This window comes from Abrus precatorius, unplaced genomic scaffold (assembly GCF_003935025.1).
Source record: "Abrus precatorius isolate BTA unplaced genomic scaffold, Abrus_2018 Scaffold8, whole genome shotgun sequence".
In the NCBI taxonomy this organism is placed as follows: Eukaryota; Viridiplantae; Streptophyta; class Magnoliopsida; order Fabales; family Fabaceae; genus Abrus; species Abrus precatorius.
In genome coordinates, this window is record NW_020874428.1 from 95,664 (window position 1) to 217,293 (window position 121,630).

General features: G+C 30.5%; 7 protein-coding genes across 13 annotated transcripts; 4 read left to right on the forward strand and 3 right to left on the reverse strand.

The window, feature by feature from the left end:
• Positions 1-8,272: 8,272 nt before the first annotated feature.
• On the reverse strand, positions 8,273-12,247 carry LOC113846674 (probable pectinesterase/pectinesterase inhibitor 34). The gene is made up of 4 exons (XM_027475194.1): positions 11,879-12,247; positions 10,998-11,758; positions 10,216-10,352; positions 8,273-9,282 (listed from the first exon to the last, which is right to left on the reverse strand). Exons 1-4 carry the CDS (start codon positions 12,113-12,115, stop codon positions 8,585-8,587), a joined length of 1,833 nt encoding a protein of 610 aa, XP_027330995.1. The 5' UTR covers positions 12,116-12,247; the 3' UTR covers positions 8,273-8,584.
• A 5,966-nt stretch (positions 12,248-18,213) lies between these two features.
• On the forward strand, positions 18,214-26,265 carry LOC113846463 (O-acyltransferase WSD1-like). 4 transcript variants are annotated; one of them, XM_027474774.1, is made up of 9 exons: positions 18,584-19,174; positions 21,247-21,281; positions 22,530-23,085; positions 23,865-23,935; positions 24,027-24,043; positions 24,100-24,212; positions 25,109-25,318; positions 25,460-25,597; positions 26,055-26,221. In XM_027474774.1, exons 1-9 carry the CDS (start codon positions 19,001-19,003, stop codon positions 26,217-26,219), a joined length of 1,479 nt encoding a protein of 492 aa, XP_027330575.1. In that variant the 5' UTR covers positions 18,584-19,000; the 3' UTR covers positions 26,220-26,221. The 4 variants fall into 4 exon arrangements, with proteins under 4 accessions (XP_027330572.1, XP_027330573.1, XP_027330575.1 ...); XM_027474771.1 differs by lacking the exons at positions 21,247-21,281; positions 24,027-24,043 and adding an exon at positions 18,214-18,461 and having other exon boundaries at positions 18,934-19,174; positions 22,516-23,085; positions 23,865-23,931; positions 26,055-26,265; XM_027474772.1 differs by lacking the exons at positions 21,247-21,281; positions 24,027-24,043 and adding an exon at positions 18,214-18,461 and having other exon boundaries at positions 18,951-19,174; positions 22,516-23,085; positions 23,865-23,931.
• A 7,919-nt stretch (positions 26,266-34,184) lies between these two features.
• Positions 34,185-36,397, forward strand: LOC113847648 (protein BOBBER 1-like). 2 transcript variants are annotated; one of them, XM_027476877.1, is made up of 6 exons: positions 34,185-34,586; positions 35,079-35,251; positions 35,366-35,414; positions 35,600-35,766; positions 36,013-36,096; positions 36,167-36,397. In XM_027476877.1, the coding sequence occupies exons 1-6, from the start codon at positions 34,223-34,225 to the stop codon at positions 36,203-36,205; spliced, it is 876 nt and encodes a 291-aa protein (XP_027332678.1). In that variant the 5' UTR covers positions 34,185-34,222; the 3' UTR covers positions 36,206-36,397. The 2 variants fall into 2 exon arrangements, with proteins under 2 accessions (XP_027332678.1, XP_027332679.1); XM_027476878.1 differs by having other exon boundaries at positions 34,202-34,578; positions 35,074-35,251; positions 36,167-36,344.
• A 4,571-nt stretch (positions 36,398-40,968) lies between these two features.
• LOC113847288 (structural maintenance of chromosomes flexible hinge domain-containing protein GMI1) lies at positions 40,969-68,359 on the reverse strand. Its single transcript, XM_027476289.1, has 36 exons — positions 68,003-68,359; positions 67,785-67,817; positions 67,607-67,693; positions 67,465-67,520; positions 66,835-66,918; positions 65,671-65,743; positions 65,331-65,386; positions 65,104-65,209; positions 64,921-64,986; positions 63,707-63,793; positions 62,766-62,816; positions 60,062-60,173; positions 59,809-59,870; positions 59,600-59,728; positions 58,775-58,865; positions 58,661-58,695; positions 53,559-53,634; positions 53,286-53,468; positions 52,768-52,926; positions 51,383-51,404; positions 51,170-51,284; positions 50,989-51,099; positions 49,481-49,590; positions 49,071-49,248; positions 48,884-48,992; positions 48,692-48,786; positions 47,527-47,625; positions 47,126-47,192; positions 46,770-46,855; positions 46,408-46,689; positions 46,197-46,337; positions 45,771-45,882; positions 44,962-45,172; positions 44,642-44,833; positions 44,184-44,504; positions 40,969-41,245 (listed from the first exon to the last, which is right to left on the reverse strand). The coding sequence occupies exons 1-36, from the start codon at positions 68,354-68,356 to the stop codon at positions 40,969-40,971; spliced, it is 4,428 nt and encodes a 1,475-aa protein (XP_027332090.1). The 5' UTR covers positions 68,357-68,359.
• Positions 68,360-84,336: 15,977 nt separating this feature from the next.
• Positions 84,337-89,441, forward strand: LOC113847486 (protein IQ-DOMAIN 1-like). 2 transcript variants are annotated; one of them, XM_027476631.1, is made up of 6 exons: positions 84,337-84,373; positions 84,407-84,495; positions 84,674-84,780; positions 86,484-86,771; positions 86,856-87,221; positions 88,805-89,441. In XM_027476631.1, exons 3-6 carry the CDS (start codon positions 84,691-84,693, stop codon positions 89,429-89,431), a joined length of 1,371 nt encoding a protein of 456 aa, XP_027332432.1. In that variant the 5' UTR covers positions 84,337-84,373; positions 84,407-84,495; positions 84,674-84,690; the 3' UTR covers positions 89,432-89,441. The 2 variants fall into 2 exon arrangements, with proteins under 2 accessions (XP_027332432.1, XP_027332431.1); XM_027476630.1 differs by lacking the exons at positions 84,337-84,373; positions 84,407-84,495 and having other exon boundaries at positions 84,625-84,795.
• An 8,222-nt stretch (positions 89,442-97,663) lies between these two features.
• On the forward strand, positions 97,664-99,864 carry LOC113848068. The gene is made up of 2 exons (XM_027477445.1): positions 97,664-98,292; positions 99,481-99,864. Exons 1-2 carry the CDS (start codon positions 97,711-97,713, stop codon positions 99,571-99,573), a joined length of 675 nt encoding a protein of 224 aa, XP_027333246.1. The 5' UTR covers positions 97,664-97,710; the 3' UTR covers positions 99,574-99,864.
• A 2,590-nt stretch (positions 99,865-102,454) lies between these two features.
• LOC113846938 (putative aminoacrylate hydrolase RutD) lies at positions 102,455-108,594 on the reverse strand. Of its 2 annotated transcripts, XR_003501739.1 has the most exons (12): positions 108,378-108,594; positions 108,097-108,277; positions 107,911-107,993; positions 107,724-107,824; positions 106,645-106,740; positions 106,301-106,354; positions 104,625-104,773; positions 104,302-104,419; positions 104,116-104,203; positions 103,633-104,024; positions 102,962-103,186; positions 102,455-102,869 (listed from the first exon to the last, which is right to left on the reverse strand). XR_003501739.1 is itself a non-coding variant. In XM_027475716.1 (11 exons), the coding sequence occupies exons 1-10, from the start codon at positions 108,520-108,522 to the stop codon at positions 102,978-102,980; spliced, it is 1,224 nt and encodes a 407-aa protein (XP_027331517.1). In that variant the 5' UTR covers positions 108,523-108,594; the 3' UTR covers positions 102,455-102,869; positions 102,962-102,977. The 2 variants fall into 2 exon arrangements, 1 of the variants encoding a protein (XP_027331517.1); XM_027475716.1 differs by lacking the exon at positions 103,633-104,024.
• Positions 108,595-121,630: the final 13,036 nt, after the last annotated feature.

A 121,630-nucleotide genomic window follows, 5' to 3' on the forward strand; every position in this document is an offset into this window, starting at 1 on the left:
CCAGAAATGCATATCTCATGGGAAAAGGTAGCTGTTTAAGTTCCCACTTCTGAGTGTTTTCTTCTTCCACTTCTTTTTTTAGTTCTTTTACTAGTTTTTCTATTAGGGCCAGAACTAGCAGGGCTTCCAATTGCTGCATATACTCCATGAGATGTTCTTCTTTGTTCATGATAGATTGAAAACTACCTGCAGCTGTAGTTTCTCTCAATATAGAAATTTCATCAAATTTATCAAAATGATAAGGAGTAACAAGAAAATCTAGTACATCAACTCTCATACACATGTTATCATCACTAGGATACTTGAATGCTTCAAAAACATTAAATATTACATTTTCATCATGCACTCTAAGCATGAGCTCTCTCTTTTGCACATCAATAAGAGGTCTTCCAGTTGCAAGAAATGGTCTGCCCAAAATTAATAGTATGTTTGCATCCACTTCCATATTTAAAATAACAAAATCTACAGGAAAAATAAATTTGTCAACCTTAACCAAGAAGTCTTCTACCACTCCATATAGATATGTATAAGATCTATCAGCTAATAGTAGTGTAATGTTGGTGGGTTTCACTTCTTCTATTCCCAACTTCTTCATGATAGGTCTTGTCATGTTCCAACTTCCTTTTCTTAGACAGTAGCTTCTTCATGAACTTGGCATAAGATGGCATTTGTTCCAATGCCTTCGCAAAAGGAATATTAATCTATAACTTCTTGAATACATTTAAAAATCTCTCAAATTATTCTTCTTGTTTAAGATTCTGCACTCTTTGAGGGTAAGGTAGTCTTTTGTATTTTTCTGTGTCAATTGGTCTACAAGCTTCCTCAAAAATTTGCTTCTTCATTTTTCTCTCAGAATTAAGAAGAGCTTTATTTTCTAAATGTTCTCTTTTTAACAATTTGAAGTTCCCTTGCTGCAAATCTTCCTTTACTTTTCCTTTCTCTATTAGATTGTTAACTCTCTTTTCTACAAGCTTTGGGCTAGCTACCACAACTCCACTTCTTGTTGTTATGGCTTGGCACTGCTCTTTAGCATTAATTACTGTATTGCTAAGTAATCTCCCCTCATCTTTATTTGTTAATTGTTCAGCTAACTGCCCAATCTAAGTTTCTAGCTTCTTCATTTTTTAAGCTAGTTTGAGTGACTTTCATAAACTGTAGCATAGTCTCTTCCATCTCATTCATTCTCTCAGTCATAGGTTTTGAAGAATTTTGAGTTCTTTGAGGTTGAGTAGAAGAATTGCCTTGAAAAAATTATTGTTGTTGTGAAGTTCCTGCATTTGAAAAAGGAATAGATGAATTAGTATTTTTCACAGCAGAGTTTTGAGGATTCCATTTGTAAAATTGTTGACTTTTGCTGGTTGGATATTAAAAACTAGGAGGAAAAGATTGCTGACGAAAAGACTGTTGTTGTCTTTGATAATTTCCCATATACTTGACCTGCTCTTGTGGTTCTGGTGTAGGTACATCATATGCACCATTAGCATGGTTGCCTCCAAAAAAACCACAGATCAGCTAAGTGTTTGAAATATTTCCAGCTTGTAAGTTGATGATCTGTTGAGTTAAAACTGTAATTTGCTCAGAAAATAATTGATTTTGTAGTTGGTTTTGTGTAACAAAAGTCTCCATAGTTTTAGCTTCATATCCACTATTTCTTTCAGAATGTCTCAAGTTAGAATTCTGATACATAGAGGAAGCCATCATCTCAATAATTCTTTGAGCCTCTTCTAAAGATTTAGTGTTCAAGGAATCGCCTACGGTTGCACCTACTATGGTTCTAGTTATTGCATTCATCCCATTGTAAAAGGTTTCCAGTTGCATCTACTCTAGAATACAGTGGTGTGGACATCTTCTCAAAAACTCTTTGTACCTTTCCAAACTACATAAAGTGATTCTCCTTCCTGCTGGACAAAAGATGTGATTTCTCCTCTCAGCTTGGCAGCTTTTGATAGAGGAAAGTATTTCGTTAAGAATTTATTCACAAGATCTGTCCATGTGGTGATGCTCCCTTGAGGTTGTGCTTGCAACCAACACTTGGCCTTATCTCTCAAGGAGAGTGGGAATAGCCTTAATCTTATAGCATCTTCACTTACTCCATTCATCCTTATTGTGTCACATAACTGCAGAAAATTAGAGATATGCAAGTTAGGATCATCAGAAATTCCAGCAGAAAATTGGCCCTGTTATACTAAGTGGAGCAAGGCTGGTTTGATTTCAAAATGTTTAGCTTGGATGGTAGTTCTAACTATTGAAGAATTATAGACCTGCATATTTTGTATTGCAAAATCTCCTAATATTCTCATTCTCTTCTACTCTGCCATTTTAATTTCTAGAGGTGTTTGTTCTAGAGGTGTTTTTAGTGGAGAGGGAGTATTTTTCTGTGGAGGGGGAGAATACTGAAAATCTATGAATCTTTCTGAACAATGTGTAGCTTCTAGTTCACTATCTCCTCCTAAAGAACTCTCTGCTCTAGCCTCTTTTCTTAATCTTCTTAAGGTTTTATCTATATCAGGGTCAGAGACAAGAGTAGCCATATTTTTATTTTTACCTCGCATATACAGCCAAGATTAGATAAAAGTCAGAAAAAGTAAAGACTGAAAAATCTACAGTATAGCAATGCAAAATTCCTATCAGCAAAAATGTGTAACAAAGAAAAAAGTTCAGATTATATGTACACAACTACAAAGTGGAAAAAATACAGAACTACAATATTTCAATATGAAAGCAACAAAACTACCTAAGAATGTACAGAAGTCTATCAGAAATTAAGACTATGGAATTGCAGAATTCACCATTAATTTGAATGTAAATCAGAAAAAATTCAAATACAATTCTGATATTGCAAAAAAAAATAAGAAAACAGTTGCTCAATCTTGTTATCTTCTCGTTACTAATGATATTGAAAATAACTACTCCCTGACAATGGTGCCAAAAACTTGTTACTTTCTCAGAATTTCCAATAAAAGTAAATTCAATTATCAAGTGTACTAGTATAGTTGTAGCAAGTTATAACATTTTGAAATCAAAGTTGAGTCCTAATTATCACTTCACAACTCAACAACAAATTGAGTCTAACATAATTCAAATGGAGTTTGTAACATTCGGAAACAATTTAATAAATGCAGAAAGTAGAAAATATAACAGAACAAAAGCCATAAATTTTGTATTAAAAACAGATGTATAAGGATAGTTAGGGGTTTACTTCACCAAAATTTCAGTATTAACTCAATCATGTTTTGAACATTCAAGCATTTGAATTGATTGACAATCAATTTAACAGATTATTAGTCAAAGGTTAATTCCTTAACTCAATGACCCTAAGATTCAACTCAACCACCCTAATCCCTTAGGTGTGATTCAATTAAGTATTGCATTAAGAATTAGAAATCATAAGACTACAAGATTAAGATGACTTATCCCTAAGAAATCACTAATCTTGGTAATTAATTCAAATCTGAGAACAAGTTCAACTTTCATTGATAAAGGCCTCTCTATGTTTAGTAAATTGAATTTCCATCCAACAACTAATTTATTAATAAAAATAACTACTCAATCCAATCAAGTACCCAAAGTTCAAATCCAAAATTAAATCAACACTTTCATTTCAGATCCATAAATCCCTAACTACAAAGAGTTTAGAAAGCCATTACAAAGTGAAAAGAGAAAGAAAGAGAAGAAGGAGATGAGCAAAGAATCATCTTCAATCTAATCATCAATTTGATTCCTCAAGATATAAAGCTTGGTGTTCATCCCCAATCTCTCTCTCAGACTCTCTCAAGACAAGAAAATAGAATGAAAATGAAAAAAAATGAGAAAAGATCCCCAAAATTCTGAGCTAATCTCATATTTATAACTTTTCTGCCTTTCTGGCATGTTTATTTTTTATAACATAAAGTAACCACGCAAAAAGCTTTCTAGTAATCTTTACAGCTGGAGCAACCACTTTTGTAGACAATAGTAGCAACACAGAGATGAATTACCTCAAATATCATGTGCATGTTCACTTTTATTCACAATAGGAGTCACACACAACTTGTTTTTCTGGAATGCTCTCTAGAACGGCCACTTTTATTGATAAAAGTAACAATATGCAGCTTGTTTTGCCCTTCAATCATGCGTGTATTCACTTTTCTCAACAATAGTGATTACGCGCAGCTTATTCCTTCTACCCAGACTAGCGCATGTTCACTTTACTTGAAAATAGTGATCACACACAGCTAATTCCTCTTACCCCAGTTCTGGAACAATCACTATTATTAGTAATAGTGATAACGTAGAACCTTTCTTCATGGGTATGGTTACTATTGTTGGAAAAAGTGCTAACGCGCAGGTTAGCCTCTGAACTTAAGCTCTGGACTAATCACTTTCCTTGCAAAAAGTGATAACGCCCAGCACTTAGCTTCATTATTATTTCATCTTTGTGTCCAAAATTGCTACTTTCTTATACTTTTTCTCTTGATCCTCCAACCTTATGATCTCAGCTCATAGTTTCCTACAAAATGTGTTATAATCAGTACCTTTTATTTAGGAAATTCATAAAATCTAAACAACCAAACTATTTAGAAAGAAATCAAACATTCTATCATTTTTATGAGTTTTCCAGCTTTCTCAATCATATTTTCTATAAAAAAAAAATGTATTACAAACTGAAGTAAAATACTAGTAAAATATGAATTTATCAGCTTGACACAAAATTTATGAAAGCAGATGCAGATCCATATAAAGTCATTGAAGAATTTTGCTACCGAATGACAGGCACTCTTAAAGAATAGTACCATATACTGGCCGGGAGCCTTCAATATCATAACAATGACAAAACATATAAGTATTTTCTAATACTTTGAGCAACCCTTATGCATTTTTCTCAGATATCTTCTTATACAATCTATCAAAGCTATAATAAGAAGGACCGTAGCAACTGGACTATTGCCTAGAAGTTTTCTGATACACAGGATCCTTTTAAAAAGGCAAGTGTAGAATATACTTACTTCTAGTCAGGGACTAGAGAATTGTCATTATAAATAAATCTTTCAGAGAGAAAACTTAGAAACAACACATGATATAAATAAACACATGTTTTATTTTAGTTTGATTTGCCTTCTACAAGTAAACGTTTCTTCTTATATAGAGGATGAAAAGTAGACAACATGATTACAAACAGACATTATCGGATAAGATTCTAATTTTACAAAAGAGGCTTTAAAAGAACAAAGAAACCAAGACAGCTTTTAGTACATGATAAAGCACACAATAAAAACCAAAGATACTTTTAGTACAATACAAGACATCCTGAAAGACTTAAAGATGCTTTGTCACTCGTCCTTTAGTCTTTGAAGATAGGTTCATAACTAGGAGAGATATTTGGATCATCATTTGTTCCCTATCCATCTTGATCTATTACTGAGTCATAAGGATCTTGAGAATCTATTACAATGTCAGCTTCTGATGATTCAGGCTCATCACGTGGAATAATATGTCATTCTCTTTCCCAATTACCAAAGACAAGACTAGAGGAAGTAAGAGGTGACATGACTTGTTGAATTCGATTCCACATATTATCATCATCTGGCTCTGGCGGGCAGATGATATCTACTGGTTTCAAATTTGTACATGTGAAACTTACTTTGGTCATATCTTTTTGAGCTTTATTGATGACATAGAGGTGAACTATTAGATCTACTTGATGGAAAGGTGGCCTATCTTGTTCAGAGATTCCTTTTATACTTTCATAAGTATTTCAAAATCACGCCTGATTCTGGGTATAAATCAATTTGGAAGTTGAATGTTTGAAATATGGCCTATGAATTATCACCACTGTCACATGTTTTGAAAATTCTAAAGGTGGTAATTCTACTTCTTTCCATATACATAACCTTTCTATTTCAAGTTGGTATCTCTTTTCCAAGATGAAATAGGTTGAAGCCAAGATAACAAATTCCATAACAAGGATGAGTTATTTTGAGAGTTATTGAGGAACTCAAACATTCTGAAGGTTGGAAAAACTATAGGATAATGAAATAACAAAAAAACACACCATAAGTATCAAAGATCTTCTTCAATCATAGGAATCTCCATTAGAAGAGCAAAGATATTTAGATAAGGAGCATCTGGATGAAACCATGACGGTTTTGGTTTGATTCCATGGTTATGTAAAGAGAAAGCCAAGTAATGGAACATGTGGTTTTTGGCAAAATCTTTTATGTATTCTGGAGTAATAAAATTATCAGTGCGAAATTCTAGAGAAACACGAGATGGTGAGGGTTACTGGTACTGGCTTTTGCAACATTGATGGGAAATATAAATGGATATATTTGAGCAGAAGTGACAATAGAGATAGGCTTTCTTGGACGAGACAACAAATCAGGAACTATGTTCTTTTCTCCTTTAATATGTTTGATAGTAAAATCATATCAAGAGAACCAATTTTTTAATCTGAGGATCAGGAGGCGTCTTGTTTTTGAATCCTAGAAGAGTAGGAAAAGAGAAGTTATCCATTTGGACTTCAAAATTGTGTCCTCTTACATGGAAATCAAATTCCTGGATTCCATTTTTACTGCTAAAGCTTCTTTATAAGTTGTGTGATAGTGCTTCTCTGATTCCTTGAACTGTCCACTAGCATGTCCACAATATGCCTTTTTGCCATTTGTTTCTGCCAATAAGACAGCTCCTCACTAATGATCATTGGCGTCTGCCTACAAAATCCTTTTCCCTTCTCTAGCAATTTTTAATGGTGGAGGATTTTAAGCAATCTTTTTCAGATGACTAATAGCTTCAATCTATTCAGGACCCAATGGTGGACGATTTTTTTGCAAGAGTTTTGATATAGGACTTGTATATTTAGCAACATTAGGAATAAAATCTCTAATATAATTCAAAACCCCCAAAAATTGTTGAATATGTTTAACAGTAAAATCTTCATCAAGAAAGTTAAGTAGTTCTTCAGCAATATGAGGTTGAGGCTGGTAACTTCCTTGAGAAAAATGCATTACCAGAAAATCTATCTAGTTTTGAGCCAATTGTATCTTCTTTTTGGATAACATGATTCCATGGAGATAGGCAAGATCAAAGAATTTATTTAAAAGAATATTATGAGATTCTTTGTCATTTGAGAATAAAAGAACATCATCTATGTAGATGAGGACACTGTCCAGGATAGGCTCAAAAATTCTAGTCATTGCTCTCTGGAATACTGAAGGTGCAACCTTGAGACCAAATAGAAGCACTTTCCATTGGTACTGAGTATTAGGAAACAACCTAAACTCTTATTTGATGCGAGACTTTGAGACTAATAATAATAAGTTAAATTTATTATTTTTGCTAATAATATAATTTGATTCTTTAATTGTTTTCATCATATCCATTTTATGTAGTATTTGAGTTTAAAAAGTGCTTAATTTTTAATAAAAAAAACTAATATTTTTAATCTTTTATGTTTATTCTAAGCTTCAATTTAACTTTTATTTTCATTTTTCTCAATTTGTTTCTAATAACTTAAAAGATAATTTAAAATTAAATTGTCAGGAAATAGGTTTTTCCTTAGCGTTTAAAAATTAAAGATGTCCAAAATAAAAATAACGAACTAAATTGATAATTTTATTACATAGGTGTCATGTAATACACTTGGGTTAAGTGAAGAAATGAAACTGTCAAAAAGGAACTTGTTAAAATAATCTTAAGTTAAATGATTAAATTGTTAAAAGATTAAACTGTTAAAAATAAAACTGTAAAGATAGTCTTAAGTTAAATGATTAAATTAAGAAAAAATTGAAAAGATTAAACTAAAATTTAAAATACACATAAAAGATGGAAAATATAATTTTATCTGTTCAATACATTTGAAGTAAAGAAAATATGAATTGGGTAAAGAGAGGTTTTCTGTAGTTCAAAAATAATTTGGAAATGAAGAAACACTTAACAAAGACAAAACATACCTAGGCAAAATTCCACAACAGTGAGATTCAGGATCTATTTCAATTCCATTAAAAAAAATATGGGTGGATTCGAGTAGGAGAAAATAAATCCGGGCCCTACTTGTTATCAACCGTCAGAATGCTGTACACGAGAGTTGGGGTTGTGCCATAAGAACCACACAGGGACCATTGTAGTGTCAAATTAATGTCAACAACAGTAGGTCACTTTCCATTTCCTAGTTGTTCTCGCGACGTTAGTTCCTCCTATGACCCAATCAACTACCACCATTCAACCATGATTAACAAATCCCAGCCTCAAGCCTCTTCAATGGAGAGTAAAGAAAGGACACGATACGACTCACATGACACACAAAGCAAGTAGGCCAAGAGGGACACACTCAGTAAGCTGAGTTTGTAATGCCACCCTTCCTTTCTCACTCACTTTTATATCAATAAAATAAGAATGGTAATACAATATTTCTTGAGTCAAGTATATAAAGCCCTGTTTACACTTACATTTATTACTAGCATCGTTGATAAAATAATTTAGCCCCAAAAAACTATAGTTTGCAACAATTAAATCAAAATAAGAACTATAAAATTAGAAGATATTTCCCCAATTGGGTAGGTTTGCGACACTGTCAAACCTCCCTCTATATACCTGCCATGTAATAATTTTAGGTGGATAACCCGGCCAGAAACGCCACTCCAGTGGATGGTAACCATGCCGACCCGGATATAAACTGGGCCACCGTGAACCGATTTGCCTCCACGGTAGAAGTAATGACCCGGTACCCCGGCCATTTAACCCGATTCCCTACGGCTGCACCCGGCCCAAAATTCATGTACTCACCATAATACAATGTGTCCAAAGCAAAGTCCCCATTCCACTCCAACCATCCTTGAGGATGTATGTGGTCACCAATGTAAGATAACAAGTACACCGTCCTAGAGTACTGTTTCCACGGACGGCCTAAATAGGTGGGGATGCTGTCCTTTACCGGGGTGAGATCCGGGGCGGGTAGAATCCGGCAATCGTGGATGGATATACCCGTGTTCTGATTCGGGTCTTTCCTACTTTGGGCCGTGATTGTGTTCTTCTGTTGGGCCATGGGCTTACGAGCATAAATGTTGCACTTTTGAAAAACCACTGCGGCATTGCCAAATATGAAGTCCACAGTGCCATAAATGTCGCATTCACGGAAGAATTGACGGTTAGAGTGTACATAGCATGAGTCTTGATACCCCAAAATGTTGCAACGGTACACCACCGCGTGGTCGGCTCCAACACGGAGCGCCACTGCTTGGTGCTTTTCCGGTCCCGCATAGTTCTTGAATGTGATGTCTCGTGCAATGAATCCAGAACCACTAGCAGCTGCAGAAATAGCTTAATGAGAATTATGAACTACACATCGAATAAATTAAGCTACCAAACTTATTTTAATTAGGGACATGGTCACATGGGATTTTTTATAATTTTGTCTTGTGGTGCATGGCTAAGCTACAATCAATAATTTGGATTTGCTATTCCAATTAGGAGGCACTCATTAATGTTTTGAGTGTATTTTATTTATACTTTGCGATACGGAAGAACATATGTTATCCACCAATGTAGAGGATATGCTAATAATAATTATGAATATGGAATGATGACAATAAAGTCAAGAAGTGAATGATCATTTGTTTTGAAGAAGGCAGAGAATGCGTAAGATTCATGCTATATCACGCTTTAGTTAAAGTTCAACATAAGAAATTCTATATGTTTCCTGTTGAACCAGGTTTCTTTAAACTTCAACATCCAACTACCTCTTCTCTTATCGATTATATTTTAAAATATTAATAAAATAGCTCCGATGTTGATCGGTGCTATGATGTACATTTAGATGTGGCTTGAACTGTAGTTAATTAACTTCGTCCAATCAATTAGAAAAGTTCATCAGTTTTTTGGATGTAGAATTTAATAAGTATTTTTTTGGGAGAAATTCACCAAGTTAAATTTAATTTAGTTTTGTTTATAAAAGTTGACTTAGCCATTGACAACGTGCCATGGAGCACAATAATGCATGCAACGGTGCCGGTGGGGGTAATATTGTCCAAGTCCAAATTGACGTAGACGTGGAATAGACATGCGACGACAGCTAGGAATATAAACAATAACAACAAGAAGGGCAGTGGCCACGTGCAGCCTGCGTTGTTCGATTATCATGCACGGTATTGGTTCACATTTGCAAAATACTAAAATAAAAAAAAATGTTCCAATTGGACAAAGCATACACAATCAATTGGCAAACAGATGAAAGGAACTAACCGAAGGATGCAGAGTGGAATGTGGTCATGCCATCTGCCACATTCTTCTTTCCTGTAATGACAGTTTTGCCCTTCCCATCTCCTATCAACATAACATTGGTTTTCTTTTTCCCAACCTTTAAACTATTCTCCTCATACCTGGAAATTCAATCATATCCAACAGTCAGTGCGCATGCCATAGCTTTTATCTATTGCAATCACACATCAGCATAAAACAAGAATAATTTTTAAATGTTGAGGTAAAAGGAAATCACACTAATTAACTATGAGCAATTCAGCAGTTTAGTTAGTCGAATATTTTCTCACCTTTATTGACAGAAAGAGGGGTCAACAAATTTAATTCAACGAGGATGGTGGCGTAAATATTGTTAGAAATTAATTATACCAGGAAAGAAAACCCATCACCGATGGTACTTTCCCATTATTACAGCCGCGAAGCCATGCAGGAAAGCTTTTTCAAACAATAACTCATGTCACCGACCGTGTTACCTTTTTTTTCGGTACATATCATATCACCTTCAATTATAAAGTTCAGTTAAATAAAAACAAGATAATAATTAAAAAAGTGCGATGTTCGTTATCTCGAAAAGCGTACACTTTTCACAGAGAAAGAAAGCGCACAGCATATTTTATTTAAACGATTTTTTAACATATATTTGAGAATATAAAAAATAATAAATTTTATTAAAAGTTATAACAATTAATAATATTACTACATTGAATTTTATAATTTTAATTAAAAATTATAAAAAGATTTATAAAAAAAACCGTTATATAAATTACCTTCCTGCCCTCACGTAGATTATGAACCGGCGTTTACTATGCTCTGGCGCTTTCTTTATCGCCTCAGCAATTGTCTTTACCGTTCCGTTACCGTTTTTGGACACGACTATATCTGCTTGAATTGCCGACACTGGTAAATTCAACAATCTCCTATCTCGTTTATTCAACCAACTCGGAAATTTTCCCGAGATATCGCCGTTAAAATGATCATGCTTGTCCTCTTCCATTAGCCGTCTCTTGTTTTGTATAGGGACCCCCGAGAAATCGCCACTTGCACTCGCCGAGAAAATCGCGAGACAGTTACTCACGAGTTCAGACAAGTCCTTCAAGTTATTCACCATCTGGTTCTTCACGGTCCCGCTCGTGTCCTCGAACCCCTCCGCACAAGTGTCTTGATTAGTGAGGGCGGCGCTAAGCCACGTCAACACGTCTTCGGAGGATCCAGTGGCGGCGGGTTTAATTTCGCCGCTGCTGGATGGCGCCGAAGGAGGCAAGACGGAGTCAAGGGACCGCGAAAGTGCGTCCATAGACTCCTCAAGGAGCTCGAGACAATCCTCGTATGCCGCATGGACTTTTGGGTCCGTGGCCGCAAACGAAATGCCGGTGGAGGCGTAGAATGCGTGGCTTATGTGGCGTAGTGTCATGTTGAAGGAGATGTGGACGAGATCTTGCTCAGAGGCAGTGGTGGAGCCGGGGAAGTCAAGGAGGGAGTTGATGCATAGGGTAGGGAAACGAGTCTTGCTGCAGGTTCGGGAAATTGCCTGAAATGGTGGAGTTGGATATTGTTTTAATTGAGGTATTAAAATTTTTTAAAAAAATTCAGGTTCAAAAATTGATTAAATTGAGAGGATATCTGAAAAAAGTTAAAATTTCGTTATTGCCTGTGTGGGCTTGCGGGTGAGGTCCGGTGCGTTTTGGTTCCCGGAAGCACGGGAGCGGATGACGGTGATGAGGGCGGCGGAGACAGCAGAGGCGACGATTAAGACGGCGGCGAGAGTGGAAATTATGATGAGCTTCTTTTTACTGTTTGAAGAAGAGGGGGTTGATTTGGTTAGAGGAGTGGTGGAGCGGCGTGAGGAGCCACCAGGGTCAGCGGGTCCAAGCCTTCCATATTCCATGTGTTTGTGAGGTTTGGAGTGTGGATTAGTGTGGGAACGAGGTAGTTACTGGTTTCTATTGAGGAGGAAGGTGGGCCTTTTATAATGACGATCTTTGTAGATTGGGTGGAGAGAGAGTGAATGAGTGAGTGTGTTAGTGTTAACTGTTATTCTGTTTATGTGAAAAATGGAAGGTTGGTGTGAAGTCGATGTCGCAAGAATTAGCTGGCTGCTACTTACAGCATTGCCACTAGATGTAAATGGATTAGTAAGGCTATTCTATTCATTTTTTCTACCTCTTGTCTGTCTCTTCCTCAACCTAAATTATATTATATATTACCTTTGTGTGCGGATAGTCCAGTGTGTTTGTTCTGAGTTAATGGTTCTAGTCATTATGGAGAATTGAATTATTAAATTTGTCAAGACTGTAACGTTGATTTAGATAGTGAACAATGATTACAGTTTGAGTCTAAATATTTCCAATATTTTATAGGTTCTTGTAATATAATGGATAGACTAGGAATGAAGAAATGTACGTTGTCTTTTATGATTTGGTGGAAAAAAAAAAGGACTTGCATGAGTTTCTTAACTATTAAGCTAAATCTCCAATAACATCCATGACGTGTCCAATTTCTAATGTGATTTATTCCTTCTCCTTTCTACTACATATATAATCATGTGCAAAAGTTGCCACTACTTCTTATGCTACTGCTCTCAACCTAATTACAAGCTAGAATTCGCTCTTTTCGCATTCTTTTTACTTTATTAGAGACATCATTACTCAGCAGAATGGTATTCTGCGCACAACTTTACTACACTTTCCATAACACTCATTTATTTCATAGAACATAGGGATAAAGAGTGTGCTTTAGAAATTATGCTTTTCATTCTAGTCCTAAAATGGACGTGATATGAGAAAGATATACATAGAAGTAACATTTTGATAACATTTTAATAAGAGTTACTTTTTAGACTTTACTCAGCATTAAAAGATCCAGAAGTTGGGTTTGCTAATAAGATAGTTGACACAAAAAATGAAGTCAACTAAGTAATTTCAAGAATAATAATGATATAATTTAAGAGTGTTGCTGATGATCACAAAAAAAAAGAAAAAGATTTATATCTGCAATTTTACAAAAAAAAATAATTTTTGTGGCTGAAACAGAAATTAATAATATTTATGCAAACATAAATTAGCATTTTTAGTCTCTCTTACTTACCTTATAATCTGATATAATAAAAAAATTTATACTTGATAATCTTTTAGTTAGTCATACTATTACTAAAGATTAAAAATGTTAAATTTGAAAGGATTTAGAACTAAAATCGATATTTTTAAAGAGTAAAATCAAAATATAAAAAAATTAAGAATTAAAAATATATTTAAACATATTGATTTTATTATATTCTATTATATGTCACACCTCACTATTATGATAATTTAGTATTAGTCACTTTATGTATTAAATTAAAGCACATAAGGGTCACTTAATTAATTATTTAATTTTTATTTTTTTATAAAAATGTTTATTAATTCCATTCTTAATTATTGTAATTATTAAATTTATATTTATATCTTTATACACATTTGAGGCACTATTTTTTTTTTTCTGGGAACATAATTACTCTGGTTATAGGTGAATGAAAATGATAGATTGCACCGCAAATCCAGAACCAGAACTTCAATTCAACCAGCAAAATAAGGAATGTAAAATTAAATAAAATATAGATGCGTGGCCAAGGAGGAATATAAAAAGAGGTGGAATTAAAGTGGAATAGATGCGTTGCGATCCATGCAGTTGCAGATATTTTATTTGCTCACTAACCTTGTATCATGGTACTATCAAATTACTAAAGAGAAATTAATAGTCAAATTTTATGAACAAACAAAAATGTGTCTTTTTTCTCAGCGTCGTAGAGTTTTATTGAATTGAAAAATAGCAATCTTGTAAAAAAGAGAAAAATTATTTCTAACGGATGCGTCAAATGCAATTAATTGTCCTACATAAAATTTTATTAATTGAGCGAATACACTTAAGTATGGCAATTCTCAATAATTTCTTTGCTTCGTCTTTTGCATTGCTAATTTATGGAATTGACAGGGTTTGCAAAAGTGTTTTTTTCCAAAGATTTATCTTTCGATGAGTGCTAATCTTCCAAACACTTTCCCCTTTATGGATTCCTTTCTTTTTATTATTTATAGAATATGAATTTTCATAAAGGCGGTTTTCAGAAAAACAAAAAGGAACCCAATCAAATGCACAAAAAGTGATAATCTAGAGAACGAAGAAAAATCTAAACATGAAGCAATGAGGGCATACGCAAACTGTAAATTTATTTGCATAGATGCAGTACTCAAAATGCTTAAACATGAAGATAAATGGCTTCATTGGACTTCTACTGAATATGAATTTACCAAGACTTACTTTTCACACTATTTAATGGAAGGTGATTATGCATAAAATTTATTTTTTGATTATCATGATGTTAACTATAAAGATATGTAAGATTAATTTAAAGTATAATTATACTTTATTGCCGTATATGTGATCTCGAAGTTTATTTTTATACACAACTAGAAGAATGTTAGTTAACAATTGAAAACATCGGTTGAAAAAAATGAATTTCGGTGGTCAAATTAATTAACAAACAAATTAAGATAGTTGCTAAATTCCGGTCGTTAATCAATTTAGCAACAAAATATATAGTTGATTGCTTATATCTAGAGACCAAAATAATTCACCAAAAAATTAATAATTTGTCTATTGCAAACGATGATCATAAAAAATTATTTGATGACTAATTTTTTTTACCAATTTAGCAGTAAAAAATTTAGACCCTAATTCATTAATTTATGGTGGTAGCTAAAGTAGTCTTTGTTAGTTTATTTTACTTTCGTATTCGCAAATTCAATTGCTAATATTAGTCGTTGATTAAATTATAATGAGTGATTATAAATTTGGTCACAAATTTATTTGATCAAAATTATTTATTTTTCTTTATAATATATTAAATTAAACCAAATCTTTTATAATTATAAGAAAACACCTAAAATTACTGCAAAACATTTCAAGAGTAAGTTGCGTAGCAGCTTTTTCGCAATTAAGGGTTTTTCTATCGCAGCATTAAAGGCGGCTTAGGATTTTCCTAAACGCTCATTTTGGACTATGTTGTTGGGTTCAACTTTGTTTTTTAGTAGGCTTGTGTTGGACCGAAAGATGAAGCTTGTTAGTGGAGAAAGATCCAGTGAATTGTAAATTGTAGTATAAAGAAAGTGAAGAAGATGAAGGAAAGTGAGAAAGAAATGGAGAACAACTATTCTTTTCAGTTTGACTAGGATGGAAGGAATTTCTAAAGGACGCATGAATCTAAGGTTTCTGGAAAATGAAGATTTGTGGTATTGGAACTCTTCGTAGATCAAAGCCTAGGATTGTAATGTTGAGGAGCATTTGGAGTTGGCATCAAAGATGGACATAAATCCTTTTTTGTCAAACTAGATATCTTCTTCTTTCAATATTAGTGGTAATACTACAAAACTCATTAAGTATTTGAAAACATTGTATTCATTTGTATTCTCTTCGCATCTTTACTCTTGAATTAAAGTGAAAAGATTGAACAAATGTGACAAATACAATATGCATGATACACCATTAATGGATGTCACCCACTACCTTCCACATTCAAAGTTGCTTTTAAAGACATATGTCTATTAGAAATTACTTGAATTCCTTATTGTGGGTTGACATACTATTGAAGGTTACTAAAAATATTATATCATCCTTTCCTAGCCTCTCTCTCTCAACCAAGGCAAATGCAACATGCAATATGTTGGAGTTGTCATTTTAAGCAATGACTATCAACACTATTTCACTATACTTCTTGTACAAATGCATGCCATCAATTGAAATAAATGACTTGCAATATTTGAACATCTGTTATTGAGAGAATGTAAAAAACAAACAGCTAAAAAGTGCACGATGATGATCAACAACATTACCAACATAGTAAAATTGAGTGAATAAATGGACTACGGTTGTTGGCATAGAAGATTATTGCAACCTAAGAAGTCATATTGAAAGTTCAATGTAAAAAAAGTTCTCTATCACCATAAATCTTGTCAATTGCCTTCTGTTTTGTATACCATACCTTCTTATATTTTGGTTTGAATTTAAACCTTGACTCGATATCCCATTGCATTACTTTAATGGAAATTGTCAGATTTAATTACACAATTGACAATACGCATGCACATATAATATCACTTTCCAATTATTGATAGCCTTATAAAGTCAAATCAAACACACATTTGTGCGGTCTATTATACTTTTGAACTTGCCACATTTGCATTTTGCGATAATAAGTAACATGAATACTTCAATTACATCTGATGCCAAATTTCACACATTTACCATAGTATTTTATATGATTTGACTCGAACTTTATAATCAATTGACCTTTGAATATTGTAACTCTTTATTGTAAATAAAAGATTTTAATTGTTCCTTAATAATTGTTTGATTTCTAGCTCTATTTGTCTATCCAAACTAACATTTCTAGCAACCCTACTATCATCATCTTAGAACCCATCAAGATTACTTAGATTCATTACATACAAATTTAATGTTGAATAATGACTATGCTATCGTTGAGACTGATATTGTGATACCAACTGTAACATAATAGTTGTATATGACTAATATCTTGTGTCTCTCTATTAGATCCTTCATCACTCTCATTTTGTATAGGTCCATAAAATTATTCTTCTTCAATATCTTCCTTATGTTTAATGAAATTTGAACAATAAAAACTAATTATAGATTCCCCATCCAACAATTAAGAAAGTCATTCTTTTTCATCAATCTCATTTAATGAACTTTAATCTTGTTTTTTTCAATATAACAACTATTCTATGAAAATTTTACACTAGGCAAACTATAAACAAATCTTCTTTATGCTTATTTATATATTTGGTGGCTTCACTTAAGTTGCACAATTCCAAAGTGACTTAAATTTATTTTGGCATAACCACGAGGTGTGCTGGTCATGAGCACAGTCCTGCTCAACCACAAGTCTCACCAAGTTAGGACAACTTAGTGTTTTATAAATAATAGCCCAACTCTTGTGCGACTTGTAAGGAAATTAAAAATCATCTCACTTACGTGACTTATGTATTAAAAAATATTTGAAGTTTCACATTATTTAATTTAATTTTTATAAAAAATTCAAAAAAAATAAGATAATAATCCATGTAGCATTTAGAATTTATGAAAACCTTTCCAAACTCAAAAGACTATTTTCTTGGGTTTAAGGCTATTTGAATGTTAATGAATATATGAAAGAATATTAGAAAGGGATATATCAAGCATTCTAACAAATATATATAACAATTAGTTACTGAGATATTAATATAATGTAATTAATAGATTAAAAAAGTATAAAAGAAAATTAACCTTTTTAATTTTATTTATAAATTAAGAAAAAATTTATTAATAAAAAAAATTTAAATGAAAAACTTTATACAAGATAATAATACCTGCAATATTTTAAAAAAACTATTGAATCTTAAATGTATATAGTTTGAATTATAAATTTAGTTATACGAAGTATAAAAGTAAATTCATATTTATTAAATTTTTTTATGTAGATCACTAATTAAATTAAAACAATAATACACGTATTCAATATTTTATAACAATTTATATTTATAAGTTTGATAAAATAATACAAATAACTTTTTTTTTAAAATTTAAAAAAATCCTTACACTAAAAGACGATATGTATGAAAAAAAAATCAAATTTTATAATTAAATAAATAGATAAACACCCATAAAAATAATCTATCTACAATTGTAATAGTTGATTTTAACAGTAGAATTAAATTAAAAGAATAACACCCATAAGTATTTTTTAATTTTTTAGTATAATCTAGAAAAAATATTAAGTATTTTTGCAATTTTAAGAACAAGATAGCAAATACTTAAATAAATAAAGAAAGAAAAATAAATAAACAAACGAACAAGTAGATAGAGAGATAGTCAGACAAAAGCTTTTGTGTCTCTTACTTGCTCGCACATGGCACACAAGAAGGCAGAGCCCAATTGGAGGAGCATCGTGGTTGAAATATTAAAATCCCAATCGCTTGTGAGATTTGGTCAAACGTGGCCCTCTTTTGCATCACACGGAAGCTCCTCTCTAATGGTCTGCTTCCGCTCTTCACAAGACAGAGACAAGTGACAGATTGACCAGAGCCATGTGAATTTCATTGCGGGGTTTTAGTAATTAGCATCATTTTCATCCATGGACCAGTTCCTCCCACCACTACATTCCTTATCCTGACATGTCCTGAGTCTGGTGGTTGCATTTAAGAGTATGCTTTCTTTTCTCACCGTTAATTTCCTCCTTCTATCCTCCCCTCTATCTTTTAACATATGCGATTTCATTCAAATTAACCACTGTTTTTCTTTCACGCACAAACATTTAGAGACTGGAATTATTAAGCAAACCTAACTTTGTAACTTCCACACAGTTCCCCCGCTTCCAACAGAGTCAAACTTTATTAATTTCAATAAAGAAAACAATAATAGTTAATTAAACCATTAATCCTATGTATCGATCTTCTCAATTGCAATCCAGAACATATCAGAGAAAATGAACCATAGTCATCTTCAATTTCCATCTTTAGCTTTACAACGCACCCACCATTCTATTCCACCAGCGTATTTTCTTTTCCTTTTTTTTATAAATAAACATATTGAAAAGCCCATACCCTCTGACAAATTTATTAATTTGGGTATTTTGATTACATTCATCAACCACCATATCCTTGACGGTTGCAACAGTCTTTGTATCTTCACAGACATAAATAAGAACTGTGGTTAAAGGGGAAGAGATTAAGGAGAAGCAAATATGGCATCAAGAGAAGGTGAACCGTTGAGTCCAGCAGCGAAGTTGTTCCACGCGCCATCATTGAACTGTTATGTGGTTGCCATCATGGGTTGCAAGACAAGCATCAATCCTCAAGTTATCAAAGAAGGCTTATCTCAAACTCTGCTTAAGCATCCACGGTTCACCAGCAAGATGGTTAGTTACTCTACCTTACCCTTCTATTGAATTAATTGATCGATACATGTGCATAATTTTACAAAGGAAAAATGTTTTTACAGACTCTATATCATTGTTTTAGAAAATTTTACTTGGAGTAGACTTAAGCATAACTAATTAATTTCCTATGGCTAATTTGGTATGCGTGTTTAATTTATTTTATTTTAAATAAATATTTGTCAATCAACTTTGTTTTAAAATTTTAACGTTTCTCTTTTGTATTTTAACAAATTTCAATAAACTTTAGCTAATAATAAAAAATATAATAGGAATAGTATATTAGTAACGTTCCTCTCACATTTAATAATGATGATTCTATTGTTTAAAAAATAAATTTTCTTGGATCTACCATTGAATGAGACTAATTTATTTTCATGGTAATTAATATTTAAATATGTATTAAACATTTGACTTTGAACTGACCTAAGTAAGATTATTATAACAAGAAAAAAGTTGTCTAATTCAAGATGAAAACTTTTGTTAATATAGATAATACCTTAATATTTGTGTAAAATATTGGAAAAAAATATACCTTTGACATTTTATTTATTTATTTATAACCTTAATTTTAAGTTGTTTAAACATGTTTATCTAGTACATACATTTTTAGCATACATTTTAATATTAGATTAAATCATATAAATTTTATTAAATGATATATTTTATTTTCTATCTAATAAGTCTCACACTTTATTTAATAAATTTATCATGATCTTTATTTAATAATAAAGGTGTATTTATATACACACATTTTTTTATCTGTTTTTTTTTTTTGTCACACTAATATTTTTCAAAGTAATTTTTACGATGTCTTGTGAATTATTAAATATTTTATATCTTTTTATATGTGAAATAATTATTACTATTAATTTTATATTAATAAATATTATAATTAGTAATTTATTTTAAAAAATATAAATATCTTTTAATTTTTAAGATATTAGATAAATCACAACTATTAATTTAGAGATAATATAAAATGTTCTTTCAAATTTATGACTCTAGGTAATTTTTACGATGTCTTATTAATCAAGAAGACATTCTATGCCTGCCCTTGACATGTAGAACAATTATTATAGTTAATTTTAAATTAATAGATATTGAAGTTAATAGTTTATTTAAAAAAAATAAATATTTGTTAATCTTTAATATATTAAAAAAATTATAATTGTTAATTTAAAAAAGATATATAATGTCTTATCAAATTTATAGTGCCATAGCAAGCACTTAAAATAAATTTTAAAAAAATCATAAAAAAATAGTTAAGTGATATAATTCTATTAATATATAATTTTATAATATATGTGAGATATTTATTTTTAAAATAAAATTATTATGTATAAAATATAAATTTGACATCAATTAGATTGGATCAATTCTTAAAATAGGCTCTAAAATTCAATTTAATAAAAAAGATTATTTTTCATTTTGTTTGAATTTCAATTAATTTAGTTTTCATTTATACAATATACATTAGATTGGATTGGTTAATAAATACTTGTAAATCTAACACATTAAATAATGAGTATAAAATTTAAATATATTGATATCATAGGCTACTATGTCACAACATTAGAATATTGTATATCTTTAAATTTTTAAAAAATAATATATATATATATATATATATATATATATATTAAAAGAAGAAAAAAAATTAAAAAGCAAAATAGTTCAACTCCCAAGACTATTTTAAAAAATAACAAACGGATGTTAAAAAAATTAATTATGCCTTTATAAGTATTTTTTGAGTTTCCTAATTTTCTTGCCCTGAAATGGAGCATAATTTCCTTTCCTAGGAAAAATACATAAAAAAGTTTTTTAGTTTTAAAATTTGTTTTAAAAATGTAAATAAACATGTCTAAGATATTGATTTTATCCAATTTTTAAACTTATTTCAATTTAATTTAAATAGAAATACACATTTATCTTATAAATCTAATTAACTAAATCCTCATTTTAGTCTCTTGACAGACGTTTTAGTTTTTAAAATTTTAAAAATATCACGTTAATTCTTAACTTTCATATTTATCAGGCATTTAAGTTCCTAGATTCAAACATCGTTAATAGACAATAACAAAAAGCTGTCATGTCATGTTAAGTGACACGTGTGATCAATTAAGTGACAAAAACAACGTCATACGTAGTATGATATATTATTTTATTTTATTTTTTAAGATTATCACCCTTCTAACATTTTAATCCATGAGATTATCACTTATAAGCATTTTAGTCTCTGGTTCTTAAAATCTTTTAATTACTCATCCTTCTTCTCATTCTCTTAGAAACTACTCTTCTTAGCTACTTTCGTCCTTTGTTAGCACTGGAGCCATTGCTTTAGACATTGCTTGGATAAATTTTAACTTTATGGTTTCATTGACTATTTACATATAGGTTTTGGGTACACATAAAAAAAAACATGGTGAAATATTTCCTTCAGTGTTATTTGCACTTGAATTTGGCAATTTCAAATTGCATTTTCGTTTGCTTCAAATGGTGGTAGTATAAAATTATGATTTTACTTTATGGGTTATTGATTAATCTTCATGCAAATATTGCTTTCATGAGTATTATAATTCAAACCACCACATTGATATACATTTTTTCATTTTTCTTAAGCTTTGACATTGATGATGTTGTCCATCATTTGGTTCTATAATCTTGAAAATTATCCTCAAACACAATGCATCAAGGTTGGAGAAGCAATGATAGATTGCTGAAAAGGGTGATTTTACCTATTAGCCCCTGAACTAATGTAGCGACGTTGATGATAGCCACAGGAACATAGAGAAAAAACATGAGTTGATGTAAAGGGCAAAGTGGAAGAGAAAAAAGAAGGATTATTGGGAGTGTCAATGGAACAATGTGAGACTTTAAAGAAAGTATTAGACACTTGAAAGAGTGGTTAAAAGTAAGAAAAAGAGAGGAATAAAAAGATTGAGAATGATTATAGTGAGAAGAGTTTAAGAATTAAAGACTAAAATATCTATAAATGAAAATCTCATAACTTAAAATAAAAACATGTATTATATCACATATAACGTCAACTTTGTCACGTAATCAATTACAAGTATCACATGTAACTTGATATAACAGGTCAATATTTTGTTATTTTCTATTAATGATTTTTAGGTCTAAAAAATTAAATGTCAAGAGAAATAACAATAAGATATTAACATGACAATTTTTTAAATTTTGGAGAATAAAATGACTTACATTTACTGTTTCAAGAAGCAAAATGAGGATTTAGTCAAATCTAATTCCATCCTTTAACAACATATTGACATCATCTTCTTGTGTTTATTCTTTTGGATCTTCAGGTTAAGAAAGGAAGGAAAACTATATGGACCCCAACAACAGTTGACTTAGACAACCATATTATAGTTCCTGAAATAGATTTGAACGCAGAGTACCCAGATAGATTTGTTGAAGACTACATCTCCAATTTTACAAAAACGCCACTGGACCTATCCAAGCCACTTTGGGAACTACACCTCCTCAACATCAAAACCTCAGATGCAGAAGCAATTGGCATATTTCGGATCCACCACTCCATTGGAGATGGTGCCTCTCTTATATCACTCCTCCTTGCAGCTACTCGCAAAACCTCTGACCCTGATGCGTTACCAACGGTGCCAACTCAAAACAGAGCTAGCTCACATAAGCGCTTTTGCTCGTTCAGGTGGTTCTTCTTTGCTGTTTGGTGGGGAATGATTCTGATTTGGCACACAATGGTGGACATGGTGTTGTTTACTTTTACCATTCTGTTCATCAAAGACACCCCAACTCCCATTAAAGGTGCGCCCGGAGTTGAGTTCAATTCCAAGCGCTTCATCCACCGTACGGTTAATTTAGATGACATCAAGTTCGTGAAGAATGAAATGAAAACGGTAACTTCTCTCTAGTATATCTTTCCTCTAAAAAAATGTATAGCTATTTAGAATTTTACTAACCAAGGTCTTTATGTATTAATTAAAGAATTAAAATAAAAATTTTGTTAAAAATTATATACTAGAAGTTATGAGATTATATATTTTGATATAAAAAAATATTTATAGTTCTTTGACTAGTCCTTTTAAAATACTAGTTAGAATTAGATATTTATTTATTTAATGTTATTTGAAATCAGCATCATAATTTAAGGAATTTTGAATGGTGGGCTCTGTTGTCTGTTCTCATTTTTAAACTACATTTTCATTCAAACGATCTCATCTGATTGCATTTAATAATTTTAAAGTATGCTTGGAATTTAAGTTTTAGAAAAGGAAAAAGAGAGAGATAATTTATATTTCTATTAAATTATTTTTTAGTTTTATAATTTTTAAAATAAAAATAAAGTAATAAATAAATATAAATTTATTGCGTCAATCTTTTGTTTATTTTTGCAAAATATAATATATTTTTAATTTTAAAAAAATATTAGGTCTTTTCATCTAAACTCAATTTTCAAAAAACTATAAGATTCTTTCTAAACCTCTCATTTCTAACCCACTCCTTGTGTCTTGTAATTTTGAGGGTGTTAAGTTTTTCCATAATGTTTATTTGAGAAAACAAATAAATTTAATTCTACTTACTACTTACTACTTACTAGTACTACTTCACGAATTCCTCCTCGACAAAGAAAAGAATGGAGTTATATTAATGTTTATTGTTAAATGTTGATAATTAGACGATCAATGATGTTTTGTTGGGGATAACACAAGCTGGTCTCACTCGCTACTTGAATCGAGCGTATGGTAAGCTTCTATATTTATTGGAATTCAGCTTTCTCCGACTTGACTCTATTATTTACAAAAACTACCATAGTTGCAAATTGTCAGTAATTTAAAAGTAAAAAGGAAAGAAAATGTGCTCCAATTAATTGTTCTTCGCTAATTAACGCTTTGTTATTCATGTCCTCTAAGCATGTGAGGATGCAAATAGTAATGGTGCCAATAAGAGATCAAGTATTGTCCTCAAGAAGATTCGCCTTAGGGCAGCAATTCTTGTTAACATTAGACCTGTTGCTGGAATACAGGTGAGTTTGGTTTTCAAATTCAGATCCTTTTGGAGACCTTTTCTATATACCTAAGATATGGAACTACATATTTAAAACAAAAGGATTTTCCCAATAACTAAGCTAAACTATTATATTTGATAAAATATACATGAACAACAGTATCATAACTCAATACCATTCTATTGTAGACTTAATTGTATTTTTAGTTTCTTTATTTTTTATTTTAAGTTAATTAAGTTCTTTATTTTTAAAATTATGTAAATTTAGTTATCCAATGATTTTTTTTCCCACTAGAAACCTTCAACTTTTTTTTTCATTCAAACTTTTGAGATTTTGTAATAAAATTGTAACAAAGCGACTTAAAAAATAACAAAAACAAATTTATTAAACAATTGATAAAATTTAAGGAATTTTTTTAATGCGTAGAATTAGAGTTTGAAGAAGAACTTTTTTCAAACTTTTCTATTTTTGGTTAAAATATTTTAGCTGGTAAATTTTGAATAAAAATAATTTAATTAATTCAATTTGTAAAGATTTTAAGTAGTAAATTAGAATTTAAGAATTTTAGGTAAACAAAATTGGATAGAGAATTAAATTTGTATATTTTAAAAAATAAATAAACTTAATTAGCTCAATAAAAATTTAGAAAACTAAAATTCCATATAAGGATGTACCTATATTTTGTTCTAGTCTAAATTACAGGGACTAAAAAGCTTTATTATTAAAAGTTAAGTATTTTTTTTCTTATTCCATTTTTATACATTGATATGTTGTTTCTATATATATGAAAAAAGAATTTTCTTACATTAATGTAAATTTAAAAATTCTTATACGATCTAATAAAAAATAAAGGTTCTCTAAATGTCGAATCTCTCGCTATGCTTATTAACTCAAACATCGATCATGTTAATTAGGATCTAGCAGATATGATGGCTGAAAAGTCAAAAGCCAAATGGGGTAATTGGATGGGATACATCATCCTCCCTTTTTCTATTTCCTTACATGAAGATCCGTTGGAATATGTTCGCCGAGCTAAGGCGACTATCGACCGGAAGAAGCACTCATTGGAAGCTATTTGCTCCTATGCTTGCGCAAAGCTGGTACTCAATTTATTTGGGGTGAAGGTAACAGAGTACATGACTTTCTGCGTAGCATTGTAATTATAGTCTTCAATATTCAAGCAAACACAAGTAGAAGAGAAACGTTGCATTAGTTCTTGTATTTCTCATACAGTGTAAAATATTCTTACATTTTGGTGCCTGTAGGTTGCTGCTGCCATAACACAAAGAGCTCTCTTTAACACTACAATGGCCTTCTCTAACGTGCCTGGTCCCACTGAAGAAATTAGCTTCTATGGACATCCCCTAGCATACATTGCTCCTAGTGTATACGGACACCCACACGTAAGTGTTAAATCATTCAAAATTTTCGCTACCACCATGCATGATCTAACTAGCTATATAACTATCGATTTGACGGAAAAAATTATGAAAGGTACTCTGATTGAAAGAAGGCTATAAACTAATTATACCACAACAAATTAATACATTAGTGTCACGCCGACGCTATTGGAATAATATGATGCTTTTGAAGACATTACTGTCCATGTTAGCGCCAACGCTTGTTGTCTCGATGCAAAAATAGCATCGTCTAAAATCAATGCTAGGTCAATACAAATCATTTTATTTTATTTTTTATTTTAATTGTTAACGTTAAATAGCATTGACCGCAAGTCAATGCTAACTTTAGTAGATTCAATTTGGCCAACTCTAATAATAACGTTCAACGTCAATCAACATAGATCGGTTAAATTGTCGCTAAATTATATGCAGATCATTTTTATTTTTTTTCCTTTGGCAGGCACTGACCCTCCATTACCAAAGTTACGGGAACAAGATGACCATTTCTCTGTCAGTGGACCCACTTGTCATTCCGGATCCTTACCTTCTTGGTGATGACATAGAACGATCACTCAAACTCATCCATGATGGTGTTCAGAAAAAGAACATTGCCAATGTGATCTAATAACAAATTATCTTATTAATTACAAGTTCTTGTGAAATTTTACAATTATTATTATTTTATTAAATTATTTTTAAATTGAATTAATAGGATAAAGGTATTTATAACTTATAATTTGTACAGATAAAAAAAATTGTGTTAGTGACACTACACCAAAATAGAGAGTCAAAACGGTTTCATTTTAATTTAAAAAGCATGTAGAACTGCTCTAAAATCTCGCGCTATCTAATATGTTGCACTTAAGAGAGCGGTTAAATATAACTGTTCTCAAATGTTGATATTAGAGAGCAGTTTTACATAGAACCGCTCTCACAAAGTGAATGTCATTTAAAATATACTGCGAATCTGGAATTTGAAATTTTTTTCTTCATGAGTTTTCTATTTCAAACTAAAATTAATTTATTGTTATGCTCAAACTTTCTTCATTTTTATCACAAATTAAAAGTGAAACTTGTTGAGTTTGTACGTTGTATTAACCAAACAGTTCACATCTGCAATACTATTAAGCAAAAAAAAGAGAACAAATTAGCGGGATGGTTTACAGTTAATAGAGGAAAAAAGAAAGAAAGAGAGAACATAGAGAACAATTAGAAGGTAGCAACATATGTAAAAGAAACTAACTTTTTTAACGCAAAAAAGATAAAGAGAACCTACAGTGAAATAGACAGAGAACAACTTTGTTAGCGCATAAAAGATGAAGAAGACGAAGAGAACTTACAGATGTAAAAGTAAGCAACTTTATTAGCAAGATGAAGAGATTTGATAAGATAGAAAAAAAGACTTTAGAGAATGGTTATCTATCAACCGCTCTCAGAAGTGTGTGACTTTAGAGAGCGGTTAACAAAGAACTGCTCTCAGAAGTATACATTAGAAAGCGGTTCTCTATTAATCATTCTCAAAAGTATATATTAGAGAGCGGTTCAATATTAACCGCTCTTAGAAGTATACCTTAGAGAGCGGTTCAACGCTAACCGCTCTCTAAATATATTATTATGAAGCGATTCATACTAACCGTTGTCTAAGTTAGCGCTTCAAAAGCTCATTTCTATTGTAGTGTGACTAGCAAAATCAGCTAATAAAAGTTAAAATTCAATCAATAAAATACATAACTATTGAACGATAATCGAATTATCGAAATAAAGTGGTTGTTATGAAGTTTGTTGCAAAGTATTTTAGTCATCGAAATTCAATTAATTACTTAATTTTAAAATTATTGACTAAATTTTTTTGATGATTGAATAACTTTTTTGATAACAGAACAACATATTAGCATCCAAACATTTAGTCACAAAATTGGTCATTAATTTGTGACTACTAATTCAGTCGTTAAATTGTAATTACTCAAGTTATTGCAAATTCAATAATTAAAATGCAACCAACTTACTAATCACCAATTTGTTGTTAACTGTGAGAAATTCGGTAGATAAATTTGTCATTCAAATTAGTGACAAATTCAATTCTTAATCATATTAAAATATTTGTTACAAATTTGGTCATTTGATCACTAATATAGTTGAGTAATTTCTAAATATTTATTATTATTATTTATAATTTTATTTGAAAAAATTAGCTTATAGTTTTGTAATGATTGTAGATACGTGGACATGTACTTATTCATATAGATCTTTGTTCTCTCATCCAGTTTGCTTACAGAGAAATGTATGAGCAAATATGTGGATATATATTTACCTGTGTAGATTTCTACCCCCCCCCCCTCATTCCAAATGGACTATGCATGTATACACTTTAGAATTCAAGTGCTGGGTTTCATCTAGGTGTTGACTCTCACATTGGAGTTGATCTTCTAACTAAGAGTTCAACATGTGTTTCATGACTTCTTGGACCTTCATTGATCTAGCTCTTGTCATGAGTCCTCCTGAGTTTTGTAATGGATCTTGAGCTTCTTGTAGTGCATGAGCTTGGACTTGGGCTTTACTCTTTATGTTCACATCATTCCCTCCTTTTTTAGAAGTATTTGTCTTAAAATCTTTTAATTAATCACTTGTATCATATAAAGACAAATCAGTTACATTGAAAGTTGTACTTACTGCATTGTCATTAATCTTAACCAACACTTGAAAAGGTCTATTTCTCCTTGGCTTTAAGTTAGACTTTCTTTAAGACAGAAATCTTTCCTTTCTGAAATATACCTATACCCAATCGCCTGATTCAAATGTTACCTTTCTCCTTCCTTTGATGGCATGTTTGGCATACCTTTCCATTTTCTTCTCTATTTGGGCCTTAATCTTTTCATGCAGCTTCTTAACATACTCAGCCTTTTCTTGTCCAAATTTACCCTTCAATTGAGAAATGCTAGGCAACATAGCTCCTAAAACTAAATCAATTTGGTGCTAAATGCCTCTCAAAGGTGGTAATCTGATGGTATTTCTTTTGGAAAAACATCTTGAAAGTCTTGCAAAATAGCTTTAACTTCACTAGGAAGTTCAAGGTTAGAATCAAGTGTAGCAATCTTTTTATTGTAAAGTATATACATAAACTTCCTTGCCATTTTGCTCTCCTCACCTTGCCACTTTTTACAAACAAAGATTTTTTCCTTTCTTTCTCTTTAATTTTAAGCTCTTGACTTCTTTCTATATTTTTGCTCTCTTTTTCAATTTCTTTCTTTTCTTTTCTCTCTTGTTCTCCTTTTTCTTTCATAATATTTTGATCATCACACACATCTTTTGGAGATAGTGGAACAAGAGTAACCTTACAGTTATTATGGTGAGAAGTGTATTTATTTGTGTGACTGATAGGCGATATCGAGTCACTATCAAAACAACTAAGTTTACTTTAAGAATTTTGCAGTATAAAGCTCAACTTAGGTCGATTCACAGAGACATATTTTCAGCTAAATTCAATTTTAAGTTCTTTAAAAATACGAGTAAATTTTAGGGGTTTAAAAACTGTAAAATTTATTAAATTAAATTATGAACAAATTAAAATTGAGTAAAAATGAATTAAGAAATATCAATCCATAGAATATCAAATGCATGCAACTCTAATTATCATAGTATCTAAATATTTTAATTCGAGTTTGAACAATTATCCAATTCAACTATTAATTTAATCGAATAACATAATTCAACTAGATCACGGATTAAATCAAATTGTTATTTAACCTAACCCAAATTAATTATCAAATTAGAATATTAATTAAATCCTAATTTGAATTATAACCACAGAGAAGTTAATCATGATCATAATACACAAATATGATATTAGAGAAAAGAGAATAAATTCGGAACAATTTGGCTCATAACTCAAATCAGATTTACAACGTTTGAATTCTGCGGATTAAACGAGAGGTTTAGCCTTCTATTGAAGCACTTAACCCATGCAAAAATGAGAGACTTCGAGAGAAAGTAAAAATAAATATTCTTATTTCGATTAAATCTCAAAAACTCAAAGTGTCTAATCATCTCCTAATTTAGAACCTTATAAGTTTATTTATAGGTTCTGATTAGGGTAATTAAATGGCCAAAATTCGGGTTTTAATTATAACTATAAGTCCAAATACAATTATCTAATAACAAAGGACCCAAATGCAATCTCGCAATAATATTCAGCAATTCTGCCTCAACTTCAAAAATTATAAAAAATCAAAAACAACTCCAAATCTAGCAATCTATATATGCATTTTGAAGCATTGGATGTGTAGAATCCGATACAGCTGGTATCAGGTAAAAAAGATATTTGTAGAAAAAATTATGGTCGAAAGAGTAGTTAGAGGTCAAAATAACTGAAAATACAAAATTAAATCATTTATTTGTAACAAACCCAATTTATCCAAATAACTAGAAAATGGTAAAAACTCTAAAAACAAAGCATAATAAAAGTGTTTATAAATCAAAATAAAACTATAAATGTAAACCTAAAATATGTTACATCAGTAACCATCATGGTGAGCTTTTTTATCAAACTGTCATGGTCTTCCAAGAAGCAAATAACTAGTTTCCATTGGAACAACATCACATAGAACTCAGTCTTTATACTTTTCAACAGAAAATTTAATCTTCACTTGCTTATCCACCTTCAATTCTCCTTCTGCATTTAACCATTGCAACTTGTCTGGCCTAGGATGGAGTTTAGTATCCAAATTCATTTTTGTGACCAACCTAGTGCTAGCCACATTAGTACAACTCCCCCATCTATGATCAATAAGCACAACTTCTCTTGGATAAGGCACCTATTATGGAATATGTTTTCTCTTTGGCTTTCTTCATCTTCCTTGGCTATCCTTCCTAATATCCTTCTCACAATGAATAAGTCTCCTTCAGGAATCTCCTCTGCTTCTTCACTTTCTTCTCCACTAGATGATTCTGATTGAGAACTCTCACTAATAATCGCTCCATTATCCTTTAACACCATAACCTTTTTAGTTGGAGAATTGAAAGCTATGTATCCTCTACCCAAACACTTAAAACACTTTATAACTCTAGATCGAGACTTTTTACCCACTTCTTTGCCTTTGTTTTGGGTAGGTTGTGGTGTTGCCATAAGTACCCTAGCAGATGAAGGTCCTTCCTTCTTAAACCTCTCCTTCCACCTAAAATTATCAAAATTAGAGAAACTCTTTCTCACACTTTTTCTTTTTAGTTGTTCCACAATTTAATTGAATGGTGAACTAGGTTTTTCATCCCTACATAGTTTTGAAGGTTAACAATATCCTTTATGTCTCCATTAAGTCTATTAAGGAATCTAGCCATGGTAACCTCTCTTTCCTCCCCAATATTGGCTCAAATCATGGAAATCTCTAAGTCCTTATAAAATTCATCCACACTCTTACTTCCTTGGGTTATTCTCTATTATTTAGCATGAAGTTTTCTATGGTAGTATTGAGGCACATACTTCTCCCTAAGGACTCTCTTTAACTCCTCCCAACTCTCCCAAATTGGATCTCCATACCTCCTTTTCTCCTTTTAGAAATTGATCCCACCAAACTAGTGATAACTTACTGATGAGATGTGTGGCCAAGTAAGGTCAAGTTTGTATAGGAGAATTCAAAGATAGGGAATATTCTAGCTATCTGTAAAGAAGCATTTTGATACTTTTCAAAAAAGTTGCAACTATTTCTACGAAAAAAGGGTGTACATGGAAGCTAAATATGATTAAAGAAGATTTAAAGTGCCCCATATAGGAGTATTTAGATGCAAGAGTATTACCATTAGAGAAAATGGAAGCTCAAAAAATGATCAAAAGAGCAAAAAGGTACTTTTTGCACAAGAGAACTATTCAAGAGGTCATTTATAGGATAAAATATTTGTATTAGAAATAGTGAAAAAGATAAGGTGATGGGTGAGATACATAGAAGAGTAGGTGGAAAACACCAAGGAAGGAAGACATTATGGTCTAAATTGCTTAGGATAAGATATTTTTTTGCCAACAATGAAAGTAGACACAATAAAATTTGTCAAGAAATGCCTAGAGTGTTAATAACATAGAAATATCATCCATGCTCCTATAACTAAATTGTATAGCTTTAGTTCCCCATTACTTTTTTACATATTTGGCATTGAATTTTGTGGGACCAACAAATTCACCTTCCAAGAGAAAGAAATGGATCCTAGCTACAACGAAACGAATTCTTATCAAGGTAAAGACAATTGCGCTTAAAGAAGCAAACTTTGAAACTATGATAGCTTTCATCCAAGACAACGTCATTTGTTACTTTGATTACCAGAATGCATAATATTAGATAATGACATTCATTTTGTAAATAAAAATGTTAGTGTTAGAATCCTACAAAATCAAGCACAACAAATTTACTCCCTATTATCCCCAATCCAATGGTCAAGCAGACTCAACTAATATGACCTTGATCAAGATACTGGTAAAAATTATAGGCCATGAGCCCAAAGACTAGAGCTAATACTTGTCCCTCAGCTTGTGGCCTATAGGACTATCAAGCATGGGACAACAAAGGCAACACCTTTTTTGCTAGTGTATGGTGCTGAAGCAGTTTTGCCAACAAAAGTCATGATGCCTTTAGCAAGAATTTCCTTAAAGCAAGTATCAAATAAAGTCACAAAAGTTAAATTAGAGAAAACAAGAAAAGAGAACAAACCCAAAATGAAATAAAGAAACATCAATGAAGGGTAGGAATAACATATGATACGCTGATGATATCACAAATGTTTGTAGCGGGAGAATTAGTGCTCAAAGCAAATGATGCAGTGATGAGAAATCAGTATGTAACCAAGTGAGTGTCAAAGTGGGATGAACCCTTCATTAACCGAGAGGCACATTGATGGGCCTCGATAAAAAGGACCTCCATTGAAGACTTATCAGTGGAGGAAGGGTAAGATAGGAAGTATTGGGGAGGAAACAATTATGCAAGATCATAACAAATTGCATAACAAACTGCATACATGACAAGAGGAAAGAGAAGAGAAAGATACCAGAATAAGGTCAAGGGAAGGCATATTTGAGGGAAGGGAAGGGAATGAGAGAGGGAGGATAGGGCATCATTTGGGTAATCTGGGCATGACTATTGCCACAGAGTAAACATCAATTCTTGAATATTTGTTTCACTGTTTTATTTTTTTTTTCCTTTTGGCTCTCTACTTGTAACCCAGGGTCAATCCCTTAAATTTGTTTTCATTTAATAATAAAGAGTAGTAGCTATCACACATCTAAATAGGTATTGCAAATTGTTAAATCTCGACAATCAAAAAGTGGTAGGACCTTTGAAATATAGGTATGTTAAATGGAAATAAGTGAGTTATTAGTGTAATATTATCATTAAAAAAACATTTTATATAAAAGTCATAGTAATTTTTTATGTCTTTTAGAAAAAAAAATGCAATCAATTATGTATAATATTTTTCACCTTATTTATTTAATACTTTCATATACTAACACAAAAATTCAAATATATGATAGTTTAGCCTTAAACATCAAACTATCTAGACAAATTCTCTCATCATGATATAATCATAAAATTGCCTTGTTTATAAATCTTTGAAATATATAGAGTAAAAAAAAAGTTTTATATATATTTATACACACACACTTCATGACAGAGCCTAGAGTGCAAATATTTCAATTTAAACTATGCACTCCCCTCAAAGCTCAATAAACATCATAAAATAACAAGATTTTCACGTTTAACATACAAAAAAGTATTTAATCACAAAAATACATCATCACGAGAATGACGAAAAAATTGAAATAAAAACTTTAAGACACAAAGTCACACCCATAGAATAATATTAAAAAAAATCACAACATTATAAAAATAACATCAATAAATAATATTACAATATGTTCAAATATACACACTAAAAAAAAAGAAATATTATATTTGACAAAAATATATTCTAATAAATTTTTTTAATTAAAAGACGAGAATGCACTACATTAAGAGTTTTCAAATAGGTCTTTAATTAGTTAACATGAGAAGAAAAGAAAAGAAATTTTAATTAAGAATATTGAGCTAGAGAGAAAAATATCTTTAAAAAATATATGATCTTTAAAGTTTTATAAGAATAAAAGAGAAAAATGGTGGATTTGAGATTATAAAATTAAAATAAGTAAAGACCTTCAACTTTTTCAAAATCATAAAACGTAAGACACTATAAATTTAGTTAAAAATGAAATAAATAAAATTTCAAAAAATTAAAAAAATATAAATCTTTCGTTAGTAAAAATAAAATTTAAAAGCTTAAGATCCTCTAGAAAAAGATTAAATAATAAATTTTTTTTGAAAAAAAACATGTATTTTATAAAAAGAAAAAATATACATAGTAATATTTTATTTTAATTAAAAATAATAAAAATAAAATTTTAAAAATATATAAAATAAATTTTAAAAATTATAATTAACTTTCACTTTAAAAAAAAAGAAAAATAAAATAAATGCTAATAACTAAATAATTTGGGCCGGGCCGGGCCTCTGGTGGGTTCTGGTATTTTCCAGCGATTACTCTACTCTTTCTAAGAGGTAAGAACTTACCCAATACATCTATCTGTTCTCACTCTCCCCAGTCCACACTCTCTCAGCCATGGCCATCATCTCTGATTACCAAGAAGAAGATGTTTCTCCCTCCTCTTCCTCCGCTCAATCGCAACCCTCTTCGTTCAGCGCCAGCTTTGATCCCTCCAATCCAATAGCTTTTCTCGACCAAGTCTTCCAATTCGTCGCAAAAGAAAGCGACTTTCTCGAAAAGGACGCCGCTGAGAACGAGATCGTGTCGGCGGCGCGCGCTGCCAAGGCCAAGAAGGAAAAGATCGCCGCCGAAGAGAAAGCGACGGCGGAGAAAAAGTTGAAGGAAGAGAAAGCGGCGGCTGCGACTACGACAACTAAGAAAGAAAAGGAAGTTGGAGCAAAAGAAGAAAAGAAGAAGGGCCAAGAAAGTACTACAATCGGTAAGAGAATTAAGCGTTTTCAACGTGCATTTGTTTTATGCCCTAAAATTGTTTTATTATTGTTGTTGCTGCTGCCGCTGCTGTTGTTATTTGTGGGCACCCAATGCAATTTTAGTCATATGATGTATTTCTGATCGTAGATTAATGGTGTACATGTTACATAGAATTCTGCTACCTCTGTCTTGGATATTTCAAGATGTGTGAAAGGACGGATTTTTATCGCTCATATCCTCCCCTTCATTGTTTTAGTGTCTGCCTTGGGAGCGTAGAGTGTTATTCTGTATTAGTTTTTTTATTTGACTGGAAAATCATAGATACCGGCGTTCTTCATACTAGTGAGTTTTATTGGTAACGACAAGGGAAGAAGAATTTATCTCGTGTTTACCTGATTTGATCATTAGTTTCTTCATCAACTTTGCATTAGAATATTTTATTTTAATGAAAAAAATTTCTTGTGCTTTTCGTTTTGTTCCCCTTTCAATGACTGAACAGTGCCGAACAAAGGAAATGGCCTTGATCTGGAAAAATATTCTTGGACTCAGACTCTACAGGAAGTCAATGTGAGTGTTCCTGTGCCTACTGGAACAAAATCAAGATTTGTTATTTGTGAGATAAAGAAGAACCATCTGAAAGTTGGACTAAAAGGCCAGCCACCAATTATTGATGTAAGTTTGTATTAAATATATTCTTTATTGTTAGAAGATATATCCTTCCTACATTAAGATCGGTGATTTGTTCAGTCATTTACTCTGCTGACTTGTAATTTTGAAAATCCTTAGGGGGAGGTTTATCGACCCGTCAAGCCTGATGACTGTTACTGGAGCATAGGTAGAGAACTAAATGGCATCATTTTGTGCACTGTCATTGTATCGTGTGGATGCATGAACTGATATTGGTGATTCAGCGGTGTGTTTGATTTAGGAATAGAGGGTGTTCACTGTCCTGTTCATTAATGGAGTGAGAATTAATGACCTCTTAATGTGTCACTCTTATTTACAAACCTGTTTTTGCAGAGGATCAGAATACAGTTTCTATTCTTTTGACCAAGCATGATCAAATGGAGTGGTGGAAATGTGTGGTGAAGGGTGATCCTGAAATTGATACCCAAAAGGTTGAACCTGAGAACAGCAAACTTTCTGACCTGGATCCCGAGACTCGTCAGACTGTTGAAAAAATGATGGTAATTGGTTGATTATAATTACTTCAATTATTTAATTTGCAATTGTTTTTGGTCCGTCATCATATTCATATTTAACAATTGAGATACTTTGAAATGAAGTTTTTTCCATCCATTTATTGGGGTTAACACTGTTAGAATGATGTAATGTTAGTTATTTGGTATAATGCATTCAAGTTGATAGTCACATTGTCAATTAAGCCCTATATGAAAAGCCTAAAACGATTTGTATTCTCTTGTATTGTACAGTTTGACCAGAAGCAGAAGTCTATGGGCCTCCCTTCTAGTGATGAGCTCCAGAAGCAGGATATCTTGAAGAAATTTATGAGTGAGGTGAGCTCTTCTCATCATATGCTCCTTTATTGATCCGGAAGATCTAACATTTAACTGTTACGTTTTGCAGCATCCAGAGATGGACTTCTCAAGAGCAAAAATATCATAAAATGGTGCTGTGATTTTGGCGTGTTATTTCTTTGGTTTTACCTTACATACAGGGTGGTACCATTGCCATGTTGGTCTTTGTAATGGTGGTACCACTGTTTGCTTTTTTTCCATCTCCATGTCTATCTTTACGGAGTTGTGTACACCATGAACTTTGTTCATTATAGTTGATAGTTGATTTTGTGGGTGAAATATAAACATTTTTTTTCTGTTGTCATGTCTATCTTCGCCGAGTTCATGTTTCCGACATTGTTTGGGTCTTAATTCTCTAAGCGGTTAGATTGAACTTCTAGCTGAAGGGGAGAGAAAATTCTGTTATAATATGCATGAATGAAAGAAGAATCAGGTGTGGGCTTGGTGATTGCCTATGTTTGATCTTCTGCAAAAACAAATGCAATGCACTTCGCTTAGGTACCTTTTGCTGGAAACAGAACACTTCCAAGTAATTTCCAATTTAGTTTCTGAATTTGTTTGGGTTGAACATTTTAGTTCCCTTCAATAATTTCTAACATTTATCTTCATTAATCAATTTAGTCCTTTTTGACCATTTAGCCTTAATAAATAATAATGAAATGTTAAAATATAAATGACATACATGATTGTGTGATAAAATTGGTGTCGTTTATGATGTGATAGATGCTTATTTTTCATTTTGGTTTTTAAGATTGTTAAAATCTTTTATCTACTCTTTTCTTTTTCATTTTTAATACTCATGTTGGAAATTATCATTATTAGAAATCACTTTTGGGTAATAATGCATGCTCACATCACTTCAGTTGAATCTTACGCACTCCATGCGTTGCTTATATATCATTTAACGCAACATCTTAGTCTAGTTATTTTGTCTTTTTAATGTAGATGGTCAAAAGGACTAAAGTGACAGATAAATGATACGGATTATCAACTAAAGTGTGCAACGTTAATAATTTCAAAAACTAAATAGAGTTTATTCGAACAATTTCAAGATTTAATGGTTCAGTTGTAATTGAATTGGAGTTGGATCAAAGATGTTTAATTTTGAAATATTATATAATAAATTAATGTAAAATTATAATTTTTAAATTAATATAAAACTTTTATATTATGTTTTTTATAGAATATAATATTTATAATAAACACCTAAATAATAGCAATTTATTATTATTATTATTATTATTATTATTATTATTATTATACAGATCATTTACGAGTTTTTATTTATTTTAAAAGTATTTTAGCATAATTTTAAACAATAAAAAAAATCAATTGTTTTAAATGAGCAGGTTGAATCACTTTATGGTTTCGGCTGAGAGTCGATTTACAATTGTTTTATCAATTTTCTGGATATCCCAGAATCGTGACTTGATTGGTTTTTATTAACCGTTCAAAGTAGCTTTTAGTTTGGTTTTCAAAATCATGATTTTTTAACCCTTTTAGTAATTTTTTTTTTTTATTAAACAAAAACTTCCTTTTACTATCTGTGGAAGGGATTTAGCATTAAGTGATATTTATAACGAACTATTTTGTAATAAAATATAGTTTTAAACTTTAATATTCTTTCCTCTTTTTAATTAAAAATATATATAATCATTCCTTTCTATAATGTTAATTTGACTAGATTCAAGTCATCTTGGTTACAAATAAATTCATTTAGTTCCTTGATTTTTTTTTATTTTTATTTTTTTGAATAGTAATGAGTATGTATCGGATATTGGATAAGAAACAATTTTTTTTATTGAGGGTAATAATATACTTCTCGGGATGCTTTTAAAAATAATAATAAACAAAAATGTAATACATCTTAAGTGATTTTTAATAAATATCTCAGTTCACGTAGAAGAATCTTTATTTTCTTACCACATCTATAATAATGGTATTTAATTTTTATTTTTGTTTACAGTGTGAATGGCTAAGTATTGAAAACTAAAAAAAATACAAGAGAAACATTAATTTCAGAGTGGAAAAAGTGAGACTTATAATTTTTAATAAATTTTAGTTAATAAGTATATTACAAAAAGTGTGTTAGAGAGTATTGCTATAATTATTCAAGATGACAAAAAATATCGCAGAGAAAAATAATTGTAAAAATATAAATACACGGACTCAATGTTATTATGTTATACTAACAACATTTAGAATTCGGACTCATTGAGAGAGACGTTTTCAAAAGTTAAAGGAATTGTATAGAATAAAAATTTTCTACTAAAAAATTTGTTTTAATTATTGACTTTATTTCAGATTTTTTAATTAATTACTATACAAAATAAATTTTTTTTGTAAGGTAATACTCTAAAGTGATCATACTTACAATTTGAGAAAATAAAATAAGTATTTACTCAAAAAATATAAAGTATGATAATTAGTGAATAAGGTTTAATTGCAATTTTAGTCTCCGTAATTTTTTTTCTTATGTGTAATTTTTTTCCATAGCTATAGTTTTTTAATTGTTCAAATTATATCTCTCATCTTAAACTTTTATCTAATAATTAAAAGAAAAAACAACTGTGTAGTATATCATTGATTTATATAAATTTGCAATATATATATATATATATATATATATATATATATATAAAATAATTAAATTAAACAAAAAATACTTTGATTATATTTCACATATTTTAATTAGTATTTTTTTACTTTAATATTTTATGCATTTTTTCATTAATTCATCTAAATCAATAATATGTTACACTTCTATTATTTTTTATTAATTAAAAATTATATACAATTTTGGGTTGAGAGATTTAATTTGAAAATTTTTTAAATCAGAAAAACTAAATACGACAAATAAACTCTAGAAATATCAAATCACATGTAGGTTTAAGTATAGACCAGCGATGAAATTTAGAATATTTATTTTTTTGAAGAGCACATTTTTAGTTATTTTTTATAGGAAAATTTATTAAGTTTACAATAAAATATTATGAAAGTTTTTATTTTTCGATAAAAATGAAAAATAAAACATTCTTATTTATTTAGAAAATTCATGTTTTTAGATTTTCTATACCCAAGTTTTTTTTTAATATTTATTGTTTTATTCAAATATTACCTATTAATATTCTTGCAATATAATAGCTAATAAATATTGCATGTAGAAAACAAAAAAGTAAGAAGTACAATCACACAAACAATCAAGAAAAGCGTAAGATATTTTGTTTTTATTTCATGTTAATTTTAGTATAAATTCAATAAATTAATACCTAGAATTCAATACAGTAAATTTTCAATAAATGTCTATACGATTTAGTTTATTTGTTAAAATAAATATTTTTCTAATTAGACTCATGAAAATATTTGAAAAAAAATTGATATAATTGCTCTTTTGGTTTTTATTATTTTTAAATCTAATTGAATTATCTTAATTATTAAATAAATTCATTCCTCACCAATTTTGTTTTAACTAAAATCCTCTTTTTATTTTCTATCCAAATATTAAGGAGCTTACGATGGATTTGGGACATGAAATAATTGTAAATGTTTGGATGTCAGAAATTTAGTGAAAATTTGATAAATTTGAAGGATTTTATACGATGTTATGTTAGAAAATGAGGAAAAATTTTAAGATTTCTTTTAATGTGAAAGTTGATATTTTGGTTAGTAAATTTTTAGGAAAAAAAAATCAATTTGATATATTAGTATTTTTTTTTTTTGTAGATAATGATTAATTAAGGATTTTAGGTAGAATATAATCGATGAGAGAATTAAATTGCTTAATTTTAAAAATATAAAAATTTAGGTCTCATTTATTTCATTTTAATTAAATATATCTTGCAATTTTTTAATGAAAAAGAAAAATACATTTCAATGCAATATTTTTTACCTTTCTTAAAACCAATTCTATCTAACTCTACTCCAAGGCTAAACTAAATGGATACATACTTAATTGATTACAAAAAACTAAAGGGGTTAAAATTGCACTCAAACAATTGGTTGTTAGAATTAAACCAAATTCCTCTTCATAAACCAAAATTAATACGTACCAATGTATTATAGTAGTTTTCTTATCACATAATATTTGAAATGATTATTATAAGCTTAAATATGAATTTTAAAATATATTTTTTGGCATAGTAATTTAAAATATTTAATAAAACTAAAATTCCTTTATTATGTAAGTTTTTTGCTTCTATATATTGATAGTGTATGATTACCCTTAGCCATAATCTAACCGGTATGTAACTTTTGTTTTATGACACTTGTTACATGAGTTACATTAACACAAGTATATCCACCATCAAAGCACATTTCACAAAATTCTCGAGTTTTTCCTTGGCAAGAGTCAATTCCAAGATAAATTATACATTTATTGAAATTTTGATAAAGTTTTTATGGGAATTCGATAACCAAAATTGTAATCACGTAAAAAAATAGAGTCCACTAGTAAACGTGGATCCAATTTTTTAACATTACCCAACTTGAATTGAAATAAATGAGTTGAAAGAATAAGAAAAAATTGAACAAAAAATGCACCTTTTAGCAGCGGCCATTGCAACTGCATCAAGTAACATTCTATCTACATTTACAACAAATGCAACCAAGATTTAAAAAGTCTTATGTCAGTTGAGAACACTTTTATCCAATGTCATTATAGATTACGAGGTGTAGCTTTAAACTATAAGACTAAGCAGCAATTCGTAGTTACTTCTAGACTTGGAAAATTTGCACATGATAAACCTTATAACACTGTTAAAGTAGAACCTAAATTGAATTCCAAAACAATATTCTCCATCTGTTTTGTTTGGTATTAAAATTTGTTTCACAGAAGCCAAATATTTCAATAGTTCAATCAGAGAGTTCTTTGATTCTGTTTTTCTCATCACCTGCCTCTATATATTTCAATAGTTCTGTCATAGGCTCCATTCTATCCATAAATTTATTATACCTCTCCTCTTTTATCTTAAATTTCTTTATACACTTCTCACGACAACTAGTCAGTTCTTTGATTCTTTGTTCAATGATCCTCAGATCTGACTTCTTATCTTTAATCCGTGTCAAGATTTCTTCAGTTTCTCGAGGGTGTACCATCTGGTTCTCACAAGGAAAATATATAAAAGGATTCCTGCAAATCAGAGTTAAATAAGTAATATATTACTACTTACATACAAAATCATAATACAAACAAAATATTGAAAGAAACGATGAACTATAACATTCATAAGGAGACATTTGCGAGATGTTTTCTTAATGGATCTATCATATCTTAAATATATCATTTACAATCGTGAATCATTTTAATCTTTATTATTTCTAAAGTTCATTAAAATACTTCCAAAATTAAGCAAAATGTCATTTTAGTTCTCAACATATGCAATCGTCAATTATTTTAGTTCCCATGGTATACAATCATTAACATTTTAGTCTATGTTGTCTAAGACTTTAGTTGTTTTAACATATAAGTTGACTTGACATATTAAGTAATAGTTAAACATAATATATGACATTTAATGATAACATGGTTGAGTAACATGACTCAGTTTATTTTCCTCAAAATTTGCCAATTTGTTTCCTAGATAATCTCTAGGCCTAAAATTTTATGGAGACTAAATTAAGTAATAAAAGATTCTTTACGTCATTATTAAATATCTCATATCATGTTCAGTTGACACTTAACATGCAAGCCAACTTCTCTATTAGGAAAATTAAAATGATGATTGTATATGTTAGTAATTAAAATGACATTTACATAGTTTAAAGATTATTTTAATGAATCTTAAAAATATTTGAGACTAAAATGATGTTTTATTTAGTTTAGGTACAATTGTGAAGAATTCTTAAAATAGTTGAGACTAAAATGATAATTTGCTCAATATTGCACTTGAGAAAGTAACAATACCCTTTCAACGCAACCAATAAAAGTTAACCATAGATGCATGTTAAAATCATATCATAAATGAACTAATATTAATAGTAATAGTGTTCTTATTGTTATAATCTAGTCTTAAATGTACTTACACATTACACACAAATAATTATCACTCAATGTATACTATTTGCAAATGATATAATGTTGGTTGAGAATTCGAAAGAAGAGGATAATACTAAACTTGAGTTATGGAAGAAGACTTTAGATTCTAGTTTCTGCTTGAGTAGAATAAGACAAGATATATGCATAATTGAAGATTATATTATAGCACAAATTTTCAGTTTCAGGTACTTAGGATCAATTATACAGAATGATAGAGAAATTAATGACGATGTTACTCACACAAATACAATTGAGGTGGTTAAAGTGGAAAAATAATGTATCAAGACTATGTTACTCATGCAATACAAGTTAGGTGATTGAAGTAGAAAAATGTATCAATAATTATTTATAACTGTAAAGTACCTTTCTAGCTGAAAGAAAAGTTTTATCGTTTTGCAATACAATCAGCTATCTTATATGATAGTGAATGTTGAGTCTTAAAAATATAACACGAGAAGAAAATGGAAATGACAAAAATAAGAATAATATGATGGATGAGTGAACACAAGAAAATAAGAATATTAAGATGTAATACAAAATGATAATATATGAAAATATTAGAATGACACTTATAATGGAAAAGATGACTGAAAATTGTCTATGGTAGTTCAATCATGTGCAAAAAAGACCTTTGTTGGCATCAGTGAGAGGAGAGTAGATTGCATAACTTGTAGTCCAGTAAAAAAGAATCAATAAAGACCCAAAAGATTATTAAAAAAAGCCTTCTAATTAACTAGAAATTTAGTTTTTTGACCGAGCTCAATGGAAATAAGGCCTAGTTGTTATTAATGAGTTATAAAAGGACCTTATGACATTTATTTCAATTTTTTTTTAAATTAATATTAAATAGAACTTATTGCATTATACAATAAATTAAAATAAAAATATGTTAAGTTATTATTTTTTAAAATTTAATAGAAAAGATGTTATTGATCTATTATAAAATGTAACTAAAGAAAAGATAAAACATTTATATTAAGAATTAAGAAAACAATATAATAAAGTATGAGTGTTAATAATTATAACATAATTATTAAAAAGATGATAATTATTAATTATTTTGAAATGATTATATTTTAATATAAAGTGTATAACACTCAAATTTTATTATTTCTAAGTTATTCTGTTAAAAAATAATTTTTCCAGAAAAGTTAATATTAAATTATTTAAATTTAAGAAAATTATTATCTCATATATAACATTTTATTCAACATATATCTTGTGTATATTTATATAAATTTAAACATAAAATTAAAATGCATTATTAATTAGATATTCAAAAATTAAATTAGATATACACCATAATTTTTATCAAAATTAATAAAATAAAATTAAAAATAATAAAATGTATAATATTGTATTACAAAAGAAAAGTATATTACTTATCTAAGAAATGTTATGATGTTTTTTTAATTATTTATAATGAATACATATATTTTTATCATTCTTAAATTATCTTTTTAATTATTTAACTATAAATTCATTGTTATTATATAAATAAACATAATCATTAATGTTTGATATTAAAGTAAAATGTAATCTTAAATAAATTTTTGAAATATAACTTTTTCACTTTTTCTTTTTTGAGTTTATAGGCAATTAAAACTTCAAGAAATCTCAAATAATAAATTATATTATTATTTATGTGTCACTCATAAGTTACAAGATAGTTTCTACGGATACATTTATTTAATATTCATTAATTCTTATAAAGCAAGCACGAATACTCGTTAAAATATAGAGGTATCATAAAGTTTACCTTTTATTTTTTGGCTTAATTTCTGTGTATTACATTAGCTATTTTATCCCAAGGCTCTCTCTTTTGACTTTATATCTTTCTCTGAATTATTAAAAAGGTTGTACAGATAAAGTTTCTTTATAATTTATGCTATGAAGCCAGCAAATTTCTATATAATTTATGGATCATGTTCTGAAGAGCTCCATGCAACAATAATATTAAAAAGAAAGCAGATGCATGCACCAGAGAATATTCATCACAGACGCGCAGAGAGAGAGAGAAAGAGAGAGATACCCATATCCGAGAGAGAGAATTCCACTCTCTCTTAATATACCACCATCTAACGAAACGGCACCATCCTCTATACAGGCACGAGCAGCCACCATATTCTCTCTTGTTTTGTAAACATGGAGCTTCTTGAAAAGGCTAAACAGCACCGTCTCCCGAAGCCCGTGGCCCGAAGTTGTCTTCGTCTGCAAGTAATTTATTTCCAGGTCAACCATGTTAACTGCGTAACCAACAAACCCGTCTGGGGTTCTCCCGTTTGGCAGGGTAGGATTTGGCAATGCTAGCTTTCTCTGAAAATCATTCTCTTGCAAACGCCCAGTATAAGGCCTGTCAAACCCATGCACACGTGAACCAGTTTTTCTCAAAACTAAATAAATAAAAACAACTAATCACAAGGTCTTGGCCCTTGAGCTTTTATTTATAAAAATCTATAAAAGTAATCATATGATGAAGCAGTGAATTACCTTATATCTTCAATACATATAACAAGGAAACGCTTGCTAATATCTTTTCCAAGAGCAGCAGCTTCAGCATGTAAAGCACGCTCACAATCAATTTCACCATTTTGTTTATACCTCTCAAGGGAACTTGCAGCATCAAAGGATCTATAAATAACACCCGACATTTTATCTTCACCAAGATACTCGGCAAAGATCCTGAAGATAACTTAACATTAACACAATCAGAAGTGAAACCAATTTTAAAATTTTATTCCTTATCAACATTCAACAATGCACAAATGGCAGAACTTGGTAGAAATGGAGGGAGAGGAGCAATAAACAACCTGCTAAGCTCAGGACTCTGAACAGTACCAATGAGGGCAACGACACCAATTATATCTTCCAAGAAATAATTTTGTTGATTTTTGTGCCTGGAAAGATTACACAAGACAGAAATTGCCGAGTTTTCCATGCTTAAAACTTTTGTCATCAATTCATCTTTGGTAAATGAAGAGTCCATGTTGACTAAATCTAACTGATAAGGCTGAATCTTCTCTGCATAATCAAGACATTCAACACAAAAACACCAACAACGTCATTTTGTTTTTATTCTGATAAATTTTAGTTTAATGTGCTTATCAAAGAAAATGCTTGGTTGTTGTTGTTTGCTTTTATCAAAGAAAACGACCATTCACAAATGCAAACTTGCAACAGCAGAAACAAATTTTAAGATAAAAAGGCATAAAAACAACCCTCGTAAATGCACTTGCATAAACGGATATAACTCACAAGACATAAAAAGGTAGCATACATAAATGCATGCTTGCATCAATAAATATAATTCACAAGACAGGAAAAGACAAAAATCTAGCATTCATAAATGCACGCACCACCAACAGATGTAACACACCAAACAAAAAGACAAGTACAAAAATTTTATTCAATAAGCATTACCCTAAGCACTTTCTGTCCTATATAAATCTCATAGAAGTTAAAAAATCATACAACTTAGTTGCATTGCAGCTAAATACATTGTTTCTTGCTACAAGCTAATTTAATAATGTAGTACACATTTTTAAAAATTCAATTAACTGAGATGATGTGTGCATGTTTATAAGATAGGTAGGTAGAGAGAGAGAAGCAGAGTAAGAACCTAACAACTTCACTATCTCTTGCTCGGTTTCAGACTTTTGCTCATTAAGTTCATTAAGATGACTTTCTACATTTTTAATTTTCTCACCAAGTCTGCAGATGCTATCAAATTCCTGCATAGAGGCACATCAAGTCAAACTCAAGTGACAAAAGGTATTTCCACTTCACAAGAATAAAAGCCATTAATTGACTTTCATTTCATCCATCACAAGCTCTTGTAAGAGAAGACATTTTAGAGGGGCATAAAACCAACTCTATCACCTGACGGTTTAACTGTTTTAAGATTTAGGAATATCCTTGAACAAATTTATTGTTATCATATCATGATTTTTCAAGCAGGATTGAAATATAAATATCCCGTGATCATATCCAAACCATGTATAACTTAACAAAGAAATAAAAATGAAATATAACTCATGTATGATACCTTGTCGTCATTATTTGCAAAGGAAATCATCCAGTTATTTTCGTGATAAAAAGATGGTAATTCTTCCAGGTGCATGATACTCTTATCTGGAGATGGAGGTTGACCAACATATTCTACTATTGGCATTTTGATGACAGGAACCTGCACAGAGTTCATATCAATTATGATTCAGAGCTGTGCTAAATTTGGTAAATTCAGAAGATGATGCTACCTTAACAATCAGAGACAGTCCTGTATATTGCGAATGAGCAGCTTCAAAGCAAAAAGACCCATCACTTATTGGAATAGGAATTGAAGGGATGGTACAGCGCCCATGCTTAAAAGTGTACCGAATAGATTCCTGTGCACTGAAAAGGTCTGACTTGATGGTAAGCATATGATACTGGCCATCTTTGTCATTGTGATGAAACATAATATCTACATCTCCATCAGGATTTACAATTTCAAAATTGATGTTTTCTAAGTGACCACCAGCAGCACAAAAATCAGGCACCTAAAACCAATCATATTACAACCATTCAAATATAACCAAATAAACCATTTATATTTCTATGTACATCTTAAAGAACTAACCCCTGATGCAATTCTCAAGTTCCTTCTCGCAGTTGAGAACTCCTGCCTGAAAATTGTTTGATTTTCAAGCATAACAGACATGGATGCTGCACCATGAATCAAACAAATAAGAACATCAGGACAAAAAAAACAGTGCAGCAGCTTGCAAGTTGCAACTATATTGTAAAATTGCATAACGTATTAGTCATGGCAATACCTCTAACCTCCAGAAAGGTTGAAACTTACAGCAATATATTAAATGTGGAAGTCAAGAGAATAATGATAAGTAACTTGAGCAGGAAAGTTAGAGCAGTAGCTAAAACTGAATCTAAATATTAGATAATAGATATTAACATCAAAATTTCCATGCAGCATACCGTTTTCTCCAAAATCTGCTGTTAACTTCAGAAGACCACCAAGATCAATTCTTCCCTTATCATCTACCTGTGTATCAGATTAAATCTAAGCAATCTCAACAAAGCTACACAGTCTATGCTATCAAAAGAGTTATCATCGCATTATGCAGTGGCAAAATCAAAATAAAAAATAGAAAAAAAAAAAAAAAAAGGAATCCATTTTATATGTTTATCCCAGTGAAACCACCACTTGGTATTCCAAAATTTGAAACACCACTTGGTATGATACATACTATACAGATCAAAGAAATTTTTGTTTAATAATATATATATATATATATATTTCACAGATGAAAAAGACAGGCTATTCTTCATTCATAGGTATTCATCATGCACCTGAGAGTATTGAAGAAAAGCAATACCTTACGTATCATACCAATGTCATCCAGTACATTGAATCCAGCCACAGCTAAAGTAACCTCCGAGCCTTTAATGACACGGTTTCCATATCTATCAAACATCTGGAGGACATGCATTCAACCAAATGTTAGCTGGAAATTCACTATCATGCAATTGCCAATAATAGATCAAAACCTTGTAGTTGTAATATAATGGTAAATACACGGAGTGATAAAATGTTCAGAATATAACGACTATTAGCTGTTAAGTAACAATTCAAAGAGCAACCACCGTGGCTGCAATTGCAGCCAAAATAGCAGCCGTAGTGGCAATATAGTGGTGCTAGAGTGAAATTTTACAAAACATTGTTATTTCTCTCCACCTTTTCAGAATTTAAAAATCCCTAACTAGATATAGTTTACCTGGCCTCTATCTACCATGCTACGCCCACACTGCAAGTCTGCAACCAACAGCATTCATTTGTATTTTTTTTTTTTAATTTTATTCTTATTTACTAGCATGTTTTGATTAAGACCTGTGACTTTTTTTAATTGTGAATATGTTATGAATTGAATAATTTTTTATCATTTCTTTTTATATAGTATAAATTATTTAATGTGTATACAAAATTTCTATATAGCAGCCATCCCACCATGTGCTATTCTACTATAGCATTTTTGGCATTGATCACTATGTGCTGCTAATTGAGATTAACTAAACCTTTGTATAATCTATTTTCAGCTCATTTAAAGAAGCTTCATGGCTTCATGGTCAACTTTATGACGTGTTCTCATGTAACATGCTTATTGAATACGCATCTAATTAAGTTGCTTACCCAGTTGTCTCCTCATCAAGCCGGCCTATAAACTAAAAAGGTTTGGCTTTTCATGAGTAATAACTTTCTTTGTATCTTAGTCGTGGATTTGGTTCAGAAGTTTGTATGAAAAATTAGAAAGAACCATAGATTATAATCACTCTCTATTAATTTGATAGCAAGATCACTCCTAGTATAGAGTGCAATTTGAAACATTTATCCATCATATCATGAAAGTTTTGGCAAACTTTCACTTTATCCTTTGATGCTTTATGCTCCTTGACCCTTGAGTCCCACCCCCATGCAAGAATGAAAAAAACAAATCAAGCAGATGAATCCAAAGAAAACTCTCAATTTTACACATTCCAAGATACCTCCAACATTAGCTCCTTGAAAATGAAACCTGGAAGTAGTTGGTCTTCTATTATTTTAGGCTTGAGTACAACACGGTTAAGAAAAGCTGGATAAACTGAAAATAAGCAACATAAAGGAAAAAGGTAAGAACAAGCAACACAGAAAACTAAATCATTTCCTATGAATTGAAAACATGGACCAATCATGTGCACCTCGACATGGAATGGAAAGAGACAGTGGTACATTATTTGAAGCAATAAACAAGGTGGCACAATAGCTTGGCTTTATCTTGTCGAGTTCGTTACTTATGATCATTACATTCTGTATCAGGCATCAAAAAACAAAACATTAGGTTTTTAACTTTATCATTGAGAACTAAGAAGCACCTAATAAGCATACCATAATTTTTAAAGTCAATTTGTCAGTTGAAAGACAAATCTTCAAGCCACATACTTCAACATGCAATGCCACAGCTGTCTGAAGTTTGACAGTTACGTCCGGAATTGAATGAAAAGGTGCTTGCCTATTATAGATATCATAGTATGCAATGTCTAAGGTTGGCAAAGTAGAACCAACCCTGTTAAACAAAGCATGTTAACAAGAAAGTACCAAAGTAAACATAAGCTTGATCATCAGAAAATGTATAAGAATCTATAATTACACAGAACATTTCAATCAGAGAAACAGCAATGTGCAAAGCAATACATAGCTGAAAAACTATAAAAGCTTTGTGAAGGAAAGATATGTTAAATGTAGGTCTTAGTCAATTTGAGAAGAAATTTATAAACCACCATGTAAAGCAATCATACCTAACATCCAGCTGTGGATTTTGGACACTGGTTAGAAGTCTACACTTCCCAACAAGATGAGAACGCTCCACGATTGCCTTTTTCTCAAAACTTTTACAGTTTGAGTCCAGCTAGTGACAAAATTACCAAGATAATATTACATTACACGTCATAGAAATACTAGTAAGTTGCAAAGAGGAGTAAAGACCATCAAATACATTACCAGTTTGTGACATCTTACAAGAAATAATGAAATGTGTAGCAACCAGTCATGTGAAATACTGTAGCCAATTTGTATCCCATGGTAAAAAACAATAATGCGGTGTCACAAAATCTATAAAAAAAATCACTTTTTCAACATTAAGGCCTACATTCTTAAATTTTACTTTTGTTGACAAATAGATTACTCTAGCAAATATAAATTTGGTCCAACTTTTCTATAGCATGAACTACAAAATCAATTGCCGCCTTGTTGGAATAACTGTTACAACTCATTTTTTAAGGGCACTTTGGCAGCAAAAATTAATGAATTAATAGGCAAAACACACCTGTAAAGTGTAAAGATACATGAAATGGTACTAGAAATAGCAAAATTATTTTCAGAGAGGACAGAAGAAAAACCCAGAACATTTGACTAATTTTAGTTTCTCAGGATATGGAATCTCCACCATCACTTTTTCATAATTACAATGCAGAAAAGACCATTTGACTTGATTTTCCCACATAATTAAAGACACCTCAATCACTTTCAATTAGGTTTTATTCCATGTAGTTTTGGTCATCTTGCAGTTATTCAAGGGATAAAATTTAAATCATGTTCCTGCCAATAAGTTCACATATTTAGTAATTACAAGAATATTCATTTTTCTAATACATTAACATATTTTAATGGAAGGTACTTAATGTTTGGAAGAAATTAATGTTCAATGTTATGGCAAGGAAGGAACTTGATAAAAAAATTGTCCTGACTGAAAATGTGAGTGAAATACAACCAATAAAGCCACAATTGCAGTTGCGATGCAGTTGTGCAGACTCCAGAAATCACAACAATATGCTCCCAATCACAGTTGCAAATTGCAATTTAAAGCCTCTTTTTAAGTAACTTATTCTGAGTATAATTGCTTGTCCTTTATTGAATACTATCAGTCCCTTCTAAAGATTTTTAATAAAAAGAAAATAAATATAAATGATATAGCTAAAAAAAGGAAACATATCCTAAATCAATTATTTAGAAAGTAGAACACAATTATACCATTCGGAATTCACTAGCAGTCAGGACCCAGGCATTTTAGAAATTTGAAGCAGTTTATCCATTGTAAAAAACAAGTTCCAAATTAAGCTTTTGGAATGGTCATCCAAAAATCAATTGTCATGTTTGTCATTAATATTTACTCCAATTGAGTCAAAAACAGATATAATTTTGAAGTCATTTGTAAAATAGATGCGAGTCATCTTCTGATGTTGCATATGATATAACTCAGTAAGGATAAATATATTATGGGAAAATTTATGGGAAAAAAAGTACTAACCCCTTTAGCCTCCAGATGTTGATTTGGAGGACCCAGCACGTCAACCAAAGGAGATTTTAGTTGTTCCTTTTTAAGTTGTTTTTCCCATTCAATATTTTCAACAGGTACGAGCTGTTAAAACTCCTTAGAAATCAGAAAATCTTTCAACCGTACTAAACACATAAAAACATAATCACACAACCTTTCCAGAGTCTATCACACTTAGAGGTAAAGACAAAGAGCCCCGGATTTCCAAACATGCATCTTCATCCTTGACTGAGAGGAAGCAACCATTCTCATCTGGGATATTTATTGGCCTTTAAAATCAAACAAACACGAGTAATAAATCTTGAGATGTAAAACCTTTAGAGGAATCGTATGATTTAAACAAAGTTTCACAAGAATATGAACTTACCTGCATATGATTCGGGCTTCTCCTATAACAATGAAACTAAAAAGTGGTCAATTTAACCAAGTCGCAAATTAAACTTTATTTCTAAGGTGAAGTTAAAACTTACAACATTTCTGACGATATAAGTATGTCATCAATTAATAAACTTACTCCCTTCTTGTGTTTTTTGCACAAGGGAAGAGAGGGAGAGCACCTATTTTTATCTTTTCTCTTGGAATCAAAGGGGCTTCAATAACAGATGTTTGACATAATAAACTAATAATATTTCTTAGTGTTAACCAAATAAAAACATCCTTGATATCAATGTAGCATCTTCTCACACAAATCTTGACTTTGGCTTAAAAGCATTAAATAAACCAACAAAAACAAAGGCAGACAACAGAAGAAGAAACTTAAAGTTGTTTACATAATAAATTGCACCGCCATGGTACTGTTCAATCCTATAATATTTTGGTGAACTACAACTTTTAGATTTTCTTTCACAATAATCTAGTCAACTTTCAATCTATTAGTGGTAAATATAATCGGACTCTGATCCCTAACTGTTCTTTAGTGTATGAAATAAGTATAGATATCCACATTAAGAGGAGGATCTAGCCAAAGAGAACTGAAAACCTATTTGAAATATGAAATATGCTTTTTTAACAATCAAAAGACGTGATTTTTAACTATTTACTAAATACTTTTATTAAATTTATTCAATTTTTAATGCATTCGTAGCAACTAAAAGTATAGTATGTATCATATGCTGATGTATAGAACCATAGAAGTATATATCTGCTGATATCAGCATTATACTGATATAGATAAAATTAAAAAATCATCATATTTTGTACTACGAAATTTTACATCAAATATGTTGATTCAAAAGTACTCATGCTGATGTACAGCTTTAGATACAATGTCGAGACTTAACAGAATGAGAAAACACGTACATGAATCCTTAATTACATTATTTTCCTATCACAATATGTTAAATAAATACAAGATGTGAAATGAATTATTTCTTTCGTCTTGTAAAGTAGGGATTTGATTTTGTAATTAGTGTTTTGGTTTGGGATTTCAATGTTTTAATTTGTGAATTATTTGGGTATTTTAGAATTTATTTTTTTCTTTTTTAATTTCATTTGATTAGGCTTTTCAATTTTGGACCTATCTTTGGATGAGGGTTTATTTGGCATATAAATAGGCGCTTTGTGTAAACAGGTTTGAATAATATTTGAATTCTATTCCTATTTAATGTGAGTCGGGACTCGGGAGAGTACCCATCCTACAGGAGAACTTCATGAGTACCTTTCTCCAAAGGAGTATACCTTTGGTATTACAGTTCTCCATTAGGGATTGTCATAATTAATGCTTTTCTTATTGACTACAATCTGAAAGCTCACCACCAGTGTCTCCTTCAAAACCTTCAAGCAAAAAATATTCTATGGTTGCATAAATCGTGGTCTGGTGACACCCTGCACATGCTCCCTTTAACACTTTAATTTTCTGGCCATGCTTCCAAGATTTTTCCTCTCTCTTAAAAACCTGATGAACTCTGATTACTACAAATGAATAAGAAAAAGGACGATTAGACAAAAGTATTTTCCTTTTGTTCAGGAGAAGCAATATTAACTAGCATTCTCACTATGTGTGACTGCATTAAAGTTTACTTTTTGTGTCTAAATCACAAATTTACTTCATAGAGAATCAACACTTGTATTTTAGTATTCAAGTGTGTGGAATATATAGATTGGGATTCACTCAGAAGTTAAAAAAGAATCACAAATCACGATAGCTACAATGCTACATTTCTCCAAAACTCTCCGGTTTGAACTGCGTGCCACAGGGCAAAGATCATCACTTTTGCAACAAAAAGAATGGAAAAAATGCCATTAAAATCTGTTTAGTCCTTGACACCTACCGTCTGAAGAGATGCCAAGTTCCTTTGCATTTGCTGGACCGACAATGATAACTGGCTTATCCTCGCCAGCATCAAATTCTTCATCATACTGACGATGCATGTGTAATATCCACTCCTGGTACTCCCTTTCTAGCTGTAAAAGAGTTAACTCTTTTGTACCCTTCCAAATTTCAAAAGTAACATCTGCTGAATTTAAATAACTGATAAGTTGGAATCAAATAATCGTGACAATAAAGTTGAAAAGGGTTATAGGGATTAACAAGAAGAAAATACCCTTCTCATTGTCTGAAATTTTATTGCCCAAATTCTTCAAACAAGTGGTGAAAGGATTGTGGTGTGCTAGATCAGTCTGAAAACCCAACAGTTTGTTGAAGATCATTTAGTCAAGAAGAATAAAAAAGACCAGATCATCATAGGATACATATGCTTTATATCCAATATCCACAGGTATATCCTGTTTTCCATTTTACTCTCCCACTTCCATGTGCACACATAAAACAAGTGAAAAAAATGATGTGCACTTTTGTTGTCTTGAGCTGAAAGGAGAACTGTCTTTATACGCGCATCCCATAAATATAATCAATATTAGATCAAAAAGTTTCCAAGTCATTGAAATAATGGAAGCCGACACGTTGAACAGCTTTCATTGGGCCAAGTTAATTGATTCTTGAAATATTTTGCAAGTTACATGATTTACAGTTACACAACTACTTAATCAAACTGGAGAACACACCAAAATCTGTGCTATCTTTCTTTCTATAGCCCTACATGCATCATAATTCAGTACAATTAACAATGGAGCTTTAAATCAATAAACAAACACACACATTGTGTGTTGGAATTATGTAATTATAGTAATATTATAAATAAAGAAAGTAGTATCTTTGTAATTATAGTAATATCTTATTCTATATCAATAGTTCCTATTATAAATAAATATATGTTCTAGTGTGTAGTCAAAACACAAAGATTCTACCTATGTTTCTTGTTCTCTTTTCTCAACATGGTATCAAGAGCCTAACAAAGAGGAAACTCTAATCTGTCCTTTTCATGTGAGCCTACTGCTCATAGGTGTATTTTTTTTTAAGAAACCATGTGTGTCTCTGGTTTCTGATTTTTTTTTCCGGCCGCCAATGTTCACACCACTGGCGAATTTTCCGGCATGCTTTTTTTTAATAGCATGTCCAACACTGTCTCCAGCTACCGCTTGTTTTGTTGGAGTTGCTGCAATCTGTCCTTTATCCTCCAATCTGTGCCATGGCCACCTCTACCCCTTCCTACATCAAAATTCAGCAACCGCCAACACGTTTCTTCACCCACATACAGTGACTTTCTTCAATGGTTTGAGGAGCGTTAAGCCTCTGGTCCCACTGCTTCTATTGTACACATGGATAAATTCTTTTGTTGGTGTCTCTCCCTCTTCCTTCTTTGGACCATGGAATCACTTTTTCCATTATTTCTTCATCTGATTATTTACCCTCTATCACAACTGCTAATGAGTCTCAAACACAATCTCAGGGTATTGGTATTGTCTCCCCTTTTCCTCCCACTCTATTGATAATGTTCTATATGTTCCCAAATCCCCTTTTAACTTACATTTCATTAGTCGCCTCACTCGTTCCCTTGATCGTATTATCTGTTTCACAAAAGATTTTGTTTACCTGTAGGACTGAAGTTCGGGAAGGATGATTAGCACCGGATGTGAGTCTCATGGTATCTACCATTTAAATGCTTCTGCTCATACTGGTTCAGTAATTAATTCACCTCTTTTTATTTATGCTCAGTTAGGACATCCTAGTTTAACCAAGTTACAACACTTAATACTAAGTCTTTCCAAATTATCTACTTTGTACGATGAGTCATGTCTATTAGGAAAACATACTTGTTGTTCTTTTACTAGTCGTGTCCATCGTCGTTTTACTTCTCCCTTTTCTTTAGTTCACACTGATGTGTGGGATCCAAGTCATACTGCATTTACTTTAGGTTCAAAATATTTTTAAAATATTTTGTTATTTTTATTGATAATTATTATAGATGTACTTGGTTATTTTTAATAAAAGATCGTTTTGAGTTATTTTCTATTTTTAAAACTTTCCTTTTTAAATTAAAACTCAATTTAGTGTTCCAATTCGTACTTTACAAAATAATAATGCTCATGAATACTATATCTAATCAATTTCAAAATTTTATACCTTCTAATGGTATCCTTCATCAGAGCTTTGATGTCCATACCCCACAACAAAATAGGGTTATTGAACGAAAAAATAGACATCTTATTGAAATTGCTCGTACTCTATTGTGTCATAGTTAGGTTCTTCATTGTTTTTGGGGTGATGTACTTAGCAAGTACAAGAAATTGGCCCCGCAGAGCTTTATTAAAAGCAAGGACCACTACGGGAAGTACTACGTGTTAACTTATTAATAAAATGTTATCCTCAATTCTTCAAAACCAAGTCTCTATCTTATACCCTCACTAGTCCCTACACCCTATATACCCTCATGTCTTTGGGTCCACCTGCTTTATTCATGACCTTAGTCCCGAACTTGATAAACTCTCCCCACACTAGGTCACAGAATTGTGATTTTCTATGTTACACTAGGTCTCAGAAAGGTTATAAGTGTTATTCTCCAACTCTTCACCACTATTTAGTTTCGGCTGATGTCACCTTATTTGAATTTGTTCCCTTCCTTACACTCAATCCTCCTATTTCAGCCACTAAGTCTCCTCCTTCCCCTCCGTTAGCTTCTGTGCCTGTCTATTATGTTCCACAAAAACAATCTCATGCTTCCGCCACACCACGTCCTTCGCGCTCTCTAAAGGTATATCATTGTCACCAGCCCCTCTCTGTACCGTCAACGTCTACTGGTCCGACTTCTAACTCACTTCCAGTGCCACTCACCATCCCTCCTTTGAGCTTGCCTCCTAAGACTAAACTTCCCATTACTTTTTGTAAAGGTATATGCTTCACTCATAATCCATCTCCTCATTATGTTTCTTTGTGTTATCATCGGTTGTCCTTTTCCCATTATACTTGTTTGTCTTCCTTGTCCTATATTTCTATTCCTTAGTCCGGTGATGCTCTCTCAAATCCCAGTTGGAAACAAGTGATGATCGATGAAATATGTATTCACTAGAATAGTGGTACTTAGAACCCTATTCCTCTCCCTCCTAGGAAGACTCTTGTTGATTACATGTGGATCTATATGGTCAAAGTTGGTCCTAACGGTAAGATTGATCGCCTTAAGACACGTTTGGTGGCCAAAGGTTATACATAAATATTTTGTTTGGACTACAATGACACTTTCTCCATAGTAGCCAAAATGACATCTGCCCGACTACTCATATCTATGGTTGCTATTTTTCATTGGCCTCTTTTTCAGCTTGATATCAAGAATGTTTTTCTTCATGGTGATATTGAAGAAGAATATGGAGCAACCTCATGGATTTGTTGGTCAAGAGGAGTTTTCAAGATTTGTTTGTCGTTTTCAAAAATTCCTTTATGGTCTCAAACAACCTCCAAGGATATGGTTTAGCAGATTCAGCATGGTAGTTGAACAATCTGGCATGACTCAAAGTGAAAAAGATCACTATGTTTTTTACTATCATTCAACCTCAAGTTGTATTTACTTAATTGTGTATGTAGATAGCATTGTCATTACAAGAAGTGATCATCATAGCATTGAACAGATAAAGCAACACCTTCGTCATCACTTTCAAACAAAAGATCTTGGTAGACTTTGATACTTTTTGGGAATTGAGGTAATACAATCCAAGAATGGTATTGTAATTTCTCAAAGGAAGTATGCAATAGATATCCTAGAGAAAACAGGATTGATGGGGCCCAAACCTATCGATACTTCAATAGATCTTAATACTAAACTTCTGTTAGGTTAGGAGAAACCAAAAAAATATAGGAGACTTGTTAGAAAATTAAATTATATGATAGTTACTCATCCAGACATCTCTTTTGCAGTCAATATGGTGAGTCAGTTCCTTAAATCTCCTTGTGATAGACATTGGGATGCAATAATCCACATTTTGAAATATATTGAAGGAACTATAGAAAAATGTCTCTTATATGAAGACAAAAGACGTACTCAAGTTGTGGGGTATTCAGATGAGATTAGGCAAAATCACCTAGTGATAGGAGGTTTACATCGGGCTATTGAATCCTTGTTGGTGGAAATTTAGTTTCTTGGAAAAAAAAGAAGCAAAGCTTAGTTGCAAGGTCTAGTACAGAAGCAAAGTATCGAGTCATGGCTCTAGCCACTTGTGAACTTATATAACTTAAACAACTACTCAAAGAATTGAGATGTAGAGAAGTTAGAGAGATGACACTTATTTATGATAATCAAGTAGCTTTACATATTACGTCAAATTCAATTTTTTATGAGATGACTAAACGCAGAGAGATATAATGTCACTTGATTAGAGAGAAGATTTTAACTGGAGACATCACTACTAGCTTTGAAATTCTCATGATCAACTGGCAGATGTCTATACCAAGTCTTTAATAGGTCTCTAAATTAGTTATATATGCAACAAGCTTGGTGCATATGATTTATATACTCTTGCTTGAGTGAAAGTGTTGGAATTATGTAATTATAGTAATATTATAAATAGGGAAAGTATAATATCTTTGTAATTATAATAACTTCTTATTTTGTATCAATAGTTTCTATTATAAATATATGTTTCGGTGTATAGTCAAAACACACAGATTCATCCTGTGTTAGTGTTTCTTGTTCTCTTATCTCAACCTTATGATTCCCAAACTCATAACATACATACCGTATAGTTATATGGAATTTCCAAGAAAATATCAAGTTATATTATACATTTAACCCATTTTATAAAACCTAATACACTTATCAATAGAAGCTCAATCCTAGAAATTCTAACTCCATACATGGGAAGTAACGAGTTTGTGCAATACAAAATATTAAATATTTATAAACAATTTCATTTAAGTATTGAAGGTTCCTAAAATTAAATTATCATACAAGTAAGAAAATTAATGCTACAGAATAAAAGCAAACACATTATTAAACAATACAAATTAAGGTTCAATTATAATAAAAGTTAATAGTTCCACTTAGAATTAATCAAAAATTAATGATTGGTTGGTCCTGTACTTAATATTTTGCCACTATTTCAAACTAATCAACAGCCATGTGGCATGCAACAAGGAAACGTTTTTGTCATTTACTAATCTGGGTTGAGATCACTTCCTAGTCCAGATAACATGATTCAAAATTAGTTTAAAGCCAAGACAAAATCATTTAACAATTAGAGACAAATATAAAGGTTAGGACAGTAAAAGAGGCATAATAACATTTATTTACTAATATGTTAAAAGTACCGCAAGCCAAACCTTGGAAAGTGTTGGCTTAAAGCCTCCATCAGTTTCTGCAAATTAGAAAGTCTAATTCAGAAGTCCAAACAAACAACCCAATAGTAATTATGAAAGTATCTGGTGATGATGTACCAATGAAGCATTTCACCCTCCGGGAACATCTCTTCAATATTTGAGCCTTGATTCCCTTTTTATTCCTGGAGTCCATAAAAGGAAGAAAAGTCTGGCCAAAAGATAATATAAATACAAGTCAAAAGTAATCATTGAAACAAGATGATTAAAACTTAAAAAATACAAAAAAAGTAAGAAGCGAAAAGTCAACCTATTGCTAAGATAATTATTTAATATGAACAAAAACCATAAAGAAAAATATTTAGAGATATAATGTTGTCCAATTGTAAGATGCACACTAGATCCGACAGAAACATAATATGTTGCCAACGTAACAATAGAAAATAGTTTCAACACAGAATTTAGGAGAAAATGTGGCATATGATGGTATGCATTGAAATCAAAAGCAAAACATGGAAAACATAAAAGAAAGCTTGGACATTAATGAGATAATACAAAGACTGACCTAATACTATAATATATATTAAGATATTAAGTAAAGTATAGCCGTTGTTCAAGCTCCCTTCATAAACACTGTATGGTTATCACACATGGGGTAAAAATACGAAATGACCAAAACACCGAAAATCTTTTGCATTCAAAATAAAATAATTATATGGCTATAATAATAACAATAATAATAAGAAGAAGAAGAAGAAAACCACTACTAAAACCAAATCATAAGGGAAATATTCTGTACAAGTTCAATTTCAAGGTTGGAGCATTCAAAATAAAGTAATTATATAGCTATAATAATAATAATAATAATGATAAGAAAACCACTACTAAAACCAAACCATAAGGGAAATATTCTGTGCAAGTTCAATGTCAAGGTTGGAAGTTTACCCAGCGAGCATCTGGGAGTAAACGTCCAAGCCGCCTAACAGAGACACGACTAAGGCTTTGGAAATTTTCTCTTATAACACACCCATCAGCCGTTAACTTTTCCAAAACTCTCTCTATATTCTCTTTTCCCTGAAACTTAGAATCATTTATTGGATTGAACCTGAAATTGAGATCTAGAACAATTGAGCACCATATGCTATGTTCGTTACCTTTATGAATGGGAGATATACAAACTTCAGGCATGCATTTGCTTCTTGGAGTTCTTTTGAACCTAAAATACAATAATTCAAATAGAACTTGCATTCACATTTCTTTACAGTTGATCAGACAGAAAGAATAAACACTACCAACATTAGACATAATAACATGGCAATACCATTTATCTTACACTGTCCATCACAAGAGAGAACAAGATTTTACGGAGTTAAAGAAGTTTACCTGCACTTTTCATGCCATCATTGCCTGCTACTAAGGAAAGGTGAAGCTGTAAAACAAACTCAGGACCGTTGCAAGAATGCAAATTGGTGATTGCAACCTCACCACCTTGAACCTCAGTCAAGTCAACATCATTGACCTATTAAAGAATAAAATTCATTGCAGTACTTCGTAATATTACACTAATATGCTTTTCATATCCTAATTTTTGTTTTCATAAAAAACATGAGTTACATGTAAATTTGAATAAAGTGTATGACATGAGATGTTTAAACAAATCTTAGTTGAGACAGTGGAAATATGCTTCAATATGAAAGCTGCTATGCTCATAGCCTCATACAAAAGAAAAAAGGTTTGAATTTTTATTGGTCCTTATACCAAAAAAGTCTGTAGAGGAGTCCTGGATCTAAGAAACATTTTAAAAATGGTCACTGCCATTATCTCACATTTTACACATTTTTTCATTGTAGCCTGTTGACATAATATATTTTTTGTTTTGTTCCCTTTATGGAAGAACATTTTAAATTAGTCCCTACAAAACATACGAAAGCAAAGGTACAATGTGATAAACAAAAAATTAAGCAGTTCCTAATTATTAAACATAAAAATCTAAGCAAACTTAACCATGGATTTTCGCTGATGAGATGAAGGAGTAGAACTGAAGAAAATACTTTCATTACTCTCCCACAGAATAAAAGAAAAAAACTTGAATGACTTTGGCACTTGATGGTGATGATGGATCAAGAGAGGCTACACAAAGGGAAATTTATTAACTTAATTTGAATAAAGTCATCATTGATTGAGATTGTTACAAGACAGTGGTGTTTAAGAGTTACATAACGGGTTTTAATTATACATATTATGGAGTATCAAAAGGAGGGAATGTCAGCTGACTTCGAAGTATCAAATTTCAATTTGCTCTTCTTTGCCACTGCATTTGTTTGTGGCTGCAATTCATGGGTCCTTTATTTTCTGGACTTATGTTTGTATATCTTATGAAAAACTTATTACTTTTTTGGCTAATTTTAAGTTATATTTAGTTAATGCATGTGATTTGGAGGATATTTTATTTATCTATGCTATTTTTTTATACATATGTATATGATTAGGTATTATTTTGTATGATTAGTAGGATCTTCTGATCTTTGTTATGATCCTATGATCTACAATGCTATACCCCCCTTTCCGATCCTATGTAGGATCCCCATTTTGATAACATCAATAGGGACCATAACACAATGAAGGTTAAATTATAAATTTAGTATCTATACTTGACACATTTTTTTAATTTGGTCCCTACACAAAAGAAAGTTACAATTTAGTCTCTACATGAGACTACATTTTTGGATTTGTCATTGCCATTCAAAACATGTTAATGGCATTGATGAGAAGGACTGAAACGTAAAAGAAAATACTAATATAAGAACTAAAACATAAATGTTAAATATAAGGACTAATTTGTAAATAAGTATCAATTATAACAACTAAATGTGTATTCCAACCAAAAATAAAAAACAAATTATGGACTTGTTAAGAAAAAAAAAATGAGATATTGAATGAAAAATTCACAAACTTAAGAGACTAGAAACTTATAGCTTCAAGTAAATTATATCTAATGTAATTTCATATCTCAAAGATAATAAATCATAAAAAAAATTTATTGAAATGAAAAATATTTATTTACACTTTTATAACTTAAATATAGTACATGCATTCTTTTTCAATAAAAACTTATTGCTTTTACATACTTAAACTAACCCGAAGGACTGACGTCAAAAAAATTTCTATAAAATAGAATAAAATTTTTTATTAGTAAAGAATCAAACATGTTTTGAATACAAGATTAACAAAATTCAATCCCAAGAACTTAAATTAATAGTTCTTTTATTTTATATGTTTTTCATTTATCTTACATTCAAATAAATGAAAGTATCAGTACTAATATTTTCATTATAATTTTTATATATCAATTTTTATAAAATATTTGAAAAAGAATTTTTTCTTGAAAGAAATTTACTATATTTAGGATATGAAACCACATAAAATACAAGTTTGCTCGAAAATATAACTTCTAATTTTTAAAATTTCACGATTTTTTCATTCAATACCTCATATCCTGTTTTTTCTAAACAAGTCCTCAATTTTTCTATTTTTAGTTTAACACACATATTTTTAGATTAGTCCTTACTATTAAAAATATGTTAACACCGTTATACGAGAACTGAAATATAAAAAAAACTCATATAAGGAAGAAAATGTAAATGTTAACTATAGTAACTAATTTGTAAATAAATATCAACTATAAAGACTAAATGGTGTTGACACATGTAAAGACTAAATTGTAACTTTTTTTTTATGTAAGGACCAAATTACAAAAACGTGTCTAGTACATGGACTAAATTTATAATTTAACCTAAAATAAATGTATCATGTATCCTAATTAAAATAAAAAGAAATATTATGAACTAACAATGTTAAACTACAAGATGACAGTAAGAACCATTTTGAAAACATTTTTTCATTTAGAATTTATTTATAAACTTTTTTCCTTAAGAACCAAACTGAAACAATAGACCTCATATACGGACCAAAAATGCATTTAAACATTCAGAGAAATAGATTACACATTTTATATCTTTTTTATATAAATTGGTATTATTTATTGGATTAATTAGTGTAGATGTACATGAGATAGAGCTATAATAGTATTAATGAACTAGTGCCAATATACCTTAAACTCAATTGGTGTAATAGTCTTCCCTCTATCAAACATGTCATCACTCTGCAAGAATAAAATAATTAAAAACAAATATATTCAATTCAGGTGAGAAGTAATATTTTGTTCAAAAAATATAAAAAGAAAAGGAATTTTAAGAACTTGAACCAATTATTTCAAAGATGAGTTAGTCTGGGTGTTGAAATTTCACTAACATCAATGTAGAAATTTGATAACCATGTACTAGAATCATAAAAGGGAGAAAAGAAAAGAGTTGAAAAAGCCAATGCCTCATGGTTGGTTGCAGAACAAAACACTAGGGACAAAAGTACGTTCATTTCAAACAGTGAACTCAATGAATACCTGGTCCAACTCGTTCTTTCTTATTATATTTCATTACATGACATGTCCAAATATAGTTTTAATATGTACAAAGGAGTACATATAGTAGGCCCAACCCCAAATAAGCCTAATAATTTTGACCCAGAGAAACCCCTTCAAATACAGAGGATGGAAGAAAAGTAGCAAGAGGAAGAAAATGGCATTCTCTATTCACAAACAAAAACAAGTTCAACAGACTACTATTGACAAGAAGCACCAACTTGACAATATAGAGAGCAGTAGATTACTAGTGAAACACACAACTGATAAATATAATGTTAAAGATCATTTTGTATGTTGACAACAGTATAAAAAAAATAAACATCTAAAGCAAGGTGATGACAAAAACTGAGAATATAAGATATTTCATTCAATCTGTGGGGGTGGAAATGTTGTTACTGGTACAGTTATTGTAGTAGTCATCTAATGTTACCAAGTTCCACTGGTCTGCATGCCTAACATTATTGTTATTCCCTGCTAGACTCTTGTTGGATTGAGTACATCTGGTACTCATTGAATTAATATATATTTAGCTTATTAAAAAAAGTTATTCAATTATTTGGAGGAAATCGAACCTGAATGTAGGGGAAATAAATGTCCTTCAGGTAGCACTGAAGTCTGTTTATGTCAATATCTTTTACTTTTGCTTTGTAAATTTCAACCTGCAATGTATCGTACCAAATTTTTGTATATATGAATAAGTGACAGATATATACACAGAGAGAGTGTGAAAGGAACCGAACCTTTTTGAGAATGAGAAGAGTAAATTTAGACCGTACAACCAGACAAAAATGGTCAAGATTAAAATATTTGAAAAGTAACAGGATCACTTAAAAAGATCATATGACATTTTAAAAAACTCACATGACTTGTATGTTTAATGATCCTGAGCATTCATGTTAAGATTTAATGATCAAGGCTTATTTCTCTTACTCTCATGTAAAAAATGTTATCTCTTTTGATAATTTGCCTATATATAACCCTCAATTAAGTCTTCGAAAGTTTTCATCAAATTAATTCCAAAAAGATTGTTTGTCAGTATAATCCTCCAGAAATTGTCACCAAATTGATCCCTCAAAAATTCAATCCGTCATCAAATTAATTCTCAAAGATGCTTCTTGTCACCACTCTAATTCTCCATAATTGATTGTTGAGGAGAGACTAATTTTTGGTGAAAAATTAAATCCTTAGGGGACTTTGTAATGATAAACTCTGTGGAAGACTAATTTGATAATTAACAGCTTAAATTTTTAGTGGACAAAAATTTTTCAAAAACTTATGCGATGACTCGTAATTTTGGAGGACAAAATTGAGGGTTTATGCAAACATAAATATATTTAGAAACAGAGTAATAAATAAAAGTAATGATATATGTCACAGAAAATTGACTGTGCTCACATTTTAGAATATCAAATCCATGGAAAGAGCTCTTTTAAAGTGAAATTCCCACAAGTAAGGATGTATCCATCATTGAATTTTCAGTGATTAATGGACTTTAACTTAAATAAAAGGTAAATACACAAATAGAAGAGCCCTGTGGAACTCAATATGTCCCAAATGCTCTCTGAGTACTACTGCTAATCATTTTAAATTATCGTGCATCCTGCCTAAGTAAAATATTTGGAACAGTTACAGGAGCCAAAAATGTTGATAATTCTCAATTCAGGTAAGGGACATGTAGCTTTTTATATAATTACACGATTAAGTGGTGAAAGACAAAAGTAGATACACAACGGCAAAAACAGATAAGAGGAGCAAAAAGAGGCAAAAGATGAAAGATGTTATGCACCTTTGTAAAGCTCCCATGAGAATCCCTGATCTCTTCCTTTGAGGGATCCCTGATGCCACCACTGGTCTAAATGAGACATAAATATATAAAAGTAACATGCTATTGTCAGTTGAGAGCATAAACAAATAACAATAAAGAAAAGAAAGCACCAATGGCATTGCGTTGTTAGAGAAACATGAATACCTTCCAAGTGAGTTTAGAGCTAGATGAGCTTAACAAAGCTTCCCTTTCAAGAAGTAACATGTAGACTTTCTTCACATGCTTTGTCTTAGAACAAACTAAAGCACGCCTTCAATGTGCAGAAAACATAAAGAAGAGACAGTGAGTGATACAGCGATATATTTTGGGGAAGGACTTGAAGAGAAATAGAACATAAATAAAACAGATTATTTTTATCGAAGAAATCATACCTCCCCAAATGCATAGATGATATTGGTCCACCATATCCAAACATTCCAAAATAAGGCTGCACGATTAACCTCAACAAAGCTACAATTAGATTAAAACAACAAAGGTGTAATCTACCCCCTCCCCCCTTCTGAGTAACATTTTCATCCTTCTATGTGCATAAGCATCAAAGACAATGAAGTATTCACCAAAAGGTAATATAAAGGAAATATTTCTAATTAACAATGCAAGATTTACAAAGGTATGCACTTCTAGCTCAAAATAATATAAATATTTAGGCATATTACAGCAAACATGTTCAACAAAATTTGAAGGGAAAACTCTGAGAAAATTAAAAAATACCATTAGGTATGGTGGTTTTCCTCCAATAGCTTGTGATCTAGAAGATCTGTGAAGTGAAGCACCCATCTTTCCCCTGCACAAAAGATGAAAAGTCTAATAATTAAGAGAAGACAGTATAATATGTAGCAGATAAAAGTCCCTAGGAATGGCTTTTAAAAATTGATTGAAATTGAATGTTATTTAATCAGGAATATTGTCAGATCGAAGTACAAATAAAGATAAATATTAATTTGTGAAGATCAAATGCTAGCATGTTTGAAGATTTGGTGCTATTTTGGACACCTTTATAATGTGTGAACAGAATTGACATTTTAGGGGTCATTTACTTCAAAAAGATAATATTTATGTTTTCACTAATAAATATAAGGGTCTTGAAAACAAGTGTGATCGATAAATAGAATGTTCTTATTAGAAATGACGTTGGGCTGTATAGAGAATCACGAAAGAAGTGCAACATTACACTTTTTAAAATTTTTCCATTTTCGACATTGCTTTGCATTTTTATAAATATAAAATTGCTACTTTAGTCACACTTTTTTTTTTGCTTGTAAAAGATTTATACAAGAAATAGTCTAGTTACCAGAAAATTAAAAACCATATAAAAAATTAAGATGACATTTTTGTAATTATTAATGAAAATAGAAAATGTTTTCACTAACCGAACAGCCCTTAGAATTTAATTCTAAAATTTGTTTTCAGAAATTATTTGATTATTATATCCCCAACACACTAGCCGTCACAATCCCTCCAAAATATACCAACGAACCATCAAACTGAAAACTGCTTCGCCAATAAATATCTACAAGCAATTTTTTCATTTCAACTGAAATTTTATTTCTGTCACCTAGACTTCAATCCCTTTGCCCATCAACATCAAAAGAAGAGTTTAATTAGTTTACAATCAGCATATACTTTTTACACTATCCTTAAGAAAGAAAGTACATATTTTTCTAATAAACTAAGGTTTTTCAGCTGCAATGGAAGTAAATCAAAATTAAATCCTAGCACAAAAAAAGTAAATTATTGGTTTTGCATTTACCTGACAAATATGTGTAGCTAAAATTCATTTTAAATGTCTTAATTTTTTACTCAGATGACAAAATGTGAGCATTGAATTTGCAAACTTCAAGATGTTCATGAAGTAAAAATACATCAAACAGATACCACTTGACAAGGGAATTCTCATCAGTGTCATCCATCCCTGGCCCATTGTCAAAAATTGAAAGCTTATCTTTACCCAGATTTACTCTGCAAATCGAAAAATACGCATCAATAAGTGGTCATTGAGCATGAATGTCAAAAACCAAGTAAGCAAACACGAGACAATAAAAATCACCTATGTATTTTTTTAATCCACAAAAATTATTACAATAAGAAAAGCTGACAATAATTTATGTCATAAACAGTAGTGGCTATTAATCATTAAATAATCAAATATCTTAAATTTCCATAGATTAGAATTGGGAATATAAAATATACATTGTGTTCACAGTAAGTTATAGATTTCCTCAGGGCAGCTACACTGAGTTTCTATTGTAGTACTTTGAGAATTATTACTTACTATCAATTGAAAACAAACGATTATCAGATTACCAAAAGATATATATGTATCGATTTAAGATTAAATTATACAGGTTAAAAAGATATTTTACTACACGGTCCAAGAAGTTCTTATTTGCTTGTACAAATTATCACTGAATTAACGCAAGACAGTATCTTTTTTCCTTCTATTTTACGTAACGACTAAAAAGACAATATCACTATCACATTGATGTCAATATCATGCAATCATACCTAATTAGCTTCCTATTATTTTCCCCATTAGACCATACAGCTTGCAAGGAATTATCCTGATGAATGAATAGTAATATTAGTGCCTGCCAAGATGTGAAAAAACCAAACGAGATTGTACTCTGTTTTTTTGTTAAAAGCTCACAATCAAGTCTGCGAGAGCGGTTTCGAAAGTATATTCTTCAGGAAGCTCCAGTAACAGATCAGTATCTGGCGTCAAATCCCACATATTCTGCATTTCAAACATAATCAAATAATCATTATCACATATCGTGACAAGAAACATCACCAGCAGGAACAGAAAAGCAATCGAGAATTCTAACCTCAAAAGATTCGGCAATATCGCTACTCCCATCCTGATTCAGAAGTCCATAAAATCAAACAAAAGGAGAAACATTGATGATTCAGCAAATGAACAAAGGGAAAATATTAAACTCAAAAGCAAAGGAAAAATACACTGGAAGTGAAATTCTTTTTGAAAAAAAAAAAAAAAACACAATTACACAGAAACAAAACAGTAAAGCTAATTGGCTATACTGACATGAAACCGTAGAGTATGGCACTTGTTCGGCTTAAAGTTTTTCAATTTAATAACGTTCCTGATCTTTGCATCATTGGCATCTCGAAGAAAAAGAGCACCACCCTTCCAGTTAATGTCCCTTCTCTTCTTCATTGACTCGTGGTGCTTACGAGCTTCTAAGTACTTTTCTTTCACCAAGTTCATAAAATCTCCAAACAACATTTCCGGTTCAGGATCGCGTAATGTTAGTTCCACGCTCATCCCGTTTGGCAATAGGATTTTGAACCTGCACACTTTTCCAACACCATCATCCTCATCGTCGCTCTGCACCATTTTCCTCTTTCTACTGTTCTTAGAAGCCAGTGCCCCTTCCATGCTCGCAACCTTTCCCGAAGGCAATGTCGTTTAAAACGTAATCAGAAACTTCAAAATGCATATAATAAAACACAAAAACGCGTGGTGTCGTAATTCAGAAAGGAAAAAAGTGGCAATGGCTTATTTTATGAGCAGATTATGATTCACGCTTCGCGAGACAAATTACCGAATATTAATAAAAGCTGAAAAAGGAAAGAAGTTTGTATTTTACAAAAAAAAAAAAAAGCTCCGAGGGACTAATGAACTGATACGGATACAAAAATGTGCATTATATGAAGTACAAATTTTGTTCCGTGAGAAACACGCAAGGCATGTGCATGTTTATAGACGCACACAGCTATGTCATGTGTGAGAAGCAGTTATGTTTTCATCGAATAAGCACCTAATGCCGTTATAGTGATTGCAGCCTGGGACACACTGGTTCTGCAGAAGCTCAGGGGCTCTGCAAGGAAATGCAGGGTTTTAGGGTTTCAATGAAAAAGGGAGTAAACTTAGGGTGAGCAAGAGACGCGGAGTTTTAAGGGAACGAGTGTGTGTCTGAATGACTGACTGTAAGAGAGAGAGAGAGAGAGGGGGGGGGGGGGGGGGGAATGAAAGGTTGGACGAGCAGTGACTGTGTGATATGGTGCGAAACGGCATAAACTGGGATGAGGATTGGGCCAATAAGAACTCAACACGTAATTTACTAATAATGCAGACGTTGGAAAAGGTCGTGACTTGCCTGTTCTACTGGACTGGAAATTTTGTTGACGGTAGAATTACGGGTGTAAATGAGTTACTCGTGAACCCATTCCTTAAATCTTTAGTTAAGTTTATTTATTGCTGATTAATACATGTTTTCTAATTCAAAATTAAAATAAATTTATAAAAAATTCTCAACATTTGGATTATTATTTTAAATACTCAGAAAAAAAAAACTCTTATTTACACTTTCCATATAAAATACAGTTATTTGCCATAAAAGTAGTATATTTTGTAAAATTTTGTGTTTAATCTTTCATAACAAAAATAAAATGGTAAAGTTGTTTGTTTAAGCAACTCAAATGTTAGAAACAAGGCTCCAAATTTTAAATTGGTCTACATCTTGTTCCATCTTCCCATTGTGAATAAATTTTTATTCTAAAAGCTTTCAACATTGATATTTGAATGCAATCTTAAAAATAGTTGTTTTTAAGTATATTGTGTTAATTAATGTGTGCTTTAAGTCATTGCTACCCAATACTCAGAGATAGTATTGCAACGTTCAACTTTTCCCTTCAATTCTATATGCAACGCCCCCGACGAAAAATATAAATATAGTTTAAGTTCCAAACTTTTGACATTGGTTCTTGTGCAAAATTCTTTGTCTAACTCAAATTGAACGTACTGCTAGAAACAGGAGATAAATTGTTATTTAAGAGAAGATGAAATCTAATATTACAACATTCTCCACTAGGACTCAATTTTTGAACAGAAATTTCAATAAATTTAATCATAATAAAAATTTACAAATGGGTAAATTGTAAGTTTAAATAGGTTAAATTTTGAAATAAATAAATAAATGAAACAACCTAAAATAATAACTTAGACTTCAAAAAATCTTATGGAAAATTTGCATAATTCCAAACGAAATACAAAAGATACTAAATGTCCTCTTAGCAGAAGAAAAGAAAAAACCTTATTTATTTAAGGTTCAGGAATTGTAGTTGAAATTAGATATTAATAAATTATATTATATCATGAATATATATATATATATATATATATAATTTAAAATTTATTATTATTATTATTATTATTATTGCCATGTGTTATTTATCTACCTTCAAATCTTAAGAGTTATATTTTTAATAAATAATCATATTTTTTTATAATATACTATTTTTATTAAAAAAACAATTAATCTTAATAAATTTATATTTTATTATTATTTTACTTTATTTTCTATTTAAAAATATTAATTATATATAGCATTAATAAAAAAGTTCATCAAAATTTGTAAAAAATAATAAATAAAGTATAAATAAACTAATCCGTCAAACCTAAGTTTTGAAAATTTCAATTAAGTCAATATCAAGTTATAAATTTGATTCGTTTAAATAAATAAGTCAAGCTTAATTTTATTTTCTTTTTTGCAAATCAAATTTGAATTTTAAATATTCAACTTAAGTCCTTTACTACAAAATAAACAAAGTAAAAAACTATATAAAAAAGAGAATTTAATTAAAATATATTATACTATCACATTGTCAAACTAATTCATATTTATTACTTAAAATTTTAATAATTAATTTTAAAATTTATATATATTATATATTATATATTATAATTAATCAATAATATCAAAAATTTTGTGCAACAATATATCAAATTAAATTTAAAATAATAATAATAATAATAAAAGAAAGTAATTTTCTTATACAACCATACATATGTATTTATAAAATTAGTTGAAAAGAAATGTCAATTTTAAATTTATAAAGCAACAATAATGATATAATTTTTTTAAAATGTTTTTTTAGCTGCTTCACTTTTTTTAATATAATATTACTTAAAATCTAATCAATTTAGTATTTTTACACATGTAAAATTAGAATTTATCGACACCAAAAGTTAAATTTGATCATTTATATTACTTAATTAATTTCTATAAAATATGAAACTAATCTATTTAAATATTGATTTAAAAAATTTTATTAAATAGATTAAAATTATATTTGGGTGAGCTTGTAGACAAATATATGTAAGAAAAAAAATAATACAAAAATATTAAAATTATTTTCATAAATTAAAATTAATTTTTATTTTTATTTTTTGAAAGTTACTCTTATTTAACTTTTTCTAACGTTTAAAAATATGAATTATTTTTAAATTATATAAAAAATTATTTATTTTTATATTATTTTTTTACAAAAATTATTCACAATTTCACCCAACTAAAATCTAAAATATTTCATTGTATTACTTTAAAAATATAAAATTTTGAATAACATATTTATAAATATTTAAATTATATATATATAATCTTAAAAATAATATAAATTATTTTAATAGTTAGATTAGAAATTTTACATTCATATAAATATTCAAATTACATTTATTTTTTGTCCAAGGCACAATCCTCCATTGCATTAATTACTTATTACTGTCATTTTGTATACGAATTTGGATCCAGTCCAATAAACATGTAAACTAGACATCCAATTTCATTTTTGTTTAAAGAAAAATAGACTTGCTTAAGAAAAAATGTAGAAAATGACAAAAAAACTTTATACAAAATTAGCTTTAAAAAAATTTTAGATTGGCTTAAGCAAATTATTTTGATTTAAGCAAATATTGCATCTTTTCTCTCAATCTTATTTTTTCTTCTCCCTATGCCTAATATTCTCTCATCAACCTTCATATACAACATTCTTTAACTTTCATATTCAACTTTCTTCCTTCTCTCATACTCAACTTCTCTTTTCTTCTCCCAGCTCCCTCTTTCCTCCATCTTATACTCAACTACTTTCTTCTTTTTCTCACTTTCATCCCACCTTATACCTATATCTCCTTCTTCACTCTATATCCAACTCTCCACCCTTCTCTCCCTTTACCACCACCCCTATAGCACCACTCTCCTTGTCCCCATATATCCTCAGTCCTCTCTTCCCTCACACCTAGCTTCTATTTCCTCAAATGCACAAAATTTGCTTAAACAAATCTACAAAATTCGCTTAAACTTATTAAGATGAAAGAAAACAAGAAGGCATAAGAGGAATTTTGTGTGTCTTAACTACACCACGGGATGTATATTTATATTAATAACGAGAATTGTAATTATAAGTACACAATTAAGGACAAATATACAGTTACCTAATTATTATAATTATATAGATACTATTTTCTTAAATAATATATTTACATATATTTAATACTCCCCCCTCAAGCTAAAGCATATAGATCACATGTACCGAGCTTGTCACGTGAGTACTGAATACGAGGGCCCCTTAAAGACTTTGTAAATATATCTAGCAGTTGATCATTTGAATTGACAAAACTTGTAGTGTTAACTCCAAATAAAATCTTTTCATGAAGGAAGTGACAATTAATCTCCATATGCTTCATTCGTTTGTGAAAGACTATATTCAAGGCTATGTGTAAGGCTGTCTAGTTATCACAAATGAGTGTCATTTATGTATCTTCCCCAAATCTCAATTTTTTAGTAGTTGTTTTAGCCATATAAGTTCACACGTGACTAAAAATGTAATGTCTTATATTTCTTTTCTCAAATACATGATATTTTCATAAAAGAATCCAGAAAATAAAATGAATTTCTTTGAACATTCTTGTAAGTGAGAAAGAAGTATGAAAATAATATAAATCATAGTGTAAAAATTTCATTGATTCATAAGTACTGTAGAAAATAAAGATTCTAAAATTTTATCTGCAACAAAGAAAACAGTAGTTTTACAACTATTTCAAAAGAATGCTATAGAACTGAAAATATCCATTACATAACTAAAAATAAATAAGTCCTATAGTAGTTCTCAGTCATCCATGCACTGAGCTTGGTACTACTCGTCCTGATTTCCTAAAAATGTTGTGTAAGGATGAGTCTCTACCCTACCACTCATACATGACACATATTCAGCATAACATATATCTTATTACAGTTAAAGAAAATATCATGGTATTGCATATCACAGTATCACATAAAGTAAGTTTTCATCTCAATACATAAACATATATTACATTTCATAGATTCACAATTTCTTTTCATTATCTGCGCTCACCCTACCCTATGGCCACAGTTATCTGATATCTCTATCCTGAAGTCTTACATTTCTATGTAAATAGTTATTGGATGACCCAATGCAATATGGATACAACGCATGCAATAGACAGCCCCTTAGCAAAGGTAATGGTCATAAGTCAAGTTGGAAAATGAGTGTGCGGCCATGTGGTATATTCGTACACAATATTGCATACACAACCTCGAATGTCACTCACCACTCTGCATTTTCCCAAGATATCTCATATTGTCTCCATCTTCCACCCCCAGTATATCTCTGTAACTATTTACATCATACCCATTTCCATTTCACACTCTTTTGAGTATATTCACATGTTCACATATGTCATTTCTCATATTCACACATATTTTTTCATTATATTTCCACATACCATTCATTATATACATCAAACCATGGCATATTCATAATACACATCATTTTTTACATGAACCACAATATATTCAAACATGAAGCATCCATCTCTTTATATATTCCATATCACAAAATCATATCAATCATCCTCAATATACCTTGCCATGCATTATTTGAACATAATAACATATTTTCACCATATATTCATCATAAAATCATATAAACAATCAATTATTCTCACTTTTCACCAATTTTTTCTCACAAAACAAGGATTATTCCACATATAATCACACATATGACAAAATCTATGAGAATTCAAGTAATAAACATAACAAAATGATAAAGTAGTGCCCTTTTACCTTAAGATAAGGATTTCTCCAAGATTTAATCGAAGATTTTGCTCTAAAATCAAAGTTTATCCTAAAAACTATAAGATACCTACAAGAAATTTAAGATGAAGAGAAATGATCGATAAATATAGATTCAAAGTTAGAGAAACTTACTTTTAACTTACTGTTCATCGCTGAAATCACTGTTCATGACCGATTTACTGTTCATTTTTTTTAAAATTTTAAATTCCATCTAAATATATTCTAATCACACTTAATATTACATAATTCTTTAATTAATAATTAAAAATACTGGGTATTACAACTCTCCCCTCCTTTAAAGAATTTTGTCCCCGAAATTTACTAAATTACAAAAAGATCAGGATACAACTCTCTCATCTTACTTTCAGTTTCCTATGTAGCATCTCCTTCATCACTTGCATTCCATATTACCTTTACTACTAAAATATCATTACCCCTTAATTACTTAATACGGTGATCAACAATCTTTACTAGTTGTACATTATATGACAAATTTTCTCTTACTTGAACATGGTCTAATTTAATCACATGAGTGAAATTTGGAATGTATTTTCTGAGCTGAGATACGTGAAATACAGGATGCAGGTTTGAGAGATTCAGAAGCATAGCTATTTGATAAGCTACGGGATCAACTTTACTCAATACTTCAAATGGCCCAATAAACTTAGGAGATAACTTCTTGGATTTTAGAGCTCTCCCAACTTCAATGACAGGTGAAACTTTTAAAAACACATGGTCACCTACCTGGAACTCCAAAAGTTTCCTTCTTCTATCATAATAATTCTTTTGCCTATCTTGTGCAATCTTCATCTTTTCTCTAATTATCTTAATTTGCTCATGTTATTTCTAAATCATGTCTGGTGCATAAAGAATCGTCTCTCCAATTTCATACCAACATAAAGGTGTTCTATATCTCCTTCTGTATAGAGCCTCATATGGTGTCATTCTAATACTTGCATGGTAACTATTATTGTATGTGAACTTTACTAAAGGTAAATATTCATCCCAGACTTCCTATTATTCAATCACACAAGCTCTTAGCAAATCTTCCATGGATTGAATAGTCATTTTAGTCTGACTATCAGTTTGTGGATGATAAGCTAAACTAAGCTTTAACTTAGTTCCCATCTTCCAAATTTTTAAAGTGAACCTTGGATCTCTATCTGACACAATACTTGTCAGAACTCCATGAAGTCTAACAATTTCTTTTACGTACATGTCTGCCAATTTCTCCAACTTATACTTCATAATGATCATAAGAACATGAGTAACTTTAGTTAAATGATCAACTATCACCCATATTGCATCATGATTACCTTTGGGTTCTTGGCAAACCATACATGATTACCACTTCCATTCAAGGATTTACAATGATTGCAACATTCAGGTGAACGTTGATGTTCCACCTTTGCTTTCTGGCACGTAAGCACTTTGCCACATATTCATCCACATCCTTCTTTATTCCATTCCACAAAAAATTCTTACGAAGATCTTGATACATTTTTCTTACACCTGGGTGAAAACTCATTTTATTCTTGTATGCCTCTTCTAATATTATCTGCTTTAACTCATCATTTTGAGGGATACATACCCAATCTTTGGATTTAATCAACCCATTTGCATCACAACAGAATTCTAAATCTTTTCCTTCACCCTTCTACCTCATCATTTCCTGCAAAAATAGATCTTCTTGTTAAGCGGCTTGGACTCGGATCAAGAAGTCATTATTGATTGTCAAGGTTCCAAAATATAAACTTCTAGGTCGTATCTTTATTGCTAAGTTCATATCTTGAAATTTCTTAATCAACTCCATTTCTTTCACCATCATGTTTACCATATGCAAAGACTTTCTACTCAAAGCATCTGCAACTACATTTGCCTTTCATGGATGATAAGACAATATAAAATCATAATTTTTGAGGAATTGCATTCACTGCCTCTGCTGCATATTTAGCTCTTTCTAATCAAACAAGTACTTCAAATTCTTGTGATCACTAAATACTTCAAACCTCGTCCCAAAGAGATAATGTCCCCATATTTTAAGAGCAAAGACCACTGTGGCTAACTTCAGATCATGAGTAGGATAATTAACTTTATGAGGACGCAACTACCTCGAAGCATAAGCAACTACTTTTTCATCCTGCATCAAGACACAACCAAGCCCTTGCCCAGACGTATCACAATACACATTAAACTTCTGTTCTCGGTTAGGCAAACCTAAGACAAGGGCAAATGTTAAATTTTCTTTTAACTTTTGGATTCACACTCTTCACTCCATAAAAACTCATTTCCTTTTCTTGTTAACTTCATTAAAGGAAAAACCATTTTAAAAAATCCTTCAATGAATTTCCTATAATAACCAGATACTCCAAGAAAACTGCGAATTTTTGTTGGATTAGTAGGCCTTGGCCGTTGAGCCACTGCTTCCACCTTTACTAAATTCACTATAATGTCATATTTTGATACCACATGGCTCAAAAATTGGATTTATGGTAGCCAGAATTCATATTTAGAGAATTTTGCATACAACTGTCTTTCTCTTAATATCTGTAAAACAATTCTCAAGTGTTCTGCATGTCCTTCATGAGTCTTGGAATAAATCAGAATATCATATATAAATACTACAATAAATTTATCCAAAAACTCATGAAAAATTCTATTCATGTAGTCCATGAATATTGCAGGAGCATTAGTCACACCAAATGGCATAACTAGATACTCACAATGGCCATAGTGGGTTTTGAATGCTGTTTTGGAGATATCCTCATTCTTAACTCTGATTTGATGGTAACCAGATCGCAAATCAATCTTTAAAAATATAGAAGTTTCTCGTAACTGATCCATTAAGTCCTCAATTCGAGGAACAGGATACTTATTCTTTATTGTTATCTTATTCAACTGCCTAAAATCGACATACATCTTCATGCTCCCATTTTTCTTTTTCACTAAAAGAACAGGTGTTCCCCCAAGGTGACACACTTAGCCATACAAACTTTTTCTACAATAATTCTTCTACTTGTTTCTTTACCTCAGCCAACTTCACTTGTGACATCCTATATGGTGCAATAGAAATAAGATTTTCTCCCGGAATGAGATCAATAGTAAACTCAATCTCTCTTTCCAGTAGCAATTCAATAATATCATTAAGAAAAACTTCTAAAAAATCTCTCACCGCTAGATATACTCAGGCTTCATTTCCTTTTCAGTCTCAATTGAAAATAGAACCATGAAAGCCTTAGCACTCATTAGATTTCCCAACGGATCTGGACTTAGTAGTCTAACACTTTCTGATACTTTAGTGCCAAAACTTAAAACTTTCTCTTTACAGTCCAATAAAACATGATTGGATGACGATCAATCCATTCCCAAAATTACATCAAGTTAGAAAAGAGGTAAACAGATCAAATCTACACTAAAACTCCTACCATGTACCATCACAGGACAACCTAAACACACAAAAGAAGTTGCTACGAACTTACTCGTAGGAGTAGATACAATAACATCACAAGATAATTCAGATACAAGTAATTCTAGATATCTCATATAATCCACAAAAATAAAGGAATGAGTAGCACCAGAATCAAACAACACATTTAAAAGTCGGTCTTTTATGATATATTTACCTCTAATAAGCTCCTCCGATTTCGAAGCCTCAGCTCCACTCATAGCAAAACTTTGCCTTGCATATTTGGCTTTGTTCTAGATTTAGGTCTTTGTACCACACTCATGTTTCCACTCTCTTATAGAACAGACCAACAAACACTTGCAGAATGTCTAATTTTTTCACAAATGTCACATGTTGGTGGAACTAGAACCCTAAACTTGAAACATTTTAGTGGCCTTCTGACAGAACTAAAACTACCACTACTACCTTGTTGAGATACAGTTCCCTTCACTTGAGACTGATTTGGACTAAAGTAAGGTCTTCTAGAAAATCTTTTCTACATCAGCTATCCATCTTTGAGCTCCCTCAGAATCAAACTTTTTCTCAAATTTTGGAGGGTTATGCCTAGTAAAATAATAGAGTTCTCTATACTCGGCTGGTTCAGCCCCCTGGTTATGTGCCAAAGTCTCTAAGACTTGGGTCATGCACTCCAGGTTCATTTATAGTACCAGCATGTGTACCTCTACCAACCATAGCTCTAATCTTGCAATAAACTCATATAACTTATTAATCTATCATTCACATACACATAGATACATCTAGTTCAGGTAATTTACATCTAACAAGTCATATTAGCAAATAATAATTTCATATTCCAGTATATCTATTACACAACATAGACATGTTAGTCTCATACCCCAGTCTGATCTAGATGAACTGCTCTGATAGAGGTCATGACTCGATATTCTGCTTCTGCACTAGAAAGAGAAACCTTATTTTACTTCTTACTCTTCTAAGAAATTAGATTACCTACAATTAAAATACAATCATTAGAAATGGACCTCCTATCATAAGAGCCTGCATAACTTGCATTAGAATATCCAATAATCTTATCATGACCCTTGTCCTCGTACAAGAGACCTTTTCCCAGAGCAACTTTGATATACTTCAAGATGCGAATCAATACATCTCAATATCCTTCATAGGGAGCATTGAGGAACTAACTTATCACACTAATAACAAAATAGATGTTGGATCGAGTAATTATGAGGTAATTTAATTTACCAACCAATTTTTTATACTTTTTTGGGTCAACAAGAGGCTCCCCCTAACTTGGTAGAAGTTTAGAATTAAGATTCATAGGGGTATCTACAGATTTGGCCCCCATTAAACTTGTTTTCTCCAATATATCTAATGCATACTTCCTTTGAAAAATTACAATACCATGCTTGGATTGTGCCACCTCTATTCTCAAAAAATATCAAAGTTTTCCAAGATCTTTTGTCTGAAAATGGTATCGTAAGTGGTTCTTCAATTGAATAATGCCATGATGGTCATTGCCAGTGATAATAATATTGTCCACATTCACAACCAAGTAAATGGACCCCATGGCTTAGTGGTGATAAAAAACTGAGTGATCAGCTTCACTTTTGAATCATCTCAAACTGTTGGACAAGGATGCTGAATCTACCAAACCAAACTCTTGGAGACTGTTTAAGACCATACAAGGATTTTTGGAGACGATAAACTAATCCTGATGACTCCCCTGAGCAACAAAACTAGAAGGTTGCTCCATATAAACTTCCACAATAAGGTCGCCATGAAGTAATGCATTTTTAATGTTAAGTTGATGAAGGTTCCAGTGGCGAATGCCAGCCATGGACAAGATCAAACACATAGAGGTCATTTTAGCGATTGGAGAGAATATGTCACCATAATTCAAGTCAAAGATCTAAGTATAGCCTTTTTCCAAAAGAAGAGCTTTAAGGCAATCCACTTGACCATCAAGACCCACTTTGACAATGTATATCCACCTACAACCAACAACAAATTTACCTGAAGGAAGAGGAACGAGGTCCTAAGTACCATTGTTGTAAAGCGCACACATATCATCAAGCATTGCTTGATGTCAAGTGAGATGTGAGAGAGCTTCTTCTATATTCTTAGGAATAGAAACTGACACATATATTGAGAAGAATATATATAGTGATATGACAAAGCACCATAATAAGGAGAGCGGTTACGAGTGAAACGTATACCTTTTCGAATTGTAATAGAGAGATTAGTGTCAGGTGATAGGGCTAGAGGAGGCACATGTGTTGGAATTGACGGAGGGTCACATGTTATGTCAACAGTGGGCAAAGGTGGCCAATGATGATACACTTGTAACGGATGTAGAGGAGGGTAATCAATAGGAGGTGTAACATCTAGTGGGTGAAAAATAACTAGAACTGGTGGTGAAGGTATGATAGACTCTGGTTCTAACTTAGACACTGTAAGAGAACTTAAAAAAAGGAATAGGCTCAAAGAAAGTAACATTAACAGATACAAAATAACATTTAAAAGTTGGAGAGCAACACTTATAACCCATTTAAGAACGACTATAACCAAGAAAAACACATTTGTGGGCACGAGGAGAGAGTTTTGTCATTACTTGAACTAAGATTATGGGTAAAGCATATGGATCTAAACACACAAGATAGAGTATGGTACCTGATTATGGAGAACAGAAGAAGGTAGTCGATTGATAAGGTAACAAGCTATCAAGATGGCATCTCCCTAAAAATGATATGGGACACAACTATGTAAAAATAGAGTGCGAATAGTTTCAACAAGGTGTCTGCTTTTTCTTTCAGTAATTCTATTTTGTTGAAGAGTATGAGCACAAGAAGTTTGATAAAGTATGCCATTAGATGCCATGAAATTTTGAAAGGAATGTAACATGTACTCCTTAGCATTATCACTATGTAAAGTGCGAATTAGAAGACCAAATTGAATTTTAATTTCATTAAAAATATTTTGAAAAATAGAAAATAATTTAGAATGATCTTTCATTAAAAATGCAACAAGAATAATCATCAATAAAAGTAACAAAACACCTAAAACCTAAAGTAAAAATAGTACAACTAGGACCTTAAACATCAAAATGAACCAAACTAAAAGAAAATACAGCTTGCTTTTTTCATGACTCAGAAAAGAACTATGAACATGTTTTCCTAGTTAACATGACTCACAAAAAAGTGTATATAACTAAGAGAGACTTGGCATCAATAGTTGTAGTTTTTGAAGACTCAAATATCCCAACCTAGCATGTGAAAAAAGAAGGGAATCCACCGCCAAACTAGCATGTGTGAGGGGTTGGAGTTGATAAAGTCCATGTGACTCATAGCCAGTACCAATCATCTGTCCCGTCATCTGGTCGTGGAGAAAAATAGAATTTTAGTAAAGGAGACAACACAATTAAGTGTGTGAGTGAGCCGACTTATAGATAAAAGATTAAAAGGAGACCCATAAACATATAAGACATTGTCGATAGATAATGATGAAAGAAGAGAGACAATGTCAACACCTTGAGATTGTGTTTGAGACCTATTGGCCATAGTAACAAAAGGTAAGTACCCAGATGTAGAGAGGGAGGAAAAGAGAAATTTGTTACCAGTAATATGATTAGTGACACTTGAATCAAGCACCCATGGACCAAGAGATGGGGAATGAGAATCACCAACAAAATAATTACTCGTGTATACAACAGAAGCTGTGGAACCAGAGGCTAAACGATCTCCATACCAACAAAGGAAATCGTTGAAGAGTGTTAGTGAGATGTTGCGAGTGGAAGCATGTTTGAGAAGAGCAAGAGTCGCCATGGGTCAACCACTAGTGTGAATAATGCTGGCAGAAAAGTCGTCGGCAAGGAACAGTTCTACCGAAAAGTTGTTGGTGAATGAACATTAGCAACTGGAAAAAGTATTCAACGAGTGAATAGTATAGTCAGAAAAGTCGCTAAAGGATGAACAATGCAGTCAGAAAATTCGCTAAATAGTGAGCAGTGCGGCCAGAAAATTCACTAGAGAGTGAATAATGCTGTTAGAAAAAAAAATAGAAATTGGAGAAACACAGTTTCTGAAAAAAAAAATTACACCTATGAGCTGTGGGCCCACAGAGAAAGAACGAATTAGGATTTCTTCCTTGTTAGACCCTTGATATCATGTTAAGATGAGAAAAAATAAGAAGGCATGAAAGAAATTGTGTCTCAATTATACCACAGAATATATATTTATATTTATAACGAGAATTATAATTATAGCTACAAAATTAAAGACAAATATATGATTATTTAATTACTTTAATTATATAGATATTATTTTTTTAAATAATATATTTAACAAAGTTAATTTTATATAATTTTTTATATTTTTTATATTTTTCTTAAATAAATCTATTTTTGTTTAAGTAAAAATAAAACTGAACGTCAATTTCTATGTTAACGGGACTGAATCTTTCCCTTCTTTGCAGAGGTATTTCAGTTTCATTTTTTCCCTTTTACTGGCAGCGATTGAAAAAAAGTTATGGTTTGAAATTTGAAAAGAATAAACGATGCAAATGACACATCCCATATTATCTTATTATTCAATGATTGCTGAAAGAACCATTCCAATATTCCCCATCCTTCATACACACTGATATGAATTGTTTAACTACTACTTTTCAGTAATCTTCAAGCCTAAACTTAACCTAACATTAAACAATGATAGCGCCTCTCTTTTTCTCCTAACAGCAATAACTTATAGCTTCAAAATCAAATGTTTATTACACACGCCATGTATATACATATTTACGTAGATCCTTGTTTATTACCTTTTGCAACCCTTTGTCCCATTTCTTAATTAAATATGGGACAGAATGGAACCCGAAAAATAACAGTAAAGATGAGAGTATAAAAAGATGTTTTTTTTCCCATTCATCTGAAGTGCACAGCTTGGGTACTAATTTTATAAATAAATAAACAAAAAAATTATCATATTACAAGACAGGAATGGTGCAGTTTCAAAAATATGCGATGTGCTCATAAATTGGAGTTACACAAATGATTTTATTTTAAGAATTACTTCACTATTATTAATTTTAATATGATTTTTGTATTATGCTCGGGTATTGTGGAAGTCAGCTTGATAACGTTTTGAATGCACTATCTCTTCTTTTCAATCAAAAGCAACTCATTTATTGTACCAAAACAATAAGCAAGTTATTTATGTCTCTTCATTAGAACTAAGAAAATCATTAGAATATTTCTTACCAATTGGCCTGCTTGTATTTGATACCGATAAGACTATTTTGTATAATGTAATAATGAAGCATAAATTCATGGTAAGGGATGACAATATATTAGTTATATATATTTATTGAATATTTGTAAAAAAAAATATTTATAATGAGCTAAAAAAAATATCTATTTAATAAGTTTAAGTTAAAATGTAAATAAATATTCTCAAATTTTGATAATTACGGGTCCAGTATCTATTTACGCATGCAGTTGCACTAATATATATATATATATATATATATATATATATATATATATATATAAAGATATATAACATAAATATATATAAACAAATTATATATAATATTAAAATTCCATACCTCTGGTATATTTTAATTTAGCATTTTATTATATTTTACTTGAATTTCTATAAATAATTTTATTTGTAATTTTATCGTATGAAATATTTTTAAAAATATATTTATTTTATAATAATATTTATGATTCATTAGTTCATAAAAAATTGTTTGAGAAAATTATATTTCAGTTAATAAGTCAACAAGTAATAGATAGGTATGAGAATTTAAATACTCAATTGGTATGAAGATTACAAGATGGGTGATGAAAATTGTTAATGGATACAGATGATTTTTTTTAAAAACATAGGTATACAAAGAGATACTATAATATCCTATTCAAAATTTACCCATTGGCATCCCTGTTAACTACAAAACATGAGGTTACTAAGCTTGCATGCTGACAGTGACATGTAGATAACAAGAATGTAATATGTCTTTTATTTTATTTATTTTAAATTTATGATAATATTTTAAAAAATGATATTTTATTTTCACTGCATTTTATTCACATTTTACATCAAACACAAATTTAATTTCAGTGAGTGTAGTTGTATCAGTCAAAAACTAGATAAAGTCACATAAGCAATTTTAAAGAGATTGTGCCGAGATAAATTCAAGCAAATTTTTTTCAAGGGATAAATTTTTATTATATTGTGTTCAAAGATTAATTTTAAGTTGAACAGAAAAATTTAAATTTTATAATTAGTTTATGAATGATAAATATTGTAAATTAGCTTTATAACCATTTTGTTATCTATTTATTTAAAAGCTATAAAAAAAAGGAAAGAAAAAAAATACAAGCGTTTATTAAATTTAAATAATTTTGATATTTCTTAAGATCAAACATAAAGTGTGTGTATGTGCAAGACTGATTTCACGCATGTTTAATTTTAAATTTGGAATTTATGTATTTTAGAGAGATTTTATCACTGTCGATTTATTAAATAAAGATATAAACATTTGAATATTTAAAATAATCGTAATTAACTAAATTTCGTTAATCCATCTATATTTATTAATGAGAGCCTATTCTCTTGAGTGTAGTTAAATATTCTAGTGTATTTTTCCTTTTTAAAATTTTAATTTATATTTCTTTAATATATAATTTAAAATTTTACTTATACTTTTAAATCTTATTTAAATTAGTGATATATTTCAATTTTAAATATTTTAAAATGTGGATTCCTTTCTAAATAAATTTTGCACTTGACTTAAATATTAAAAAAATTGAATTATTGGTGGTATAACTGTAAAGAGGAAAGGGTATAAGATTCGGGTATTTAGGTGGAAAATAAATTTTGTTTTGTTGGCACATGATAAAAAATTCACTAGCAAGATTGATTAACCGTAAAGAAAAGCAGTTATGGTTTAATTGGGCCGAGCTAATAATAAGAGTAGCCACGAGGTAGCCACCAACCTTATAATAACACATGCTACGCTACATTGCTACGGGGTCCCAAGTCCGTGATTTTTATCAATACCAACGAACGTTGTGCGCGCTTACAGTTACTAATCTCTCTCTCTAAATTCTAAACTCTACCCCAACTCGGTTAGATGATCAAATATCTCTTCGCTACGAAACTGAAAAATGCCAGGCACAACATGTAAAGTGGTCCAAAACGGCAATATTTGTTTCACCAGGTTTGTCTCAAAACGCTCTCAAACTTGGTACACTTGGCTTTATGTATCGGTCTCCGTATAACTAATGCGTGTTAAAAAGGTTTTCGGTGCGGAAATAATAATTAAATTATTATAAGGCTTAGACACGGATGAGTTGGTGAAATATATGATGCTGATGATGATGGTCATGAGACACAGATCATTTCATCATTGATGGGGAAAAAGGGAGGCAGTTGGTTCTCGTCGGTGAAGAAAGTTTTCAAGTCATCTTCCAGAAACTCGCCCGTGCCACCGTCAGTGCCTGTGCCGGAGAAGGTGGTCATTTATTCTCCTCTCTTCTTCTTATTCTTCTGTTGCTTTAAAACGTTTAGTAGATTATTTCACTATGGTTAAATGGATTAGAGCTGCCCCATTCCAGACATCCCCAACTATGTCCATGCTTAAATCGTTTCCCTGACGTTTATTTCAATGCTACTTATTGTAATTTTGCGTTGAATTCATTTTTACTAGTTTTTCAATATGAATTCAAACACTGATTTATTTGCAGGTGCTGTTATGATACTTCATTACTTTTTTCTTCACAACAATAGGAGCAATTAGTTAGTTGTTTTTAAAGGGGAAAGACCATATAGCCTTGCTGGCTGCGGTTAGCATTTGTATTCCGAAATTGTTTTGTGTGTCTTTTTACATTTGTTTATTCATTTCAGCCTTTAAGAGTAAGGATAAGGATTACTGATACGACTTTGGGGTAATAAGGGATGTTATTTTGATACATCTTGAATCAAAAACAATTTCAATTATCGACGAATCGTTAATTTATTATATATATAACTTTCATTATAATTGAATATATTTTTGGTCCGTAAAAATTATTGAATTTTTTTATCTCTTATTTTTTCTACCTGAAATTAGTCCTTAATTAATCACATGTTTTTTAAATTAATCCGTACCGTGTAACTTTCATTATTATATTTTAATGAACATTTCAACAAACATGTATCGTATAAGTGGTAAGATTCCATATTTAATTCGCATTTTTATATAAGCACATCTCACATGACCGAAAAATCTCCATTTAAAGAAACCCTGATCCTTCTGTAAGGTGACGAAAACATACCAAAAGATCCTCTGTATTTCCTCTATTCTAAGATATATAAATAAACCTTTTTAGTATTTCCAAGTTAGTGGTTTTTAAAAAATTTCTCAACCCCCAAACCCCAAATGGAAAAAAAAATCTGTATTTCTATCTAAGCGTATGGAATGCCATGATCACAATCAATGCCTGCCTTCCGCATTAAAGGCTAAAACCTCCTCCATAAGGTAAGTGAACAGCAATTGCTTACTGCAATATTGTTGTCCTTTCTGCGCTCCACAATAATGATCAGATGCCTGCCCATTTCTCAGTTTTCAGGAACATCAACCCGATATGGCATGTAATTTTATGTATATATGTATTCATATGCATGGTCCCCAATGACGTCAACATGTTTCAAAGATATGTGTCACATAGTTATAAACTCATCACATCATTCATCTTCAACATCATGTGCTTCCTACGATAGATCCTCCTCCTCATCTTACACAAAAACATTTGCTGATTTTTTTTCAAGCAAATGCTAATCACAAGACAAGAAGCATGGACACAATTAGAAAATTATTGTACTAGTGTTAAACACGTACATACAAAGATATGTAATTAATTAATAATAATTGTAGTGAATAACTAAAGTAAGATAATATATTTTAAATAATTTTAGTATATTATGATTTGTTTACATAATGTTAAATATTTAAATTTTTATGTTTGAGATATTTTATTTTGTAACTGAAGTGTATTAATTTTTAATCATTTACATAACATCCTAATTATGTCATGTTTTATTTTATTTTTGAAGTGGGGCATGTTATCGCATCCATATTGTGCCAGTTTGTATCTGATGATTTGTTCGTATTTATTAGATGACAATTAAGTTAATTGGGATTTACTTATTGGACTTCATTTTCAGAAGGACAACACACAGAAATTACAACAGCATGAAGTGGCAGAGGTGGTGTCTTTTGAGCATTTTCCAGCAGAGAGTTCTCCAGATAATGAAGAGAGCATCACATCAACGCCAGTGACTGAAGATAGAAGTCGTGCCATTGCCGTTGCAGCAGCAACTGCCGCAGCTGCTGAAGCTGCTGTGGTGGCTGCTCAAGCAGCTGCTAGAGTTGTGAGATTGGCAGGGTATGGAAGCCACTCCAAGGAAGAAAGAGCAGCAACACTGATACAATCACACTACAGAGGCTACCTAGTAAGGCATTGTTATGAGTCTAAATTGAATGCTATGACTATTAATTGGTAATTTAAATTGGTATTGGGTGATGAAAATGTTCAGGCTCGACGTGCACTGCGAGCATTGAAGGGATTAGTGAGGCTGCAAGCACTGGTGAGGGGACATAATGTGAGGAAGCAAGCGCAGATGACAATGCGGTGTATGCAAGCATTAGTGAGAGTGCAAGCACGCGTAAGAGCTCGCAGACTGCAATTGACTCGGGAGGATGAGGAAACAGAGTATGAGCAAAGAGACAATGTGAAGAAACAAGAACCTACTAAGCCCATGAGCCCCATCAGAAGGTTTGACAATAATGGTTGGGACAATAGGCGCCAAAGTAGCCAGAAAATTAAGGAAAACGATTTGAGGAAGCACGAAGCTGCCCTGAAGAGGGAGAGAGCTCTTGCATACGCCTTCAACTATCAGCAGGTTTGTTGTTTCATGTCTCTATATTTTATGCTTCACAAAACACAATGCTTTATATTTTATTAATTTTTAATTTATTTATTAAATACATTTTTACTGATTTTACTTTCTATTTTATGTATTCACTATTCTTATTTTTCATTATCGCGGTTACACAAATAATCAACATGCAATATTTTTTTGTTAATCATTTCATCGTCAATAATTAATAGATACTATAAATATAGATTATGAAAAAAATAAACACTAATTTTTTAAGAAAAAATAAAAATTTAAACTAAAATATAAATATTAATTTTTAGTCATATCTGCATTCATTGTGTCGATATTGTTTGATTATTACAATAAATTTACCTTAATACATTAAATCGAAATATATTGGATAAAATATCTCAATCCTGTAATCTTTTATAAATAAAAAAATTAAGTTAATTTATGTTTAAGGAATTTTTATTTTTAGATTAATTATATATTTTTTATAATTTTAAATGTTTTTATACTTATCTTAAATCTTATTTAAATTAATTATGCATATTTATTTTATATTTATATATTTTAAAATGTTTATCTTTAAATTATGATTTATTATATTATACCTGAATTAAAATAGCGGTAACACACCATACATTCATTAATTTTATAAAAACCACATAAGTATATATGATGTAAAACAAATTAATTGTATTTTGGGTGAGAGGTAGTAAACTCATGTTGTAGATAATTTAAATTTTATAAATTAATTTGATAAATATTAAACACATTTATTAAAATTTTAAAATAATTTTTTTATTAAAATGTGTTCTTAATATACTTTTATTTTGATTTTCAATCTAATACAATATAACTTTTAATAAAAAATTTCATATATCTTAAGTTTTAATTTATTTAAAATTAAGGTTGATGTAAACGGATTTGTATTTAAAACCAAAAGTTTATATACATTTTTCCTTTTTTTTATCAGGCTTGCTAGTTGAAGAAAATTTAATTTTGATTCAAAATAACCAAATAATACTTTTTCAAACAAAATCTCGTTGAGCATTGCCCCTTCCATATATATATATATATATGTATATATATATATATATATATATATATATATATTACTGTTTTATTGAGCAAATAGTAAATAAATTATTTTATTTATTTATTAGCTTGAAAGTATAGAAAATATTTAACAGTTTCTTCATAAAGTAATTAAAAAGATTTGTAGACATAAAAAATAAAAAAATTATAATTAATTTTCTCTAAAATAAATTAAGCGAAATGCAAACAAAACACTTTGATATACTATTTATAATTGATCAACAATTTAAAACATAAAAACACATATTTTATAAACTAATCACTTTAAATTGATCGGTTTTGTATATTAAATAATATGTTAAAAAAAGTGTTATAATAGCATTTGCAATAAATTAATCCACGCAAAGATTTGTTCAATGCCGGCATATAAACAAACAACAACACATGTGTGGCTCTAATGCAGCCAAAAGTGGAAAAAAATGTAAACATGTGTTCATTTCATTTTGAACAAATTTGTTTCATTCTATTTTATCATTTCTGAACTGTTTTATTTACAACAACAGCAGAAGCAATATTTGCAAGGAGACTCGAACGGTGATGATGATGCTGGAACCCATTACCCCAATGCGCGTGAAAAAGCCCAATGGGGTTGGAACTGGTTGGAGCGTTGGATGTCATCCCAACCAAATAATGTCAAGCACTTAGGGCCACGTGAGACCTCGTATATGACACTGGCTTCTACAACATCAACTACCACAGATAACATGTCTGAGAAGACTGTAGAAATGGACATGGTTGCAACTCCAGGCCCAAGCAACGTCAAAAACATCAGCCCCATGAACCATGATTTTATTGATTCAAGCCCAGTTTCCAGTAGACACTATCAGAGACCACTTAGCCCAAATAGACCAAGCTATATGGCCCCAACCCAGTCTGCAAAAGCCAAGGTTCGGGGCCAAGGCCCAACTAAGCCACGGCTTTCAACTGGGCCTCAGTGGAACTTCTCAACTAAGGGAGCCTCCACATGTGATTCGTCAAGCTCAGGTGGAGGAATTGCCGCCTACCAATTTCCAAGGAGCCCAAGCCCAAAAATCAATGGTATTCGTTCACAGTCTAGACGGATTGTGGGTAGCAGTCCAGATTACATTGAAGATTGGGCCCTTCCTCTTGGAGCCCATGGTTGGACATAGTTTGATTAATTTGCCCTTTCCTAAAACAAGGTTAAAATCTAAACATGATAATTATTATAAGTGAGTGTATCGTTTGTGTGCGATTGATCATATGGCATGAATTAGTATTTATGGACAATTCAATAATGTAGTTGATGTCATGAATAACAATTTTGAGATTGCAATATCTAGTGAGCATAATATCATGATTTGATGTTAACAAATTATATTAAGAATATTATTGTTTAGTAGGATAAAACTTTATTGTAATAGTATTACTACCACTTCATTCATTACATTTTTTTAGTGCATAATTTTAAGCTCTTTAAAACCTACTTGAATTTGACCAGACATAAATACTTTAGGGTAATTTTATTGTCAAATAAAAAAAGAGTGTGATTCTAAGATCAATTTAGGAAACAGAATCAATTTTCCTTAACGACTCCAGTCTAATAGAATATAGTGCAGGATAAAAATGAAGAAAGAAATAAATGGAGCAGTATAAGAAAGAGAAGAAAGAAAGTTTTAAAAACAAAAATAAATTCGGCAAGAAATAAATATATCGAAATATGAAAAAGACGAATCGGTGAAAAGATGTAAACGTTTGATCCCTTATTAGCACACAGTTGTGGCTGCGAACATGTTTTTGCTATAAAGGGGATTGCAAAGAAGTGGAATTCAAAACATATCTGACTTGAATTCAAAAATACATATTTATAAGTGAATACAAAAAGTACTAATATCTCAAAAACATACACATCACCTCTAATAAGTAACTCTCTAATGTCTAATGTTGATTAGTTAAATTAGAGGTGAAAACACAGGATACCTAACCCAATTCAATCACTTTAGTTTGGGTTTAATCAAATTAGGCCGAAAAAGATCGTTTCAAAATAATCATTACTTTTAAAACTTCTATTGAAACTGCCACATTTAATCTTTTTGGGGGTTGCAACCCTTTTAATTTTTAATTTTTTTTATAAATACTCTTATTAATTTTAAAATTACAATTTTAAAGTTAATAAAATCATATGACACTATTTTCCATGCAATTGAATAAATTTCGTTAAGGCAGCCGTTGTCATTATTTATAATCCTTAAAGTTAAGATAATGGTATATAGGTCGATAAAAAATTCTTTTGTTAATTTTTTTGATTTAGGTTGATTTAATTTGTGTAGGATTTCCTTTTAAAAACCTTTTTTCTAATTATACACGAAATCAAAAAGTTTTGGAAATAAAGTTCTGAAACTTTAATTATGAAAATTTTGTTAATTATACTTCCAGAATTAAATTTGAAGCTTGTAAATTATACTTTTAAAACTTAATTCTGAAAATCTCCGTAGTTAAATATATATATATATATATATATATATATCATACAATATTATAGTTGCAATAGACAAATTAGTAAATGACGTAAAAAATGTGATGAAACGGACCTGCGAATTCTGGTGATTCATAACAATGTAAGAAAAATTTCAATGTAATAATACAATCTTTAAGGTTATCACTGTCAAGTGGTTATAAAAATATTTGATGAGAAACTCATAAAAAAAAATTGTCGATTAGAGTAATGTATTTGTTACCAAATAGGTGATTAAATGTTTTATCATAAAGTTATTAATATATGAATTTGTATATCTTATATTTATTTATTTTATAGATTATTTTTACTTGGAGCGATATTTTGAAATGATCTTATAAATTGAGATAAAAAATGAATTTGTTGTTGTTATTAGTAGGTCAAACATAAGAAGTATCAAGAGAACATTAATATTAAGTTGAGATTAGTGAGGTTTAGTCAACTTGAGAGGATGATTTAACCATGCAAATGTGAAATGAATGGCTTGTTAACAGACAGTGGATTGAATATTTTGCGGCTTGATTTAATTGTTGTTGTTATTATTATTATTATTATTATTTTAGTTTTATGTTTATAGTTTGACTTATTTAACTTTTGTATTTGTAATAAAGATTTGGAACATTTACATTGTTGTACTAAATATCTAATTTGGAGTATTATTTGTTTCATAACATTCTTATATTTATATTTTTTTAGAAATATTGCGTTAAAATTTGGTAATGAGATAGGAATGGGTCGTGAGAACATGCAACAAAATAACAAAAGAAAGATCATAGATAATGCTTTAAAGATGAAGATGAGACTTTCTTGATATCTTGATTAAAGTTATGAATTAGGGTCAGTGATGTGACTCTTAACAATTCAAAGTATATACCTTAAGAGCGGTTGAAGCAAAAATGGACCAAAAAATTTTTAGATGTGAAATTAAGGTGAAACTACACATTGAATCTGCCATCAAGAGGTTATTATAAATTTATAATATAGTGTATAATATGCTAAACCAAAATGGACTTAGTTGGCATGATGAGAAAAAAAATAAAGGTGGATAAGGATGATGTGTGAAAAAAATATGTTAATGTTAGTGTTAATTATTTTTTCAATATGTTCAATCCATTTGTTCCATTTTTTCTCTATGATAAAAAATATCTTTATCTTTTATACTTTTCTGCAAAGTTATCCAACTGCAAGGTCATACAGATACGCCATTTCCTTTTCTTGACAAACTTGCTCTTGCTTTTGGAAAATATCGTGCTACTGATAAAGAATCCATACCTCAAGCTGATGTTGTTAAGGAGTTAAATAGAAAAGCAAAAAAACAAAATTATATTGATGATGATAGAATGGGTTTGACCCAACATGACCGTGAGAACTTTCAGCTAAGGAAAAAAAAAAGTAACAAGCATGATTGCTAATAGCATGATAAAATTAGGATACGATTTTGGAAAATTGCTTAAGCTTAGGAAGGATGACTGAAGTCGCAAATTTCTTCAAGGTTGACGAGAATGTGTTTGATGATTCTAGGAACTTCATGGCTGAGAACAAAAAATGGATTTAACTAAAGAAGTGTTGTACTTACTAGCGGGCAAAAATATTACACCTCCATTGTTTACACATGTTTTTGGGACCAAAATGATGTTAAACGATTTGTACATGTGAAATTACTTATCTAATTATTTTCTCTGAAAATTACTTATTTTGGTTTAAGTAAAAGACTTTGTTATCTAACTAAATAATTACATTTTCAGAAATTTTATCATTGTTGTTTAACTTTTTTTGTAGTTTAATGAAACTAGTATATGAGAATGACATTAGAATTTTATATTTATGTTAAATACATTGTTCTTGATGGAAAAAGTTAATAGCTAATAATAAGACTTATATTATAATGTTTTGGCTTTATGATATTAGAATTTATATTTTCTGTTTCAGCTACCTACTGTTCTTGCTAGCTTTAGCATTGTAGCAATTTTTCTGCTTCAGCGACCTACTATCATTGAGTATTAGCATGTTTTTCTTTTGTTTTTTTTTTTACCTTTTTATTCCTTTTATTGATTATTGGCCTCTTCAATGAAGTTGGAGAAGAACCACATGTCAGTACCATGGGATTCAGTTGTCGGGGGAAAACCAAGTAGCAAAACAAGGCTTTTAAAAATTAAGAAAAAAATATGATAGAAATAAGTTCATATTTTAAATAAGCTAAGTGTGAAGTAAGTAGCAATGTTTGCCTTCGATACATATAATTTAGAAAATGAAATAAAGAAAAATAAGTTATAAATGTTAAATTAAATTTTAATTTTAATGAAATAATATTTAATTTTAATAAAAGAGTAATTTTATCATTTATATATAATTTATATTCTATCCCGTTATCATTTGATTAATCCTATCCACATGTTAAGATAACATAATACTATCCAAGTTGTTTATTACATGATATTTACCAAACAAATCCTAAAAATTTTGATTTTTGAATAACTAAATAGAGTCAATCTCTTAAAAGTATTTTAAGAACGTAGCTCATAAATTGGGATATCAAATTAATAAAACATTTATATAATTAGGTTTTACTAAATAATATCATGATAACTAATATATTAGTTATGTGATAATATTTGTTGTCAAATGAGTCTAAAAGCTAGGTTTATATAATAATATCTCTTTTTCCTACCTTTAAAGTGATTGACACATTCCATTACGTCTTTAAGGAAAAATAACATAGTGCGTCAAAAGCGTCAACTTTTGCGTTTTGGTTACGAAAAAGCTTTCGAATGCGTACCAATTTTATCTTCTTCCGTCAATGTATTAAATGAAAGGAAACATAAAGTTTCACTCAGGTGACGTACAACGTATGCAAATGAAACTAAAAGAAAAGAACTTTTAGAAAAAACTATATATAATTAGAGTAAATTATACATTCGTTTATGACATATGCATAAGCTAGAGTGTCTTTTTTATTTTAAAAAGTTATGCTTTATTTTCTTAAAAGATCAATACAAGTTATATTTTATAATGACAAATTAATAGTTAACAATTGATTTTACCATCTTTATGAATTTTGAGACTTTAGAAGACGAAATGAATTAGATGTTTAAAACTTATTTGCATATTCTAATATTCTAAAATTAATATTAGTTTTAAAATTAATGTTAATAGCATTATAAGTTTGCAATATGAAATGAAAAAAGATGTTTCTAGAAGACTCGTTTACAATTATTCAACATTATTAAAATATTAACTTATATTAAAATAAATTAAATTTAACACATTTTCCCTCAATAATGAGAAGTGTAATTTTTCATATTGAAAATCAATATATATATATCAACCTCCACCGTTTCAAAGTTGAATATAATATTACTAAACAACAAAATGAGGAAAAAAAAGTTTGAGGTGGTGGTGGCTCGCTTTTTTATTTTATTTTTCTTGATTATTTCCTTTTGTTTTATTGTCAAATTTTGTGAGTTGGAACCTCATCCTGTAACCTACCATTGCATTTGGATAAACATAAATATCGTGCTGCTTTTTAATATTTAACCAAGCATGCAACATTATTGAAAAAAGTGAGACCTCAAAAAAACTATTAAGAGACAAGTAAATAATTTTATGAGTGTATCTAATTTCCATAATAGTTTAAATTATTTTCTTAACACTTTTTCATTTGTTCAATATTTTAATTTTTTAATTATTGTTATAATAAATTGCTATTCTAATAATTTATCTCTATTAAAATTTTGAATGTTTAGCTCATTATTTATTTAATAACTCACATTTTTTTAATCAATTTTCTCCTATTTTTTTCGTAGGAATGCTAAATTGGAATAAGATCACGATTTAGAAAGAGCAAGAGACTAAAAACATAAAGAAGTAGCCTTAAAAGAGCCCAATTAGAGGCAAGAAACCAATGTAAACCAAAAATAAAATAAAATGGAATTTTAAAAGGAAGAAGACAAAGTGCATTTTTGTGACAAAGCTTTAGCAAAACTTATGACATGGCCATGTTAGTGTAACATTACTGTGTCACTTAATTGCATATGATAAAGATACATTTATGTTATTTAATTTTAATTAGCATGATTTCTTAGTCAAATACATAAAATAATTCATATTTATTATTTTTAGTTAACTTATTAAATTTTTTAATTTTTTATTTAATTCATAGGAGAACTAAACTAATTTATATATTTTTATTTTTATAAGACTAATTGACATAAAAATAAAGTTTAAAGAAATGAAGAAAGTTGAATACAAAAAAATACAAATTTAGAACTAAGTGTTCGAACATCCAGAAGTAGACTAACACTTAGCATATGAAAATCAAGAGTGCTATTAAATTATTGACATTCCAACACTCAAGCTTCTGCAGGACCATATTACACATCTCAATGCCCAACTATGAGCGTCCCAATGCCCTGCACTTGTTAGAACTGTTATGTATTTACTTCTAAGTGTTTAAATGCCAGTACTTCAAAATCTATAAATAGATGTTATGTGAGTTGATTTTTAGATATAGCTCATTTTAATTTTTGAATTTTAATTTAGTTTTACTTAGATTTTTCTTCTTTTTTTTTCATTTTTTTTATTGATCTTTTCTTTCCTAAGAATCTAGAAGACTTCTTTATGTCTTCTCAGATTTTGTATAGAATTTTCTTAATTTTTTTTTTCTTGTTCTTATGTTATTTCTTGTCACACATTCCAAAAATAATAAAAAAAATTATAGAACAATAAATTAAGAAGTGATAGAAGTATAGGTGTTGCGTATTTTGAAACAAATATTTAATGTGTACTAACAAGTTGCCCAAACCTGAACTCTCGTGTTTAACTATTCAAAGCATAACCCTTTTTACTTGGTAACCAAACAAATGCATTCACAAACTTTCAAAGCCAATTATGTTGTTACCAAAATTGCATCCAACTACAAATACTATTTAATCAAACTATCACGTACTGAGACATGAAATTATCTAAATTAAGAAGAGAATAAGGATGCATTCAGAAATGATAAATTCTTTTACTCATTTATAACTTTTGCACAAAAATAGTTGGTAACAAGTTAAGTTTGCAAATAAACTCCACGTATCCCCGTTTTTCTAAAACATGTCACTGATGTTCCAATCAGCTATTATCAAATTTTGACTATTAGTTACTAACTTTGTAGATAAAATAATCACTGTATGACAATATTATCATCCTATGGTAATTCAAATAACACATCGAAAACATCAAATTGAGAGAAACAACAAACAATTACGTGTCTTATTTTCCTAAAACTCTCAATATATTTATTTCTATTTTATTTCAAACAAGTTAATTAGTTGCATGTGGGTTTTCAGTTTTCAAAATTCATTTATATTATCAAAAATTATGTTTCTTCTTTCTCAACAGGTTTTTTGTTTGTTAAAAATTACAATTAAGTGTACTAATAATATTTATTTTGTACTTTGTATTTTTCATTTCTTAATCAATATATTGAGGCCATTTATTAACGTAATTCTCCCAAAATCAAAATAATAGTTGCATGTGATATTTGTTTCGTAAACTTCTTGGAAACTTGCCTGTAAGCTGTTAGTATCACTTTGATATATTATAACCATTTTCTTCTTTGAATGCTTTATATATGTGAGCTTTTATAGTGTATACAACGACTATTCCATCACTACATTAAAACTTTTGAAAAGCACAAATCACCAAGATAAGCTTTATCTTTTTAAAGTAAATATTTTTCATACATATAATTATAAATCAAATTCTGATCAATAAGCATAAATAATATGGTTATCAAAACAGAGGAATGCTAGTAATAATTTTTTAAATTTTTTTAACTATTAATTAAAATTTAAAAAATTATGTAATATTTCTTTTTCATACTTTTATAATCAATAAATTTTAGTCAATAACTAAAAGTGTATTAAGTAATATATTACTAACATTTCTTGGTCAAATATCGTTATGTTATATTTGAGTTGATGGAAAGAAATAAAATGATATTGAATATCGTTATTTACATTAGGATAGAATCTAATGAATTTGATAAATTGTATTTTATTTCATCTAAAGGTTTTATTCTTAATGATAATTTTTTTTATTGAAAATTATAATAATTTTAATTTTTTAACCATCATATATCTAAAAGATGGTGGTTAATATTTAGCTTCATTACAGAAACGGGTTAAAATTAAATAGAATCAATTAAGTATTCACTAATCTCATTATCATTCGGTTAAATTTTTACACACTAAAACGAAAACTTTATATACTCTAATTATGTACAAAATATAAAAAACAAACACACACACATACATATATGTATATATATATATATATATATATATTCCATTTTCTTATATTTTATTTCACAAATATCATATATCTAATTAGAAAATTTTCGTTAAAAGTACATATCTAAACATAAAGTTGGTATATTAGAAAATTGTAAATGTTTTTTTACAGAAAATTCTTGTTCAATAATGTTACATATATGTCACTTATATTTCTATTATATTTTTAATATTGTAATAACAAAGCTTTAAATAGGGTTTGGGATTTTATTTGAATCCTTAGAAGGAGATAAACATGAATCTCATGAAAATAAATAAAGATTTCCCAGAAAAAAGTAGTTCTTTAATAAAGATAACTTGTAATGGCGTAAGAAAATTTAAAAGCATGGAATTTATAGATAAGAAGTTCTCCCGTTCAATACTCTAAAATGCGCAATGACCGTTGATTGTCGTTATCCAAATAGTCAAGGTGGGACCCTAACGAGGGCTATTATGTCATTTCCAGTGCGCAAGCAAGAAAATGAAAAACGCGTATCTTCTCGTGAAGAAGAAGCGCCAAAGGAGCCTCCTCTTCTTCGTCACAATATAAGTATAAATCACCCTCATTTCTTCCTCTCTCTCTCTCTCTCTCTCTCTCTAAACCAAATTAACAGACACTTAAATGTTATTGACTCATTCCTCACTCTTACACACACTTCACTGCAGCCAAACTCGATCATCACAATCAAGAATCATGGGGTCAGAGAAGAAGAAGCTCCACCCACACCAACCCAAAACCCCGCTCAAGCTCTCTCTACTAACGCTGTCACGCCCGAACGTGCCGCCGGAGTTGCCCACGCCGCCGCCGCGGACGGCCGCTTCGGTTCCGTTTCAATGGGAGGAAGCACCGGGGAAGCCTAGGCCCTGCCACACCCGATCCGAGCCCAAAGGGAGTGATGGCGTGGCAAGAACCTTGGAACTGCCTCCGAGGTTGGTGTTGTTGGAGACCAAGGTTTCTTCCCCAACGACGGTGTTGGATGGGCCTTACGTTGGACGTGCCATGTCTTTTACGTCGTCGTATAGGTCCTCCAAGGACACGTGGAACGCCAATTTTGCGTCTAGCAGGTGGAGCGGCTCCAAGAACCCTGAGGGTAGTTTTGACTTTTCAAATTGGTCTGTAGAGGGTACCAGGAAGGTGAAGATCACAAGGGTTAGGAGAAGAGGAAGCTTCTTCAGTCTCTCTCACGGAAGTTCACACTTGTTGGTATGTCTCAACTCTTTCCTATCTCAATGTCTCAGCATTTCTTTGAACTTACGGGCTTAGATATATATATATATATATATATATATATATATATATATATATATATATATATATACATATTATCTTTTTAATTAAAATTAGATTTTTATCTTGATAAAATATTGATATTTAAGGTAGTGAAAGATTATTTTTAGAGTCATTCTTATTTAAATTTTGAAGGGCATATAAGTTTTGTCCAAATAAAACTAATTAACAAAACTTGGTTTTTCTTTTATATTTATGTGAAATTAGGTGTGTTTAATTATCTTTTCAAAATGCCAGGAAGTTGTATACTTAATTTTCCTCAGCTATAGGCCTTTTTGCGATGTTTTTGGCAATTCAGATAACAAATCATGCAATTGTGTGTGTGTTGGTGTTATATGATAATCGAATGAGTGATGAAGAACTGGAGACAAATAATTAATTGTGTTGGATTCAGTACGTAATTCCATCATTTTCATATCATGGGGGCCGGTAGTGCAAGGATAAAATGATTATTGTAATGAACATGTAAAAAAGAAATTGATAAATAATAAATATAGTATTTTAGGTTATTAATACGTTAAATTTTATGATATTACCTTGTTTTTAATAAAATTTTATTATATATTCTTAATCAGATACATATTAAAATAACTGATGATAAAAATATTTTTAAAATAGAAAGTTTCGCAAATAATTTATATTTTCTAGTCTCCCAAATACAAATTATCTTCACTTTAATTTTTCCTTATATATGTCTTTTTTGATTTTCTGGTCTCGTGCTACAAGAAGTAGCTGGTGATGTTTTCTTTATCACGCAAATACTTATCAAAGAAAGTATGAACACTGTTTAAAGGAATTCAGAAGGCCATGGTGCATGGTTGATGTTTGGCCACTCATGCGTTCATGTATATATTTACCATCGACCAAATAATATTGGTCTTGAATTAAGCGACTAAATTGACAAAAAACGGTCTTTTTCATTTTGATGGTCTGAAAAGTTGGTGAAACACGTACCCAAAGAGCATTAACATTTACTAGAACATATAGCAAAGGAGCGTACTGCTTTTGCTGTGACTTTGAGTGTTTGTTGCGTGTTCGTCTCATCATTTATTTGGTTAGGTTGTTATCTTAATATCTTATTATGAAGTAATTTTATGACTTCAGGCAAGCATTTATGAAGGCTTTAAGCAAGTGGTCCCATGGAAGCGCAGGCAAGAAAAGCAGAGCAAATGGGCACCCAAATTTCACACCGTTTGATCTTTAACCTATTTGTACAGGAGCAGGAATATAGATTCTAGGTCACCATCGATCCATGCCTTCATAAGAAAGAAACTTGTTCTACACAACTTAAGTAATTAAGTATTAATTTCTTAGTTTAAATTATGACATCGTATGATAAATGTAATAATTTCAAAAGGTGCCAAAATCACTTACAGTGATCGTCTGTGTCCCAACTTTATTGGCAGTTTAATTGTCCTCGACAATGGTACCAAAGATAGTCACCATTAATATTTACAAGTATATATATTGAACAAATATAATTTTGTCTCAATATATTTTTAAATTTATCGTACAAAAGTGTGATTGTTTTTTGTTTGGAGGGTACAGGCCATACACTAATGGCATTCCTTGTACTCTCGTACTTTTCGCAAACTAGCTTCCTCAACTTTTTTGTCCTTACTTTTAATGGCTTTATATTAACTTTTGTTTGAAAGTAAAACTATAAACGCACGTTTCAAGAGAGTTATTTGGGAATGTGACGTTGAATCATAATTTTCTTTCCACTTCAATTAAGAGTGTCATTTGGGGATGTGATGGTAGCAAGAGTTGGTCCAGATGGGTTCAATTTCAAATACATCAAAGCGTTTTGGGCCATTCTTGAAGGTTTTATTTATAGAATGCTCGATGAGTTTTACGAGAACAGTTCATTCACTAAGCACAACAATTTTTTATTTATTGCTTTAATTTTCAAAGGAGATTTTTGCAAAAGCCAGAAGATAACAAATTTAGCGATTCGGATAGAGGCGGACCTTAACGACTGACTTAATACCAAGTTTAACGATTGATTTAAATTTCTAGATAAAAATATTGAGAAATTATGTAAAATAATAAATATGAATAATTTTTTTGTTTTTTATTTTAATCTCTATTTTTTAAAATACGAATCTCCTTTATGAAAGAACTATTGAGGGACTACAGAAAACTCAACACTTTTTGTTCAACTTAAGAACTCAAAATAAAATAAATCTTAACTTAAAAGAGTGACGTATTTTAGAGATTAAAAGCCAAAATATTTAAAGCCAAAATACATCATCAACGCTATAAATTATGCTCATTAAAATAAAGTTAGTAATTTGTATTTATTAAATAGTATGAAATTTTATTGTTACATATAAGAGTTTAATTTTGATGTACCGTTATTGTAAAATTTTCCATCTTAATTTTTTTTCAAATATTAATAAAATTTCACTATACTTTTTACTCATAATTATTTAAAATTATTTTATATAATAAAATTATTATAAACTCCTCAAACTCAAATATTAGGAAAAACAAATAATTTGAGAATTTTAAGTAGAATAAAATCATTAAATTTAGACGATTTAAAAATTAAATAAACTTAATTAGCTATGAAAATAAGTAAACCAAAATCACAAATAGGCCAAAAAAATAAAATAAAAAATGAAATTAAAGCAATTCGAAAATTCCAACTAAAATAAAGAAATAATAAGCTTGATGTATTTGCAAGTTGCTAGTGTGACCAAGTTATTCATGGCATGGGACCCCTTCAGCTTTATTTAGAATGTCATGGGACTGGGCATATTCCACCCGAATATTTGCTTGGTTTCCTTACTTTCCTAGCTGCCAAGGTATATTACTGGGCATTACGCAGATTCTTTGCGTCTTGCTCCAATTCTTGTCACTGTGAACTTGCTTTTCCCCCATGCCCAGACGATCCTCATCCGTTGTCTCAGAAACCAAACTAAACCAGGTACGCTTTCTCTCACCCTTCTCCTTCTCCATCAATAAAACCTTGTTATCCACGTTCCAAGTTTTTTCTCTGTGATGCAAATTCCGACTTGATATGTCTGGTATGGCAGGAAATTCTTCTTGTTTTCTTTTTCCTTTAGAGTTGTTCTGATTCCAAAGTAGGAGTAGCAGCGTTTTTTTTCCCATACAAGTTAGAAAACATCTGCATAATAATACCATTTATTTGTTCTTTCTCATCCATTTTCAGCACATATATAAGTTTAGGAAAATAAGTAAACCAAAATCACAAATAGACTAAACTCCGGCCCTAGATGTCATAAAATGATTCTCTGTTGATGTGGATTATGGATTGTTTTGCGTCGTCTCCCATAGCGGTAGCTTCTGTGCCATTTAATGTATGCTATTTCTTTCATGCTTGAGTTTGACATTCCAATCTAAAACTTGTTAGACTAGTCCCAAATCTAATATCAGGCAGAATATTAGTGACCAAGATGCGTCTGCCATACGCATCTTTTTAATTTTTTTATTGATTAAAATTTATTAAAAATTACAAAATTATGAGTGAAAATCGTTAAATTAGAAGTGAAATCTACACATTTTATTTTTTTGATAAATTTCAACCAACAATAAAAATTGTATTGAAAAGAGTGATAAAAAATATATATTTTTAACATTTCTCTAGTTTAAAATTACAAGTGAAACATGTTAAATCAGAAGTGAAACTCAAACAATTTTTTTATTATCAATAAATTTAAGCCAATACTAAAAAAGTATACTAAAAAAATATATTTTTAACATTTCTCTAATTTTATATATTGCTAGGCAAATTTTTCTGTTGCTTCGTTATATGAATCCAAGACTATCACGCATTAGTAAAGTTCACATAAAATAACACATAACATAAGCTGTGTTGAAAAGGAATAACGAACATTTTCAGTGCGAACTATTTGGGACATGCAGTCTCAAGAGCCCTGCATCCCCAAATTCCATTGTCCAACCCCCAGCGTCTCTCCCCCTCCCATTAAAATTAAGAGAGAAAAAAAAAGTGTTATATATTTTGAATTATTGAACTTTGAATGTGAACAAGAATTAGAAAACTCTCTAATTCGTTTAAATCATCTGCTGATATAGACATGCATGCGGAATCGTGTTAAACGTTTTTGGTCTGATATTTTTTATTTCCAAATATTTATCAAACATGGTGTACAGAAGTGTGATATGGAGCAGAATTTCAGAGTTGGATTCTGATCAAACATAGCATTATAGTGTACAAGCGGGAAAGTGGATCATCCAACCTCTCCTGTCTCTTCGGCTTTATTGACTATACAGAGCATACAAAATTCATCTTGTCAATAAAGGGATATTTTAGTGTCATGCCTCATAACACAAATCAAGGTAGCGAAAAGAATCCTCTTCCACTTTTTGTCCGTTGGAGAGAAACCCTGATTCGTTCCCACCACAAAAAAAGAGTCATCATTGCCGTATACATGAGCCTCAGCGCTTGCTGAACTCGTTCTGCAATCTCTTACTTTCAGTGTTTTACCCAAATATATATTATCCACCTGCCAATTAGATGCAGCAATATAACGTTTTATAAAATGAAAATAAGTAGTCAAACCAATTATTATGATGTAGGAAAGGAAAAGATAGCTACCTATTAAGAAAAAGGGTTATTGACTTCCAATAAGCGAGGGGGAACCTCCTAGTCGAACTGGTTTTAAGTTTCTTAGAAGCTTTCTTGCATACTCAAACGCTAATACAAGGAGACCAATGAAGTATAGTAGGCAGAGATGTAGTTTTTCTAATACGTAGCACTTAAAGGAGACGTTACTTCCAGCCTGAGTGTTTGCTCGGATTAACACCCTTTTCTCTTTCCACCCTGCACAAGACCAGTAGATCTTATTAGAAACAATGTGCACACCCAAGCACGCTAATAATGACTTTTTGGAATAACGTATCTTTTAGTTTCCAATATCATCCAGATAGATTATTGCAACTTCAGGCCATAAGCTTAGATTCCATAGGTATTCATGAGATAACTGGTAACTTTGGACCCACCGGTTAGAATTAATTAATATATGTATCATCTTTCAAATTAGGAAGCATGCGATCCAGACCATGAGTTTCAGCTCATAGGGAGTGACAGACCCAGAAATTTTGGGCAGTGACCAGGTGGGGGCAAACCTTTTGGTCATGTGCCTGGTATCTTTTTCGGTATTTTCAAGCTGTGATATTTCTAGTGTGTTTTTCATGGAAAGCAATGTTAATTTGATTTATCATTTTGTTTTGGTGTTATGAGAGCTAGTTCATCTCATAGGAATTCACCTGTAAATTGATCTGGGGCTGGGTATGCACTGATGAAACATGGCTCTGAGTTGTGTCTGTAAGGATGGGCTGTTGGGTGATAATTAAATCATCTAACCATGTAGGAAATCAACTAAAAGTTTAACACTCCGTGAATGAAATTGGTTTTTGCGACTGAGAGGAGAGTTGGGTGAAGTCCAAAAGAGAAGAATTGGCTGTGGTTTGTTAAAATTAAAATTTACCCAGTGAACCTTGTATTGAAGCAGACCTTCTTAGGCCGTGGGGTAAAAAATGGAAAATCGTGTATGAAAGTAGTAAATTTGAGTGGGGACCCTTGCCCTAACCCACCAACGTGGGTCTGTCCCTGCTTGGAGCTTAGACATTATTACCATACATGCCGACAACCCACCAAGCTACAGAAAACAGTCATGGCATGAGTTGTGTGAGCTCATGCTAAGTTGCAAAGTGCAAGAGAAACTATAACCTTCAACGTTGAATACTCACAAGACTGTTTTTTTGGCAAATTAGTCCAATCATGTGGGCTCATCTTCACTTCTGATGCCTTGATCAAGTCAAACAATGCTTGATTAACCTGAATTGGTAAATTTTAAGTCTAAGTCTAATGCAACTTGAGAGGAAAAGTACAACATGTAAATTGCCAACATGGTATATATTACATGCAAATTATACCTCTTCAGGCCGCTCGTGACTTACTAAATGACCTCCATGTAGATCTACCATTCTAGCCACTGGATGAAGTCTCTCAGCAAGTCTCCTTGCATAATATATCTGAGCAATTATATCATGCCTGAATGAGGAGGAAATGTCTCAATCTCTAACTCAAGGTTAAATAAAAATATTAAATGCATAAATTATGTATCTCTATGCAGTGTTGTCATGCATAATTTGCTTTATGTGCATGACAGATTCAGGGTCAAGTTCCATTTGTATTTTGAAGAAGACTTTTCTATTAAGCAGCATAACAATAAATGTCTGCCAAACACTTTACACACCTGCCATGGATGACTGAAACAAGAAAACCTGAAGATTTGATCACCTCAATCTCTGTTTGAGTCATTTTATGTGTCCAACATGCATTTAGTTGGCCATCAAAACCATAATTGGATTGCATCCCTGTTGTTGATATACCTTTAACATATTGCTGAAAGAGACAGTGGCTTGAATTAGGAAAATAAGTTAAAAATTTTCAAATACTGATCATGAACAGCATGATGATTAGCGTTGATTGCTATAAGGTGGTTGGGAGTTGAGAGGGAAATGAAAGCAAAGAGAGTAATCAAATGGTGACTTTTCTTCTCCTTATTTGGATGTTCAAACTGAACAAGGTAAAGGAAATGAAGGGGTAATCATTAAAGCCAATGATTCATTATAATACATATTTGTAAAGTTAACTGTAATTAATGGATACCAAAATTAAATTTCTATTCAAAACTAATATTTAGGCAGAAAAAAAAAACTAGACTTCCATCTTAGTGATGCAAGGGTTTCGTGAGTGGAGTTACTCGGGGATGTATTCCTTAACAGAATACATTGTATGGGGTTACTGTTCAATATACTGTCTTGAAATCATAATGAGCGGATAAAATATTAATTGGAATTTGGTTGGCTTGTATCATCATTAATGGTTTATATTGAACTCAACTCAATATTAAGATTGATTAATTGAAGAAGCCTTAATGATATTTATTTAATTTTAGTCAATTTACTATATAGATATAGCTAGGTTTGAAATTATTAATTTCTCCTCCAAAATTCTCCAAATTGAGGAAAATCAGAAAGGTGAATGTCAGAGGATTTTGGATGGTTAATTGAAAGTTCTCATTAGTCATTCCCCTTTCCTTCTAACAAAAGCCTCCCGACTTTATTCCCTATCCAAGCATATACCCTTGTGCACAGCAAAAATAATCTTGAGACTTGTTTAGCCTTGCTGTTAATCAAGGAATTTTCAGTGAAACATAGCAAACATTAAAGCTTTTGATTGAGAGTTTGAAAAGAGAGGGAAGGAAAGGGTTTGAAGGGTAACGGACGAGAAGGGAAAGGAGGAAGAATGAGAGTTAATACAAAACCTTCCAATTTAGGGAAACTTAAAAAACATAGGATTAGGAGGGTTTATAAACCCTCCCCCTTTCATCTAAAAATTCCCAAACAAAGATAACCATTACATAAGCCCTCTCCTTACTCTCAAAAACCAATTCTCAAACAAAGCCTAAAAGACAGGTTTTGAAAGGAAAATTTCTGATGTGTATATGCATTTTTAGTCATGGTGGTGTATCTTTATAGACTATTTAATTACAGGGACCTAGCTGCAACCATCTGCTTAAGTTCCAGCATCAGGTATATTGCTATTTAACTAAAGAGACAAACACACTGTTACAGCACATAAGGGGCCATTTGATTTGAGAAAATGATTTTTGTTTTCACTTTTAAATACAAATTTGTCACCTTGTTTTCATTTTTTATTCATGTTTTCCAAGTTTGCATAAGAAACAATGAAAACAAAAAAATTGTTGCTTTCACTTTTCATGCATAAAGTTTTGAAAACAGGAAACAAAATGAAAATAATGTGCAATTTTTGTATCTAAATATGAAAACAGAAAATAAAAATAGAAAATATTTACTTAAACCAAACAGCTCCTTAGTTAAGATAAGCTTTTTCAATTAATTTTACCTGATATAAGATGGATCTCCTCTTATCGGCTCCAACGTATTCCTCAAGATATTCCTGAATGTCATATATAAAACTTATCTATAAGATTCATCTTTAGGACAAAATGAACACAGATTTCTAGCTATTAGTAACTGTAGATTAAAGTTGTTACAAGAAATAGACAACCATCAGCTTAATGTTAATATTCATGACAAGAGCAAGACTCTTGACTAGAGTACATCCTAAGTGATTCAATTTTTTAAATCACCACACACACTTGCCATAACTGGGGAAATAGTTGGGAGAGAGGTTAGGAATACGACTTGTTTATTTGTTAAAGAACAAAACCAAGAAAGTTTAATTACTTGTGAGTAGTGGGTGTCCAAGTCAACAGCAGCCCTTTCTTCAGCAGTCTTTGCTTTCAAGAAACGGTAAGCAACAGAGAATGTTTGTCGGTCGAACTGCAAAACATAGAACAAGTGAACCACCTTGTAAGTGTTTGAGGTACCATGTCCAAGTTCATGATACCTTAAACTTGACATGAGGGCCGCAAGCATGGATCAGACATTTTATATCTCACTGCAAATACATTTTCTGTTTACTTATATATTAAGCATGTGAACGATTATAAGATTGTACACAGCAATATTTTTTATGGCTACTATCATAAGGCTGCATCTTGAGCCAGAGAATTACCATTTCCTTTTCTAACAGCTGAGGCATCTTTTTCTTTAATTCCTATTTTATCAGTGTCAACGACAAGGAAATTTATTATAGTTGATCAACTTTTTTCTTTCGACTGTCAAAGATGACTAGAGATACACAGTAAAATATTAAAGATACAATCAACAATAGGTACAACCAGAGATTAGGGGATTTTTTCCAACATATCCCAACCATATTATTATTCTGATACAGCAGTTCAATTTGCAATATACTGCCAATTTTTCCCGAAATTCATTCCTAATTCTTAGTCATCTAAATCCTAAAAACACTAAAAGAGGAATCCCTCTCAACAACACCTTCAAGAAAAATAGCTTCCACTACCATTGGAGGTTTCCCAAACAATGATAAGGACAGATGATTAAAAGATTTACTAGTTGCCACTCCATTACCCAAATTTACTCATACGTAGTTGATGGACAACATATGATCATGAGATAAGCGTTTTTGGAAGTTTGGTCAACTTACCAGGTTCTGAGACGTGACACGCTTTCTAACCTTATTACCCAACAAACTTTACCCATAAACTAGTATCTAAAAGCGGCAAGGTTGCATCGGTTCCAAACTCAGCATAATTCAAACAATTTAGCAACTAAAATCTATAGCAACAACAAAATTCTATCCAATATACCACAAGCATAAAAATATAGTTTTGAAAATAGGTCCTCACCGCAACCACAATTGTAGAATTCCAAAAGTTATACACAATACAATATAATACCTTGGGAAAACATTGAAAACCTCCACCCGTAACATTGAGCAACGCCAAGGAGAGGACTCTATCAGGAACCATTGCCGCAACTTTACAAGCTATCATAGCTCCTGTTATTATAGAGAAAAGCAATTGAATTACATTAACCTATAACTTAAATTAAATCTATTCAGTTATAAAAAGAGTCAGCACTCACCCATTGAGTGGGCAAAAACATGGGCTTTTTTCCAACCCAGATGATCTAATAAAGCTATTGCATCCTTTGCCATGATCTTGGTTCTGCATCCACCGCATGTTAAAATTCAGGAACAACAATATCATTTCCAATTTTCCAAAATAAATAAATAAGTAAAGCGGAACAAAAATGAATAAAGGAACTCACGAGTATTCGGATTTTTGGACGGGCACGGAGCTCTGACCCACGCCCCGATTATCAAACACGCAGACTTCGATGCCGCTACCATTGCCGTCGCCGGTCCAAACGTCGTCGTCTTCGTTGGGGACGGTGGTTCCAGTCAAGGCCTTAACTTGTGGGCCCCACCCGTCGTGTGTCGAGGCCAATCCTGATCGTTCGTTAATTCGATCTCCGAAAAATCAGCAAATTTTGGCAAGTAAATAGAATAATATTTTATTTAAAAAAAGATGAGGGAGGCGATGAAGGACCTATGATGAGGAGCACTTTGGTTGGACCGTGACCGTAAGTTCTATAAAATATCTTTACGTCATTGTTGAGGGGCGCGTCGGCGGGAGCGACGGCGTTGAAGGCGGCGACGGAGGATTCGCGGGTTCCGACGTCGCAATACGGCATTGTTTGAGAGAGAGAGAGGGAGAGAAGGTGAGAGAATGGATGGTGTTTCGTTGGTGGGTATATAGTGGAGAGGGACGTTGGGCGGGAACACGTGGCAGATAAGAAGTGGTTGATGATGCCACGTCGGATGGGCGGTTTGGCTTGGTCGACGCGGATTGAGATGGTGTCAAAGTCAAAATGGTGAGTCCAAAATTGTTATCAGACGAAGCACCGCACGGTTATGACCTGTGAAACGTGCTTCCTTTTTAATTACCCGTTAGGTGGCTGTTTAAATTAGTATTGGAAAGTAACAGCGGAAAGGAAAAATGGATATAAATTGTCACTTTTTCAATAATTCTTACTAACCCCAAACGAAATGTTTTTTTATTTAGTGTTTATCAATTATTTTTAATTAATTTTTGTATGTAACATGTGAGTATTCGTTCTTAATTGAAAGTTATTTTTGATAATTTTTTTAAATAGAGTATTTTTAAGAATTAATTTTAACTATAATCATTTTAATTATTATTTTTAGATTAAACACTTCTTTAAAATTTATTATTAATCTCTATATATAATTTGTGAGTATTATTATTTTTTTATTTATGAGTAATAATTTTTAAATGACGATATTTTTAAAAGTTTTTTTTGAATGAGAGAGTTTTCAAGAGTGAGTTTTAATTTTCAATAACTTTTAGAGATTAAATATTATATATATATATATATATAATTTATCAATATTAATTCTTACATGAGTAATTTTTAGAAGTTAGTTTTCATTATATTATTTTAGTATTTTTTAGATTAATCATTTATTTTTTTGATTTATTAATAACTTCTATATATAACTTATGAATCTTAATTTTAGAATTTGAGTGTTTTTTCAAATAAAAGTGTTTTTAGGGGTTATATCTTATTTTCATAATTTTAAGTTTTTTAGATTAAATATTTGTTCTTTTAATTTAATATTAATCTCTATTTATAATTTGTAAGTTTTATTTTTAAATGAGTTTTTTTATGTAATTTTTAATATGTCTTACACTTTAAAAATTTAGTAGATTTTTTTTTGGTAGATTTAGACTTTAGAATCAATTTTGTGAAAGGTAAAATCTATACGTCTTTTGAAAATTATATTTGGCCTCTTTAAGTTTTTTTTTTTTTCAACTCTACAAGTTCAACTAGTGATATTCTATAGGGTGAGATAGAAATATCCTTGACAACAGTTGTATGACAAGCTTCTGGATATGGTAACATGTATACTTATCAATTCAAATTCTTTCTCGACCTTTAAGGAAGTTAGTAACATATACAATTGAGTATTATCTTTAATGCATGTTAATACTTAGTTAAAAGAAAAATTTAAGATTTTTAATTTTCATCAAGAAAGTTCCTCTGTAACTACAGTTCTCATGTACCATATTTGGTCACTTAGACTAGACTTTAAGTATATCTTTGTAAAGTAAATATGCACGTGTTCTATGGGTTTATTTTATTTTTTATTAAATTGATTTGTTTTAAAATAAAAAATATATAATTTAAATATAATTATATTAAAAAAGATCGTCAAATATTTCTTTATATACAACATTTTTTTATAAATCTTATATATTTTTAATTCTTTTTAAGTTTGATGATTTTATAAAACTATTCGTTATTATAAAATTTAATAAAAATAATTATAACAAAAATTTATTAAATATAAAATTTTTTTGCCATATGAATTGTAAAATTTAAATAAAGTATCCTTTAATTTTTGACTTATGCATTTATTTATATTTATTAAACTAAATTTATATAATACATCATTCATTTATAATTATAATAATAATAATTTAAATAAAAATAAAAAATAGAGCAACTAAGTTGAAAACAAAAATAAAAAATGTATTTATTTAACTAATATATAAAATTTTAAAAATATGATTTCAATATAAATATATACAAAACAAACTTTATGTTAATACTTTAAAAAAATTATATTAAACATTCTTTGTTATATAAATAAAATTACTATACAAAAATATTATAAATAAAAACTATTAATAATACAATATATATTTTTAATTTATAAGTTTAGTCGTTGATTAACACAAAAATAATTAAAAGAATATAGAATTGAATTTTTTTAAATGATTAAATTATTTTACATTGTTAGATAATTAAATAGGATTAATATTAATATTATAAATAAAATAGTTTTATTAAATAACTAATTAAGTATAAAAAAATTATGTTATGTGTTTTTTTTTTTCTAAATATCAATATTTTACTAAGAATAAATTTAGAGTACAAGGAGTATTTTATTTTGTTATAATTCTAAAGAAAATTAACAATACATATTAAAGGATTATTAATCCAATTCACATATATAATCAATCTTCCCAAAGGTATGCTATAAACCACTTCCAAGATACATATTCCAAGCATTTGGTCTAAGCGTTGACCCTTCATATAATTGTTTTTCATAACTTTAGATTGACCTCGTAACTTAGAGTTGAAGTCGTGCTTCTTCCTCCTCACCTTGTGAAGTGCATTCTTAACATTGATTCTTTCCAGCACTATTGCCTCAACAACAACATTAGATTGAAGGGAATCTAGTCATTGACTCAATATGTGATTAGCCTCATTTAACCCATGAGAAGGCTCAATAATCAGGCCATCATAGTCGCCAATAAACCCTTTTTATGTCACATCCTTACCTCTTATTGGTCCCTTATCAATAACACTCCGTTGTCATAGTCTTTCATCAGCTCTCATGTCCTACCAATTCTTTTCTTCATAAGTTTCGACCAACAAAGGCTCACCTTGATCAGTTTCTTTTTCAAACACATCCTCACCTAATCGCACAACATCTACATGATTATTGAAAATCAAGTAATTATTGATATTTACTTCATAATATGAATTCTCTCTCATTCACGCATTTACTACTTTTTCTATAGAATTTGATTCCGTACTTTCAAACTCATCTTGATATTGTGCAATGTTTAGCATGGAATCACGTAAATTTTGTCCCTGATAATCTACCTCTTGTTCCCCCTTTTTCGTGCTTTCCACACCATCTTTGGTTATTGTTTTCTTTTATTACGCTTCCTGCTGTTAGATCACAACCTTTTTGTATATTTTTTAAATTTCTTTTCAAACATCTCCTCTCCACTTTCATTTCACACTTCTTTCCGTTGTTTAGGTCTCTCTTTGTTCTTCCTGACCACTACCTCCATAAAAAATCTTTGCCTTACCTCCCTATTCTTGGGCATCCAAGTATTCTCTCTCATTTTCATTCCTTTTTCCTTATAATCTTTTTTATTGTATTGTGAAATATTAACATTCAACTTCATCCTCGAATCCACACGTATTGTAGGTTCTTCTCCAACCTAACTCAACTATCCACCTCCACAAATTGAACAAATCTGAAGGGCTTTCCATATCTGTCTCTTTTGGATAGAATAAACACATCGATTACCTTGTCCCATCGGTAGAACTCCCTCCAAATTTTCTTTATTGTATTTTTTCCTAAGAAGTTGAAAAAACAGAACGTGGTAGACTCTTTCAAGATCCTCCTTAAGTATCCTCCAAAGTTAGCATTTGTTTTCGAGGCCACTGTTATATCGTGACCTATAGTTTACTGGAAAATCATTAGCCCCTCTCCCTCTTTCACCTAATACTTTTCATTTCTCAACAACCTTATAGTCCTATCTTTGTCCCTTACCTCTTCTTTCTCTCACTCTCATACACTCTTTCTCTTTCATAATTTATTTTTTTCTGATTTACATCACAAGCAGTTGCATACACAATTTTAATTATGCCTTATACATTAATTATATAGTCATTTTAATTGACAATTCTTGATGAATAGTTTCAGATAAAACTATTTCTCACAATATTTAATAATATATAAGCAATTGATGCAAAATACTAAAAAGTTTAATTTCAACTTATCTAGCTTAATCTTTTTTAAGTAGGTATTTTTTCTAAAGGTATATTTGGAAGGAAAAAGAGTGTATATTTTTTAATTTTAAATTAAAAAAATTTATATATCATTTATGATAGTAAATACATAATTAATATATTAAATATATGATATTACAATAATTTATATCTTTTATTTTAAAAAATATATATATTTAAAATGCAAAATTTATCTTCTCCACTCTTTTTCTTTCAAAATTTCCTTTTCAAATGATATGAATAGATTCAAGTATTCACTTAAGAAATAAAACTCCTTAAATTTAAAATCTTCAATGGATGTTGATAAGTAACTAACAATTCTCTCACTGATAATAAATTGATTCCTCTGTATAGTTGCAATAATTTAGCTTAAATTTTTTTGACTTTTATACTAATTGCATGTTCAAACACATATATCAATGATAGGTCTAAACTGCTTTTATTTTTATCTTTTTTACATTCTTTCCACGCTTTTCCTTTTTGATAAATTTAATTATGCTAAGGTATAATCTTCTATATATAGGAAAATAATTTTTTATACCCAATGTAAGTCTAAAAACTTTTACACTTAATTTGTACTTTTCATTTAACTTATATCTCATGGTTAGTGTGTTGGATATTTTATAAGTGGACTAACATAAATTAATTCATGCTGTAAAATTTTGTTTAAATCCAGATTAATTAGATGTCAAAATTATTGAATTATATTGTCTAGCCCATATTATAAATAATTATTGTTATTGGGCTTATCAGCGGATATGGTTGTATGGTTATTATTATTGGGTTAAGCCATAGTGGATAGGTTTGACCCATTTGATTATTAACCAGAGAGGCCCCTGCTCCTAACCACTTCAGAGTAACTGTTGTCCCATTGAGATAACTTATGTGAAAGATTTGAAAGGGTGATAGGAGGAGTTTTCTCTCTTTATTTTGTGTCTCTTTCATCAATCATAGAAAGCACTCAGTCATGGACTCATCAACTTCAACTGTTCCGGGTAATTCTAACACTGATCTCATTATAGTATTTCTTTATCACTTGTCATATTAAGAATTAGATTATAATTTTTTCTTCAAATGGTATCAGAGCTCGTCTAATTCTGATATGTCAGTGATTAATTTTGAAATTAATTTGGGGCTTTTGTTGCTGATAATATTGTGATAATTTTGACATAAAAATCATGCAAAACAAATTACTGTACAAAGGAGATTTTAATTTTGAAATTACAAACCCTAATTTTTTTTAATTAATTAAAATTGTCGTCTTTCATCATGAATCCAATACTTAATTTTTTTTTTGTTTATCGCGTTTCCGGAATAGGTGAAACAATATTACATTAATCACTTTTGCTGAATCAATATTTTATGATAATTTTTTTCATATTATTATATATTGTCGAATCCCGATTTTATAAGAATTTCTTTTATTTACTGTGTTTCGACATTGTTAATGTTACTCGAATCTCTATTGTCAAATTCACGTTTTATAAGAAATTTTTTTTATTACTTTGCTAATAAAAACCTTACGAGCGATAAAAGCTTTTGTTTATTTTAAATAATGTCTTTATTAATATAGTTCCTAATGATTAACAATTATATTTTAAAGTTTTCAGTATCCTCTCGATATTAGCTTTAAGAATATGATTATTTTTTTGTATTGTGAGAGTTAATTCTTGTATTATAATCCAAGACCCTTAGGCAGGATTATAATTGCATAAGGTAACCTTATTGTTGTCATAAGCTCTATTTTGTCTATCGGGTTTGCTTGACAAAATTCTTCCATTTATGTATAAACTATAGCTTTGCCAATGACCATGAACTCTTTACCAAAGCTGAATGGTAGTAATTATGAGGACTGGGCTGATTCTGTTAAACTGTTCCTTGCCTTTTCTAATGTCGATGTTGCCTTTACTGAGGATGAGCCAAATGCTCCCACACCTGAATCTTTCGCTGCTGATAGAAGAGAATATGATAAGTGGATTCATTCTAATAAAGTGTGTCTGATGACTATGAAGTTTACTATGGACAAGACCATCAAAGATGACATTCCCGAGACGAAGAATGCTAAGGAGTTTCTTGAGTCTGTGGGCAAGAAGTTTAAGAAGTTTGATAAGACAAAAAAGGCCTATTATCTTTCCTTGTTGACAAAGACTAGATATGATGACGTGTCGTCTGGTGTTCGTGAACATGCTATGAAGCTTACTAATTAGTACAACAAGTTGAAATCTATGAAAGTGGAGCTTGGAAGTGATTTTCTAGTTTGGCAAGTGTTGGACTCTCTTCTTTCTAAATTTGATGTTTTGAAGACTTCTTATAATGCGCAAAAGGAAGAGTGGTCTATTGATGAACTTGCGACCATCCTTAATCAGGAGGAGCAGACTATGAGGAAGGGAAAAACTCAAGTTGCTCAGATGATTTCCCATAAGAGTTATGACAATAAGAAGAATCACTTTAAAGGGAAGAGTAGCAAGCCTCAATTCAAGAAGAAAGGGAATAATAATTTTAGACCTTCTTCAATCCATGAAAATGGTGAACCATCTAGTGTGAAACGGAGATTCAATGGCACTTACAAGCATTGTAATGTGTATGGGCACAAACGATCTGACTGCTTGAAGTTCAAGAAGTGGCTAAAGTAGAAAAAGAAAGGTATTTATCTAGCTCTAGTGTGTTTTGAATCTAATCTTGTTGATGTACCTTCTCATACTTGGTGGTTAGATTCTGAGACGACTATTCATATTACAAAATCTGTGCAGAAGCTCAAAACGAAGAGAAGGCCAAATGATGGAGAGATGTCTATTGCAGTTGGAAATGGAATGAATGTTAAAGTAGAACATATAGGAGTAGTGGCTTTGAAATTAAGTACTGGACATGAATTGATTTTGCAAGACACTATTTGTGTACCTTCTATGAGAAGGAATTTGATTTCAATTTCTGTTTTGGATGATTGTGGTTACTTTTTTCAATTTGGATCAAATAAAGTTGTTTTGTATTATAAGTCTGTTGCTGTTGGTTATGGTGTTAAGTTGAGTGACATGTATATGTTGAATCTTGATTCTCTTTCTATTGAACAACAATATTCCAATGTTAATAATGTTATTGGGCAAAAACGTGGAAAAGTTGTTGAGAATTCTTCTATGTTATGGCATAAGAGATTGGGACACATATCACGAGAAAGGATGGAGAGATTGATCAAGGAGAACATTTTTCATGATGTGGACTTCTCTGATTTTAATACTTGCGTTGATTGTGTGAAAGGGAAGCTCACTGCTGGAATAAGGAAGAAAAGGATTGCTAGGAGTGAAGGAATACTACAGTTGATCCATACAGACATATGTGGACCAATTACTCCCATTGCTCTAGGAGGATTTAGATATTTTATCACGTTCACTGATGACTTCTCTAGATTTGGTTGGGTTTATCTGCTATGTGAGAAATCAGATTCTTTGGATGCTTTTAAAAATTTTAAAGCTACTACTGAGTTAAAGTTCAACTCACAAGTTAAGTGTGTTAGGTCAGACAGAGGTGGCGAATTTTATGGAAGGTATGATGAAACTGGTAGAAATCCTGGTCCCTTTGCAAGATTTTTACAAGATTTTGGTATTGAAGCACAATATACTATGCCAGGCACTCCGCAACAAAATGGTGTCGCTGAAAGGTGAAACCGTATTCTCATGGAGATGGTTAGGTGTATGCTTAGCCATTCAACTCTTCCTGAATTTTTGTGGGGAGAAGCATTGAAGACAGTTGCCTATATTTTAAATCATGTGCCCAGTAAATCAGTTCCAAGGACTCCATATGAACTTATGACAGGGATAAGGCCTACTCTGAAGCATTTTCATGTTTGGGGTTGTAAAGCAGAAGTTAGGCTCTACAATCCATAAATAAAGAAGCTTGATTCAAAGACAATTAGCGGTTTCTTTGTAGGATATTGTGTAGGCTCCAGGGGTTCTAGATTTTACTGTCCCACTCATACCACCAGAGTTGTTGAGTCTGACCGTGCTGTCTATTTTGAAAATAATTCAGAACATGTTATAAATCAGGAGCCACGTATTGTCAACTTTAGAGAAGAACATGTCACTATTCCTGTGCCTATTACTTCTTTGTCTGAGCCTATGTCGACTGTTGTAGCCCATGATGAAACCACTGATCCCATTGTTCATGCTAATGTTGATCCAGATGTTGATCATAATGTTCAGAATCTTGATATTGTTGTGCCTCAATTGAGGCGATCTGAACGTGTTCCTAGATCTAATGGACCTATTAAGTTCAGGGATTATTTTGTTTATTTGCAGGAATATGAGTTTACTTGTATTGAGGATTCTGATCCCATTACTTTCCATGAGGCCGTTTCTAATTCTCATGGTTCACAATGGTTAGATGCCATGGAAGATGAATTGGCTTCCACATCAGGTTATGTATTCATGTTAGTTGGAGGAGCTATCTCTTGGAAGAGTGTCAAACAAACTCTTACAGCCACGTCAACTATGGAAGCAGAGTATATAGCTTGTTATGAGGCTACACGTCAAGCAATATGGTTGAAAAACTTTATTGCTGAATTCGATTTCGTGGAAAGCATCTCTAGGCCTCTAACTATATATTGTGATAATTCTGTAGTAGTTAGTTTCTCTCTCAATAATAAAAACTCAAAGCGAACAAAACACTCTGAGACAAAGTTTATGTTTGTGAGAGAGAAAATACAAGAGTTTAAAACCCGTGTCGAGCATATCCCTACTAAGCTTATGATTGTTGATCCCTTAACAAAAGGGATAATTATTAAAGTTTTTGTTGATCATGTAACCCGTATGGGTGTAATAAAGTCGCTTTCATATTTTAGATTAGTGGAAGTTTATTCTTATATTTTGGTATGACCTCGTATTTATGATGTTTTTTGTGATATTGATAATATTTGAGACATTATTCAAACAATAGTCATTGTTGTTTCTTTTTGCCATATATAATTGTTTTGTCCAATTTAAATTATTATGACTATTATTGTATATGCATATACTGTGATGGCAAATTATGGAGACATTTTGGACCCAGTCTCAATTTTGTTGTTGTAATAAGATTTATTGAATCTTATGAAGCATCTTGGGCGAATGCTTGGGTCATTTTGTTGGGAAAATTGCACTTTGTTTACAGCTTGGCATGTCGTTTTGTTATGCTTTCCCATTTGTCCATATTCTACTTTCTTGTTGAGTCACTGGATATAAGTATCTTATAATGTATTATCTCACTACTCCTTTGAGTATGATTTTCTGTATTGTTGAGATGCTTATAGTTCGTGTTGACTTATTTTGACATCTTGTTGTGACCATATATTGTTGATTAATCTGGAATAATATGATGTTTTGATTTATGTTGTCTAAGTGGGAGATTGTTGGATATTTTATGAGTGGACTAACATAAATTAATTCATGCTATAAAATTTTGTTTAAATTCAGAATAATTAGATGTCAAAATTATTAAATTATATTGTTTAGCCTATATTATAAATAATTATTGTTATTGGACCTATCAGCGGATATGATTGTATGGTTATTATTATTGGGTTAAGCCATAGTAGGTAGGTTTGACCCATTTGATTATTAACCAGAAAGGCCTCTGCTCCTAACCACTTCAGAGTAATTGTTGCCCTATTGAGACAACTTACGTGAAAGATCTGAAAGGGTGATAGGAGGAGTTTTCTCTCTTTGTTTTGTGTCTCTTTTATCAATCATAGAAAGCACTCAGTCATGGACTCATCAACTTCAACTATTCTGGGTAATTCTAACACTGATCTCATTATAGTATTTCTTTATCACTTGTCATATTAAGAATTAGATTATAATTTTTCCTTCATAGTGAAGTAATAAATTATAACTCGTTAGATGTAAATTAAATAAAAGATTACAAGAGTTTCTAGACTTATACTAATATGAGAAGATCATGTTCCATATATATATATATATATATATATATATATTGCTTTTGAGTAATAATTTGTTTTTTAATAGGGAAAATTGATTTTTTTTATTATTTGATTTTTCATGAAACAATTTTTTTTATTAAGACACGATGTGAGAATGCTCTAATTTAATGGTTTTGGATTCGTCAATCCTTGTGTTGAGAGGTATTTGATTAGATTATATATCATCATCAGCTTTTATGTATTTCATTTATTTTTAATATTTTGTTTGGTCAATGACTCAATGAATTTGATATATATTTTTTAATTATTCGATATTTCATGAACGAGGTTTTAGATACAAAAACATTATGATGATGTAAAAATGTTATACTTTAGCGGTTTTAGCTTTGTCAATTTTGGAAGTTCTTAATTGCATTAAAGCTATATTATTATAACTAGCATTCTAAATATATATTAACATCTTAGATACTTGTTAATCTGGAATTTAGATTCTATGAATACGTGGGGTCTTCTACTTTTACTTATGAAATCCAAAGACGTATGAAATATAGTTTTTTTTTATTCCACCAAAAAAATATTTTTTAAAAAGATATAAATACTTCAAATTTAATATTTTTAAATTATTATGTGAAAGGTCTCTACGTTAATTTTTTTCTTAAAATTATTAATTGGATTTTTATATTTTAATGTTTTTATTAATAATATTCTTCGATTTATATTAAAAAATATAAAGATACTAATTGAATATGAATTAATTTTAGTGTTACCAATAAACCTAAAAATAAAGTTAATGATATTAAAACTTGTTAAAAATATCACTAGTAATTTATACCAATTTAACTTAATATAATAATAAAATGCAAGCTTATGTTTACTAATACGTAAGTTATATTGTTAATTTTTATACACTGACACATTTGATAGGCAAAAGGATTTAATACATTTTACCAATGGTTAATAAACCATACTTGAAGGTGAGCAAAACAAAGATTCAATACTTTTATCGATTCATGACATTTATAGGTAAAAATATGCAACTTGTAGGTAAAATTTAAAGCGACAGATAATTATTTATAGTTATTTATCCTAAAAAAAACCATGGTTATATTGATAAAATAAGTAATTAGTTTTTAAAAATATGTTATGCAAAAAGTGTACAAATTATAAGAAATAATATTTTCATTTTCAACAATTTTTTTTAAATTTTAAAATAAATAAAATAAGAGAAATTATCTAAGTGGTTTAGTTAGTTTATAGGTTGATACTTGAGTTAATAAAGTCTCAATTTTTTTAAAACAATAAAAATTTAAAAATTAATTGCATGTCGAATATTTTCTACACTGATATAGTTATTTTAAATTATTATTTATAAATTTACTTATATTAAATATTTTGTTTGACGTTGAATTATAGTTAAATCTAATTGTTACTCTATATCATTTATGTAAACTTACTCCTTATTTGTCTGTTTATTCAATCACGTAATTCAATTTCAGTTTCACAAATTATTTATAAAAAGTTTAACTCAATCACATGAATTTTTTAAATTGTTATTCAATGTAATCTGCGTATTAATGATTATTTAAACTTTTTGGTGGTCTTAATAGTGTAGATTAGTGTACGGCGGATGCCTTGCAAATATTATGAAGAGGGAAGGTCTGGCTTAAGTGTCTAGTATTTTCTTAGCAATTGCTGTTGAATACACTTCCTTGTAAATATTTGTGATTGATCGTAATGTTCAAATTGATGATATAACTTGTTACTTCTGCCTTAATTTAAAGAAATTCTAAGTCATTTATTTTTAACATGCTCAGTTTCATTTATCGAATTTGCCATGATTTAAAGGAATTCTAAATCTTAATATCGATTCTCGCTGGTTTTGCCTTCAGATTTATCGACTCAAATTACTTGCTTAGGTTGTTATTGGTTGTAGTAAAAAAAAGAATATATTTTTTAATTATTTGGGTAAGTACAGTGTGGTCTATGTGGTTACATAGAAATAAAATGATATTTTCTAATAGTGTTTTGGATGAGAAGGAAGTCATAGATTCTATTATTCCAAGGTTTTAGAAGTGACTGTCACTTGTTATTGAAGAAGAAACTATTTTGTTAGCTGATTAGTATCTGAACCTACAAAATTGCATCTGTTTTAATTGCATAAGTATGTTTCTATTTTTTTTTTTATGTGTAAGTGTTGATTTTTTTCTTTATATATATGAATTTTGAATTTCCCTTAAACTCTATCTAATAATATGTATTTTGCCTATAAAAAAATATTTCATACAAAAACTTAAAAACATCATGAGAAAAACTATAAATACAATACATCAAAACTATTATAAAAAAAGGCAACAACAATATTACTAACATTTAGAAATTCATTCTACAGTAATGTAATTAATATTCATGACCATGCAAAATAAAATTTTAAATTTGTGTTCAGATAGAATTAATGGCATATCGATAAAATACTAATCAAACAACCGTAAAAAAGTAATTTTGGTATATTGAAAAGATACAAATGCAATAATAATAGCAATAATGGTATAATGCCTCGGAGAACTTGTATATAAATGCGCAAATTACTCATTTTCTATATGTAATATTTACTCTCAAAATATCGATGCATCATATAAAAAACTAACAATAATTTATCATCGATATTGCTTGATATATTAAGCTTTTACATAAAAGTTGAGAAAAGCTTTGATCATTTTGGTAGTTTAAGATTCATATATCTCCATCTCTCTTTTTCTTTTGCATGGATGTGCTTTTCTTATATATATAATCTAGAGATAAAAAGTTTATATTAGACATATTCATCTATTTGTTGTCTTACAATTTTTTTAAAAAAAATCTTCTCATAAAAACATATCCTTTCCTAAGTCAAAAATATTTTTGTTCTCTATCCTTTTTTTATTTTATTTTATTTTTATTTTGATGCAACGGGTAAATGAAGAGTAAAAACGTATTGCTGTCTTTTCTAAATAATGTAACTTTGTTTTCTAGATGATAATTATACTCTTTTTTTGTCAATCGCTGATATTTGTACTCTTTCTATTTTATATTTTTGATATTTGAACGTGCTGTTTTCTTTTAGAATTGTCGGTGCTCTACTTGTTTTTTTTTAATTGTTTTTTTGTAAATCATCTTACAGATAATGTTGAAATATTAGAGCATAACTATTGAAAGATAGAAAAGTTTTTCAATAATCAGAATTTAATTAAATTTTCCGTCTTTTAAAGGATTTTCTTCTGCTCTAACATTTTCTAA

What these genes read in the sequence shown, in the direction of transcription:
- LOC113847486 (XM_027476630.1), top strand. Translation starts at nt 84,691, where the DNA reads ATGGGGAAAAAGGGAGGCAGTTGGTTCTCGTCGGTGAAGAAAGTTTTC. An exon ending in TGCCTGTGCCGGAGAAGGTG is followed by an intron (nt 84,796 to 86,483) that starts GTCATTTATTCT and finishes CTTCATTTTCAG; the next exon opens with AAGGACAACACACAGAAATT. An exon ending in ACGCCTTCAACTATCAGCAG is followed by an intron (nt 87,222 to 88,804) that starts GTTTGTTGTTTC and finishes TTACAACAACAG; the next exon opens with CAGAAGCAATATTTGCAAGG.
- LOC113846938 (XM_027475716.1), bottom strand. Translation starts at nt 108,522, where the DNA reads ATGCCGTATTGCGACGTCGGAACCCGCGAATCCTCCGTCGCCGCCTTC. An exon ending in GTCCAAAAATCCGAATACTC is followed by an intron (nt 107,994 to 108,096) that starts GTGAGTTCCTTT and finishes CGGTGGATGCAG; the next exon opens with AACCAAGATCATGGCAAAGG. An exon ending in TGGACACCCACTACTCACAA is followed by an intron (nt 106,355 to 106,644) that starts GTAATTAAACTT and finishes TATGACATTCAG; the next exon opens with GAATATCTTGAGGAATACGT.
- LOC113847648 (XM_027476877.1), top strand. Translation starts at nt 34,223, where the DNA reads ATGGCCATCATCTCTGATTACCAAGAAGAAGATGTTTCTCCCTCCTCT. An exon ending in AGACTGTTGAAAAAATGATG is followed by an intron (nt 35,767 to 36,012) that starts GTAATTGGTTGA and finishes TGTATTGTACAG; the next exon opens with TTTGACCAGAAGCAGAAGTC. An exon ending in TGAAGAAATTTATGAGTGAG is followed by an intron (nt 36,097 to 36,166) that starts GTGAGCTCTTCT and finishes TACGTTTTGCAG; the next exon opens with CATCCAGAGATGGACTTCTC.
- LOC113846674 (XM_027475194.1), bottom strand. Translation starts at nt 12,115, where the DNA reads ATGGAATATGGAAGGCTTGGACCCGCTGACCCTGGTGGCTCCTCACGC. An exon ending in ATCTACGTGAGGGCAGGAAG is followed by an intron (nt 10,353 to 10,997) that starts GTAATTTATATA and finishes TTGAATTTCCAG; the next exon opens with GTATGAGGAGAATAGTTTAA. An exon ending in ATTCCACTCTGCATCCTTCG is followed by an intron (nt 9,283 to 10,215) that starts GTTAGTTCCTTT and finishes CTATTTCTGCAG; the next exon opens with CTGCTAGTGGTTCTGGATTC.
- LOC113846463 (XM_027474774.1), top strand. Translation starts at nt 19,001, where the DNA reads ATGGCATCAAGAGAAGGTGAACCGTTGAGTCCAGCAGCGAAGTTGTTC. An exon ending in TCAATTTATTTGGGGTGAAG is followed by an intron (nt 25,319 to 25,459) that starts GTAACAGAGTAC and finishes TGGTGCCTGTAG; the next exon opens with GTTGCTGCTGCCATAACACA. An exon ending in GTGTATACGGACACCCACAC is followed by an intron (nt 25,598 to 26,054) that starts GTAAGTGTTAAA and finishes TTCCTTTGGCAG; the next exon opens with GCACTGACCCTCCATTACCA.
- LOC113847288 (XM_027476289.1), bottom strand. Translation starts at nt 68,356, where the DNA reads ATGGAAGGGGCACTGGCTTCTAAGAACAGTAGAAAGAGGAAAATGGTG. An exon ending in ACTTGGCATCTCTTCAGACG is followed by an intron (nt 52,927 to 53,285) that starts GTAGGTGTCAAG and finishes ATTCATTTGTAG; the next exon opens with TAATCAGAGTTCATCAGGTT. An exon ending in GACTGTCTCTGATTGTTAAG is followed by an intron (nt 46,338 to 46,407) that starts GTAGCATCATCT and finishes AACTCTGTGCAG; the next exon opens with GTTCCTGTCATCAAAATGCC.
- LOC113848068 (XM_027477445.1), top strand. Translation starts at nt 97,711, where the DNA reads ATGTTATTGACTCATTCCTCACTCTTACACACACTTCACTGCAGCCAA. An exon ending in ACGGAAGTTCACACTTGTTG is followed by an intron (nt 98,293 to 99,480) that starts GTATGTCTCAAC and finishes TTATGACTTCAG; the next exon opens with GCAAGCATTTATGAAGGCTT.